The sequence below is a fragment of the Myotis myotis genome, unplaced genomic scaffold, assembly GCF_014108235.1.
Source record: "Myotis myotis isolate mMyoMyo1 unplaced genomic scaffold, mMyoMyo1.p scaffold_m19_p_10, whole genome shotgun sequence".
In the NCBI taxonomy this organism is placed as follows: domain Eukaryota; kingdom Metazoa; phylum Chordata; class Mammalia; order Chiroptera; family Vespertilionidae; genus Myotis; species Myotis myotis.
Genome location: NW_023416314.1, coordinates 11835250 through 11975468, shown reverse-complemented (window position 1 = coordinate 11975468; position 140219 = coordinate 11835250). Strand labels below are relative to the sequence as shown.

Sequence of the window (140219 nt, the reverse complement as noted above, 5' to 3'; positions counted from 1 at the left end):
CCAGACAGAGAGGGAACATGGGTATGTATATAAGACATCCTGAGCGAGTGATGAGGTAAGGTGGTTTGGGGGCTTCAGAGAGGCATTACAAAATAATAAGAGCAGGTGATTAGGAAATAAGAGTTCATTCTGCCCTACAGACGTGTTGGAAGAGGTTGTCTCTGATGATCTCCCAGAGGCCCTCACTCAAGTTCTCCCAGATAATCAAGGGAAGGCAGGAGTTTCTCCTGAGCCCTCAGCTAAAGTTTCCATTAGCTCAAAACAATCCCCATACCACAGAAGCACATCTTGGGGTGACTATCTCTGAACCCCCACAATAAAGTACAACGTAATTAACTTTGTCCATGATTGCACAGAAAGTGGGGCAGCTGGAGGGGTCTAATATCATAGGTAACAGAATGAAATGCTTGCTCCCTCTGATGGCCTGCACAAAGTAACGACTGTTTTTCAAAGATTCACAGGAATCCCGTAACTGGACTTCATAGGGGGGACCTATAATCTGATAGATAGAGCACCTGAATTAACCTGAAAAGTAATCATACAATTTTAAATCGTGAACACATATATTTATGGGAATAGGGGGTTAAGTTTCTTATATATAAACTAGAGACTCAGTGCACAAATTCGTGCACAGATGGGGTCCCTAGGCCTGGCCGGAGATCAGGGGCAATTGGAGCCCTCTCACCCAGTCCTGATAAGGGCCAGGCCAATCAAGGCCTGCTGGCCAGGGGGAGGAATACGGGGAGGGACCACGGGAGGTTGGCTGTGGGAGCACACTGACCACCAAGGGGCAGCTCCTGTGTTGAGCGCCTGTCCCCTGGTGGTCAGTGCATGTCATAGCGACTGGTCGACCAGTTGTTCCAGTCATTCCAGTTGTTCAGTCGTAAAGGTCACTTAGGCTTTTATATATAGACTAGAGGCCCGGTGCACAAAAATTTGATTTGTGCACTCGGGGGGTCCCTCAACCTGGCCTGTGCCCTCTCGCAGTCTGGGACCCCTTGGGAGATGACCACCTGCTGGTTTAGGCCTGCTCCCTGGGGAATTGGGCCTAAGCTGGCAGTCAGACATCCCTCTGGCAGCCCGGCAGCCCTTGGGGGATGTCCACTTGCCAGCAGGGAGCAGACCTAAGCTGCAGTCAGACATCCTTAGCACTGCTGAGGAGGCGGGAGAGGGTCCCACCACCACTGCTGTGCTGGCAGCCATCAGCCTGGCTTGTGGATGAGCAGAGCTTCCCCTGTGGGAGCACACTGACCACCTGGGGGAAGCTCCTGCATTGAGCATCTGCCCCCTGGTGATCAGTGTGTGTCATAGTGACCAGTCATTCCCAGTCTTTCTGCTGTTAGGGTCAGTTTGCATATTATGCTTTTATTATATAGGATAGAGGCCTGGTGCATAGGTGGGGGCCGGCTAGTTTTCCCTGAAGGGTGTCCCGGATCAGGGTGGTGGTCCCACTGGTGTGCCTGGCCAGCCTGGGTGAGGGGCTGATGGCTGTTTTCAGGCTAACCACACCCCCTTTAGGGTGGGGGGTGCCCACTGGGATGCCTGACCAGTCTGGATGAGGGGCTGAGGGCCATTTTTAGGCTGGCCAAGCCCCCCGGCGACAGAAGCTCCCAGCCTCTCCTTTTTTTCATTTTTTGTTTAATTCTGGGGTTTATTTACCTTCTATAATTGAAACTTTGTTGCCTTCAGTGGAGCTCAGAGCCAGCTCCTGCTCACTCCAGCTCCATGGCCATGGCCCGCTGAAAGCAGGTATCTGGGGTTTATTTATCTTCTATAATTGAAACTTTGTTGCCTTCAGTGGAGCTCAGAGCCGGCTGGGAAGCTTGGCTTCCTTCATTATTGGGGCAACCAAGCCTCCTGCTTGCTTCAGCTCCATGGCTGCTGGCCGCCATCTTGGTTGGGTTAATTTACATATAGTCGCTCTGATTGGCTGGTGGGCGTGGCTTAGGGCATAGCAAAGATACAGTCAATTTGCATGTTTGTCTTTTATTAGTGTGGATAGGGGGTTAAGTTTTTCTTAAAGTTTCCTTTTCAAGGCCTGTGAGAAGTGATTAAGGAGGTGACTCAGCTGTGAATCCAGAACTGATAAGAGGGTCAGACCAATCCACCAGGAGTCAAAACATTATCTTATCAACATCATCTCATCACCTGATAACTAAAGATAATAGCTGACGTCTGTTCCCAGCCTCACCCTAGCCTCTTCCCCTTTATAATCCTGTCCCCTGCACCTTACTGTAGGACAGGATTTGAATGCTTGTAAGCACCCTGTCTTCTTGATTGGCTAGCCTTTTCAATAAACGCCTTATATGATTCAACCCTGCCTTTGTTATTGGACACAGGGACAGGCAGCCTGAGCCCAACCAGGGGGTTCCCATTAACAGATCAGCGGGGGTCAATGGACCAAGAACCAATGGGGGCTGGGGGGTTGGGGGGAGAGAAGGATTGAGAAATTTCCCACTCTTCCTAGGATCCCTCTGGAAGCCTACTTAGCTAAAGCCAGCAACCATCCCTTGCCTCACCCTTACTCCCTTTCCTTAACAATAAAACAAGCCTGCCCTAGCCGGTTTGGCTCAGTGAATAGAGCGTCGGCCTGCAGACCAAAGGGTCCCAGGTTAAATTCTGATCAAGGGCACGTACCCCGGTTGTGGGCTCCTCCCCGGCCTGGCCCTGGTTGGGCTCATGCAGTCGCTCTGATTGGCTGGTGGGCGTGGCTTAGGGCATAGCAAAGATACAGTCAATTTGCATGTTTGTCTCACATAGCGATGTCTCACATAGAAACACTGTGTTTCTCTCACATAGATATTTCTCTGTCTTTCCCTTTCTCTTCCACTCTCTAAAAATCAATGGAAAAATATCCTCAGGTGAGGATTAAAAAAAAAAGGATTCCTGGATTCTAGACTGTCCTTAAGATGGATTTGAGCTAGGCATTGTCTATCAATAAATTTTCCCTTGCTCCATTGATCTTGAATATTGGCCTTTCTTTTGAAGCATCGGGCATGCAAACCTTGGGCCTGCAACAATTATATTGCACTGCTTTCCTGTACCTTTTCCCAGAGAGTGACATAAATGTTAACTATGATCGTTCTCACATTTTGGAAACCCATTACTTTGGATCCTTGGCTGGAGACAGCAAATCTTTGTTACTTTGTAAGGTTATTTTCCTTCACATTGATTGTCATATACTAGGTAAAAGGAGTGAAAACATACAAAATGAACACTTCAACTCAACTTACTCCAGGCCAAACCCATGTTTTTCCTAAAGTAAAATCCCCACACATCCCCGCCTCCAACCTCCACTTACATTTTTGTTTAACTTGTTTTTACATTTTGTTGGCAGCTATGGGAGATTGTGTTTTTCAAAATGGCCACACTTACCGTTAACCCGTCCCTCAAGCTCTTCTTCTTTGTTTTTCCCTTATGCTCCTTTTTCAATGTGATATGCTCCCTCCTCCAACCAGAGGTGGGGTGTGTTCTCTCCTCTTGAATCTGGGCAGGGACTATTGACTGCCTCCACCAAAGGAATATGGCACGAGTGAGGGCATGTGACTTCCCAGGCCAGGTCCAGCCAGAAATATGGATAAAAAGCCCTCAGATGCTTCCGGTTCCTAGCCCTCCACCCTACTAACTGTGCCCCAGACATTACGGAGCAGAGACAGGCTGTCCCTCTGAGCAGAGACAAGCTGTCCCTCTGAGCAGAGACAGGCTGTCCCTCTGTTACCAGAAAGGCTAACTGACCCAGACTAGGCTTGCCTGAGGCTGGCCAATAGTACGGGGGTTCTTGACTTTATGCAGCATAGATTTCATAACATGAGTCCAGGTGGTTTTGAGAGGATGTTTATTAAAGCTGGGGACAGTGAAACAAAGGAAGGGCTTAGCGTAGAAGAAGCGACAGGAGGCGAGGCTGCTTTGGCTCTCGAATTGTTATAGGAAAGAAGTGAGCCACACCGGACTGCATGAGTTCACTGACAAGTGCAAGTCACGGCGACCGAAGGGAGCCACGGCAGGGCTGCTGTTAGCTCACTGATTGGAAGTCAGAGGAAAAGGGGGCCTTGGAGACAGGTTCAGGGGTGAGCCCACGATGAGCTGCCACTGCCCACTGCTCCCCTGGGTGCAAGTTCCTTGGGGACCCTTAGAGTTTAGGAGAAAAGAAGTAAAAAGTTTATGCCTGAGAAAAGGCATGAGCATGCTCTAGAGCAGTGGTTCTCAACCTTCCTAAGGCCGAGACCCTTTCATACAGGTCCTCATGTTGTGGTGACCCCCAACCATAAAATTGTTTTTGTTGCTACTTCATAACTGTAATTTTGCTACTGTTATGAATCGTCATGTAAATATCTGATATGCAGGATGTATTTTCATTGTTACAAATTGAACATCATTAAAGCATAGTGATTAATCACAAAAACAATATGTAATTATATATGTGTTTTCCGGTGGTCTTAGGCGACCCCTGTGAAAGGGTCGTTCGACCTCCAAAGGGGTCGCAACCGACAGGTTGAGAACCTCTGCTCTAGAGAGAACCCAAGCTGGGTCCTTTGTCTTGAGGCTTTAATCTCTCTTCTGCAAGCAGAAATCCAACGTGAGGTCTCAGGGGAGGGTCTTAACAGAATATTCATTAGTTTTCCAGGTGTGTCCTTTGATTGATTCATCAAAGTGATTGTGTAGAGGGTTCAGGGTCTTCTTCAGTTTTATCTTTTAAAAAAATATTTTTATTGATTTCAGAGAGGAAGGGAGAGGGAGAGAGAGAGAAACATCAATGATGAAAGAGAATTATTGATCAGCTGCCTCCTGTACTCCTACTGGGGATCGAGCCTGCAGCCCGGGCATGTGCCCTTGACCGGAATCAAACCTGGGACTCTTCAGTCCGCCTGCTGATGCTCTATCCACTGAGCAAAACCAGCTAGGGCCAGTTTTATCCTTAAAGAATGTCACTGAAGCCCTGGCCAGTGGTTCATTTGGTTGGAGCGTCATCCCATACACCAAAAGGTTGCAGGTTCGATTTCTGGTCAGGGCACGCGCAGGAGGCAACCAATCAATGTTTCACTCTCACATCTATGTTTCTCTCTCTCCCTCCCTTCCTCTCTCTCTAAAATCAATAAAAAAGGAATATATCCTCAGGTGAGGATTAAACTAATAATAATAATTAGTAATAATAATATAATAATAAAGAATGTCATTGAAGAGGGACCAGGACTGAGGCAGGTGTGCCCGGCACGATCTGGAATATATAAGTCATTTGCTTCTGTGTCCTTGGTTAGGGGAGACGGGGTCTGGAATGTGTAAACCATTCACTCCTAAGTGTCCTTGGTTAGGGAAGACAAGACCTTGTGATTCACTAGCTGGCTGGAAATTGCTCAGATTGTTTGGCCTTAATTATTTTGTGTCAGTTTCCCTCATTCCACTTGCCAAGGGATTTTCCTAGTTTCTTACTATCCTGCCTCACAAGGACTATCCTGAAGATAGTAAGACCAACCCCCAAGAGATTTATGGCTTAGAACCCGCAGAGCCGAAACCGGTTTGGCTCAGTGGATAGAGCGTCGGCCTGCGGACTGAAGGGTCCCGGGTTCGATTCCGGTCAAGGGCATGTACCTGGGTTGCGGGCATATCCCCAGTGGGGGATGTGCAGGAGGCAGCTGATCGATGTTTCTCTCTCATCGATGTTTCTAACTCTCTATCTCTCTCCCTTCCTCTCTGTAAAAAATCAATAAAATATATTTAAAAAAAAAAAAAAAAAAAAAAAAGAACCCGCAGAGACCAGCTTGATCCAGCATGGTGACTAATTTCACCTTGGGTAACCCCTAGCCTCATTATACACTCATTGTAACAGAGCAGCCTGCCAAAGCACACACCCTGCACCACCATGATCAGAAAATGGAAGCATATACAAGGATACTACATGGGGGAAAGGGACATATGTAATACTTTCAACAATAAAGAATTATTTTTAAAAAGAAAAAGAAATATCAACCCCCCCCCCCCCCCCCGCAAAAAAAAGATACTACATAGCTGATGGAGCTTTTCTGAGAAGTCTCCACCCATTTCCCAGAAAGATTCTGAATATTCCAACTCCCCTCATTGAATGCCTTTCCCTGATTAAATGAGCCTCAATAAAAGAAGTCTATCCCAGCACAGCCAGTTGAGCATCGGCTTATGAACCCGGAGGTCACGGTTCGATTCCTGGTCAAGGCATATGCCTGGGTTGTGGGCTCCATCCCCTGTGTGGGACGTGCAGGAGGCAGCTGATCAATGACCCCCTATCATCATTGATCCCTCCCCCTTTCTCTCTGAAATCTATCTATCTATCTATCTATCTATCTATCTATCTATCTATCTATCTATCTATCTAGATATATATATCTCCTATCTAATAAAAGAGAAACATGGTAATTAGCTGTACATCCACTACCCTTCCCATTGGCTAATCAGGGTGATATGCAAATTAACTACCAGCGAAGATGGTGGTTAATTTGCATACATAGGTGCAATGATGGGAGGCAAAAGGGGAAAGAGGGAAGATCAGTGGCAGGCAAGAGCTGGGGGGTGGTGATCGCCATCAGAAAGCCGGGAGCAGGCGAGGTGACACTCCCAGGCCGGGGGTGCCGGCAGGCCTGTGGCCCATGATCCCCATGGCGACTGGAGGGAGAGAGAGCCAGGGGCAGGCCAGGGGGGCCGGCTGGCCTGCAACCCCTGATCACATGGCAATAGGAGGGAGAGAGAGCTGCATTGCCATCGGAGAGCCTCGGAGCAGGCAACGTGGCACCCCAGGCCTGTGTGCCGCCTTGCCTGCGCCCCGTGATTGCGATCAGCACTGAGGCTGCTTCCCCTCCCTTGGACTGGCTCCCTTAGTAGTCCTGCAGGTTGAAGAGGACAGGCCAGGCACCAAGGGACCAGCACTGCCAGCACTTGAATGTGAGCAGACAGAAGGAAAAAAGACCTTGAAGGCCTGTCCAAGGCGGGTTTGCCTTTAAAACCAAGTGGGGTGGTCCGGAGCTGCAGGCACTGACTACCATGGCACTGCGGCTGCTTCCCGTCCCTAGACGCTCCACAAGGTCACTTGAGCCCGCCCTGCTCCAGATGAAGTGTGATCACTGCACACGGAAACAATGTAGTAAAAAAATAAAAACCGATGACCAAGGGCCCACCTCCATGAGCTCACGGGAGCCTCTGAGCAGTGGACACCCCGAATATTTTAGGGGCTTCAGGTGAGCGGGGCACACAGAGGGGTCAGGAAACCTCCCTGGAGGGCCGGCGGTAGGTCTGATGGCGGATCCATCCGCCCTGCTGTCTGCCAACAGCCGCCTCCTCCGCGGAGACTGGGAGAACAAAGGGAGGGGGAGATTCTGCAAACCCCAGAGGGAATCCAGGGTCCCAGGTACTCTGCCCCACCCGCTGACACTGGCTATGAGGGCACTGCAGCAACCAACCAGCCTCATCCTCCTCCCCCCCACCCCACAACACACACACACCCATTGGTCGCAGACACAGGAAGCGCCCTTTCTGAGGTGAGACGCCCACCAGGTATACAGAAGGTATACAGAAGGCGCTCAGCGAGAAGTCCCCACGGGCTGTGTTTGCACCTTCATGCTGTCTCTCCCCCCGCCCCCCCACTGCAATGCCGAAGGAAGCCTGATTCAGGAACACCCCCGGTTGACCACCCACACGGAAAACAGCGTGTGATAAACATGTCCCCCCAGACGCCTGAATCCGCCTCAAAAGGAAGACCCTACAAACCGGGAGCAGGAAGATGGGGACCGAGAGAGAAGGTCTGGGAAAAGCAGGGCTGCCCCCCCTGCTCTCCGTCCCCCTCCCTGTGTGAAGCGCCTGCACCGCCGCCCTTGGACGGAGGCCTGCGAAGGAGTGAAGAACTGTGGCTGTGCCTGTGGCTGCGCTCGGCCTGCCGTCGTGGATAAGCAGGAAACACATTTACGTGCCAGAATCTAAAACCATCTTGTTGGGTAACAGAGCAAATAATGCAAGACCCACACGTGTTTCTAAACAGGACTCTGGCTGGCTGCGTATGAACCCAGATCGAAGGCCTGCTCTCCACTGAGGAGGCTGCAAAGGCTGTTCCTCTCTCCAACAAAGGCAACCTAGAGGTTTAAAGGGAAAAGGAGATATAAATAAAACAAAATAGCAACAAGCTCTAGAGCCGCTGCTGTCAAATCCTCCGCGCGGTGGTGACGTCAGAGCCTGTCTCCCCGCGCTTGGGGCTCAGACAGCCAAGCCGCTGACACCTGCCAGGTCGCCTGGCACCAGCCTCATCTACCCATGGCCACTTTCAACCTCCCGCCTGCTCCTGGAGCCGGTGGGCTTGCGGATGGAGGCTTCTGTGTTAAAGCAACCCTGTTGGTGCAGCACAGACACGTGTGGGCTTTTTAATGAGAACCCCTAGCATCACTTCACGAACGTGTTTTTAACTATTCTGAGATCACGCTCCCAGCCTTGGCAACTCTCAAATAGGCCTCAGCGATTCCACTTGCCCGATGCAAAGACTGACCTGGGTTTCACGGAGATGGAACCCTCGGTCGGAACAGACCGGGAGAAAAAAGCAGGGTCTGATCTCAGCCCCATGGCAGTCAGTGCTGGGTCGGTGTGGTGGAAGTCAATCCTGCAGTCATTGAACATGGGGTCAATTAATATTAAGTGACATAGGGTCAATTAATATCTCTTTGAGAGGAGTTGAGCATATAAAGTACAGTGTAGAGCAATTACTTATTTCACATAAAACTCTTTTCAACTAAGATATTTTTCTTTATTTAAAACTAGAGGCCCGGTGCACAAAATTTGTGCACTCAGGGGTTGGGGGGTCGGGGGGCAAAGGTGCGTCCCTCGCCCAGCCTGCGCCCATTTGCAGTCCAGGACCCCTTGGGGGATATCCACCTGTTGACTTAGGCCCACTCCCCGGGGGATCAGGCTTGAGCTTGCAGTCAGACATCCTTCTGGCAGCCAGGGAGCCCTCAGGGGATGTCCAACTAAAGGCTTAGGCCCCCAAGGGTCGGGCCTAAACTGTTAGTTGGACATTCTTAGAGCTGCCATGGAGGTGGGAGAAGCTCCTGCCACCACCACTGCACTGGCCAGCCATGAGCCAGCTTCTGGCTGAGTGGCACTACTCCTCGGTCTGACCTAAACCCTAGAGATTAGTACTTCATTTTACAACTTTTTCTCTGTTTATAGGCAGCAGCAAACTCAGACCACACAGTCGGGTGTGCAAGAAATGTTGCTTTCTTTATCGTTTAGTAACCAAACCTAACTTCAACTTCAGCCCCCATTCTGCCAAGTGAAAAAACAAAAACAAAATATTATTTAACTTAGGTTCCCCACCCCCTTCTCTGGAGCTGTACTTCCATGTCAGACAGTTTATATCTCAGGCAGAGGTGCCAAAGAACCGAGCAGGGTCAAGGACATCTGGACCTCAGTCTTCTGTCTGGGCTGGCCCCCACCCAGCTGCCCTTGACCCTCGCCTCAGAGCTCAGGTCCATGCTGATCCCTGGTGTATTCTCCTCATCTGGGCCATGAGGTCTCTTGAGTCCAGTTTGCTCTCTCCCTCCCTCCCTGCCACCTTCTCTCTCTCACACAAAGAGCTATTGGGTTTTCTGGGGTGAGGTCCTCTGACACCTCCTCAGCCCCGTTGCACGGACACCATCTTGGTGCCTTGGTCACGGCCACAATGCTGTGTGGCTGCTCTCAGACCCTCCGTCTCCTGCTGCCTTAGGGAGTGATGCAGCGGGAGGGGAGGGTCACAGTCCTTTTTACATGGTCGCCAACACTCAGTGTTCCTTCCCTCTAGTTCTCCTTCTCCTCCTCACCCCAGTCCAGGCATGTCTATGTGCAGGGCAGGGGAGGGTGGGAGGCAGGCGTGTCTCTGACCCAGCACACAGGCTTCCAGATCCCCTGCTCCCCCAGGAGGTCTTCCACGCTCTGGACCTCGACACCCAGAACCTGCCCCCTCTCAGCTGCAGGTCTTTGCCTGCAGTGGTCAAGTCTGTTTAGAGCAGTGGTTCTCAGCCTTGGCTGCACATGAGAATCACCTGGGAATCTTTTCAAAATCCTGATTTCTGGGCCTCATCCTCTGGAAATTCTGTTTCTTTGTTACTAATGTTGTGGCCTCACCGCATAACAAAGAAACAGAATTTCCAGAGGATGAGGCCCAGAAATCAGGATTTTAAAAAGATTCCCAGGTGATTCTAATGTGCAGCCAAAGTTGAGAACCACTGGTTTAGAGGCTTGAAGTCAAGAAGTGCCTCTTTGTTCTCTGCTTTCTGGAGGCGGTCAGCGTGGAACGTTCCTGCCTGGACTGGGGAGGGGTCTCTGGGTGTTAAGAATACCAGGACGGGGAGCACAGACACCTCCTAGAGCTCTGAGATGGGAAAGGCAGCACCCCCTCACCTCTAACCCCAGGATGTTTCTTTAGAAGCAGAAGCCTCGTCCTGTGCAGGGGCCTGTGCTGGCTGCCTCAGTTTCTCAGAGACAACGAATTTGATGAACGTCTTTTCCCCACTGCAGTAGCTGCTTCATTTGTTCCTTCTCACATTTGTCATTAGCTGCTAAATCGCCCCTGTGGCTGCAAACCTGTTGTGCCCGACTCAGCCAGTGGGGAGCTATGGGAGCTGTGCAGGGACAGGGGAAGTGGGAGGGGGGCCCGGCCTGCAGAGAGGGTCAGTGGTGCCTGCCCAGCTGTCTGAGAGGATGTGGCTTAGGTTAGGTCCTGTCCTTTGGCGACTTTAGGAGGGGAGGCCCGGTCCTCTGCTCCCCACTTTGACTCAGGGGTGGAAGTTCTTGCTCTCAGGCCTCATAACTCAGTGGATCAGAGTGGGATGCGGCAGGCAGGCAGCTTCTGCGGCTGCACACGGGCAGGGCTGGTGGCTTCTGCAGCCGCACACGGGCACAGGGCCTGCAACCCAGGACCGGATCAGGTCACAGGCGGCGGCAGGCGGCTTCTGTGGCTGCACATGCTGTGGGCAGGCAGCTTCAGAGGTTGCCCATGGGCGCGGGCTGTGGGCTTCTGCTGCCGCACAGGGGCGTAGGCTGTTGGCTTCTGCTGCCGCACATGGGCGCCGGCAGGCGGCTCCTGGGGCGTCCGGGTTGCCGCCTGGCCTGCTCCCGGGCCCTCCCGCCCTCCCATCGCCATGGCGATCTCTGGCCACAGGCCAGCCGCCAGCCCCGGGAGTTGGGGTTGCCCCCTGGCCTGTGCCCTGGCCCTCTCGCCCTCCGATGGCCATGGCAATCGCTGGGCGCAGGCCAGCCGGCAACACTGGCCCCCAGGGCGTCCGGAGTTGCGGCCTGGCCTGCGCCCCAGCCTTCCCGCACTCCAATCGCAGGGCACAGGCCCTCCCGCCCTCAGATGGCCATGGCTGTGGCTGGGTGCAGGCCAGCCTGCAACCCTGACCCCTGGGGGTCTGGTGTTGCAGCCTGGCCTGCTCGCGGGCCCTCCCGCCCTCCCATCGCCATGGCGATCTCTGGGCCGCAGGCCAGCGGGCAACCCCAACCGGCTTTCCGATGGCGATCACCGGCTGAAGACGGCCTTTGCCCACCCCCCAGCTCTTGCCTGCCGCCTGGGTCCCGGATCACCATTCTTCAGTCCTTCCCCTTCCCCTCCCAGCATTGCGGCTACATATGCAAATTAACCGCCATCTTTGTTGGTGGTTAACCGCCATCTTGGCTGGCAGTTAATTTGCATATCGCCCTGATTAGCCAATGGGAAGGGTAGCAGTCGTACTCTAATTACCATGTTTCTCTTTTATTAGATAGGATGTATCTTTATTGTTGAAAGTATTACAGATGTCCCTTTGTTTCAATTTTTCTTTTCCCCATTGATCTCTTCCACCCTGCACCCAACCCTTCCAGGCCTTAGCCAGACTACTGTCTCTGTCTACGGGCTATTCCTATCTAATACATAAAAATCTAGAAAGATTTAGAGAAAATAAAAGATATGCCATGTAAATATTGAACAGAAGTGCTGAAGTTGCTGCATGAATACTTGCAGGCTTGAAGCCAAAACACAACTCATGAGATAAAGTTAGTCATTGTAACATAACAAAAGGTTCCTTTCACTAAAGAGATAAGATGGATCCCAATACTTATACACATAATAGAACAATGTATGGGTTCAGAATCAGCCTCACCAAGATGTGTCTCAGTGGTATGCAGATTTTTGAGATAAGGGCAATTTTAGCTTCAGGCTCAAGTGAAAATTCTGCCCCTCCCTTTAACTACCTAAAAAAAAATTGAATTAGGGGCCTTGCCCATAATAAGACATTATCCTATATAACAAAAGGCTAATATGCAGATCGACAGAACAGCAGAACAACCGGTTGCTACGATGTGCACTGACCACCAGGGGGCAGATGCTCAATGCAGGAGCTGTCCCCTGGTGGTGAGTATGCTCCCGCAAGGGGAGTGCCGCTCAGCCAGAAGCTGGGCTCATGGCTGGCTAGCACAGTAGCGGTGGTGGGAGCCTCTCTCGCCTCCACGGCAGCACTAAGGATGTCTGACTGATGGCTTAAGCCTGCTCCCCACTGGCAAGTGGACATCCCCCAGGGGCTCCCGGACTGCCAAAGGGATGTCTGACTGCCAGCTTAGGCCCAATACCCTGGGGAGCAGGCCCAAGCCAACAGCTGGTCATCCCCCGAGGGGTCCCAGACTGTGAGAGGGCACAGACCGGGCTGAGGGACCCCCCAAGTGCACAAACTTTTGTGCACCGGGCCTCTAGTCCTTCCCTACATCAAATGGTATAAGCATACTATTAATGTTCCTTTTCACTCAGTGAACACAGTACAAGTAAACAAAGGTCAGGTTCTAGAGATAATGCAGAGGTGGAATTATAATGTGGTATAAGGAGGGGAGCAATAGAGATTACATCAAAATTCCCAACCTGGGAGGCTGAGATAGCTACCACGTGGAGCAAGTTTGTGAAAGATGATGAGATGTTCAAGAAATTGCTGGAGCCCTGGCCAGGTAGCTCAGTTGGTTAGAGCATCGTCCCGATAGGCTAAGGTTGCTGGTTCGATACTAACATACAAGAGTCAATGAATGCATAAATAAGTGGAACAACAAATCAATGTCTCGCTCTTTCTCTCTCTACACAGAAAGAAAATAAAAAGACATCGCTGGGTAGACATGCTGATCTTAGGAGGGAAAGCTGGGCTGGAGACACGCTGGAGTATCAACATGCAGACAGTGGTTGAAGCCAGAGTAGATGAAGTCACCCAGGAAGAGCATGTAGCTCAGCAACAGGGGAGAACGGAGATGAGATCCCGAGGTGTGCAGGCAGAAAGAGCCCGACAATGTGACTGAGAAAGCTAAGGGAGAGAAGCGTGAGCCCAGGAGAGAATGCTATCTTTGAAGCTAAGATATGGAACAAATTCAATAAGTAGGAGTGCTCACGCTGCAAATGCTGCAAAGAGATCAAGAGGAAGGTTGAAAATGAGCTTCGGACTAAGCAATAGGGAGGTCACTGGTGACCATGGCAAGAGGACTCGTGGGAACATAAGCCAATGAGTACCAGGCAGAATACAGTCAGATTATGGACTTCTCTACCACTCTTTCAAGATGGTCAGCAAAGAATAGAGGAAGGAGGAAAATAAGGTCACACAAAACACCATCAGGGGAGAGGAAGGAGGGTTTTCTTTAAAGGACGGTGGATAGTTGAATATGTTTGTAAGCCAGTGGTTATTGAACTTTAGTGCGAACCTGGAGGGTTTCTTAAAATTCAGAGTGCTGGGCCCGACCTGAAGAGTGCTGAACCAATAGGTCTGAGTGGGGCTCAAGAACTTGCATTTTCAAGTTCTCAAGTGCCGATAACACAGCTGGTCTGTAGGCCAAGGAGGTTAAGGAGGAAATAACCAAAAGAAGGATGCGTGAGAAATATAGGAAATGTAGATACTTTAGAGCAAAACATAGGAGGCAGAAGGGACTCAGTGAAGGGGTGAAATACTTGGCCTTGAGTAAGAAGTGAGGTATATCCTTTCTCTGAGACAGGAAGGCAGATGCACACTGTTAGATGTGGAGAGAAGGCAAGTTATGAAAGTTCATGCCAAAGGTCTGTTTTTTTTTTTAAAAAAACTATTTTTATTGATTTCAGAGAGGAAGGGAAAGGGAGAGATAGAAACATCAATAACGAGAATCATTGATCAGCTGCCTCCTGCATGCCCCCTACTGGGGATTGAGCCCACAACCTGGGCATGTGCCCTTGACTGGAATCAAACTCTGAACCCTTCAGGCCAACGCTCTATCCACTGAGCAAAACCAGCTAGGGCCGAAAGTCTGTTTTTTTTTGCTTGTTTATCAAAGCAAAGTCTTCTGCTAAGAATGGAGGGGGTAATGTAGTGAAGGAGAACCATTACACATTCAGTCTCAGGAAAAGAAACTTGTAGAAGTGTTCCCAAGCCCCACTCTTTCTTATAGGCAAGATAACTATGGTCTCTTAACAAGGAGTGTTAATTTTCAAACCAGCTCATTCCTCAAAGCTGGCGATTTCCTCAAACTTCACCATCCTGGTTCCCATTGCTGTCACTGAACCATCAATCACTGTGGAGTAAACATCTTTTTAAACAAATTTATGTATATTTTTAATTAATTAATTTATTTTTTAAATTAAATCTTTATTGTTCAGATTATTACATTTGTTCCTCTTTCCCCCCCCCCCCATAACTCCCCTCCACTCAGTTCCCACCCCACCCTCCACCCTCACTCCCCACCCACTGTCCTCATCCATAGGTGCACGATTTTTGTCCAGTCTCTTCCCGCATCCCCCACACCCCTTTCCCCCCTGCAAGAATAGTCAGTCCACTCCCTTTCTATGCCCCTGATTCTATTATGATCTATTATAATCACCAGTTCATTCTGTTCAACAGATTATTCACCCGATTTTTAGATTCGCTTGATAGATGTGTATTTGTTGTTCATAATTTGTATCTTTACCTTTTTCTTCTTCTTCCTCTTCTTAAAGAATACCTTTCAGCATTTCATATAATATTGGTTTGGTGGTGATGAACTCTTTTAGCTTTTTCTTATTTGTGAAGCTTGTTATCTGACCTTCAATTCTGAATAACTTTGCTGGATAAAATAATCTTGGTTGTAGGCTCTTGGCATTCATCACTTTGAATATTTCTTGCCACTCCCATCTGGCCTGCAAAGTTTCTGTTGAGAAATCAGTATGGGTACTCCCTTGTAGGTAATTGACTATCTTTCTCTTGCTGCTTTTAAGATTCTCTGTCTTTTGCTCTTGGCATTTTGATTATGATGTGTCTTGGTGTGGTCCTCTTTGGATTCCTTTTATTTGGGGTTCTCTGCGCTTCCTGGACTTGTAAGTCTATTTCTTTCACCAGGTAGGGGAAGTTTTCTGTCATTATTTCTTCAAATAGGTTTTCAATATCTTGCTCTCTCTTCTTCTGGCACCCCTATAATTCGGATGTTGGTACGCTTGAAGCTGTCCCAGAGGCTCCTTACACTATCTTCGTATTTTTGGATTCTTTTTTCATTTTGCTTTTCCAGTTGGGTGTTTGCTTCTTCGTATTTCAGATCGTTGACTTGATTCTTGCTATCCTCTCGTCTGCTGTTGGGAGTCTGTATAATATCCTTCATTTCAGTCAGTGTATGCTTAATTTCCAGTTGGTCCTTTATCATAACATCGAGGGTCTGACTAGATTTCTTGAGGATCTCACTACATTTATCGGTGGTCTCGCCCGTCTTTTCGAGGGTCTTACTAAATTTATCGGCGGCTTCTAGGCAGTTCTTGAAAAACCTTAAAAGTGTGGTTTTGAACTCTATATCCAGTCATTTGCTTTCCTCCATTTCTGTCATTTGTGTCCTATTTCTTTGTCTCTGCATTTTTTGTGCTTCCCTGTGTTGATGGAGTGGCTTTCTGTGCTAGGTATTTTATACGGCCCAGTGGCTCAGCCTCCCCAATTACCTGAGGTGGACTCTCTTGGTGCTCCCCCTTGTGGGCTGTGTGCACAGTCCTGTTGTAGTTAAGCCTTGATTGTTGTAGGTAACGCTGGGAGGGATTTACCTCCAGGCCAATTGGCTGTGAGAATCAGCTGTGTCTGCAGTGGGAGAACTTCTGTGCTGGAGACACCCCTCCGGGGCAAGACTTGCTTCAGTGGGGCTTTGGTGCTCACTGAGTCACTCTGACCACCGGGTATACTGGCTCCTGTATCTTTCAGGAGGTGCTAATCTAGCCTTTGCCTGAGGCTATTCAGCCAGAGCTCAGCTGTGAAGGAATGCAAGTTGCCCTGGGGCCTTGGGCCAGTTGCAAATTTGTTAGGTAATTTTCAGCTTGCAAAAGCCTCCGTGCACAGCTTGGGCAGGGCGGTGTCCCAGGGGATCAATAGGGCAGAGCAAACAGCTATGGCTGATCGCCAGTCCTTCCCTAAGAGGCCCTGAGTCTCAGTGTCCGGTTAATCGCTGCAAGCACCTCTGAGAGAAAGCCGCCCTCGAGATGCGAACGATGCCAGAAAGTCTAGCCTCTCCTCGTATCAGTCAGGGTCCCCAGCGATTCGCCCGGAACTGGAGTTCAGAGCAGTAGGGAGTTTGAGACTCCCTCTCGATTGAAAAAGCCAACCATGTCCTCAGCCGCCAGCCCTTTCCACGTCTGCCTCCGTACCTGCGCACTTAACTTCCACACCGCAGCTCCTCTGAGTCTCAGTATGCTTTTCTCTTTCCTTCTAGTTGTAGTATTTCCACTCAGCCAGCCGTCCTGTGGTTCTGGATGATGCCCGTTCTGTCTTTTAGTTGTATTCTTGAAGTGGTTGTGTGAGGCAGCAATCTCTGGTGTTTACCAATGCCGCCATCTTGGTTTTTCTTAATTTATTTTAGAGAGGAAGGGAGAAAGAAACATCAGCGATGAGAGAGAACATTGATTGGCTGCCTCCTTTGGGCCCCACACTGGGGATCACCCACAATCTAGGCATGTGCCCTGAATGGGGATTGAAACATGACCTCCTGGTTCATACTGATAGATTGATGCTCAACCACTGAGCCATGCTGGCCAGTTCAGGAAACATCTTAAATAGTATCAGTCTGCCTGAGTAGCCACAATACAATAAAGGACACACTGCATTTATCACTAAAAGAAAAACACCCAGGGAAGTTTCCTGTCAGTTTTTAGATAAATAGCCAAAATTAAAGTTTGGATCAGAATTTGTGACATTAGGTCACTACCAATCCACAGAGCGAACTGCTACTCTTCCCTCACTCTAGAATCTCACTCTAAAAGATTTCTCATCTTGGGTGTTGGAACACTTAAAATTTACACACAGAATTGTTTATATCTTTTATATGCATGTCTTTTCTTGAATCAGATGCTCATAAATGTCTGCAATTCCACAACAGTCTAAGACTCCTGCTCCAGGCTGTCCTTGGTCAAAACAGTTTAGTGACAAAGTCCACATTTTATAGCCTAGAATGAGCAACTATAAAATAGTTTCTCCACTTAAAACATTGAACTCTACTCTGTTCTCAAGCACATATGCTCTCATTCATTCGATCGGCATTTGAGTCCTACTATGTGCCAGGAGGTTTCTTTTTGCAGAGTGTTATTAGGACTGCATCCAACTTTTGATATTTTGGGGACTCTGAGAAAAATATACAAATACAAAATCCCTAGGGCCCCTCCCAGGGCCTGTGCAAGTAAAGAGCCCTGAAACTTAATGGTAAATCTAGGTTCTGATTAATCTTATACTCAGACCATACTTTTCTGTCTTCAAGTCAACCCTCCTACCACCCCCCCAACACACACACACAATGCCAGTTAAAGTCTATGGTTTAGTTTAGGGTCATTATGAAGTGCTATGAATTATCTGTCTCCCTCAAAGTCATATGTTGAAGCCTAATCCAATGTGATGTTATCAGGGGGATGAGTGGGGCCTTTGCTTTGGGTGGTAATTAGGTCATGAGGGTCGAGTCCTCATGGATGGGATTAGTGCCCTTATAAAGCCCTCTTTCTGCCATGTGAGGGTACATCGAGAAGTCAGCAGTCTGTGACCTGGAAGAGGTTGTTCACCAGAATCAAACATGATGGCTCCCTGATCTTGGACTTCCAGCCTCCAGAACTATGGGAAATAAATTTGTTGCTTCCAAACCACCCAGTTTTTATATGTTGTGAGAGCAGCCAATGACAAAGACATGGTCCATTTTCATAACCTTATTACTAAACTATAGCTTCAAAACTTAAATATTTACAAATTTTCATATATGTAATTTATATTTTAAAATTTGATCTGATATGAAATTTAAATTTGTTATGACAAGGCCTATCTAAACTGATGAATGAATGCATTAATCACTTTCAGGTTTAGAATTTTTGACTTCTTCCAGGCATGAGGACCATACGCTAGCATCAATGGAAAAACTACATTCCTGATAGCTTTCATTCTGAACTAGAATTTGAAATCTAAAAAAAAAAGTGGGTTCCTCTTCATATTTCTGATTCCTAAGGCTGGCTGAGATTTACTATTTCTCCATGAAATACATAAATATACCTATTATACAATTTTAAATTAAACTCAGAAACTATTTTACAGTAGAACATCAACATTTTCTGGGTAGGTAAAAGCTTTTATATTACATTTTTATTTTGCAAGAAAATAAATTATACAACTTAAAAAATAAAATCCAAAAATTAAGCAGTTCATCAAAATATTTCAGCCTACTGCATACAGAAACTGCTACTATTTAAAATTGTACAGCGTTATCACCTCAGTATGTAGTGGCACACATTCAAAATCGTACATACCATATACGGAAAGATTACAACTTAGGAACTCAAATTTGTTCAACACTCCAGGCGACACAGATAGTGTAGATGACAGGAAAGCTTTCATGTAATGTTTACTTCACAAACATGACCTTGAAAGAGTGTGTAAATAGCATTCCAGTCATTTACATGAAAATAGAAAAACCAGCTTGAGTTTATGATAGCAAATCTTTCTGGAAAACTAGCAAATCGTTCACCCAAAATGTATTTTTTTTAAATTTGCCCTTTGAGCAGGGCTAATGAAATCCTACTGCAAATAATGCATAATACTTTTAAACCACGGTCATATTTTGCATTGAATTTAATAGGAAGTAAAAATAAGAAGCTAACATTTCATTTTTGGAAATTTCAACACTTATGCACAAAGTAAGAGTAAGAGACTTAAATAGGTTGACAGAATGCTGAGACCCCCTCCAATAAATGTAAAAATTGGAAGACTTCAGAATGTATTTCAAGATCTTCATTAAATCATTGAAACAGTAATGGTTTAATATTTATCTCGTATTAAAACTGTTCTATATTTTACTTTGTAAGTTTTTTTCACATCTAGTTACTCTGGCAATGGGATGGTAACAAAGGTTAACATTTCCGAGATGGCTCCATCTCTAAGTTAGAAGATGAATGTTTGAAGCTTAAATTAACCTGTGAAGAGTCCTATTGCCATACTAGTCATGGGGAAAAAAAAGGTATATATTTTTTCCCTTAACTATGCCAGGTTTCATTCCTGCTCAGATAGCACTAATTTTAAGTACACATTATAGAAAAGGGACCTGATAAAGATACAACTGTGATTATGTATTTAGCAAATTGCTGGTAAATTGTTCTTTTTCTTCAGATTCTTTTTATTTAAATTAGCAAATCTATTGTCAAAACATATTTAAAGAAAATTCAGTAATGGTATAGGCACCTTGTCAACTGAATGGTTTTCATAAATACCAAAAAGTAGTTAAACTTTTGTATACATAACAAAAAAAAATGATGAAAGCTGTGAGTCTACAGTATTTACTACTGTTCTATTCCCCAAAATACAGTTAGGACATAATTAGCTATTAAAAATTTATAAAATTTAATAGAAAAGTTTGCTATGAGTTACCCACTTTTGCATTAAATTTGCCTTTATTAAATCAAAACATCATGGCTCTCACTCTTAAATTAAATCACCAAAATGATTAGAAGTTACAAAAAAGTTCTGAGAACAATTATAATTTAAAACAATAAATCTTCGACTTTGAAAAATAGCCTGTAATATTTCCTTCCTTTGGCATTCTTGTATTGGATAAGCAAATATGCCAAGAGCAAACTATTTGCTAAACATAAGGACCACATTTATTACAATCCTTAAAGAATTTATCCATTGTTATCAGTCATTTAATTAGAGAAAATGATGAGCACTAAATTAATTCTTCACAATAGACTTGGTCTAATAATTGACATATGCTATCTTAGAACTCATGTATAAGATTTAAAATTAGAAACAAAATTCCAATTTCCTATGAGTTTCAGAACAGGCATTTGACTATAATCAGCAAAACCTTAAGTGTTTTAAATCAGCTTTCCTTTATCAGGCAGCTCGCAAAGCCTCTTGGGGTTGGGCAGATTCCGTGAAATGCTCCTGTAATCACTCTGTGACAATGCTGTGAGCCTTCACTGCTCCAGCACACCCAATCGGACTGACTTCAAAATCGTATCTGAAAAATTTTACTCAATATCAAACAAGAAGTAAAACAATTTGCAAGAAAATTTGAAACGTGTATCATAATGAATAAAAATCCATGTTGAGCCATACTTTCCCAATGGGGAGTTCTTCTCTAAGTTGCTCATGTCCTCAAGTACGAAATCTTCACTCCTCTGGATATTCAGTTACCAGCAACTTGTAAGTTGCTACTTTGGATTGACTAAGAGGAACAAGGTAAGAGTTGCCTTCTGAACATTTAAAAAATGTTTATTTTTCAAATATATAAATATATATGTACATGTATTTGGCAAGTTTACTGTTCATGTTAAGATTGCAACACTTTTACTTATGCTTTTCAGGTCTTTCCTATGTTGTGGTTTCTCTCTTCCTCATAGGTAACTGGTACTTATTACTTGTTTAAAGCAGAATATCTTCCTATCAGGAAACCTGAGGCTATACATCCCTAATCAAGAGACTAAAATACCAAAATATTTCTATGCTACAGATTAAGGGATCAATTATATAACTGAATTATATGAGAGCAGGAGGTTTCTGCCTTGTTTTTAATGAATTTGGATATGGCAGAACAAATATTAGGTATAGATATATTAAGTGTATTAGGAAAAACACACTTAACTTTTTGCTATTTTGACTCTGCAATCAAAATGACCAACCTATCTCCATACATGTTTCAAACAATTGAAGAAACAATATAAGTTTCACTTTTCCAAAACAAGCTCTCCAGCCATATAAAAGAAAAAATACTCCTTATCATTAAAAAACAAACAACTAAAACAGCAGTCTCTTGATTAAAGAAAGCCAACATTTGTAAGTTGGAAAAATTTAATACCATTCTTAGGTCACCATTAAAATCCAGTTATTATACTGAAGCAGTGTTTGAACAAATAATCTGATACTTATTAAATACTTATCTTCTCACCTACATCTGCCCTCTCCCAATGGTGTGTAGACCAGCTCACTCTTTTGACCAAAAGAAACCAAGAGTGCTATTTCTAGTTTTAATTGCATTTTAAAAACAACACATAACAGCATTTTTCAGTGCACAAATATCTGAAGATCCTTCCTTGTGCAAGTACATTTTTGTAAGAGAGGAAAAAGGAGAAAGAAAGCAGTAAGAATCCCACCCTCACCCTTCCCAACTGTATTTCTTCTGGTGGGTATAAGTCAAATTTCCTTTTAAAAGTTCATAAAGGGCTCTTCATGAATGCAAGTGTCTCCCACAAAAGAGCATGCTGTTAAAGAGTGTGTGACATGAAGGGAATGCCATCATGCTAACTAATGTGGTTGGCAAAATATAGTTGTTTTGTTAGGTAAGGCAGAGATTTTAATATTTATGTAATCAAAGTCCAAATAAACCTTCAGCACAAACTGTTGCAACTTTCTGCCCAAGCACTCCAAAATTTGAGTTCTTAATGTTGTCCATGATGTTCAAAATTATGCCATATAAATGAAAGTGTTGATATCAGATTCATCTCTTCTGATGTATTTGTGCTCTATTAGCCATTCTATTTGCTCTTTTATCATTTTCTTTTGTGGCAAGAACATGTTTTTCAAAATTTCTACTAATTCAGTCTGCAGCTGAGCATTACTAATTTTCTTTCTCATCTTCATTATTTGTATGATAGCCTCCTAAAACAAAAAATAAAAATGAAAGAGAATAATTAGATTATTTTAAGTAAAGGAAAACAAAAAATGACTTTTTATGTCTATTATCTTCTAGCCAACATCTATCCAAATGATAAATAATCACTAAGACAGCGATTTTCAACCAGTGTGCCACGGTATTCCACAAGAATTTTTAAAACATGCAATACTATTTATTTAGCAGGGGCACCGACCTCTTTTCTCTTAGACTGTCAAATTAACAACAGCCATGTGGTGTGCATGCCCTGTCTTGAGCCATAAATATATAAATCACAGAACAGAGTTGCATCCTATTTGTCACGTTGCATAATAAGGTTGTGCCTAGAAATCCTTGTAAAAGTATAGGCACTTAATTTTTTTAAAAGTCACTTTGGAACAAAAAGGGTAGGTAGTTATTATTATTACTGTTTTTTGTAAGCCAGTCAAAATTATACTTATTTTTTTTTGGTCAGATTGGTATAAAGTAAACTTTTTGGTGTGTTGCAGAAATTTACTAATTAGTTTGTGTGTGTAATGAGATTAAAAAAGGTTGAAAATCACTACACTAGGAGATTAACATTGAGACCAGTATCTTTTATTTTTGCTCACTGTAAAAGATAATCTGATTATAGAGATTTTGGAAAACGAGAAAAAGCAAAATTACCTATTCTCTCTCTGCTGAAAGAAAACCAGACTAATGCTTTAGCCCAGGGGTGGGCAAACTTTTTGACTCGAGGGCCACAATGGGTTCTTAAACTGGACCGGAGGGCCGGAACAAAAGCATGGATGGAGTGTTTGTGTGAACTAATATAAATTCAAAGTAAACATCATTACATAAAAGGGTACGGTCTTTTTTTTCAATAGTTTTATTCATTTCAAACAGCCCGGATCCAGCCTGCGGGCAGTAGTTTGCCCACGGCTATTTTAGCCAATTCCTTTTATTCCTTTTTCCACACTATGTATATGTTAAAAATTTATATTACCTGTGAGCACAATATGTATATAATCCAGTATTGTGTTAAAAATTAATTAAGAGCTCGGCTGGCGAGGCTCAGTAGTTGAATGTCGACCCATGAACCAGGAGGTCACAGTTCAATTCCTGGTCAGGGTACATGTCTGGGTTGTGAGCTTGATCCCAAGTGTGAGGTGTGAGGAGGCAGCTAATCAATGATTATTTCTCATCATTGGTGTTTTTATCTCTCTCTCTCCCTTCCTCTCTGAAATCAATAAAAGTATTTTTTAAAAAATCAAGATTCAACAAAACCCTTACACATACTTCTCCCCTTGCATTCAGTTATTTCTTTATGTAGTAAGAGAGGCTAGTTGGTGTCTGTTTTAAGACATCAATAATTACTATGATTTATATATTTATCAGATTAATAAATCGTATTTGTTATAAATACTATCTTCAATTTGTACCAATTCAACTAAATCTTTTTCAATTTCTTCAGGAGTAAGCATTTTTATCTATGTCAATTTATTCAATATTTTCCTTGATGGTTTAATTCCTACACTGTTACTTGGAGATCAAGTGAATTCTTCCCATTCTCAATATATCCAGAGGCCAAGCTCCTGATCACAGGGGTTTACGTCAAGGGTCCACACAGAAAGAAGGAAGAGGGAAAGTCTGTCCCTTTAAGCATTTGAGGATTACAGAAACCAGGGAGGAGGAGGAGAACAATTGTAAATGTCCCAATTTCTCCCTTCTAGATTTGGTAGTGGTAAGATGGTGGTTGTGATAAAGAAGTTAAGATGAAAACTGAAATCAATAAAAATATATTTTAAAAATATTTAAAACATTTATTTTTAGAGAGAGAGGAAGGGAGCAGGACAGAGAAACATCGATGTGAGAGCAAAACATCGACTGGCTGCCTCCTGCACACTCCCTACTGGGGACTGAGCCTAAAACCTGCGCATGTGCCCTGACCAGGAGTCGAATGGGCAACCTGTCAGTGCACGGGACAGCACCCAACCGACTGAGCCACACCGGCCAGTGGCTGGTCCCCATTTACTGTGCTGGAGGTCCCTAGAAGAGTGGTATGATACGATGGAAATAATCGGCACTCCTGAATCTCTCTCCATTCCCACATGACGCAGAGTTTAGAGTTAATGAACCTGCCACAGGGCAGGAGAGAGTGATCCTGCAGCAGCGGAGGATGTGACAGTGTGCCATGTAGGCCACGGGCCACACTGAAGATGTGGCCTAGTCTCAGAGAGCTCAAGAGCTCAGTGAGAGCAGGGAAGTGGCTATGTGGTCCTTACCAACTGCAAAAAGAATAAATCCTAGTTCCTCTGCTACAGACATCAGCAGTAGATAGCAAATTCCCATCTGACAGAGAAAGCTCTCCACAGCTGCCATGAGCAAGAACCCAGGACACTGTCACAGCGTATAAACATGACAGCCCCGTCACTGCCACTACAAGGCCAAATGAATTCCTTTCACCCTCAATACATCCAGATGCCATCTGTGAAAACAGCAAATAATGCAAATGGGTGGAATCGGACCAGGGAGAAATAAGAAAGGCTCAGCATGGCCTAAAGGAACAGCTTAGGTTACTAGACTGGGCACAACTCTGGATCAGTTTAAGACAAAACAAAAAACCTCCATTTTCTCTGCACATCTAATAGTAGGACTATACCCGGCACCCCATTATACATCTCAGCTCTAATCCATCTGAAATTTATCTGTCCTGGTGTCACCATAAACTAGGAATACATCATAGTTTTTCCTCCAAAAAGTAAAATTTCCCAAAACTTGTTCTTGAATAATCCATTCCCGTTTCATTGGCCATGAAAATTATTTCCTTTATTGTAAAGTTTGTCTGTACAGGAGACTTAGGAGACTTACTTCTGAGTTATTTTCCTCAAGTAATCTGCTTGTCATATTTTTGTAGATATTTTTTGTTAACCCTCACCTGCAGATATATTTTTCCATTGATTTAAAAATATATATATTTTTATTGATTTCAGAGAAGGGATGAGAGATAGAAACATCAATGATGAGAATCATTGATCAGCTGCTTCCTGCATGCCCCCTGCAATCTGGGCATGTGCCCTGGACCAGAATCGAACCCGGGACCCTTCAGTTTGTAGGCTGACGCTCTATCCACTGAGCCAAACCAGCTAGGGCTCCATTGATTTTTAGAGAGAGTGGAAGGGAGAAGGAGAGACAGAGAAACATCGAGATTGGTTGCTTCCTGCATGCTCCTCAATGGGGGCCAGGGATCAAGCCTGCAACCGAGGTACATACTCTTGACCAAAATCGAACCTAGGACCCATCAGTCCAAGGGCTGATGCTCTAACCACTGAACAAACTGGCTAGGGCATTTTGTAGATATTTTAATAAGTTTTAATATTTGGCAAGGCAAGCTCACCATCATCACCCTATTATTTTTTTAAGTTTTCAAGCATATTATTCTGATAAAACTGAGAATCAATATATAAAATTCCAAAAATATTCTTGGTTGAATTTTGTATGCAATTTGGTAAACTTGATACTAATATGGTAAAAACTGACTCATTAAGTTATTCAGTCTTATCATTAAGGAATATAGTATTTCATGTTGAGCAAAGGTAGCCAGAGACAAAGAGTACATATACTGTCTGATTTAATTTTTATGAAGAACTAGAACAGGCAAAACTAAGCAATGGTGATAGGAATCAAGTGGGTTGGAAGCGGGGACAGTGGCTGGATGGGAGGTATGGTGAAATTACTGGAGTGATAGAAATGTTTTGGGTTTTTTTGTTGCTGTTTTTAAAAATGTTTTATTGATTTCAGAGAGAGGAAGGGAGAGGGAGACAGAGAGAGAAACATCAATATGTGAGAAACACTGATCCGCTGCCTCCCACACGCCCCTCACTGGGACTGAGCCCGCAACCTGGGCATGTGCCCCAACTGGGAATTGAAATGAGACCTCCTGGTTTATGGAACGATGCTCATCCAACTGAGCCACACCAGCTGGGAAAAATGTTCTGTATTTTAATTGAGATGATGGTCATACAGGTATATACATTTATGAAAACTCACTGGAAACTATACTTTGAAAGGCACATTCTGTTATATGTAAATTACACTCCACTAAAAACTTTTAGTAACAAAAAGAGCATGACCTCTTTATTCATATTTTCTTTTCAGTCTCAGTAAAGGTCCATTCTCTTCATATAAGATCCTAAACACTACTTTTTAAAGAAATACTTATGAATTTTATGATTTCTTCTTTACTTTACCTCTTGTTTTAAAATTTGTTTACTGATAAATAGAAATGCAATTTTTATTTATTCATCTTTACTCCTTTATCATATTATATGATCTCTAAGTAACAAAAAATTTTACCTTCCGCAAACCTCAAAGGGAAGGTAGGAGAGGGTGGGGGTAAGGGGAAGAGATCAACCAAAGGACTTGTATGCATGCATATAAGCCTAACCAAAGGTCACAGACACCAGGGGGGTGAGGGTATGAGTGGGGGTGGGGTGGGGGGGCAATGGGTGGGATAAGGACACATATGTAATACCTTAATCAATAAAAAAAAAAAATTTAACCTTTTCTCATTGCATTGGCCAGTAGTTTAAAATAATACTAAGTAAAAATTGTAAAAGTGGCATAGTTGGTTTTAATAGATGTATTTCTAAAGTTACAATGGTCATATATTAGCTTGTAATAGGTATTCTTTATTATGTTCAGAAGGTATCGTAACCCTAGCTTTAAAATGTTTTTAAAAATGTTCCCTAATTTCATATTTCAATGGAATTAGAAGTCAAATAAAAATGTAAATATATCAATCCCAGAATTGTAATTTCTTGCTGAGATACATTTAATCAGGTGTGGTCAAATGAAGACAGAACCTAAAACCAAGGGTTGGCACAACCTACAGAATCTACCATACAGACATCTCTTTTTTTCTTTTCATTTTGTTACTCCTTACCTGAGGATATTTTCCCATTGCTTTTAGATAGAGTGGAGGGGAGGGGGAGAGGGGGAGAGAGGAAAGAGGAAAAAAGAGAGAGAGAGAGAGAAAGCGAGGCACACACTGGTGATCAAACCTGCAACCTAGGCACATGCCCTTGAATCGAACCCAAGACCCTTTGGTGCCCAAGCCAATGCTCTAACTACTGAGCAACATTGGCCAGGGCAGACAGACAACATCTCAGTACAATTTTTAAATTCCAGTAAAATGAAAATTAGGTCAAAAAAGGAAAAAAAATAAAAATTAGGTCTTCCTTACAAAAAGGTTGAATACCTACATGCTTTTAAATGTAAAAAAAATGTCTGAAGAATTAAACAACATCAAAATGCCAAAGTTTAAAAAAATTTAGACATTCTGTCTTAATATTACAAACCTGGGTTCTTAGTATTCGTAGTTGAACTATTCCTTCATTCTCTTCTTCTCTCATTCTTTCTGTAGTGAGCTGCAAGCGTCCAATCAAGTTGATTTTACCCCTTTTCTGAACTTTTGCATTTTTTCTATAAAAAACATTGAATCAAATTATTTTACAGTGAGAGGCCTTGTAAACATCATATTATAACAACAAGGTCTGGGAGAAAAGAGTTAGATATATTTTAAAAATTAATATCCAGAATTATTTAAAGGATAAGTAACAAATAACCAACATACATAGCTTTTTCTAAAATAAACTCTATGATTTCACTCAAACACAATAAAGACTCCATTAATAAAATATAGGTGATTACACTCCTTGTAATAACAAAGTGAATATAATTTACATTGCCATGAATGCGATTAGATATTTAAAGATATATATGTTGTAATTTAGCATTATCTTATATACATATACATACATACATATACACACACAGACATATATATATATACATACATATATTTAATTTCAGAGGGGGAGATACAAACATCAACAATGAGAAAGAATCATTGATGGGCTGCCTCCTGCATGCCCCCTACTGGGGATTGAGCCTGCAATCCAGGCACGTGTCCTGACCAGGAATCAAACCGTGACCTCCTGGTTCATAGGTACATGCTCAACTACTGAGCCATGCCGGCTGGGCCAGCATTATCTTCTAACTGGAACTTCTGAAAAACTTTTATATATTGACTGATTTCAGAGAGAGAGGAAGGGAGAGAGGGGGGAAGGGGATAAGTAGGGAAAGAGGAAAGGAGAGAGAGAAAGAGAAAGAGAGGGAGAGGGAGGAAGGAGGGAGGAAGGGAGGGAGAGGGAGAGGGAGAGGGAGAGAGAGAGAGAGAGAGAGACAGAGAGAGAGAGAGAGAGAGAGAGAGATTTGTTGTTCCACTTATTTATGTATGCATTCATTGGCTGATTCTTGTATGTGTCCTGACCAGGGATGGAACCTGCAACGTTGACATATTGGGACAATGCTCTAACCAACTGAACTACCCAGCCAGAGCCTAACTGAATCTTAAGGAAAAAAAAAATGCTTTGTGTACATACAGCTACTTTAAAATGCAAAAAGATGATTTACTTTAAAGATGAAAAGCAATACAGTATAATGTCAGACACAAAAATGTATCCATGAAAAATATGTAAAGAAATAAATATCTCCATGGACACAGACAGTAGTGGGGTGAGGACATGTGCTGGGGGGTGGGAGAGGCTGGGGAGAGATCAGTGGGGTAAAAGGAGACATACGTAATACTTTAAACAATAAATAATTTAAATTAAAAAAAGAAATAAACATCTCTAGTTCATTAATGTTTAATGAACAGCTCACTGGCATATTCTAGAGCAGCAGGTTTTTCAACTAGTGTGCCACAAGAATTTTTAAAACATACAATACTGTACCTGACTACTTAGTCAGGGGCACTGACCTCTTTTCCCTTAGACCAGCAGTGGGCAAACTACGGCCCGCAGGCCGGATCCGGCCCGTTTGAAATGAATAAAACTAAAAAAAAAAGACCGTACCTTTTTATGTAATGATGTTTACTTTGAATTTATATTAGTTCACACAAACACTCCATCCATGCTTTTGTTCCGGCCCTCCGGTCCAGTTTAAGAACCCATTGTGGCCCTCGAGTCAAAAAGTTTGCCCACCCCTACCTTAGACTGTCAAATAAAAAATGACTACAACACAACAATAGCTATCTGATGTGAATAAATCAAAATTATACTTTTTTTTTTTGTCAGATTGGCAATAATATATTTTTGGTATGCTGCAAAATTTTAGTAGTTTATGTGTGCCATGATATGAAAAAGGTTGAAAATCGCTGCTCTAGAATGATGAAGAGTATGCGGGTGTGTTTTAAATACCAAAATTCAAACAAGGTATTTTTGTTTTAGATCAACCAACATAAACCTTACATTAAACTGAATTCCTGGTTCACTGAGAAGAGGGTACCTTCGGTAAAGTCTTTGGGTGAGTTGACTTGAGGTTCGTACAATAAAACTTGCCGTTTGAGCTTTGGGAAAGCTACTAAAGACTATAAATAAAGAGAAAACAATTAGCACCTATGAACAGTATTAAACACTAAGATCAATTCTCCACCATGCCCAACAGAGGTGAGAAAAGATTATATAATTCAACCTTTTATTGGGTACCTCCACGAATATACTAATGTAAATGCATAATGAGAACAGAGAGAATGAGGAGAAAAGAGTTATGAGGAAGCAATGCATGTTCCCTTTACAATACATCAAGAAACTAGAGGGACTGGTCATACATGACCCACAGCAAACACCACTTGCCAGTTATAGACCAGCTGTTTCTCTCTAGGTAATAACTTATTTTGGAACTTTTAAGATGTCTATGGAGTAGGGATAAAATGTAGTTATGAGCAGTAGGCTAATGAGTACATTTTATAAGGCCACAAAAAACCAAAGTTGTCTAATTCTTAGATTTTTGGTCATAGATCTTTGAACACATTCTCATAAAGAAATCTTTGGCCACACTCCTCACAGATACTATTTAACTACCAACGCAATCGTTCTCTCCTTTTTCTGCCTTTCTCCATTTCAGTTACTTGCTTGTTTTCAATTTCCTTTTTTCCATAAATACGTCATTAAAATGCATTTTTCTTGGTTAAAACTCATTTGAAATTGTTATGAATTCATAAATTTATTATAAGCAAATCAACACATTTTTCTGCTATGTGACAGGATAAAATTTTAAAAATAAAAAACAAACCCATAAAGTCCTTCTAAGCTCAGCATCAGGGAGTTCAGTTGCAAGTTTTAGATTTTCAAAGCTGATTTTCTCTCTGGGTCTTTGGTTCCATGCAAACAACACAGCCAGCTGAAACGTTGTTACCTCCAAATCATATTGACCTACTTCATTCTTAAATGTTATCTATAACATAACAGATAATACAATTAGTTAAAACTAAGAATCTTTTCATAATGATTACCATCTATCTACTATAGTATCTCTTACGTGAGATTACATATGGATAACACTGGTAGCTGCCTTCCAATATCCATTCTTAACTGTCTTACATGGCATTAAGATATTTAACAGACCTCAATGACTGCCCAGAATAAAGGCTTATCTCCCAGCTTTCCCTGGAACAAAATGTAGCTATATGACTGAGTTCTGGCCTATGAGATACAAGTGGAAATGATGGGGGAAACTTCTAAAAGTTGCCCTTAAATGAACATATACCCTCATCTTTCTGTTGTGCTGAAAGACATAGTAAGGATCATATTGAATTCTGTGGACAAAGGCAATATCTTAAGGAAGGGATATAATTAGAAGCCTATGTCCCTAACAAGTTCATGGAAGAGATCTACTACTCCTGCTCAGACTTTATATGTGAGAAGCAAACCTATCTTGTTTAAGCAACTCTTATTCGGAATCCTGACACTTTCAGTCAAACCAATATCTTAACTAACACATTTACTTACAATTCCATTTGACATGAGATGATGCCAATGTAATTTTCTACCACTATGATTTTTTTTATAGAATTCTTCTACTTCAGGTATCAAATCCTCCAGTTCAGTAGGAAGTGAGACAAAGACTTTCTCAGAGCTTCTTGACCAAGCACCGGCATTCAAAATTTTTATATTTACTGAATCAGCTATGGACAAAAATATCAGAAAAATATAAAGTAAATTTTGGCAATTGATAAAAATTCAAAATAAATAAGCATGTACATTACATACAGGGTAAGCTTTGGTGAAAATAAACAGGACTAAAGATTTTAAAAGTGTATACTTGTTGACCCGCCCGGGTGGCTCAGTAATTGACCATTCACCCATGAACAGGAGGGCACAGTTTGAATCCTGGTCAGGGTACCTGCTTGGGATGTGGGCTTAATCCCCAGTAGGGGGCATGCAGGAGGCAGCCAGTCAACGATTCTCTCTCATCATTGATGTTTCTATCTCTCCCTCCCTCTCCCTTCCACTCTGAGAGCAATAAAAACGTATTTTTTTAAATAAAAAGTGTACTCTTGTTTCTAAAATAAGGATTAGCAAATATAGACTCTATTTTGCAGGATGTCTAAGGAATGTGATCTTTGCAATATCCTTGTATCTATTACTGCCAGTGTTTATTTTTAATTTACTGGAAAACAAAGACATTTCTTGTAAAAAAAGTTTAAAAATTATGTGTGTATCATATACAAAATTATAAAATAATACCTGGCAAAGCCAATTTATTATTTTTGTGCATTTCCTTAAAAGCTTGGTTCAAATCTTCAGATACTTTTATGTCCTGAAACATTCTAGCAAGCTTGTTTACGTAGTCTGCTGGCATACCAACCTCCTATGAAAACCAAAGACAGAAGCATTAAATAATACCCTTCCTCTCACTTATTACAATGTTTATAGTCTACTACCTACTAAATGCAATACTTAGGAAGTAAATAAGATAGTACAGGCAATCCTGGCTTTCTTTGCACAATTCCAATACGCATGAATTTCAGTTACTCAGTATAATAAATAACTCCAGGACACCAACAACACAGTTCAACTTTCAGTTACCACTATGTGTTAAATATGAGTAATGCATATTTACTCATAACTAAAGTTTTTTCACAAAGAAATAAAACACTGAAAGTTTATTTTAAATTACAGTGTACTAAATAAGTACTGATTTTGCTAATTTTTCATTTTTCCTACATATTTATATATATTAAGAGCTTTTAATGTATTGACAAAAATTTCTGAAGTCAGTCACAAAATATTTTTTCCACTGACTTAATATTAAGATCACTTTGCATAGTCTCAGTTTGCACAATAATTTTTATTATCCCACACTACAAAGCAGGTTTACCTATAAATCTGCAATTTGAAATATATATAAATGAAAGACATAAAATATTTATGTATAATAAAGATTATTATATATAATTTTATTATTATATATCAATATAATCTAATCTAATAAAAGAGAAACATGGTAATTGGCGTACGTCCGCCACCCTTCCCATTGGCTAATCACGGCGATATGCAAATTAACTGCCAACTAAGATGGCAGTTAACTGCCAACAAAGATGGCGGCTAATTTGCATACTGCAGGCAGGATGGGACAGCGCCATCCTGCCTGCCCCTCCGCCATCCAGGCCTGCTATCTGTGACCTGGATGGCAGGCGACCCAACCCAGGGCTGGCGGGGCGTGACCGCAGCTGTCCCCTACTGGCCAAGACACGAACCGGCTTTCCTGCCAGCAGACCGGGGCTGGCGGGGCGGCTGCGGCTTCCGCCCGCAGGGTGGGTTGGGGCGTGAGTGTGGGTGGATGCCCCCCGACCTGCTCCCACCGGCAGACCCGGGCTTGCAGGGCGGCTGCGGCATCCACCTGCAGTCACGCCCCCAACCCGCTGAGCCAAACCAGTTAGGGCTACAGTAAATTCTTTGAAGCTGTAGGGAGAGTGGGTAGTAACCAGGATGAGGTTGAATGGACCAGGATGGGATGGAATTGAGACGGGCTGAGATAGGATGGGGATTTGAAGATGGGTCCCAGATTCTGAGGGCCTTACATGAAGCCCCTCAAGATGAGGAGTTTGGATTTCCTCCTGCCCAGAGTTGGAGACTCTTTTAGCAGGGAAGTCGCATCCTCAGAATTCTCCTCAAGGGATCACTCGCCGGCAGACCCCGGCTTGCAGGGTGGCTGTGGCATCCGCCTGGGGGCGTGAGTGCGGGTGGTCGCCTCGCTTTGGCCGGCACACCCGGGCTATCGGGGCGTCTGCGGCGTCTGCCCGCAGTCACGCCCCCAACCCGCTCTCCCGGCAGTCCGGGGAGCTAGGGGTCCCTTGCCCAGGCCTAAAGCCTTGGTCAAATACGTTAGGCCTGGGCAGGGGTGGAGCCTGCAATCCGGGGAGCTGGGGGTCCCCTGCACAGACCTAATGCCTTGGCCAGAGGTGTTAGGCCTGGGCAGGGGCGGAACCAGCCATCGCAGGGAGCAGGGGCGGAGTCAGCGATCCTGGGCAGCTGGGGGTCCCCTGCCCAGGCCTAAGGTCAGAGGCATTAGGTCTAGTGCCGGGAGCCGGTCCATCCTTGCTGTTTCAAGGGACCTGGCATATATGGCATACTGTTCTTAATATGTTTGCTCACCTTTTTGGCACTATGTGTTTTAACCAAGGTCACCTCTCTGAGAAAGGTTGTTACCCCAGGTAGGGATTTTCCCCTGAAGTTAAGGAGGGAATAAAACCCCTTAACTAAGTGCCAGGCGGGTAATTAATCACTTTAACTACGAACAATCATGCTTAAGCTACATAATCTTTACTCCCTGGAATGGAGATAAGAAACCCTAACCTTTGGAATAGAGATTGATAGGATTGGAATCAACTGGTATAAATACAGATGTAACAAGACAACAACACACAGAACCTAGATAGAACCTAGACACAGAACCTAGACACAGAACCTAGAGACAGAAGAACTTCGCTGGAGAGAACATGGCAAAAGATCCTCGACAGAAACTGGCCACAGAACCTAGAGAGAGAATCTGGCTGAAGAACCTAGAGACAGAACCTGGCTACAGAACCTGGATAGAACATGGCAAGAGAACCTGACTAGAGCCTGGTGACTGAACCTGGCGGGAGAACCTAGAGACAGAACCTAGCAAGAGAACATGGACACAGAACCTGGCTGGAGATCCTAACCAGAACTTTGCCGGAGATCCTGACCAGAACCTGGCTAGAGATCCTGGCTAGGCTGCTGATCAACTGAACGCTGTCTCCATGTCATTCCTTTTTCGCCGACTCTGTCCACACCTTTGGGGACCCCTGGACCTGCTGGGGTTGGACCCCAGCAGTCTAGGCAGGGGCAGAGCGGGAGATCCTGGGGAGCTCGGGGTCCCCTGCCCAGGCCTAACGCCTTGGCCAGAGGTGTTAGGCCTGGGCAGGGGCAGAGTCAGCAATCCTGAGCAGCTGGGGGGGCGGAGCCTGCAACCGCGGGGAGCTGGGGGTCCCCTGCCCAGGCCTAAGGCCTTGGTCAGAGGCATTAGGTCTAGGCAGGGGCAGGGCGGGAGATCGCGGGGAGCTGGGGGCCCCCTGCCCAGGCCTAATGTCTCGGCCAGAGGCGTTAGGCCTGGGCAGGGGCGGAACCAGCCATCGCTGGGCGGAGTCAGCGATCCTGGGCAGCTGGGGGTCCCCTGCCCAGGCCTAATGCCTCTGGCCAGAGGCATTAGGCCTGGGCAGGGGCAGAGCCTGCAACCGTGGGGAGCTGGGGGTCCCCTGCCCAGGTCTAACGCCTCAGTCAGAGGCGTTAGGCCTGGGCAAGGGCAGAGTCAGCAAACCTTGCTGGCTGCAGTGACTGGCAGTAGCTGCAGCAGTGGGTGATGGGGCTGGTGCCTTCCCCTGATCAGCCCGGTCACCTCCCACAAAGGGAGGCCAGACTGCGGCTTAGGCCTGCTCCCCAAGGGGAGCTGGGAGCGGGCCTAAGCTATCAATAGGACATCCCTTGAGGGCTCCTAGTATGTGAGAGTGGGCAGGCTGGGCTGAGGGACACCTCCCCCAACCAGTGCATGAATTTCGTGCACCAGGTCCCTAGTACAGTATATAATACCATATGTACAAATGAAAAACACATTTTAATGTAACGCAAATTCCATTAAAATGAACTGGGAGAAACAGACAAAATATTTTGATAGGGGAATTCAGTCACAATCAGCAATGATTACCCTAAATAAGCCATCATCTTTTACCTATTGGTTCTTTTTGATATACAGAAGGATTTAGTATGAAAAACACTTTAAAAATGAAATGATCTGTTCTGTGGCCTATTTAATAAGGTCAGTTCAAATGAGTAAAGGTGCTTCACTAAAATTCTTCATTAAATAATAACATTATTAGATATCACATTATTTTATCTAATTGATGCTATATGCTTATAAAATATTCCCTATTTCTTTGACACTGAAGATATCACAAAAATGTGTTACTTAACCCCACCTATGAACCATGTGTTATATTAGGAAAACCAAATATTTTTAAATTCACTTACTCTTAGCCACTCGACCATATTCTCTTCAATTTCACTATCAGCAGAGATGTCCAATATAAGACGTCGTGTCAAATGAGCTTTGTGATATCTCATAAAAACATCTTTGTTTTGTACGTATTTGAGTACCAAGAGCTGTACAGAAAACAAGGTTACTGTCAATCCTATCTAATAAAAGAGAAACATGGTAATTGGTGTATGACCGCTACCCTTCCCATTGGCTAATCAGGGCGATATACAAATTAACTGCCAGCCAAGATGGCGGCCGGCAGCCAGGCAGCTTGAAACTAACATGAGGCTTGCTTGCTTCAGTGACGGAGGAAACCAACGTTCCCCTCCTGCCTTGCTGGCCTCTGAGCCTGCAGTTTAAAAAACATTGTAACAAATACAGAAGCTAAACAAAACCCCAGAAACCAGTTTTCAGCGAGCCGGGATCTCAGAGCTGGAACTGATACAGAGTTTCGATTATAGAACTGAAACAAACCAGATACCTGCTTTCAGCAGCCGATGCCTAAGAGCTGGAGCCTCAGAGCTAAAGCTGGCCCAGAATAAAAAAAAAAAAGAAAAAAAAGAGCAGTTGGGAGCTTCAGTCCCAGCCTGAAAACAGCCCTCAGCCCCTCACCCAGACTGGCCAGGCACCCCAGTGGGGACCCCCACCCTGAAGGGTGTGTGACCAGCTGCAAACAGCCATCATCCCCTCACCCAGGCTGGCCAGGCACCCCAGTGGGGACCCCACTCTGATCCAGGACACCCTTCAGGACAAACCAGCCGGCCCCCACACATGCACCAGGCCTCTATCCTATATAGTAAAAGGTTAATATGCCTCCCAGCACCGGGATCAGCGGAGCCGCGAGGACTCCCAGCACCGGGATCAGTGTGACAGGGGGCAGTGCCTAAACCCCCTGATCGTCCTGCAGCTCTGTGTGTGACAGGGGGCGGGGCCACAACTTCCTTATCTGCCCTGCTCTGTTCCTGATCGGCCCTGCTCTGTGCCTGATAGGGGGGAGCTCCCCAAACCCCTGATCACCCTGCGGCTCTGTGTGTGACAGGGTGTGGCGCCCCAACCCCCTCACCCCACAGGCCCTGCTCTGTGTGTGACGGGGTAGAGCCATAACCTCCCCATCGGCCCTGCCCTGAGTGTGAGAGTGGCGGTGCCTCAACCCCCCAATTGGCCCTACCCTGAGCGTGACTGAGGGTGGCATCGCAACCTCCCAATCCGCCCTGCTCTGTGCATGACAGGGGGCGGCGCCCCAACTCCCCAATCGGCCCTGCTCTGAGCCCGACCAGGGGCTGCACCTAGGGATTGGGCCTGCCCTCTGCCACCTGGGAGCAGGCCTAAGCCAGCAGGTCGTTATCTCCCGAAGGGTCCAAGACTGCGATAGGGCATAGGCCGGGCTGAGGTACGCCCCCACCCACCGAGTGCACAAATTTTTGTGCACCGGGCCTCTAGTTCATATATAAATCTCTTTCATTTAGAACTTCCTATATCTTTCAATTGTCAAAATTCAGAAATTCATAAGCATATACAGAGAGAGGGGCCTACTAAATTGCCCATCTCTGATACACTACAAGTTACCAAATTTGAGACAATAACCAAATAACTTTTTAATTCCTGCAAACATCAATTTTTCAAATTTTATATAAATGTAATAAAACTTTACATAAAAAGCAATGGTTCTTCCCAATTTTCTCTTTTGCATGTCTTCTTCACTTGTTTCTGACACTAATCTTCTCTCTAGGCCTTTTTGTCTATTATTACTTCTTATTTTCCTGGGCTTATATTACATGACACTAACAACCAGGAAAAAAATAAAAATGAAAACAATAAATTGCTTATTTAACTCGCTCATCCCTAGTTACCTATTTTGGACTCACACAAAAAAAAAGAGGTGAAAAACTCCGTCTCAACAATCATTCTATCACCATCAGAACCATTCCCTTCTTCCCCCTGCCATCTTTTGACCTTTAATAGGTGCTAGAATTTAATTGCCTAAAAATAATCAATAAAGAGAAGAATTAAATGCTATTTCCCTTTCTGGAAGTTATAGAATAAAAATTTTCAGGAAGAAAAAACATTTTCCTATAAAGATCTTGCACTATAAAATTTCATATTAGTTTCTTATAAATATACATTTAAAAAAAATTGATGCTATCACAGAAAGTCTTATAAGTAAACTACAAAATCAAAGTCCGGTCATTAAAATCTTTGAAATTAAAAAAATTTATGTACCACTTCTTTAAGCTTTGCTTCAATTTCTTCAGAAGTTAATTTTTTGCTTAATGGTGTTTTTCTTAGCAACATGTCACAGTAATTGGCAAGCAGCTCAGGGCATTTTGATTCAGGTTGAGTTTTTAATCCTACCCTAAAAAAGAAATTAAAACCAATTAATAAAAAATAATTGATATCTGCAAATATTTCTTCTAGAGCCAATTTTTCACAAATTTCTTATGTTGAATTAAACCAGTGATCAGGATTGGGACTTGGGTGAGCAAGAAGACACCTTGGGTGCACAATTTAAGGAGGCACACACTCTTAGGTTCTCAGAGAGGTAGACCTGCTAGGCCTTAAAAGTTTGTACCCTAGGTGCCTCTTTGCCTCATTCTAGTAGTGGCCTTGCCAATGATATATATATTTATTTATTATTTGTTTTATTTTACTTTTTTGTGAATCCTCACTTGAGGACATTTTTCCATTGATTCTCAGGGAGAGTGGAAGAGAGAGGGAAAGACAGAGAGAAACATCGATGTGAGAGAAATACATAGATTGGGTGCCTCCTGAACGAGCCCTGACTGGGCAGAGGAGGATGCTGCAACCAATGCCCTTGACCAGAATCGAACATGGGATCCTTTGGTCTACAGGCCGATGCTCTATCCACTGAGCCAAATTGGCTAAGGCTATTTTTTTTTTTAATATATTTTTTATTGATTAAGATATTACATATGTGTCCTTGTCCCCACGTTACCCTCTACCCCCCACCCCCCCCACCCCCGCTCATGCCCTCACCCCCCCGTTGTCCATGTCCATTGGTTAGGCCTATATGCTTGCATATAAGTCCTTTGGTTGATCTTTCCCCCTTACCCCCACCCTCCCCTACCTTCCCTCCAAGTCCCGACAGTCCAATCAATGCCTCTCCGTCTCTGGATCAGTCCTTGTTCATCAGCTTATGTTGTTCATTATATTCCACAAATGAAGTGAGATCCTGTGGTATTTATCCGCTCTCAAGTTCCATCCATGCTGTGGCAAATGGTAAGAGTTCCTTTTTCTTCTTCCTCTTCTTAAAGAATACCTTTCAGCATTTCATATAATGCTGGTTTGGTGATGATGAACTCCTTTAGCTTTTTCTTATCCGTGAAGCTCTTTATCTGACCTTCTATTCTGAATGATAGCTTTGCTGGATAAAGTAATCTTGGTTGCAGGTTCTTGCTATTCATCACTTTGAATATTTCTTGCCAGTCTCTTCTGGCCTGCATGGTTTCTGTTGAGAAATCAGCTGACAGTCGTATGGGTACTCCCTTGTAGGTAACTGACTGTCTTTCTCTTGCTGCCTTTAAGATTCTCTCTTTATCTTTTGCTCTTGGCATTTTAATTATGATGTGTCTTGGTGTGGTCCTCCTTGGATTCCTTTTGTTTGGGGTTCTCTGCGCTTCCTGGACTTGTAAGTCCATTTCTTTCACCAGGTAGGGGAAGTTTTCTGTCATTATTTCTTCAAAAAGGTTTTCAATATCTTGCCCTCTCTCTCCTTCTGGTACCCCTATAATTCTGATGTTGGTACGCTTGAAGTTGTCCCAGAGGTTCCTTACACTATCTTCATATTTTTGGAATCTCTTTTCTTTTTTCTTTTTCGGTTGGGTATTTTTTGTTTCTTTGTATTTCAAATCTTTGACTTGATTCTTGGGATCCTCTTTTCTGCTGCTGGATCTCTGTAAATTATTCTTTATTTCAGTCAGTGTATGCTTAATTTCTAGTTGGTCCTTTTTCATGTCCTCCATGGTCTCCCTATACTTATTGAGGGATTCATTAAATTTATCGGCGGTTTCCATAAAATTCTTGAAAAACCTTATAACCGTGGCCTTAAACTCTATATCCAATCGTTTGCTTTCCTCCATTTCTGCCATTTGTGACCTGTTTCTTTGTCTCCGCATTTTGGCAGCTTCCCTGTGTTGATAGAGTGGCCCTGTGCGCCAGGTGTCCTGTAGGGCCCAGTAGCTCAGCCTCCCCAGTTACCTGGGGTGGACACTCTTGGTGCACTCTTGGTGCCTTGGTTGTTGTAGAATCACTGGGAGGAATTGACCTCCAGGCCAATTGGCTGTGAGAATCAGCTGTGTCTAAAGTGGGAGAACTTCTGTGCTGAAGACACCCTTCTGGGGCAAGACTTGCTTCAGTGGGGCTTTGGTGCTCACTGAGTCTGCTCCCTGAGTGTGTCCCTTATGGATCTGAGGAGTTGCAGTCTGGTACCCTCTGACCACTGGGTACAGTGGCTCCTGGATCTAAGGAGGTGCTAATTCAGCCTCTGCCTGAGGCCACACAGCAGGAGCCACGAAGAGGCTCAGCTGTGAAGCAATGCAAGCCGCTGCGGGGCCTTGGGCCTTCTCGTGGAAGTTCTGGGTCTGCCTGGCTGGGCTGCAGTTAGGTACATTCACATGCAAAAGCCTCTGCCGCAGCCTGGGTGGGGCGGGGTCTCAGGGAGTCAGAGGGCGGAGAAAGCGGCCATGGCCGATTCTCCGCCGGAGTCGCGCGTCTCAGTGTCCCGGTAACGGCTGCAAGCACCTCTGAGGGAAAGCCGCCCTCAAGTTCGCTCGCTGCCGGACAGACCAGCTTCTCCCCGTATGAGACCTGGGTCCCCAGAGACTTCCCGGAACCGGAGTTCAGAGCCGTCGGGAGTTTGTGATTCAAAAAGACAGCCGCGTCCTCAGGCGCCACCCCCTTTCCTCGCGCGCGCGCGCGCCGCCGTACCTCTGCACTTCACCTCCGCAGCGCCTCTGGCTCTCAGCGTGTTTTTCTTTCCTTCTAGTTGTGGAATTTACACTCAGCCAGCCTTCCTGTTTTTCTGGATGATGTTTGCTCAGTCCTTTGCGGTAATTTTCAATTGTTGTATGAGGCGATAATTTCCCGGTGTTTACTTATGCCGCCATCTTAGTTGCTCCTGGCTAAGGCTATTATTATTTTTTAAAGTATGTTTTTATTGGTGTGTGTGGGGGGGGCAATGGGGAGGGATAAGGACACATATGGAATACCTTAATCAATAAAGAAAATTTAAAAATAAAATAAGTTTTTATTGATTTTTAGAGAGAGAGGAAGGGAGAAGAATTGAGAGATAGAAATATTGATGAGATGAGAAACATTATCAATTGGCTGGATGCCCCCTACTGAGGATCAAGCTTGTAACCCAGGCATGTTCCCTGATTGGGAATCAAACTCGTGACCTCTTGGTTCCTGGGTCAGTGCTCAGCTACTGAACTACACTGGCCGGGTGCCAATGATCTTTAAAAGATTTTATTTATATACTTGATAAAATACTTTTGAATTAAAATTATTTTTAAATAAATTTATTGGAATGACATTGCATAATAAAATTATGCTTCCAATGTACAATTCTGTAATACATTACCTGTATATTGCATTGTGTAAATCCATGCATATTTATGTTAACATTTAAAACTTTTCATTACTAATATGTTAACATAAAACTGTTCCTTCACTCTCTGAAATGTTTCTTTCCAATATAACCTAAATTCCAAAGTGATATGCTTGCTAGCTACTATCATCCATTTAAAAAAACTGCAAACAGACCTGGCCAGTGTGGTTCAGTTGGTTGAATGTTTTTTTGTGCACCTGAAGATCATGGGTTTGACTCCCAGTCAGGGCACATAACTAAGTTTCAGATTTGATCCTCGGTCAGGGCATGTATGGAGGCAACTGATCAATGTTTCTCTCTCATATCCATGTTTCTTTCTCTTTCTCAAATAAAATGTTAAAAATAAATAAATAAATAAATAAAATGTTTTAGCATTAAGTGTGAAATTTGTTTAAAATAGCAATTCTCAGCTAGAAATTACATCAAAATATATTTCCAATTGACCTTTAGTGCTACTTAGCACTACTCTGAAGTTACTATAACTAGCTCAGATTTATTGCTATTTCATTACATTCTGACTTTCTGATTTTTCTATAATAGTATTTAGCACAGGTAAATTCATCCTATAAATGACAGATCAATTAAGATTTTTTGGTCATAAAAGGAGATAACTTAATACACAATTAAAAATTGAGGCAGAGTTTTTAATAATCAAATGTTGCACAAATCACAAAGTAAAAAAAAATGAAACAAAAAACAAACCTAATAAAATTAGAAAAATAGCATACTCAATAACATATATGACACTCCAAAAAATTTATGAATTTCAAACATATGATTTAAAAAAACTTACCCTTTCTGCTTCAAAGGTAATTCAAGTTTAAATATGGTAGCATCATTAACAACTGCTTTATATGCCTGCAAATAATAATTTAAAATAAAATATAAAGATTCTTTTTGATATTTAAAATATAAATAGTCACAATTCCAAAAATACATAAAAATATAGTTTTATTTTTAATGGTGTATCCGGCCTGATAGAATTTTTAAAGTAAATGACTTCCGCATTCTCTTTGATATTTTATAATTGTCATTATCTTCAAGTTCCTGGGGTCTTAATTCTGCCTGATAGCCATACCATTTTCTCTTGTCCACAAATTATCCCAGAAAACATTTTCATATTATCTCTTTTCTCATCAAACTTCCAGTATTTCCTCCTCCATGTACACTCTTGGCTGACAATGTAGCTTCCCATTTCACTGAGAAAACTAATAATCAGAGTTCCCTCCCATTTCTCTTGCATCACCAACTTTTCCCTTCTCCACTGTTTCTGTACCTTCAGCATACAAACACATTATTATTTTTTAAATCTTAAACATTCTCTGTTGGCTTTGTCCACCTTCAGCTATTGTCCCATTTCTCTCTTTGAAGCTAACCTCTTGGAGGAACTAACTCCCTTTCTACAATTTCTCTACTGCCATTCTTATTGGAAACCATTCCAAGCACACTTTCACACTGCTACTCCACCCATTCGTTCTGTCAGAGTCACTCACTACCTCCCTGTTGCTGAAGTAATCCCCATCTTATTTGACCTGTCAGGAGCATTTTAAAGGCGTAGAGCATGCCCTCTTCATGAAAGTGCTTTTTCCACTTGTTTTCTAGCACACCACACTCTCCTGGTCGTTCCACCCATTCTCCTTTCATGAGGAAAGATGGTTCCTCATCTTTCTGATAACTAAATCTAGAATGCACTAGGCCAGTTTTTGGATCTCTTTTCTGTCCTGATTTACTACGTTAGTGATCATAGTAGTGTCAGTGCTTTAATACCACCTATATGCTGAAGCTCCCAAATTTATTTTTTTCAGGCCCACTCCCTCCCTTAAAGTCCAGACTTGATACTGCTACATGGATGTTTAATAAACATTTCAAAGTTAACTTGTCTAGAATTAAATTCCTAATCTCTCTGCAACCATCTCTCCCTAACATACTTCTTCCAGTCTTCCCCATCTCAGCAAGCATCTAATCGATCAGAACAGAAATCTGAGTGGCATCCTGGAATGATCTCTTTCTGTCACACTCCATATCTGATTCATTACCAAATCCTGCAGAGTCTATTTTCATTATGTAATCAGAATTCAACCAATTTTGACTACCTGTACCCACTATTGTTCTGGGCCAAGCTTCTACCATTATTTAATTGAATTACTTAAATAGGTTCTTAACTGATATTCTTGCTTCTTCTCTTGCCCCCCTTCAGTCTATTCAGCAGCCAGGTGATCCTGTTAAAATGTAAGTCAGGTCCTGTCATTCTGTTCAAAAGCTTTCAATGACTTTCCAAACCCTGCTCAGAGTAAAAGCCATGGTCCACAGAGTCTTACATGCCCTGAGTTCCTGTTACCTCTTTGACTTTATTTTCTACTATTCTCTCCCTCATTCAATCCACTCTGGCCAAATTGACGTCTTTCTTCTATGTTCCTGGAACATGACTGTGTATTCCTGCCGTACAGACTTTGCTCCGGCTGAAACACTCTTCCCTCAGACAGACACATGACTCATTCTAATCAGCCGCAATCTTGATTCAAATGTCACCTCAAAGAAGCCTTTGCAGGCCGTTTAATTTAATATTTCAGTAATACTAAAAACCAGAAAAAACATTCTTGGGAAAATGAGGAAGAGCAAGTTTCTGGCTAAATTCTAATTCACAAGTATACCCAATGCTTACAAAAATGTACAACAACCCAAACATAATAAATATGGTTGCCCTCAACTGATGAAAAATCTGAGTTCCTAGGTTTTTAGTTTCTAATAAAATAAACTATGACATGTTATAGGCAAACTAAGTATAACATGCATAGCCTTTCAGTTTTCCCTAAACAGGATTATACGATATTCTTTTCTGTACTTTGCTTTTATTCAATAACCAATGTATCTTTCCAAATCTAACTAAAAAGTAAGTAATGACAGTAGTGTTAATATACAGGGATATATACCTTATCTCTTGCAGTAAGAAATCGGGGATCATCTTGAAAAGCTTCTTTGACGAGTTTACTAAATCTATTAAACAGTGTAAGTAACTGCTCAACATATTTCTCAGAGTCCTAAAAATAAAACATTTTATAGTCAACCGAATTTTTAAAAAGAAAAGAATACAAAAAAAGTGAGAAAATATATACATCTTATCTAATAAAGAGGGAATATGCTAATTGACCTTCATGTCATCACAAAGATGGCAGCACCCACAGCCAATAAGGAGGGAATATGCTAATTGACTGGCCCACCCTCAAAGATGGTGGCAACCACAGCCAATAAGGAGGGAATATGCTAAATGACTGCCACGCCCTCAAAGATGGTGGTGCCCACAGCCACAAGAAGGCGGCTGCCCAGCCACTCAGGGCTGGCCCGAGGGATGACCAAACGATGAACAAGCAGGCTGCATGGGGCGACCAGGCCGGCAGGGGGGTTAGTGAGGGACGACAAAAAGACTGAACAGCAGGCTGTGTGGCGTGACCAGGCTGGCGGGGGGGCCGTGAGAGGCTACCAGGCTGGCAGGGGGGGCAGTTGGGGATGACCAGGCCGGCAGGAGGGGCTGTTGGGGGTGACCAGGCTGGCAGGGGGGGCAGTTGGGGGCAACCAGGCCGGCAGGGGGGGCAGTTGGGGGTGACCTGGCCAGCAGAGGGGGGCAGTTAGGGGTGACCAGGCCAGTAGGAGGGGGCAGTTAGGGGCGATCAATCCAGCAGTGGGGGCAGTTAGGGGTGATCGGGCAGGCAGGCAGGTGAGCAATTAGGTGCCAGCGGTCCAGGATTGTGAGAGGGATCCCAGATTGGAGAGGGTGTAGGCTGGGCTGAGGGGACCGCCCCCGTGCACGGATTTCATGCACCGGGCCACTAGTAATTTTAATAAAACACGATAGCCTTAAAATTTGGGACATTTTCTGGAAAAAAATTTCATTAAAATAAATGGGTTCCAACATTACTGGTTTCCAATCAATTACTATTTTAAATACCCAAATCTCCATTAAAAAAATAAACTTGATATACATCAGTCATTGCCATTGAGGAAAACTTACAGTAGTAATAGTTTCAGCAGCTGCTACCATATCTGCAAGGCCAGCACTAATGATATGTTCCTCCAAGTCTTTCAACATTGGCTCTATCCCATTAGGAACTTTGTCCATCAATGAAAACATTAAGTGTAATTCTGAAAGGATAGAACACACACGTAATCATTGCAACCATCAGAATAATTTTCTCTTTGATTGTATGATGGGTGTAGAACAGTGGCCGGCAAACTGAGGCTCACGAGCCACATGCGGCTCTTTGGCCCCTTGAGTGTGGCTGTTCCACAAAATACCACGTGCGGGTGCACACGTACAGTGTGATTGAAACTTCGTGGCCCATGCGCAGAAGTTGGTATTTTGTGGAAGAGCCACACTCAAGGGGCCAAAGAGCCGCATGTAGCTCGCGAGCCTCACTTTGCTGACCACTGGTGTAGAACACCTATGACAGTAAGAGTTTGGAGAAATATTAGTTTGAAGTTGGTAATATTGTGGGTACAATTAGTTCAGGAGTTGTTATAGTAAAGTACTATAAATTCCTCATCCACCTTGTCCGTCTGACAAAAAGTTATTAAAAAAAAAAACTAATGAAAAATGAGCACATACTATAAAACCCAACTCTTTTAAAAAGTGGGTCATTTGACTGTCAATGCATGGAATATTTTATTCTAAGAAGTACAACAGTTTATACAGAACAGTAGCACATTTTATGAAGTAGATATAATATTAAATACACTACCATATCACTAAAGGGTAAAAAAAATCATCTCATCAGATTGTCCAGAGTAATAATTATAAAATAAAAGTTTATTAGTGATAATATACAGCTGTATTCATAAAGATTTTTTCAGTGTTCAAAAGCATTTTCTCATACCATTTAACTGACCTTCACCAAAATCTTACTTCACAGATTGCTTACTAATAAATAAATCTTTTTGGAGGGAGTCCAAAATGGATCAGATATAACTCTACTTAGTCTGGCATACAGAAATTCAAATCTTTCATTTAAGCCATGGAGCAGCTTGCTTTTATTACTTCTATAAAGTGTATGAACTTAAGTGAATTGAAAGACATACTTTAATGCAACTAGAGATTAAATGGGACCTTGCAATTATACATACTAAAATATGGAGAGGAATACATCAAAATGTCAAAAGTGGTTCTCTGGGTAGTAGGGAATATGGATCATTTGTACTGTATTCTTTTTGGTTGTAATGTACTTGCCACTCAAATACATCTTTATTAAGAAAACATTTAAGTAATTAAAAAAACACTTCTGAAATCTTAAATTGTAAAATTTTTTGGGAGAGGGATGAATATTAATTAACACAGAGTGTTTTATTACTTTCTAAAAATATTTGCTGCAAGGTTCCACACAAAAGTCAGATACCTAGTTCCATCCTGTACCATATGTTTACTATTTAAATTAGCCTTTAAAAACAGAGTCCTGCCCAGGCTGGTTTGACTCAGCGGTTAGAGTGTTGGCCCTGGGTCTGTAGGGTTGCAGGTTTGATTCCTAGCTAAAGGCACGTACCTCAGTTGCAGGCTCATCCAAGGTCCCTGTCGGGGCACATGTGGGAGGCAACCAATCAATGTGTCCCTCTTATATCGATGTTACTTTCTTTTTCTCTCTCCCAGCTCTTCCTCCCTTCCACTCTCTCTAAAAAAATCAATGGGAAAAATATTCTTGGGTAAGGATTAAAACACACACACACACACACACACACACACACACACACACACACATTTCGAAGAATAAATACACACATGTGCATTTGTGCATGTACTGATACCTAAGGGAGGGGGAATGCTTAACATACAAGTGTATAATCTTCTTCACAGTGCTTCTAACTGTGCTAAATATTTTATCATTTTCTTTAAGCACAATTTACTTTAACAAATATACTTATGTATAAAAGAGTGATTTAAGAGCAATTTATTAAAAGTGATCTGTCTCAAAGATATCCTCTTAAAAAATAATGAGAACTTTAAGTGATATTTTACCTACTTTCAGTTTCATTTCGCTTGATCATGCCTTGGCACTCTGCTAAGATAGTTTCTTTAAAGGACGTCACCAGGGCATTTACACAGCATTCCATGAGCTGAAATATATCAAAAATTGGTCAAGTCTATTATAAGCACAAATTTATTCCATTTTATTTTGCTTTATAGACCCATTAAACTATATTTTTCAACAACAGCAAAAAATTAAGTATACTAAAAGTAGATTTTACTTACCTTTATTACAGGAATGTTGAAGATGGATAATCTACACTAGTTTACCAGAGTACGTTTCCCCTAAGGAAAAGGCTATTGAATTTGGGTTCTCTCCCTAAATTTTAACAAAACTCCCCAAAGGAGGGGTGGGAAAAAATGACACACACACACAAAACAAAATGAAAATATAACTTTAATGAACTCTTCTGGAGAGTCTGTGTTGGAATTAGATTCTAAAATTCTAAACGTACTCATAGATTCATTCAATAAACCATCATTGGATGCCTACTATGTATGGGTACCAAAGAAGTGTTTAGGAAATTAAGAAGAGTGAGATATAACCATTGCTTTGGCCACACACACACACACACATAGAACACACGCAATAAAAGGAACTATATACTTCTTTCATCCGTAGATGAAATTTAAATTGGATCTTGAAAATAAGTATCAGTGCTAAAAGGACTGAATATTTTATAGGAATAATAAGCTGAATGTTGCAGAGAAGAGACAGACAGTGGATGAGAAAGCTAGAAAGGTAGGCTGGAGCAAGAACATGAATGAAAAAATCCATGGTTTGGGATTTTATTCTATAGGTAGGGAAAAAAAGAATAGAAGATTTTCAACAGAGGACACAGGTAATGAGCTTCTACTTCCCCCAAGTCATTTTTAAAAGATCAGTCAAGCCCTAAGCCAGTGGTCGGCAAACTGCAGCTCGCGAGCCACATGCGGCTCTTTGGCCCCTGAGTGTGGCTCTTCCACAAAATACCATGTGGGGGCGCACATGTACAGTGCAATCGAAACTTCGTGGCCCATGCGCAGAGGGAGAGAGAGAGAGAGAGAGAGAGAGAGGGAGAGAGAGAGAGAGAGGGAGGGAGGGAGGGAAACATCAAGCGATTGCCTCCTGGGTATGTGCCTTGACTGGGAATTGAACCCTGGACACTTTGGTGCACGGAATGATGCTCCAACCTGATGAGCCACACCAGCCAGGGCACAGCTTTTTAAAAGTTTTAATGATACAGAACAAAAAAAAATCAGAATGCATTATAAATAATTACAAAATTATTTCATAAAACTTTTGTTTCAAATATCTGCAAATGAACATAATAAAAATATTAAATGTATTTCTTATTGTGGGTTATGATGAGGATTAAGAGAAGAGGCTAAGCCGAAACCGGTTTGGCTCAGTGGATAGAGTGTCGGCTTGCGGACTGAAGGGTCCCAGGTTCGATTCCGGTCAAGGGCATGTACCTGGGTTGCAGGCACATCTCCAGTAGGAGATGTGCAGGAGGCAGCTGATCGATGTTTCTCTCTCATCGATGTTTCTGACTATCTCTCTCCCTTCCTCTCTGTAAAATATCAATAAAATATATTAAAAAAAAAAAAAAAGAGAAGAGGCTAAATTGAAAAAATAATTGAAGTAAACTGAGCAGAATTTGGTTAACTACTTAAATGAAAGAACTTAGGGAAATAAAAGGTTGATGAAGCAGTTTCTAGCTTGAGAGGTTAAACAAATTATAATAATAGGTATGTTTTAATAAGCACTGACTCTGTACCAAGCATTTTGCTAAATGGTTTACATATATTATCTCATTTAAACCACATGAAAACCTTATGAAGCAGGTATCTACACTAATAAAGACAAAGACACTAATTGACCGTACCTTCGCTAAGCCCAAGCCACGCCCACCAGCCAATCAGAGCAACTATATGCAAATTAACCCAACCAAGATGGCAGCCGGCAGCTACAGAGCTGGAGCAAGCAGGAGGCTTGGTTGCCCCGGCGATGGAGGAAGCCAAGCTTCCCACCTGCTCTGGGCGGCTGTGGCCTCTGCAAAAGGCAACAAAATTTCAATGATAGAAGCTAAATAAGTCCCAGAAACCTGCTTCCAGCCAACCTCCACTGGGAGCTTGGGTGGCTGGGGGCTGTGGCCAGCCTGCAAACAGCCATCAGTCCCTCACCCAGGCTGGCCAGGCACCCCAGGGGGGACCCCTATCCTGAAGGGGCTGTGGCCAGTCTGAAAACAGCCACCAGCCCCTCATCCGGGCTGGCCAGGCATCCCAGCGGGGACCTCCACCATGAAGGGGCTGTGGCCAGCTTGCAAACAGCCATCAGCCCCTCACCTGGGCTGGCCAGGCACCCCAGCAGGCCCCCACCCTGATCCGGGACACCCTTCAGGGCAAACCAGCCTGCCCTGACCCATGCACCAGGCCTCTATCCTATATAATAAAAGGGTAATATGCAAATTGACCCTAACAGCAGAGCGACTGGGAATCACTGGTCTCTATGACACACACTGACCACCAGGGGGCAGACGCTTAATGCAGGAGCTGCCCCTTGGTGGTCAGTCTGCTCCCACAGGGGGAGCTCTGTTCAGCCACAAGCCAGGCTGACGGCTGCCAGTACAGCGGTGGTGGTGGGAGCCTCTCCTGCCTCCTAAGCAGTGCTAAGGATGTCCGACTGCAGCTTAGGCCTGCTCCCCGCTTGCAAGTGGACATCCCCCAGGGCTCCCGGGCTGCCAGAGGGATGTCTGACTGCCAGCTTAGGCCCAATCCGCGGGGAGCAGGCCTAAGCCAGCAGGTGGTCATCCCCCGAGGGGTCCCAGACTGTGAGAGGGTACAGGCTGGGCTGAGGGACCCTCCCGAGTGCACAGATTTTTGTGCACTGGGCCTCTAGTTTAACATATGGGGAACTAAGCTTAGAGAGGCTAAGTAACTTGCAAATGCTATAGAGTTACTTTATAAGGTCTTCAGCTGTAATATGAGATCAGGTACAGGACTCCACAGCCTACAATTTTTGTTACTACATTAACAGGGCAAATATATACTTAGTAATGACTATATGCTCAGAGCTGAGTTAAGTGTTATAAGGAATATATAAGTATAAAACATGCTTTATATCCTCAATGATTTTTCAATCCAGTTGAGAAATATAATTAATTACATATCTAAAAATGTGTGCATACTTCATATATAATAGAAGTATATCAAAAGAAGTTCGACTTCATTAATAAAGCAAAGAAGTGAAAATATATCCATCATTATGACACTACAAACTTCGTAAGAACAGAGACTGTTTTGCCCATTGCTATATATTCATGGCCTCACACACAGTTGGTGTTTCATAAAATAACACAACAAAGGAGTCTATAATATGCTATGAAATCAATAAATAGAGACAGTGTGAAATCAAATAAGAGAAAATTTATGAAAGCTAGAGAATTTGGGGTAACTTTATTGTATAATGGGCTATAAGGATTCTGAAGGATTTAATAGGCAGAAAAATAGTAAGTAAAACATTTTAAAAAGAAGAAACATTACTCAGAAATGAATCCAAGAAAAAAAATGAATACTAGTAAAATAAGGTATATGAACAAGTAGGATGACTACTGGAGTAGGATGACTCTTACAGGACAGCATTAAGTTAGAAAAATAGTTTAGGGCCAAATTATGAAGGGTCTTGAAAATCAGAGATAGGAAATAATGATACCACAGCTTCTAAAAAATCATTATTTTAAAAAATCCTCATCCAAGGAAATGTTTTTTTTTGATTGATTTTAGAGAGAGGGGAAGGGAGGAGAAGAGGGAGAGAGAGAGAAAAATCGATGTGAGAGAAACATCAATTGGTTGCTTCCTGTATATGTCCTGACTGGAGATCAAACCCAAAACCTGGGTATAACCTGACCGAGAACTAAACCCGAGACAATTTGGTGCACGGAACGATGCTCCACCAACTGAGCCATATTGGCTAGGGCTTTTTTTAGAACAAAGAGGGAGAGAGAGAAAGAAAGAGGGAGAGAGAACCTAAGAGAAACATCAATCAGGTTGCCTTCCGTATGTGCCCGACTCTACCTACGTATGTGCCCTCCAACCAGCAACCGTTTGGTGCATGGGATGATGCTCCAATAAACTGAGTATGCCTGATCTATTTGGGGCCCGGGGCTTGGAAAAACAGATCTTGGTGCACATTTTGATCCTTTCCAATGGAACTCAGTCCCAGCAGAGGGAGCCACAAGCTGTGGATTGCTGATAGCGCCAAACAGGGTACTCAGGGGTGGGGCACAGGGGCAGATTATAAGGGGTCAATGGGAGAAAAAAGGGGACATTTGTAATACTTCAAACAATAAAAATTTACAATTTAAAAAAGATATAGGTATATAAAGGACATTCCAGGAAGTATTATTTGTAAGAAATATAGTATCACTAGAGGCCTGGTGCATGAAATGAAATTCGTGCACTTGGCGGGGGTAGGGGTCCCTCAGCCCAGCCTCCACCCTCTCACAGTCTGGGAGCCCTCAGAGGATGTCTGACTAAGCCGTCAGTCGGACATCCTTAGTGCTGCTACAGAGGCGGGAGAGACTCCCACCACCACCACTGCACTTGCCAGCCAAGCAAGTGCAGTGCTCCTCCTGTGGGAGTGCACTAACCACCAGGGGGCAGCTCCTGCATTGAGCATCTGCCCCCTGGTGGTCAGTGCGCATCATAGCGACCAGTCATTCCACTGGTTGGTCGATTTGCATATTAGCCTTTTGTTATATAGGATGAATAATAATTCAAGTGCCCATAATTAGAGGATTGGTTAGGTATATTAACACACACATACACATATGATAAAAAAGATACAGGTATTAAAAATGTTATACTATAGAAGGGTTTAGAGTAAGCATGTTAAACTCACGGTCAAGGCATGTGGCCCACTGGCCATGAGTTTGATATGCTTGGTTTGGAGTAAAAATGCATGTCATAAATTTTTTAAAAAAATGCTAGAGGAAAGAAAGAGAAAGGAAGGAAGGGTAGGAAGAAGAAAAGAGGGATCAACTTAGCAAATATGACAAAATGATGAACATTATTAAATCTGGGGTTTGGGTATGGTGGGCTGGATTCATTATATTATTTTTCTCAACTTTTATAAATATTTGAAAACTTTTATAACAAAGCTTTTCTTTAAAAAGAAAGATTATAGTATAGATCCCTATGTGTTGAAAAATCTTTAGAACTCTATTCTATGTTGGCAAAAAGAAGAAAGGAAGGTTGCTTATAGTGTTCTCTCTTTATTTCAAATGAGTTTTATTTTAATAAGAGGGTAAGTTTTTGGAGGACAGAGACCATGTTATTCCTCCTTTGTATTTCTTCCCCATCATTTTCAAAGTACTATATACAGTCAACCCTGAATATATTCTTGCTATTTGAAAATATAAATTAAATGAAACAATATAAAAGACTGGTGTTCACTTATCAAATAGTATTTTATCTCATGACAAGATGAAGTGTGAAAACATCCTCCCATAAGAAGAGGAAATATCCCGCAGCAGCAATGATTCAGTACTCACTAATTCAGTGTTCACAGCCATTTTATAGAACATAATCTCTGCAAATAATGAGAATCAAATGTATCTTTGGGGAGCATATTTTACTTGCCACATGAAAGTCACTAAAAGGGTTAACTTTAGATATGCATAACACATAATAAAGGCGACTGATTAAAAAGTGAGTACATTTAATATAGCAAAAAGTCTAGAGCAAGGATGGCAAATACACTTTATCTTTCATATAAGCTCTGAAAACCAATGTGTTCTCAATAAGGTGTCTATTAAAGCTGTGCTTTGTCTCACTGCGAAAGTACTATAATCAATTAGTAATGTTGGTCAGAGACAGAGAAAGGATGTCATGTTACGTGTATTATATATTTGCCATCCCCGGGCTACTGTACTTCAAATAATCCCATAGAATATACACTTAAAAAACTACTTACTGCTTCAACAGAGTTACATTCCCGTCTTGTTTCTAAATAACGTAGTGCTCGTTTTTCTTCTTCTTTTAATTTAGCATCTGCCTGTCCAGAGGCAAAATAGCAATCATTTTAAGAATATCAAGAGAATAGCTCAAATTAGCACTTATACTAAGTTCTGACTTACATATTTCATATAATTCTGTACACCATTTTGTTGTAAATATGAGGGTGCCTGTGTTCTATAAAATCTCTCTGTTGAATCCAAGTACGCCTTCTCAAAATTGTCCCTATAAATTTGAAGCTTATCCTCAGGATTAGAACAAAGGTTAACTGAAAAACAGAAAATAAAATTTTACTCTAATTACGATTAATATCAGTATTTTGAGTAAGATAAATGAAGTAACAAATAATGAGGAGTCATTATGTATAAGGGACTGACAATGCTCAAGAGAACATAAAAATGTATGGGACAAAACCTTCTCTATAAAAAACTTAAAAGTTAACAGCACAAAGCAGTAAAGCAACAAACAGCATAGAGAACATGATGCTTTATTTTGAAGAGGAAAGACACTGACTTCTAACTGGATCAAGACACCATTCACAAAAGAGATGAGATTTGAAATGAGTTTTAAGGAATAAACTAGGATTTACATAGCTAGATCTATCTAAAGGAAGTAAAAAAAAATATTTAGAAGTAGAAAAGCACAAGGTCAAGTCAAAGTATAATGAATGACTAGATTGTCTGAGTAGATTGTAAGGTTAACAGAAGGTAAGGGTAAGTGGTTGTGGAGAGCCTCATATCTCAGGCTAAGTAACCTGAATTTAGTATGGTGTACCACTAAGTGGATAAGGAAAACAGCAATAAAACAGTACTTAAAATTAATCTTGTGAACAGTATATGGGTAAATGATAACAATATGATCCATATAAGAAGACTATTTCAAAATTCCAGAAGTAAAGTTTAGAGAAGTTCAAACTGATGGCAGGTGAAATAAAAAGGAAGGTAGGGGAGGGTGGGAGTAAGGGGGAGAGGTCAACCAAAGGACTTGTATACATGCATATAAGCCTAACTAATGGACACAGACACCAGGGGGGTGAGGGCATGACTGTGAGGGGGTGGGGGTGGGCAATGGGAGAATAAGGACACATATGTAATACCTTAATCAATGAAAAAATAAAATCACACACACACACAAAAAATATAGGTGGAAATGCAAAAAACAAGTAAATGGAAATGCAATATATATGTGTGTGTGTGTGTGTGTGTGTATCTATGTGTATATATATATATATATATGGAAATGCAAAAAAAAAAAGGAATGAATAGGGACTTGGCTAATGAAAATTTAGATTTGATACCTAAAGAAATATGAGGGCAATGAAGAAAGAAAGTCAATGGTAACTAAAGGTTCATTAATATAAAAAATTCTTAATGACAACCATTTTGTGCCAGGCATTCCATGTTCAGCAAAAATACAATGTCAACAACACAGTTAATTGCTTGAAAGTAGAATGACAAGGAGGCATCTATTATAATAAAAGCATAATATGCTAATTAGACCGGATGTCCTTCCGGACAAAGCTGGGGCTGCGAGGGAAGCCCGGGCCCAAGGGGCCAGAGGGAAGCCGGTGCCGGCAGCCGAGGAAAGGAAGGCCTACCCTTGCACGAATTTCATGCACCGGGCCTCTAGTAGGTACTATAAAGTACTATGAGAGGGCCCAACTTAGTCTGGGTATTAGGAAAGGGCTGCATGAGGAAATAGAAGATGAGAATAAGTAAGATAAAACGGGAGGAGGAAGAATATTCTAGTCAGAGGAATATCTGATTGAAAGAACAAATGAGAATGTCATTGTCAGAAACAGAAAAGACTGGAGACAAATGTACATATGAAATTAACTTATATCCTAAATATGTAAGTACTATACCAGTTAATTTATAAGCTATAGATTCAAATCTACACTTCTCTAATTTAAGTTGCTAAAAACATTCACCAACCAATAAATGAGAAGGAGAAAATAAATATTCACCACTCAAATATTAATTTTTGTAGGTTTCTTTAAAGCAGAATACCTTTTGTGTACTCGGAAAGCATTTGGCACTAAAAGTAGATGTTACTTGTGCTAATAAACATACTTTTGCTAGCACTACTCTATGATTGTCTTAGAATTTGCATGAAAAGGAAATTATGATCATAAAAGTTCAGAACATACCATAGGATTCTCTTACTCCAATGACCAGCTGAGAATCAAAAGCTTCTCCTAATCGTTCAGCATGTACCAGCTTCATTGCACTATCTTGGAGTCTGTTTTTTATATTTGAAAAGATGGACTCATTCCATGTATCAAGCATGAGCTAAGAAAAAAAGAACAAAATACACAATTCATTTAAATTATTAATATACAAAGTACCACATATACACGTGTGTTTTTTTTTGAAGTGGGAACAATGGAGCACTTTCTTTTATTTGGGAATGGAGTTTGGAGTTCAGATGAATTGAGACTGAGATGAGTGTGAGTCTTAGAAAGAGAGGGGTGGGCATTTTGAAAACGAAGTTAGGGTAAAAAAAATTAAGTACAAATACTAAAAAAGGAAATCAAATTCTTAGACCTACATTCACTTGAATCCTTCAGGGAAGCAGTATATTTAAATGTGGTAAAGAATACATGGCAATTAATGGTAAAGAATATGTGTTTCAGAATCCAAGATAACTGTTAAACATCAAAATTTAGTTATGTGGATTAAAATGAAAAAATATGTAAAATTTGTGGACTATTTTAAAAAGTTATAATTTATATATATTGACTATTACTAATAGTGATATTTTTCTGTTTGAAATCATTACTTTTGCTTATGGCAAAGTTTGGTGTGATATGCAATATTTAGTTTTAGACTGACCTTATTCTTTATCAGAAAGTGATTAAAATATGCACAACCAAAGCCAAAAAAAAAATCAAACATAATTAGATTTGAATTCCAGCTCTGTTACTTATTTACCTCCTTTTCCATCTATAAAATAATGAAAATGATAGTATAAATTTCAACTGGTTGCAAAAATTAAATATGGTAATACATGGAAAATGTTAATTCCCTTATAGTTCCAAGGTTGAATTTCAGAAATACTGGTATGGCACTGGCCGGGTAGCTCAGTTGGTTAGAGCATCATCCCAATAAGCCAAGGTTGCGGGTTTGATCCCCAGTCAGGGCACAAGAATCAACTGATGAATGCATAAATAAGTGGAACAATAAAGGAATGTTTTCCTCCCACCACCGCTCTCTCTAAAATTAATAAACAAACAAACAAGAAATATTGGTTATGTGTTTGGAATGCTCATGTGCACATTTGTAGAAACACATAATAAATGCGAAAACAACTGAAAATCTGTTTGATAGTGGACCTTATAAAAAAGGAATATATAAATCCATCAATCTTATAGATGTTCCATTTAAATGATGGAAATAATATACAGGCAGTCCTCAGGTTATGTCATTTCGTGGTTACGTCGCCATCTCCCATATGTGCTTTATGCTTTTATTACTTATTTACCACAAGTAAAGGTCAGGAATTGTTATCTTTCTTTTAAATTTTTTTTTACTGTTTCACTTAATTATTGCTGTGTATGCGCTCCATGTGAGTGACGTAGGTGCTTACGTAGGTGGGTTCCAACTTACAGCGAAAATCGCATTATGTCATGCAGTAGGAACGGATCTCCAATGTAAACTGAGGACCTACTGTACACATATTCATGAGTATGTACTGTCACTCCAAAAGTAACTTTGTCAGATATAGGAAATATATTAATAATAGCAGCAACAGCAATAACAACAAGAATAATAGTTATATAACATTCACTATGTACCTAGCACTGCTCTAAATACTTTCCACATATAACTCATTTAATCCTCACAACTTATATATGGGTACAATTATCTCCTTTTAGATATGAGGAACCTGGGGCACAGAGAGGAAGGGTAATGTTCCCATATTTACAGAGCTCATAGTGACAACACGAGAACTTGAATGCAACAACTGTAGTATCCAGCCGTGGGCAAACTACGGCCCGCGGGCCGGATCCGGCCCGTTTGAAATGAATAAAACTAAAAAAAAAAAGACCGTACCCTTTTATGTAATGATGTTTACTTTGAATTTATATTAGTTCACACAAACACTCCATCCATGCTTTTGTTCCGGCCCTCCGGTCCAGTTTAAGAACCCATTGTGGCCCTCGAGTCAAAAAGTTTGCCCACCCCTGACTAGACTCTATGCCAGTGGTTCTCAACCTTCTGGCCCTTTAAATACAACCATAAAATTATTTTCGTTGCTACTTCATAACTGTAATGTTGCTACTGTTATGAATCGTAACGTAAATATCTGATATGCAGGATGGTCTTAGGCGACCCCTGTGAAAGGGTCGTTCGACCTCCAAAGGGGTCGCAACCCACAGGTTGAGAACTGCTGCAGAGTCTATGCTCTTAATCATTAAGTGATGCTGATTCCCACAATCTGTAGGGAACAGTTAAAATTAAAGAAATTAAAAAAAAACACACAAAAAAACCCGCCAAGAGTGAACAAGATTATGAAACTGCAAATTAAAAACCATCCAGAAGTGTTTTTTTCTTTTTTGGGGTGGTGGTGATAATGTCTCATACTGCAGTTATTTCTACCACTGAAGAAATTTCTACCAGTAGGAATCTCAAATTTACAGTAATCTTGTCAGCATTATAACAAATTTTAAAGTTGGGGCAATAATGCCCAGGCCACTACCTGAATGTTTGAATGCCGGATTTTGTTGTTACAACATTGCAGCAAGTAGTGAGAGTTGTTTAAAGTTTAAATGGCCTTTTTAACTTTTCAAATATGGTTTAATGTGATTCTCACAAGTAGGAAAATACATGATAAATGAGGACAGAGAGGTTAGGTTATTGCTGATTGAAGAGTTGAAAGGGAAATCTGGGACTCCAATTTCAGAGCTTAGCTTTTTCCATTAAATCATGAGTTATTACTGGGCACAGTGCTTTTAACTACAAATTATGCAAAATATTTAGCCACAATTATGTAAATACAAAGATATCAGAAGGTAACCTAATAAAAGAAGAGATTTTTGAAACACAATAAAAGTAATGTAATTTAGAGAAAGGTAAAGATACAAAGAAAGAATAAGAAAATAAAAACTCGAAGATAAAACTAGGAAAAGAAGAAAGTGAAAGGAAAAGCAAAGAAGGTAATGTTTGAAACACAGATCTAAAGCTTAACACCATATAAAAAGATGAAAGAAAATTGAAGCTAAAAATGGGAAAAACATTATTTGATAAAACCCAACAAGAGCTAGAAAGGAATTTATATGTGAAGCAGAAAAACCCACTTAATATATAAAGTACTTTCAAAAGTTTTCAAATCTGCCCAGGCTCAGTGGTTATGTGTCAACTTATGAACCAGGAGGTCACAGTTTGATTCCTGGTCAGAGTGCATGCCTGGGTTGCAGGCTCAATCCCCAGTGTGGGGTGTGCAGGAGGCAGCTGATTGGTAGTTCTTTCTCACCGTTGATGTTTATATCTCTCTCCTTCCGTTGTCCTTCCTCTCTGTAAACAATATATATTTTAAGTCTTTAAATCATCCTTCCTGAAGAATATTAGAAAAAAGATGGGAAAACTTACTTACCTTTCGAACAATACCATCTTCTACATTTGATTTTTTATTGCCGCCCTGTTTACCCAATAAAGTAATCTCTAGTTGACAAAAAGGCTTTGGTAAAATATCACATTGTGTAAAGAATTTTCGCCATTCAACAATATATGCTTTTAGCAAAGCTGTATCATCTTGATGGCTTAGTACTCGCTGGAAAAAAAGAAAAGAATTGTATCAATTTGAAATACAGGTGCTTTAAAGAATACTAGAACATTTTAATGTTATAAATTTAGAATATTTATAGCATAAACTATCTTATACCCAAAAGAAATTAAAACATATGTAATATCCAAGAGAAAATTAAAATGTTCACACAGACTTGTGATTTGACAATTAATACATATATCTGATCATTATGGTATATACATGAAACTAATAAAATGCTCTATGTCAATAATGTCAATTAAAAAAACCCTGTATCATACTCTTTGTAATACTTTAGGCAATAAAACAAAATTAAAAAGAAAAGAAAAGCATTGCCAGAACCGGTTTGGCTCAGTGGATAGAGCGTCAGCCTGTGGACTCAAGGGTCCCGGGTTCGATTCCGGTCAAGGGCATGTACCTTGGTTGCGGGCACATCCCCAGTGGGGGGCGTGCAGGAGGCAGCTGATCGATGTTTCTCTCTCATCGATGTTTCTGGCTCTCTATCCCTCTCCCTTCCTCTCTGTAAAAAATCAATAAAATATAGTAAAAAAAAAAAAAGAAAAGAAAAGCAAAAGGCAAATAAATGAATGTTGTAGAAAGAAAAAAAACAACAAAAAACAAAACCCCTGTATCCATTATCACCTTATCTTCCCCTTTATCTCTCCCCTCTCCTACGCCTTCTCAGCCTTAAACAACCACTAATTTACTTTCTGTGTCCACATATTTGCCTGTTGTAGAGTATGCCCAGGTTATATTCCTTTTTGTGGCTAAATACTATTTCATTTTATTGAAGCACTATATTTTATTCATTTTTGTCCACTGACAGACATTGGGTTGTTTTCACCTTTTAGTTATCATGAATAATCCTATATAATAAAAGCCCAGCGGCCGTAACGGCAGAACGACCAGATGACCGCTCAACCAGTCACTATGAGGTGCACTGACCACCTCTCAGTCCCTTTCCCTGGCAGGCAGGCTCCGATCACCGATGGTGAACAAGGACCCTGGGTGGGTGGTGGGGGATGCAGGTGGCGCCAGGCCAAGACCCCTGCTCTGCCGGTCGCCCCCCCACACACAGAGGGCAATCGGTGTTGGGGTTGGGGCTGGCAAGCAGGCGGGAATGGCCGACCTTTCAGTCCCTCCCCTGGCCATCAGGTTCTCATCGCTGTATGGTGAATGGGAAACTGGGGTGGGTGGCAGTGGGGGGTGAGGCCGGCTGCTGGCAGCTGGGGAAGATGGCCTTGATCACAGGGTAGTCCTAGGGACCATATCCACACATGATTTTGTGTGCTGGGCCTCTAGTCTATATAATAAAGAGCCAGGGTCGTAACAAGGCTCGACCAGACTGGAAGTCAGTGCTGGGTTGCTGTGGTGACCTAGCACTGACTGGGGCCGCTGCGGGCGCCCCGACCCAGCACTGACTGCCTAGGGGGCTGTGGATCAGGCCCGGAGAGAGGCCTGCGGAGAGAGAGGCAGGGTCTGATCTGTAGCCTCTGTGGCAGCCGTTGATCAGAACTTGCCTCTCTTTTTCTCTAGGCCTGGCCAATAGCCACACCTCCATTTCTCTCCAGGCCTCCACCAGGGCTGCTGATCAGCCCCATCTTTCTGATCAGGTGCTGTTGATAGGCCCAGAGATGCAGTCAGGCATAGAAACTGACCAATCAGAACCAAATCTGGGTGAATATAAGGAGCCACTGGCTGCCTGGGAGGCAGAGCTTTTGACGCTGACTGGCATAGAAACTGATCAATCAGAACCAAATCTGGGTCAACTGTGAGGAGCCAATGGCTGCCTAGGAGGCAGAGTTTCTGATGCTGACTGGCATAGAAACTGACCAATCAGAACCAAATTGGCCGGCAGAGGGGGGCAGTTGGGGGTGAGATCAGGCCTACAGGGGAGGGAGTTGGGAGCGAGATCAGGCGGGCAGGGGAGGGCAGTTAGGGGTGATCAGGCAGGCAGAGCAGTTAGGGGCAATCAGGTCGGCAGGGAAGAGCAGCTGGGGGTTCGATCAGGCCGGCAGAGGAGGGCAGTTAGGGGCGATCGGGCAGGCAGGCAGAGAGGTTAGGGGTGATCAGGCAGGCAGGCAGGCAGAGGCAGTTAGGGGCGATCAGGCAGGCAGGCAGAGAGGTTAGGGGCAATCAAGCAGGCAGGCAGGTGAGTTGTTAGTTGCCAGTGGTCCCAGATTGTGAGAGGGATGTCCGATTGGAGTGGGTGCAAACTGGGCTGAGGGAACCCCCACTCCAAGAACAAATTTTGTGCACTGGACCTCTAGTATTATTATAAATATCTGTATACAAAAAATGTTCACAAAAACTTGTGCACTTACCTATAAAAGAGAAAGGACTCAAAATCAGAAATGAAAGTGGAGACATACAACCGATACCACAGAAATACAAAGGGTCTTGAGACTACTATGACCATCACATGCCAACAAATCTGACAACCTAGAACTGATGAACAGATTACTAGAAACATGCAGTCTACCAAAAGTGAATCATAAAAAAATAGAAAATCTGAACAGACGAATCACTAGTAAGGAGATTCAATCAAAAACGTCAACAAACAGCCCGGCTGGTGTGGCTCAAAGGTTAACCTATGGACCAGGAGGTCACAGTTCGATTCCCCAGTTAGGGCACACGCCCCGGTTGCAGGCTTGATTCCTGGGGTGGGGGGTGGATAGAAGGGGAGATGCAGGAGGCAGCTGATCAATGATTCTCTTTCATCATTGATGTTTCTATCTCTCTCTCCCTTTCTGGTCCTCTCCGAAATCAATAAAAAAAAAATTTTTTTAAGTCAACAAACAAAACAAAAGTCCAGGGCCAGATGGCTTCACTGATAAATTTTATCAAGTATTTAAAGAAGAATTAATACCAAATTCTTCTCAAATTCTTACAGAAAATACTTCCAAACTCATTTTACAAGGCCAGCATTATCTTGATTCTAAAACTAGACAAGAGTGCCACAAGAAAAGAAAATTACAGGCTAAAATCCCTGATAAATGTAGATGCAAAAATCCTGAAAATATTAGCAAATCAAATTCTACAGCACATTAAAAGGATTACACACCATGATCAAGTGGGATTTATTCCAGTGATGCAAGAATGGTTCAACATTGGCAAATCAATCCATGTGATAATGTCACGTTGACAAGATGGATAAAAAGCACATGATCACCTTGGTAGATGCTGAAGATACATTTGACACAATTCAACATCCTTATATGATAAAGACTCTCAACCAGGTGGGTATAGTGAGAAAGTACCTCAACATAATAAAGGATTTACGTGACAAGCCCACAACTAATGTCATATTCAATGGAGAAAGCCGAAAGTCTTTCCTCTAAGGTCAGGAACAAGACAGGATGCCCACTCTCACCAATCCTATTCAACAAAACATTGGAAGTCCCAGCCAAAGCAATTAGGCAAGAAAAAGAAATACAAAGCAACTAAATTGGAAAGGAAGGTGAAAAACTCACCATTTCCAAATGATATGATGTTATATATAGAAAATCCTAACACCACCACAAAAAAACTGTTAGAATAAATAAATTCAGTAAAGTTGCAGGATACAAAATCATAACCCAAAAATCCATTGTGTTTCTATACTGTTTGTTTCATAGGAAACTACTGGAAAGAGAAATTATAAAAACAATCCTATTTACAATGCATCAAAAAGAATAAAATACCTAAGAACAAATTTAACCAGGAAGGGGAAAGACCTACACTGGAAACTATAAAACATTGATAAAAGAAACTAAAGAAGGCACAAAAATGAAAAGATATTCTGTGCTCAGGACTTGGAAGAATATTGTTAAAATGTGCATAAACCCCAAAGCAATCTACAATGGGAAAAGGACAATCTCTTCAATAAATGGTGCTGGGAAAATTGGACAGCCACATGCAAAAGAATAAAACTTGACCATCTTTCAACATAAATAACATTAATTCAAAATAGATTAAAGATTGAATTTAAGATCTGAAACCATAAAACTACTAAAAGAAAACACAGGTAGTAAGCTCCTTGACATCAATGTTGGTAGTGTTTTTTTTTGCAGTTGGTACAAAAAGCAAAAATAAACATTGTAGGAGTACATCAATGTACAACAAAGCTTCCAAACATCAAAGGAAAGTATCAACAAAATACAAAGGCAATCTACTGAATGGGAGAAAATATTTGCAAATCCTATCTGATAAGAGTCAATATCCAAAATAGATTTTAAAAAATCATACAACTCAATAGCAATACAGAAACAAAACAAAAAAAACACAAAAAACCAATTAAAAATGGGCAGAGAATCCAAATAGACCCTTTTCCAAAGAAGACATACAGATGACCAACAGGTACATGAAAAGATGTTCAGTATCACTAATCATCATGGAAATGATAATCCAAACCACAATGAGATACCACTTCACACCTGGTAGAATGGCTATTATCAAGAAGACAAGAATAAATGTTGGATGTGGAGAAAAGGGAACCCTTGTGCACTTTGGTGGGAATGTAAATTAGTATAGCCACTATGGAAAATACTATCGAGGTTCCTCAAAAAATAAAAAATAGAACTACCATATGATTCAAAATTCTACCTCTAACTATCCATCCAAAGAAAACAAAAACACTAATTTGAAAAAATATACACTCGGCCCTCTGTATTCATGGGTTCTGCATTTGTAATTGGTTTAATCTACAGATTCAGAGCCAAAAGATACAAAGGGCGGACCAAGGGATTTGAGCATCCATGGATTTTGGCATCTGCTAGGAGTCCTTGAACCAACCCCCCATGAAAACCCCCCATGTTCATTGCAATATTATTTACAATAGCCAAGATATGGAAACAACCTAAATGTCCATAGACAGATGAATGGAGAATGAATATGTGGTACATACACAGAATGAAATATTATTCAACCATAAAAAAATGTCATGCCATTTGGAACAACATTGATGGAATTTGAAGAAAACTACTGTCAGTTTGAAAAGAGGTATTAGTGTGAGAAAAAATAGATTTATGTGGGCTGACATATGGCTAAAAATAAATGGTGGTGGGGACATCTAAAGGACCTATAAAAAACTGAAATTTTAAATCTTTGTTTTTAACAATTAAATTTATTGTGGTGACATTAGTTAATAACCTTTATATAAGTTTCAAGTGTACAATTCAATAATACATTATGTGTATATTACATTGTGTGCTCACCTCCCAAAATCTAGTCTCTTTCTGTCACCATCTTTACCATCTTTACCCTCTTCAACATCCCTCCACCCTCCTTCCCCTCTGGTAACCACCATATTGTTGTTTGTGTCTATAACTTTGTTTTGTTTGTTCCCTTGTTAATAGCATCTTTTAATTGAGGATAATAATGTACTCTCTTAAACGAAATGTCACTGAGGGGGGGAAATAACCAAATGATTATCATTTCATGAAAAAATTTATTTAAGAAATACGTCGAGCCAATATAAGATTTAAAATTACTTCAGAAAGTCCTACATTTGAAGTATTTTTTATAATATTCTTTGAGTAAAACCTTAAAATAAACATAATATAAAGGTACAGAACTTACTGCCTGTGCTTGCTTAATAAACTCAAGAATATCTTCTTTTAAAGCCTGGTGAATTTTTGCTGGGCCTTTGTCATCCCAGAGACAGACAGCATGCACATCCCTATAAAAATAAAGCAGATAAACAAACATTAACACTGGAACAAGAACAAAGACAAAACTCATGTTAAGTTCTGTTTTTATACAGTTTCCATGGACCATAGAATCCATTCATATGAACTAAGCATGTGTTGTAAGTTGTCTCATATTCGTTTCTATTTTCTTTGTCATTCATTGTTTTCTTTAAATCTCTGCCAGTTATTGCATAATATATATAGATTTTTTTATTCTTATCCAAGGATATGTTTATTGATTTTTTAGAAATAGAAGGAGGGAGGAAAGGAGGAAGGGAGGGAGGGAGGGAGAGAGGAAGAGAGAAATTGATTGATGTGAGAGAGAAACATTGATGGGTTGCCTCATGTGTGCCTAGACTGGGGATTGAACCTGCAACCTTTTGGTGTATGGGACAATTCTCCAACCAAGCAACCTGGCCAGGGCTGCATAAATATCTATACTAATAAAAGGGTAATATGCTAATTAGACTGGGAGACCTTCCAGGAGACCTTCCAGACGTCCTTCCAGAAAAAGCCACGGTGGTGGGGCCGAGGCAGTGACAGTTAGGGGTGATCAGGCCAGCAGTTGGGGGCAGTTGGGGGCAATCAGGCCGGTGGGGGGGGGGCGGGGGCAGTTGGGGGCAAGCAGGCCGGCAGGGGGGGCAGCTGGGGGTGAGCAGGCCGGCAGACAGAGTGGTTAGGGGTGATCAGGCAGGCAGGCAGGTGAGCAGTTAGGAGCCAGCGGTCCTGGATTGAGAGAGGGATGTCTGACTGCTGGTTAAACCGGCAGTCAGACATCTCCCGAGGGGTCCCAGATTGGAGAGGGTGCAGGCTGGACTGAGGGACACCCCCCCGCCCCCATACATGAATTTTGTGCACCAGGCCACTAGTATACATATATTTTTAAATCCTCACCCAAGGATATTTTTCCATTGATTTTTAGAGAAAGCAGAAGAGAGAGAGAAAGACAGAGAGAAATAGTGATGTGAGAGAAACTCAGCGATTGGTGTCACCTGCAAGAGCCCTGACCAGGGCTGGGGCCAGGGAGGAGCCTGTAACCAAGGTACATGCCCTTGACCAGAATCGAACCCAGGACCCTTTGTTCTGCAGGCTGACACTCTATCCACTGAGCCAAACTGGCTAGGGCTGCATAAATATTTTTAATTATAAAAGTATACTATCTCCTAATCCCATTCCCCAAAGTGAACTCCTATTAATATTTTCTTGTGCAAAGCAAGTATAAACCCTATTAATTCTTTAATTCATTATATGTAAACTAGTCTATTGTTTTAAAAATATAGTAACTTAGATCCCATTACAGTGAATCTTCCATACATTCATTACATTTACACATTAATTACTATTGTGTCTCCTTTAGTTAAAAAAACAAAAAACAAACAAAAACTCTCATAAACTGGTTACAAAAACTCTAAACTTATCAAGTTGACATATTTTAACCAAGAACATTCATTACAGAAATATATTTAAGATTAATACATATCCTCAAAGTCAATTTGTTAATTACTAAGTTGTAGAGCAGGGAAACATAACAAAAGGGTAGTCTTTTATCCAGGATTTTTTATTAAGGATTCTTTTATTTAGAAAACGCTCCCCAGTGACTTATTCAGCACCTTCTCAAGTCCCTGCTATAAAAAATGTCAAAGAAATCTAAATAAAACACCTCCAGAATTATAACATTATAATGGCCAAATAGTTTGTTTTATATTCAGATTCTAAGGAACATCAGTATAACCCAAAGTTCTGTCTGCATATTAATTTTTTTTAATACTGTATATTTTTATTGATTTCAGAGAGGAAGGAAGAGAGAGAGAGAGAGAGAAACATCAATGATGAGAGAGAATCATTGATCGGCTGCTTTCTGCACGCCCCACACTAGGGATCGAGCCCACAACGCAGGCATGTGTCCTTGACCAGAATCAAACCTGGGACCTTTCAGTCCGCAGCCTGACGTTCTATCCACTGAGCCACACCGGCTAGGGCTGCATATTAATTTTTTAAAATATATTTTTATTGATGTCAGAGAGGAAGGGAGAGGGAGAGAGAGAAAGAAAGAAACATCAATGATGAAAGAGAATCATTGATCGGCTGCCTCCTGCACACCCCGCACTGGGGATCGAGCCCGCAACCAGGGCATGTGCCCTGACAGGGAATCTGTGACCTCCTGGTTCGTAGGTCAAAAACCTCAACCACTGAGCAACACCATCCAGGCTGCATATTAATTTGAACTTGCTTTTGTCATTTGTTTAATTCAGCTTATTAGTGGTATTTGCTCTAGTGTCTGGGATGCAGTAAGTACACAAATATTTGTTAAATAACAACATAATGGTCAGTAACATCTGACTGCTCAATACCAGTATGTGCCAGATTCTATTCTAAGCTGTTTTAACTCATTTATCCTTCACAGCAACTCTGAAGGAGTATTATTTTCATTGCAATTTTACAGATGTGGAAACAGGCAAAGAGAGGTTAAGGAGCATTCCCAAGTAACATTCCCAAGATTACAGAGCTAGTATATATGGTGGAACCAGGCAGTTGGGCTCCAGAGGTCACACCAACCATTTCCCCAGATTTACTCTTGCACTTCCTCAATCCATCCAACCAACAGTAGCCAAAATAATCTTTATGAAACTCAAAAATCACAGCATATTACCTCTACATTTAAAATCATCCAATGGTGTTCCACTACTCTTTGAATAAAGTACAAAATGGCTAATTGACCCTTATAATAAGCTGCAGTATCACCTCATAACTAAAGGAATCAAGAGTTGAAAAGAAGAAATTGATACAAAAATAGATTGGTTATAACTCAGTATGTTTACAACTATTACTGTGCATATAAACACAAGGCATAAGAGAGTGGTGGAAGAATATTTTATGAAGTAACAATGAGTAAAGAACTGTGGATTACTATGGTGTCTGTAGTGCACTATAAACAAATCACTGTGGTTAGTATGTAAAGTGGGGAGTGATAAGCAAAAAATTAGGCAAACTAACCTTATTTTAGCCCCTAAGTTCAATCATGGTCCTATTATACCCATTTCCTAAATATCACTCTAATTTGGATATTTCCATCCATCACGACCAGTATATAATTAAAATCACGATAATCTCTTGATTATAACAAAAACCAGTATGAACTGACTGCCATGAGCCAGACACTCTACATATATTGATTCATGTTAGTTTAGGTTTTCCAAGAGGCAGATGGGATTCGAAGAACAAGAGATTTATTGAGGTAAATGTCTGTGAGGGGAAATGGGAAGTGAACTACAAGAACCTGGGCCAGGGATAAACCTACAATGCAAGGAGCTGAATTATCCAATGAAGAGAGGAATCTTCTCTCAGTTGCTTGTAAGAATGTTATAGGAGTCCGGGTTATCTTGGAGAGTCATCTCCACTATTGAGCGAAAAATGAGAGGTGCTGAGAAGAAACAGCAGATGGCTCAATATAAAGAGAAAATTGAGACCGAGTTAGGGGCTATATGCAATGATGTAGTACTGTCTCTCTTGGAAAAGTTCTTGATCCCCAAAGCTTCACAAGAATAGAGCAAAGCTTTCAATTTGAAAAGGAAAGGAGCCCTGGCTGGTGTGGCTCCAGTTGGTTGGAACGTCATCCCTTACACAAAAAGGTGGTGGGTTTGAGTCCCGGTCAGGGCACAAACCCGGGTGGTAGGTTTGATACCTGGTTGGGAGGCAGCTGATTGATGTTTTTCTCTCCCCCTTCCTCTCTCTCAAAATAAAAAAAAAAATAAGAAAAGAAATTTATGAAAAGTAAAGGACTACTATTGTTACTTGACTGAGGTTGCTGCTGGTGATGACAATAAAGGAATTGTGGATCAGTCACAACCAGCATACCAAGATGCTTTTGAAATCAGCAAAAAGAAAGGTAACCAACACACCCTATCAGATTGGGTCTGGCTGGTCCTTAACTTCTCAGTGTTCTATTATGAGATTCTGAACTCTTTGGAGAAAGTCTGCTTTGCAAAGAAAACTTGATGAAGCCATTGCTGAACTTGATATATTACGTGAAGAGTCACACAAAGACAGCAAGCTAATAATGCAATTACTGAGAGAACACTTGACATTGTGGATATTGGATGCCTAAAAAAGACAGAGCTGAAGCAGGAGAATGAAGAGAAAATTAACCCACCTCCCAACTTTCGTCTGCCTCATTTTAAAATTTACACAGTGTACCATTTCTCATCCATGCTGTCCCACAAATAGTTTTTTGTTTACCATTTATGACAGATTTGTTATTTTAATTTGAATTTCTCTATCTTCCATGTGGTTTTTATGTTTAATATTAGGGGAATAGAAATAGTTAACATTTAGGGAGTTCTGTTTTCATCTTGAGGTGGCCAACAGGGGGATATGGGATTTTTATACAAGTTATAAATATTTGACATAGTACATTTGGAACATTGTGGCTTCACAAGGACCAGTGTTAAAACAGTTTCCATGTCTAAGCAAAGAAAACTGCCTACATGTTGGTTTTTCCTGGTGGGGAATAAAAAGAATAATTGCTTCTAGTCACAAGTGTAGTTGTAGGTATTGAAGTTTTGGAGCACTTAGAGCAGAGGTGGGGAACCTTTTTACTGATGTTTTAAAACATCACTAGAGGCCCGGTGCATGAAATTTGTGCACAGGTGGGGTTCCTAGGCCTGGCTGGTGATCAGGGCTAATCGGGGCCTTCCTTCCCAGGCTGCCGGCCGGGGCCTTCTTTCTTTCCGCACCGCCTCCTGGTGGTCAGCGCACATCATAGCGAGCAAACTCCCAGGCGAACTCCTGAGGGGACACTTTGCATATTAGCCTTTTATATATATATACTAGAGGCCCACTGCAGGAAGATTCCTGCAAGAACAGTGCTTCCTCGGGCCTATTCCTGCAAGAATAGGGCTTCCTGTGGCTGGAGCGAAGCAGAGAAGGGAGCTTTTCTCTTCTCCGCTGCCTTGGCTCGGCTGCCGTGTCCGCTGCCTCGGCCCCCTCCCTTCTCCGCCACTTTGCTCCTTTCTACAGCTCTTGGCTTCCTTCTACACTATCTTTAGTCTTCACCCCCGCCTGCATATGCAAACTAACTGCCATCTTTGTTGGGTTAATTTGCATACTCGCTCTGATGGGCTGGTGGGCATAGCAAAGGGACAGTCAATTTGCATGTTTCTCTTTTATTAGTGTAGATAGACTAGTAGCCTGGTGCACAAAATTCATGCACATTAAAAGGGGATTAATTAGCCCTAACCGGTTTGGCTCAGTGGATAGAGCGTCGGCCAGCGGACCGAAAGGTCCCAGGTTCGATTCCGGTCAAGCGCATGAACCTTGGTTGCAGGCACGTCCCCAGTGGGAGGTGTGCAGGAGGCAGTTGATTGATGTTTCTCTCTCATTGATATTTCTAACTCTCTATTCCTCTCCCTTCTTCTCTGTAAAAAAAATCAATAAAATATATTTAGAGAAACCAAGATGGCGGCATAGGTAAACACCGGAAATTGCTGCCTCCCACAACAAATTCAAAAATACACTAAAAGACAAAATGGACATCATCCAGAACCACAGGAAGGCTGGCTGAGTGGAAGTTCTACAACTAGAAGGAAAGAGAAAAGCACACTGAGACTCAGAGGAGGTGCGGAAGTGCAGAGGTACGGAAGCACACATGACATGGGCTGGCAACTGACGACGCGGCTGTCTTTTTGAATCGGGAGGGAGTCACAAGCCCCTGACTGCTCTGAACTCCAGTGCTGGGTGAGTCTCTGGGGATCCAAACTCATACAGGGAGAAAATGGACTGTCTGGCAGAGGGCAGAACTCAGAACTCGAGGGTGGCTTTCTCTCAAAGGTGCTTGCAGCGATTACCGGGACACTGAGACTCGGGGCCCCTTAGGGCAGGGCTGAGGATCAGCCATAGCTGCTTGCTCCACCCTGTTGATTCCCTGAGACCCCGCCAACCCAAGCTGTGGCAGAGGCTTTTGCATATGAATGCCCTGGCCCTTTGCAATCTGAAAAGTACCTAACAAACTGCAGCTGGGCCAGACAGATCCAGAACTTCCAAGAGAAGGCCCAAGGCCCCACAGGAGCTTGCATTGCTTCACAGCTGGGCCTCATTTGGGCACCTCCAAACCCCAAACAAGGAAGGGGAATCTGCAGATCTCTTCGTAGCTCCTACTGGGTAGCCTCAGGCAGAGGCTAAATTAGCACCTCCATAGATCCAAGAGCCAGTGTACCCAGTGGTCAGAGTGGGACCATCCAGATTACAACTCCTCAGATCCATAAGGGACACACTCAGGGGGCAGACTCAGTGAGCACCAAAGCCCCACTGAAGCAAGTCTTGCCTCATAAGGGTGTCTTCAGCACAGAAGTTCTCCCTCTGTAGACACAGCTGACTCTCAAGGCCAATTGGCCTGGTGGTCAATTCCTCCCTGTGATACCTACAACAATCAAGGCTTAACTACAACAAGACTGTGCACAAGGCCCACAAAGGGGTGCACCAAGAGTGTCCACCTCAGGTAATTGGGGAGGCTGAGCCACTGGGCCCTATAGAACATGTAGCACACAAAGACAATCTACCAACACAGGGAAGCATAAAAAATGCAGAGACAAAGAAACAGGTCACAAATGACAGAAATGGAGGAAAGCAAACGACTGAATATAGAGTTCAAAACCACACTTTTAAGGTCTTTGAAGAACTTTCTAGAAACCGCCAATAAATTTAGTAAGTCCCTCAAAAAGTCTGGTGAGACCGCCGATAAATGTAGTGAGACCCTCAAGAAATCTAGTGAGACCCTTGAGGTTATGATAAAGGACCAACTAGAAATTAAGCATACACTGACTGAAATAAAGGATATTATGCAGAGTTCCAACAGCAGACTAGAAGATCTCAAGAATCAAGTCAAAGATTTGAAATACAAAGAAGCAAAAAGCACCCAAACAGAAAAGCAAAATGAAAAAAGAATCCAAAAATACGAAGATAGTGTAAGGAGCCTCTGGGACAGCTTCAAGCGTGCCAACATCCGAATTATAGGGGAGCCAGAAGAAGAGAGAGAGCAAGATATTGAAAACCTATTTGAAGAAATAATGACAGAAAACTTCCCCTACCTCGTGAAAGAAATAGACTTACAAGTCCAGGAAGCGCAGAGAACCCCAAACAAAAGGAATCCAAAGAGGACCACACCAAGACACATCATAATTAAAATGCCAAGAGCAAAAGACAAAGAGAGAATCTTAAAAGCAGCAAGAGAAAGACAGTCAGTTACCTACAAGGGAGTACCCATAAGACTGTCAGCTGATTTCTCAACAGAAACTTTGCAGGCCAGAAGGGAGTGGCAAGAAATATTCAAAGTGATGAATGCCAAGAACCTACAACCAAGATTACTTTATCCAGCAAAGCTATCATTCAGAATTGAAGGTCAGAAAAGAGCTTCACAGATAAGGAAAAGCTAAAGGAGTTCATCACCAACAAACCAGTATTATATGAAATGCTGAAAGGTATCCTTTAAGAAGAGGAAGAAGAAGAAAAAGGTAAAGATACAAATTATGAACAACAAATACACATCTATCAACAAGTGAATCTAAAAATCAAGTGAATAATCTGATGAACAGAATAAACTGATGATTATAATAGAATCAGGGGCATAGAAAGGGAGCAGACTGACTATTCTTGGGGGGGGAAAGGGGTGTGGGCGATGTGGGAAGAGACTGGACAAAAATCGTGCACCTATGGATGAGGACAGTGGGGGGGGGGGGGTGAGGGTGGAGGGTGGGGTGGGAACCGGGTGGATGGGAGCTATGGGGGGAAAAAAAGAGTAACAACTGTAATAATCTGAACAATATAGATTTAATTTAAAAAAATATATATATTTTTAAAAAAATAAAATAAAAGGGGATTAGACGAAATGTTTTAATATTGCTATTTGCTCTTTCTCTATAATAGAAGTGTCAGAGATTAAAGAAAATTAGTAAAATATATATGAAAATCTTCCTCCTGTCAGAGTCTGGGGCGCACCATGGGACCCAGAGTCGAGTCCCTGCCCACCCACGTCTGCCTCAAAATCGCGTAAGACCCAGACTTGGCCGGCACCCCACCCCCATTCGGCTAGATCCATACCTGGCTGGTCCCACCCTTGTCAAGCCCCTCCAGGCGGGGGGCACAGCCTGAGCTCCCCTGGCCTGGCGACAGGGCGCACTTTGAGGTCCCCTGTCAAACCATGAAGGGTGGGGGATATGGCCTGAGATCCCGTCAAGCCCCGCCAGATGGGGGGCATGGCCTGAGGTACCCTGTCAAGCTCCACTGGGCGGGGGGTGCATCTTGAGGTCCCCCGTCAAGCCTGGCCAGGAGGGGGGCACAGCCTCAGGTCACCTGTAAAGCCCTGCTGGGCATGGGGTGCAGCCTGAGGTCCCCCAGCCCAGCACTGGGGCGGGCACACTTTGAGGTCCCCCGTCAAGGCCCGCCGGGTGGGGAGTACGGCCTGAGGTCCCCTGTCAAGCCCTGCCAGGCAGGGGGTGTGGCCTCAGGTCCTCTGGCCCAGTGCTAGCACGGGGGGCGTGGCCTCAGGTCCCCTGGCCTGGTGTCGGGGTGGGGCCTGAGGTCCCCCATCAAGCCCTGCTGGGGGGGGGGCACAGCCTGAGGTCCCCTGGCCTGGCGCCAAGGCAGGGGACGCGGCATGAGGTCCCCTGGGCTGGCACCAGAGCTGAGGTGTGTGGTCTGAGGTCCCCTGTCAAGCCCCATGGGGGCTGGGTGGGGGGGTGGGCGGTGCAGCCTCAGGTCCCTGCTGATTGCTCGTTAAGGCTTATTATGGGAACTCAGCCTCTACTGTGGGTGCCGCCATCTATGTGGCAGAGTGACGGTCAATTTGCATATTCCTTCTTTATTATATAGGATTTGTAGGCCATACAAAATTATCAACTTAAAAATTAGCCTGCTATATTTGGTCAAACATTTAATTACCTCATCCCTAATGCATTGGCAGGGCCAGATCCAATGATTTCTCAGGCCTTATATGCCCCATGAGCCAGACGTTTGTTCTCTACTCCTCACTTAGAGGGATGTAGTAAAAATGGATATCCCATGGATAGCACATGTTGAACCATGTGTGTATCTGTGGAATACTTTCAATGTTCACACCTGCACACCTGTGACTACAGCTGAAAAAGTATTCCTTTACTTGTGACCCAATTTACTCTGGATAAGGGCAGAAATGGTTCACATTCCCTAATTTGTAAAATTACCTGCTGTTTGCTTTCATTCACTTTGCTACACTCATTTTATTTGTATTTAAATGTGTTAGGCAACTTAAGAACACATGTACAAATCAAGATGCAATAAAGTGAATTGCTTGATATCCATTATTTCATGTACATCAAGCACAGCAGTAAAACAAAAAACAAAACAAAACATGTATTTACCATTTTTAAAGGTTTTTGCTTTTGTGGATTTTTCTTTGATACTTGCCTAACATGCAGCACGTGCTGTAAAATAGTTAACAGTGAAATAACTGGAAATTATGATTAGCTTTGTTTAATGTCTCATGAAATTTTTTCACGAATAATCTAAGCATAACTGTTAAGAATGTGTATTATGTAAGTAGAATAAAAGCTTTATGAATAGACAAAAAATGTTTATACCAGAAAATTTATACCAACATATAAAAAAATATAATTAGATATGTAAGATACAAATACTTTGGAATACTTTAACACATCCTTATAACATCCAGGATGTACACAGCTGAAAACATTAAACTCAATTAACAGTGACTTAGATTGGTGATTTTCAACTGGTGTGCCACAAGAATTTTTAAAACATTGCAATACCCGACTATTTAGTCAGGGGCACTGAACTCTTTTCCATTAGATCAGTGGTTCTCAACCTTGGCTGCACATTAGAATCACCTGGGGAATCTTTTTAAAATCCTGATTTCTGGGCCTCATCCTCCGGAAATTCTGTTTCTTTGTTATGGGGTGGGGCCACAACATTAGTAACAAAGAAACAGAATTTCCGGAGGATGAGGCCCAGAAATCAGGATTTTAAAAAGATTCCCAGGTGATTCTAATGTGCAGCCAAGGTTGAGAACCACTGCCTTAGATTGTCAAATAAAAAAATGACAACAGCCAACACAATAATTACTATTTGGTGTGAATGAATCAAAATTATACCTATTTCTTTTTTGTCAGATAGGCCAAAAATATATTTTTTTGGTGTGCCGCAGAATTTCAATAATTAGTTTGTGTTTGATAAAGCTCAATTTGATAATGGCTGATATTGGTAATGGTGGAGGAAAAGGTATGTGTTTTCATTTCTGCAGAATCCTTAAATCCTCTAACCTGTCTGAAAATATTTCCATTTTGTCTTAAACTTGATTAGGTATAGGATACTACCCTTTCAAATATTTAAAGAAAATGTTCCTTTAGCCTCCTGCATCCCATTTGTCCAATGAAAAGAGTGGGGGTAGTCTGTTTTGTTTGGAAGGTAACTTATTTTTCTCTGCAAGAATTAGGATTATTTTCTTTATCCTTGGAATTCTGACATTCCTTGAGGATGTGTCTAGGCATTTTTTTAAGCACCTTCAATATGAAAACCTGTAGGAATAGGTGGCAAGGGAAAGACTTTTTAGTCCTAGAACCTTTCTTTTTTTTTTTTTTTTTTTTTAATATATTTTTATTGATTTTTTACAGAGAGGAAGGGAGAGGGATAGAGAGTTAGAAACATCGATGGGAGAGAAACATCGATCAGCTGCCTCCTGCACATCTCCTACTGGGGATATGCCCGCAACCCAGGTACATGCCCTTGACCGGAATCGAACCTGGGACCTTTCAGTCCTCAGGCCGACGCTCTATCCACTGAGCCAAACCGGTTTTGGCAAGTACTAGAACCTTTCTTCTTGTACTTTGCCTGTATCTTCTCCTCTACTATTTTTGTTCTCTCCTTCTGGTACCCTTTTTAGTAGAAGTTAATCTGATTCTAGATCTAGCCTTGATATTTATTAAAATTTTTTTTTATTGATTTCAGAGAGGAAGATAGAAATATCAATGATGAGAGAGAATCATTGATCGGCTGCCTTCTGCACACCCCCTACTGGCGATCGAGCCTGAAACCTGGGCATGTGCCCTGACCAGGAATTGAACCATGACCTCCTGGTTCATAGGCCAACTCTCTGGTCGGGCAATAAAAATATATTTTTTTAAAAAAGAAGTAATTCTCAACTGAGTGAGGTGCTTCCCACCCCTCCCAAGGACATCTGGAAACATATGAGAGCCTTTTCTGTTCAATAATGAGGGGAGGGGAGGAGAGTAAACAAGGAGTGTCCGCTACTAAATGTTATGAGGATGAATGCCAGAATAATAGACAACCCACAACATGTAGGATCATCTTTTATAACCACTCAAAACGTTAATAACACTCTTACTGAAAAATAAGGATGCAGATTATAAGCAAAGGGGAGTAAATAGTCAATGTAGTTTAACATCAATACATTAAACACATCAGATTTAGAGATAAGCAAGCTCTGTTATTATTATGGTTCAATAGGCTAAAATTTGGAAAGGTAGGTCCTGCAACTTTGGTGATAGCATGATAAGACATCCAGGAATCCTAAGAGGACAACATATTGATAAGCCTTGGGTAACTCCAAGGAGATCAAAGATTTTTAAAAATAGTATATTAAAGCCACTAGCTGTAGCAAGTACAAAGTTATTGACTATTTCTGCTTAAAAGTACATATTAAGCAAGGAACGGCATCACACTATGGTCCTGTTCCCAGGCAGGAGTGCACAGAGAACAAGCATTATTCTAGATGATAAAGCATATTGTCAACACAAATTAGAAAAAATAAAACAAAAAGAAACCCTACCACATTCAACATATTATTCATAAAATAGTTTAATCAAATAATTTAAGAAAAATACATGTATATGTGAATGCTATGAAGTTTTAAAAGGTCTCTGCTGTTTCTTATTAAATGCTAATTTATTAAAAGGCAGAATCATGGATATAAGTTAATATGCAACAAGTTCTATATTGTTTAGGGAAATTAGATTATTTTCTTATGTAATAAAAAGAAAAAATGAACACAATAGCTTAATGTATACATATAGATTACTCAGTCACATGTCTACAATTCACTGATATAGTCATTGATATAGTATTTCACTAGTGCGCACACACAAATTATAGCAGGTGTGAGACCGCCATCTTTAGGAAGACATGGTTGCAAAGTTGACCCTTGGCTGGCATCTGGGAACTTGGATTTTGGGAATGTTCTCACCATTTCCTGATAAGACTGGTTCACTGTATCTATACTGATTATGTAAAAATCTGATTTATGTTAAACACTTGCTTTCCACCTAAGAGTCTGGAACTTTGGTTCATGTCAGGCAGAGGCTGCCTATGTGACTGGCCCCAGGTAAAACCCTGGGCACTGAGTCTTTAATGAGTTTCCATGGTAGACAGGATTTCACATGTGTTGTAACAATTAGTTGCTGAAAGAATCAGGTCTATCCTGTGTGACTTCACTCGGAGAAGATGCTTGGTTAGCCTGAACTTTACAACATGCATCTTGTTGGCATTTTGTTTTGTATCCTTCATTATAATAAAGTACAGCCAGGAATACAATTATATGGTCAGTCCTATGAGTCTTCCTAGCATTCCTTGAACCCAGGGTGGTCTTGAGACTGCTGACATGTTGGTGTCAGAAGTGAGATTCACTAGAACTGACTCATTGAAACATGGTGAAAGCATTGTTTGGGAAAGCAAGGATGAAATGGTAGGATGACAAACCTTTCCTGCTTGGGTGGCTATGAACAGCAGCTGAGTTGGTATCTGCTATGAGAGGGAAGAGCTATCTATGAAATTTAAAAATAACCCCAGGCGAGTTGCGTCGCTTAATTTCCTGGCTGCTTTTGGGCCATGTTGATTCAAGTGAGAAGAGAAGCAGTACAGCCTGGATAATGCATTTGGTTTTTGTTCTCACCTCCAAGTAGGAGGAGAAAAGACCTAATAGTTCCCACAGGTAAGCTTTGGGTGGACCACAAAGGTTAAACTTTTGTGTTGCTCTCTTCTAAGCATGAGGAAATAATAGTTAAATTAGATCCCAGGGCAGGGGAAGGGTTTAGATAAACCAAGGGAGGGGAAACCACTTCAACTGTTTCTTTAGCCTAACTTGCTGCTGCAACAACCCCTTCATACTGCTTCCATTTCAGGTAGGATCTCCCAGCAACTATGTTAATGTTATAAATGCTGAATTTTACTCCTGGAATTTGAGTAAATTTGTAATGAAAAAAGGAGCAGGGGAAGTTTAAAAAGATGGCTTTGTATTTTGTGACTATTAAACATGGATGTATGATAAAGATAGTAAAATAAAAAGTTAGCAATACACAACCCTCCTTGCTTTTTACTGCTGGTGAGGAGATTGGAATTTAAAGTGTTTAAGTATTGGAAACAGATTAAGTTGCTGTAATGAAAGATATTTACTGTTATTTTTACCTATTGGTGTCTCTGAGAAAAGGAAGAAAACATAGAAAATCTCCAGATAGCAATACACTTTTGGAGTTTCAAAACACAGTTGTTAGTTGCTACTGAGCTCTTTTGAAATCAGATGTCTGGCCCTTAGAGGCTGATGATCTTCCAGCCTGATGTGCTATTTTTGAGTGGATCCATTTGGAATCTAAGACTGGCAAGAGTAAAATACTTAGAAAAGTCTTGTCCTGGGACTTGGAACATGACTGTCTGTTCTGTCATATACTGTCTTTGCTACGCTGAAGAAAAGTCATTGGCTTTTTTGGAATCCTGAATTTGCAAATCCTAAGCCTGGATCTGAATCTAAGCTGAAACCTGATAATTCTGGTGTTGGGCTGTTTAAACTTCAAACTTCAGTTTAGCGTACTGAACTAAATCAGGCATATGCCCAGTGAACTCGTCTTTGACTTGATTGCTGAAGATTTAAGACACACTTCTGTGGAGCCATAAGCTGAAAACACCATGTACTTTGGTTGGACCATCGGAGCCACTTGCAATGCCCACAGAAAAGGGCTTATTCTCTGATGGACCATCTGAAATCAAGCTGTTGCCTGGTTTTATCTATCTGATACAGAGACTAAGTACCTTCCTAACTTGTGGTTACTGACAAAAGCTCTAGTTGGCAGAGGGCACTGTACTCGCTCCTTCCAGCCTGGACTCTCCATTGCTCTTAGGGATCTCTCACTACTATTGACTTGTGTTCAGCTTTCTGGATTAGCTGCAGTTTTCAACAACATATTAATAACCTGACTCTATTTCTCTTACTTTTACCTCACCCCTCCGTGTACACACATTTTAGTTAGGCAACTTAACTATTAAACACAGCTATTTTCAGAGGAACTAACTTTTTCCAGGCTGCTCACTAGATTATCAGGACAAAAGAGGTGGGAGGTGATGTAAATCTGTTTTTGAAAGTTTTTGAAAAGTTGGGATTTCATCCAGACCAATCCCGAAACATGATACATCTTTCTAGGTAGGTTGTACAAAAATGTCTTTCTATACAAATGCTTTTGTTCCTCTTGCAGGTCTGGATAATTGGGGCAATGAATAATTTTCATTAATGCATTGGACATACTGATTTTATAAGGGAGAGAAAACAAAACTCAGCATCAGGAGGACATTAATGATTTTTGTTTTTCAGAACTATTCTGGGAAGCTTTCACCTCTTCCTGGAAAACAAAACACACACAAAAATAAACAAAAACAAAAAACTCCTGGTGTTAACTTTCCATGCTGCTGTGAATGCTTTGACTTCAAGCGGACTGCCGAGCTTCCAGTCACACCTAACAGTGCTCCGGGACAGCAGAGAGCAGCCCCAATTCCGACATTTTCCACAAAGACCAACTCTAAATGTAATCCGCACTGGTGAGGCAAATGAACTGGTGTCACAGATAAACTAAACTGTTTGGAATTAACTGCAATCCAAGCCTGAAATCAAGGCCTGAACTGAATTAACTGGACTGGATTAGGAACTCTAGAGTCAAAGGCCTGGGAGGAGGGCACACTAGGGGCCTTCTTAACCTATACGACCGGACTAACGATTGTAAACTACTTGTTCCCAAGGGCACCATGTACACCCTCCAAGACTGTACTTCTTTATTTGTGTACCCTATCATGACACTGCTTGAACCCTGGAAGTGTTCGGGTCCGCTTCAATTTATAGACCAGAGTTGTACTGTGCCTGAATTGATACTTCAGGCCATGTCAAAAGGTCCATACAGAAAGTCACCTACTTTTCTAAGACAAACCTCATGGTTAATGGGACTTATTTTAACTAACTAAATCCAGGACCTCTAAAAGATGTACCTGAGATCAATTCTATAGGTTGGTCTTGCCTTGCTGTGTGAAGTCCTACTGATAATAGTTTTGCTGTAAAGACATTTAGCCAAAGGCCAGGAGTTAACACAGCAGACCGGAGACTGTATTCCTTAGAAAGGCCTGCTTGGTCTGGCCTGGAATCTGAGAACTTGAATGGTCAACAGTTCCCTACACTGACAAAACTTTCCTGAAATGATAAGAATGGCTAACTGTGTCTAATAATCTATTTGTGTAAATAGCATGGTTTACACTGAACACCTGCTCTCTTTTTCTGAGGGTCTGAATTTTTGGTACATGACAGGCAGAAGCTGCCTATGTGACCAACCTCCAATAAAACCCCTGGGCACTGAGTCTCCAATGAGCTTCTCTGGAAGACAATACATCACGTTGTCAATCCTGTTGCTGGGGAAGTTAAGTGTGCCTCATGTGACTCTACTGGGCGAATACTCTTGGCAGTTTGTGTTTCTTTCCTCAGACTTCATCCCATGTGACTTTTCCCCTTTGCTGATTTTGCTTTGTGATAAATCATAGCTGTGAGTATAACTACATGTTAAGTCCTATGAGTCCTTGCAAATCACTGAAATCAGGGGTGGTCTTGAGGACCCCCAACGTAAGTAGTTATACTTTTAAACAAGTAACTAGATCAATAGAGTAAACATTTCACTTGAATATAGAAATACACCACCCAAACTTCCTTTATGTTAGCAAAATGTTAGAATTAATGGATTACTTACGAAAACAGATCAAACCACTGCTGTTTTGTAACAGACTCTTGGCGTAAAAGCTTCAACACAATTGGACGCATGAAATCCCATTTGTCTTCAAACTGAAGAGAACCTTTATTCTTTGATAAAAAGAAAAGAATAAATAATAGTTTAATTTAAATGCAGTTAAATCAAAAGTGTTTATTTTTATTTTTTAAGAGATAGCAAGAGAAATTTAAAAGAATCAGTTTTCCATAATGAGATCTCTATAAATTTAACCTGGTATCAAGAAATCACAGGAAGACAACCATAAAAAAAAATCAATTGTACAAAATTATATAGTGAAGAATTTGGTGTTGTCCAAAGTGAAGGTCTACCCTTTGCCCTTGGCTTCTAGTCTGGGCCCTTGGAATGTTATGTCATTATTTGCCTGGGGACCTTGGTTCATACTGAATATTCTAACAATGTGATTTAGGAAGGGAACTAACCAAACCCACATAGTCTTTGGGTGGGGACTGGCCAATTCGGAAACAATAACAATGCAAATTAGGGTGGGGGCTTTGGTTCAACCAACCTGGAGACTGAGATTACCCATGTGAGCAATCAATTAATCATGCCTACATGACAAAGCCTCAATAAAAATTCTGGACATCAAAAATTGGGTGAGTTTCATGGTGGCAGTACTCTATATGCACTGTCACACAGTGAGGCAAGGAGAGAAATGAGACCTGACTACCCCAGGAAGGACAAGGGAAGCTCTGCTCGAAAAAACCTTCCTGGACTCAACCCTATATGTCTCTTTCTTCGGCTGATCTTAATCTTTTCTTTCCTTGTGACAAATCATAACCATGAGTAAAGCAGCTTTCAGTAAGATCTATGAGTTTTTCTAATGAATTATGAAACCTCATGCTGTTTTGGGAACCCCACATGTATGTAGCTAGTGTCAGAAATGAAGGTGGTCATGTGTGCAAAGAATATGGCCTCAAATTTTATAGTTGCCCTAAACTCCTCACAAAATGTACATTTAAAATCTATATAAACTCTGAAAACTGAGAAGAAAAAAAAAAACCCACACAAGAAGATAATCCATTTCATTTTAAAATGCTAAGAAAATACTGATACCAAACTGGTGAGAAGAGAAAAAATGAAAACTCTAGACCAGCGATTCTCAACCTGTGGGTTGCGACCCCTTTGGGGGTCAAATGACCCTTTCACAGGGGTCACCTAAGACCATCGGAAAACACATATTTAATTACATATTGTTTTTGTGATTAATCACTATGCTTTAATGATGTTCAATTTGTAACAATGAAAATACATCCTGCATATCAGATATTTACATTACGATTCAAAACAGTAGCAAAATTACAGTTATGAAGTATCAATGAAAATAATTTTATGGTTGGGGGTCACCACAACATGAGGAACTGTATTAAAGGGTCGTGGCATTAGGAAGGTTGAGAACCACTGCTCTAGACCAATCTAACATAGAGAACATAGATGTAACCTCTTAAATAAATAGTAAAATAAACAAGTGGCCGAAACCGGTTTGGCTCAGTGGATAGAGCGTCAGCCTGCGGACTGAAAGGTCCCAGGTTCGATTCCGGTCAAGGGCATGTACCAGGGTTGCGGGCACATCCTCAGTAGGGAGTGTGCAGGAGGCAGCTGATCGATGTTTCTCTCTCATCGATGTTTCTAACTGTCTATCTCTCTCCCTTCCTCTCTGTAAAAAATCAATAAAATATATTTAAAAAAAAAAATAAAATAAACAAGTGGTATATCAACAGAATGACACCTTATAATTATGCACAATTTATCCCAGGAATGTCAAAGTGGCTCAATATTAGAAAAAAATATCAATTTGTTACATTACTAAAAAGAGAGACCCCATAAGTTAAATATAGCCATGTGACTTGCTTTTGCACATAAATTTGAATAAAAATCATTAATTTTCTAACATACCAGTATCACACACCCTAAGAAACTCATTATTGTTTTTACTATATAACTTATTGAAGGTGTTGCTCACTTGTATCAGGTAAGATTCATGCACTGACGGCATGGAATCTGCAAACTCCCTGAAACTATAACCCAGAAGCAGTTTTTATTTTTTAAAATATACTTTAGTGATTTCAGAGAGGAAGGGAAAGGGAGAAAGAGGTAGAAACATCAATAATGAGAGGGAATCATCGATCGGTTGCCTCCTCCACACCCCACACAGAGGATCGAGCCCGCAACCCAGGCATGTGCCCTGACCAGGAATTGAACCATGATCCCCTGGTTCATAGGTTGATGCGCCATCACTGAGCCACACTGGCTGAGCCAGGAGCAGCTTTTAAACATATGGTCTGACAAGACCCTACACCAGAATCACCTAGGATGGTGATTACACATATAGATTTCTAAAACCTAACTCAGACCTGCTGGATCAGAATCTCTTTTTTTTCTTAAAAATCTATTTTCATTGACTTCAGATAGGAATGGAGAGGGAAACATAGAAACATCAATGATGAGAAAGAATCATTGATTGGCTGCCCCTTGCACTGGAAACTGAGCCCATAATTCAAGCATGTGCCCTCACCAGGAATTGAACTGTGGTCTCCTGGTTCATAGGTTGGCAGTTAACCACTGAGCAATGCCAGCAGGGCTGGATCAGAATCTCTTGAGGTGAGATTAGAATTTGCATATATAACAAATTCATGATAAACGTGTACAAAAATGTTAGGAGGGCTTATGACTCAAAAAAGTTAGAAACCACTAATATTAAACTCTTCGAAAGCAAGTGATCCTTCTTACACCTACAAATACAGTTGATCCTAAAATTTATTGTACTGTCTCACCCAAGGTATGTACTTTAGAAATTTTATTTTTTATTTTATAGAGAGGAAAGGAGAAAGGGGGGGGGGGAAGGAGAAGGAGAGAAACATTAATGTGATTAGAGATTGGTTGCATCCCATATGCAGCCAACTGGGGATCAAGCCCACCACCTAGGTATGTGCCCTGACCAGGTATTGAGCCTGTAACCTTTTAATGTATGGGATGACACTCCAACAACTGAGCCACCTGGCCAGGGCACAAATCTTCTTGATTATGACATGGAGAATCATAATTTCCTCTTAATAAAAGGATATTTTATAATGTCAATTAAGTCTATTTCCATAAGTCATTTTGGCAATTTATAAAATAAAATGAAGTATAAATCCTTCAATTAAAATTAAAAAGGTACAGAGGACTAGAATAAATAGGTATTTGAGATAAATTAAATACTGGTTAGGCTCTGAAATCTATCAGCTACGGCAAAATAACAGGAAATACATTTTGGTGCTCCTGTTTGATGAAACATACAAGATTAACTACAGAAACACTTTCTCCTAATAATCAATTAAAGAAGGAATTTAATAATTAAACGTTTTCTATTAAGTTTTTATAATAGGCTAGAGGCCAGGTGCACAAAAATTTGTGCACTCGGGGGAAGGGGGGGGTCCCTCAGACCGGCCTGTGCCCTCTTGCAGTCTGGGACCCCTCGGGAGATAACGACCTGCTGGCTTAGGCCTGCTCCTGGGTGGCAGAGGGCAGGCCCAATCCCTAGGTGCAGCCCCTGGTTGGGCTCAGAGCAGGGCCGATTGGGGAGTTGGGGTGCCTTCCCCTGTCATGCACAGAGCAGGGCAGATTGGGAGGTTGCGATGCCACCCTCAGTCACGCTCAGGGTAGGGTCGATTGGGGGGTTGGGGCACCGCCCCCTGTCACACTCAAGGCAGGGTCGATGGGGAGGTCGCGGCGCCACCCCCTGTCACGCACAGAGCAGGGCCCATCAGGGGGGTTGGGGCTCCATACCCTGTCATGCACAGAGCAGGGCCAATCAGGGGGTTGGGGAGCTCCCCCTTGTCACGCACAGAGCAGGGCCGATCAGGGGGTTGAGGAGCTCCCCCCTGTCACTCACAGAGTAGGGCCGATAGGGGAGTTGGGGACACCGCCCCGTCACACTCAGGGCAGGGCGGATCAGGGGGTTGGGGCACCGCCCTCTATTACCCACAGAGCAGGGCCGATCAGGGGGTTGGGGCGCCGCCACTGTCACACTCAGGGCTGGGCCAATGGGGAGGTTATGGCTCTACCCTATCACACACAGAGCAGGGCCTGTGGGGGGGGGGGGGTTGGGGCGCCGCCACTGTCACACTCAGGGCAGGGCCGATGGGGAGGTTATGGCTCTACCCCGTCACACACAGAGCAGGGCCCGTGGGGGGCGGGGGGGTTGGGCCCCCGCCCCCTGTCACACACAGAGCTGTAGGGTCTGTCACACACTGATCCCGGTGCCGGGAGGCATATTACCCTTTTACTATATCGGATAGAGGCCTGGTGCATGGGTGGTGCTGGCTGGTTTGCCCTGAAGGGTGTCCTGGATCAGGGTGGGGGTCCCCACTGAGGTGCCTGGCCAGCCTGGGTGAGGGGATGATGGCTGTTTGCAGCTGGTCACACACCCTTCAGGGTGGGGGTCCCCACTGGGGTGCCTGGCCAGTCTGGCTGAGGGGCTGAGGGCTGTTTTCAGGCTGGGACTGAAGCTCCCAACCGCTCCTTTTTTCTTTTTTAATTCTGGGCCAGCTTTAGCTCTGAGGCCTCAGCTGGTGAAAATAGGTTTCTGGCCTTTGTTTACCCTCTGTATTTGATACAATGTTGCGGTCCGGCTGGCTGAAGCTCCGCTGAGTAAAGCAGGTTTCTGGGTTTTTTTTAGCTTCTTTATTTGCAACATAGTTGCTGAGAGTTGCAGCTGAGAGGCCGGCAAGTCAGGCTCAGGCGGGGAACGTTGGAGTCCTCCGTCACTGAAGCAAGCAATCCTCCCTGTTCACATCAGCTGCCTGGTTGCCGGCCGCCATCTTGGCTGCCAGTTAATTTGCATATCTCGGCCCTACTCTGTGAGTGACAGGGGGATTAGCCAATGGGGAGGGTAGCGGTCGTATGCCAATTACCGTGTTTCTCTTTTATTAGTGTAGATTATAAAAATGATACTCAAGCAGTTCTTTGATCTATTCTATTTAACTCCAGGGCATATCATTAAGTCATAACTAAGCAGCAGGACACCAAACCTACTATGAAATACAATACCTTATTTCGTGAAGGGGCCTTCAAATCATGAACCATGATTTATGTTCCCAATGGTTAACTGAAGGCTGCCTCATCTTATTAATGTGCTACAAAGTATTTTCTGCTTTAATTCTTTCATTATTATTCAGAACTCACCAATTGCTACTAAGTCTAGGATTATCTCATCCACTGGCTCTTTTTCATCAAAAGAATTTCAACACTTGCCAATACCCTTCTATTATTCACTCCTTATGACACAACTAATTCCTTCACAGGCACTCTTCTCGCACAGATGGGCTATGGGGAGCCAGTGGGAGCTGGCTACGGAAGATATGTGGGGGAGTATTGCAGGCAGAGGAAGCAGCGCTTGCAAAGACCCTAATCCAAACATAAAAGGATGTTAGCTGTAGTCAGGGAAGATAGAGCAAGGCAAGGACAGAGGAAAGCACAGATGAGGTCAGAAAAACAACAAAGGTTGGATCTTGCAGGGCCTCAAAGGCCATTATAAAGACTTCGGCGTCAATGTAAGTGAGATGGGGAACCATTAAACATTTTTGAGCCCTAGCCAGTTTGGCTCAGGGGATAGAGTGTCAGCCTGCGGACCAAAGGGTCCCGGGTTCGATTCGGGTCAAGAGCATGTACCTTGGTTGCAGGCTCCTCCCTGGCCTGGGCCCTGGTCGAGGCACATGCAGAAGGCAACCAATTGATGTGTTTCTCTCACATCAATATTTCCCTCTGTTTTTCCCTCTCTCTCAAAATCAATGGAAAAATATCCTCAGGTGAGGATTTTAAGAAAAGGAACAAAATAGAGAACACAAAAATAGATCCAAAGAAATATATACAACTCATTTAAAAAATAACAATAATTTTTTTTTTTGAGCCCTGGCTAGTGTGTCTCAATTGGCTGAAGCATCATCCGGTGCATCAAAAGATGGCAGGCAACCATCTGTGAGTGAGGCAACTGATAGATGTTTCTCGGTTACAATGATGTTTCCCTCCCTCTTTCTCTCGCTCTCTCCCTCAAAACTCCCTCTCTCTCTAGAATAAATGAAAAACATATCCTTGGATGAGGATTAAAAATAAATAAATAAATAAATAAATAAATAAATAAATAAAAAAAAGTTGTTCAACATCACTAATCATTAGAGAAATGCAAATCAAAACCACAATGAGATACCATAGATAAATGGCTACCATAGATAAATCAACAAGTGTTGGAGAAAAGGGAACCCCAGTGCACTCTTGGCAGTGCAACCATTACGGAAAACATTGAGGAGGTTCCTCAAGAAGTTAAAAATGGAGAGGTGTTTGCGTATTTGCGACTTAGCAAAAGTGGCTGCGAAGAATCATGGATAAAAATCATCCATTGTGGCTGGCCTGGAATTTCTGATCAAAAGATTCTAGGCCTTCCTTTTGCAAGGTATCTGGGGTCCTTGAATAGGGAAAAAAGGACAAAGTTCTAATATTCCCTCTGCTTCCCCCAGCCTTCTGCCCCAGATCTTTTTATATATTTTTCTTAATTGATTTTTTTACAGAGAGGAAGGGAGAGGGATAGAGAGTTCGAAATATTGATGAGAGAGAAACATCATCAGCTGCCTCCTGCACACCCCCTACTGGGGAAGTGCCCGCCACCCAGGTACATGCCCTTGACCGGAATCGAACCCGCGACCCTTCAGTCCGCAAGCCGATGCTCTATCCACTGAGCCAAACTGGTCAGGGCCCCTAGATCTTTTGTTATCAGGTTTCCACTGTCTTCCAGGATCTAACTTTGGAACTGCAATTATTATTCTTGGGAAAATTGTTAGAATTTATGGCCAGGTCCTTTGATGTTTCGTTGTCATCATCATAATCATCATAAAAAACATTTATTTATTCAACAAGTAGTTATTAAGCATATACTATATGTTCCAGGCATTGCTCTAGCTTTGGGGATAGAGTGATGAATATGACAAACAAAGTTTCTGTGCTCATGAAACATAAAATTAGTTGGACCTAGTTGGGTCCCAGCCGGTTTGGCTCAGTGGATAGAGCATCGGCCTGCGGACTGGAGGGTCCCAGGTTCCATCCCAGTCAAGGGCACATGCCCCGGTTGGACACGGCCCCCAGTTGGAGGCAGCCAATCAATGATTCTCTCTCATCATTGATGTTTCTATCTCTCCCTTTCCCTTCTTCTCTGAAATCAATAAAAATGAAAAAAATAAATAAATAAAAAGTTAAAAATGGAACTGCCTTTTGCCCAGTGATTGCACTTCTGGGAATACCTCTGAAGAAACCCCAAATACTAATTCAAAAGAATATATGCACCCCTATGTTCATTGCAGCATTACAATAGCCAAGATATGGAAGCAGCTCAAGTGCCCACCAGTAGAAGAGTGGATAAAAAAAACAACAACTATGGTACATTTACACAATGGATACTACTCAGCGGTAAAAATAATGAAACTTTATCTTTTGCAACATAGATGGATCTAGAGCAAGCATGTCAAACTCACAGGCCACGGGCCACATGCCTTGTTTATTTGGCCTGTGTTAACCTTTGAGTTTGACATGTTTTATCTAGAGCAATGGTTCTCAACCTTCCTAATGACGCGACCCTTTAATACAGTTCCTTATGTTGTGGTGACCCCCAACCATAAAATTATTTTTGTTCCAACTTCATAACTGTAATTTTGCTACTGTTATGAATCGTAACGTAAATACCTGATATGCAGGATATATTTTCATTGTTACAAATTGAACATAATTAAGGCATAGTGATTAATCACAAAAACAATATGTAATTATATATTGTGAAATATTTATTTCTAATTACAAATAAATGAAATTTTGTCTTGAAGCATGGTGTAGCATGGGTAACAGTCTTAATATAACAACAGTAAACTACATTGCTACATTTTGTGACAGTATGCGTAAAAAGCCTATGTCAGTGTGAAGGTTGAGATTGCTTCTTTCTCACCAGATCAGAAATTCTCGGGGCAGTCTTTGCAAGAGCACAACGAAGATCATCTTCCACAACAAGTCTACTTCTGTATTTAGACTTGATAACCAACAAGCTGGAAAACCCTGTTTCACAAAGATATGTTGTTGGAAATGGAAGAAGGCACAACACAGTCTCAGACAGAACAGGATATGAGTGCAAACACTTTATCCAGAATTTTGTAACTGGCATTGTAGAGAAATCAGTTCTCGCTGCATTGTTGTTAATAAGTTCAATGAACTCCTCTTTGTGCTATCTCAGGAACATCTTCAACTTTGACTATGAATGGGCTTCTGGCAAGTGCAAATGGGGTGTCAGCTAGTTTTGGAAAGTATGATGAAATTTCGTCTGCAAGCATGTGCAAGTGTTCTTTCACAGAAATTATCATCATAATCCTTTTGTCTGGTTCAATGTCATGTTCCTCAAAGAGAGCAGATAAGGTAGGCAACATGTAAATTTTATTTTCATCCAATTTTTTTTGCCAAAGCTGAAGTTTCATTTGGAATGATCGGATCTTTTCAGACAAATCGAGGCATGTCGCATTTGGTCCTTGCAGTGATAAATTTAACTCATTCAAGATGGCAAAGATGTCAACCAAGTAAGCTATTTTCTGCAGTTCACTTTTATTGCTGAAAAGTGCTTTGAACTGCGGTCTTGCTTTCTGATTAAAAAACCATCTTGCTTCAGTGTGAAATAACAGAGCATTGTTCGGCGCATCCAACTCGTTGCACAGTTGCGAAAACAGTCGACTGTTTAAAGTGCTCGCCTTTATAAAACTGACACAACTTATGACACTTTTCATTACTTCTTGTAACTCTTGTGGCAGCGTCTTCATTGCTAGTATTTGCTGATGAATCATACAGTGAATTCCAATGACTTTTGGTGACTCATTCAGTACCAAACATTGAAATCCAGAGCGACATCCTAGCATAGCTGGAGCACCATCTGTGCAAACACCACAAACCTTTTCCTAGGAGAGCTTATGAACCAACTGTGTCAAATACATCACGTGCAGTAGTTGTTGTTTCAAGAGGTTTGCAAAAAATAAACTCATCTTTAAAGTCGCCATCATTAATATACCTCACGTAAACCAGTAACTGTGAGCAGTTTGCAACATCTGTAGATTCATCAAGTTGGATACTAAATATTAGAAGTGGAGCAGATTTAATTTCCTGGATTACCTGATCAAGAATATCAGCAGACATGTCATCTATTCTTCTGCGGACAATGTCGTTAGATAAGGAAATTGCACTCAATTTCATAACAAATTTGTCTCCGATCATAACTCGAACAATGTCTTTGGCCACTGGCAACAGTAAATCCTCAGCAATGGTGTGAGGTTTCATAGCTCTGGCGATTCTGAGTGCCACCAAATATGAAGCTTCAACGGCTGCTACATTTTGTTTGTGGTACTTGCCACCAGTGTCAAGTCTGGCTTTCTTGAGTCTATCAGCTTTGCTTCTAAAATAGTTGGTATCCTTGCCAGCAAATCTTGGATGCTTGCTATCAAAATGGCGTTTTAGTTTGTTCGGCTTCATAGATTTGGCTGATAGAACTTCACAACAAATAACACATTGTGGTTTCTCAATTCCTGCTGTAATTATTGAGGTAAAACCATACTGTAAAAAATCCTCACTATATTTTCTTTTCTTAACGTTCTTCTCTACACGATCCATTGTCATGGGATGGTTTGCTAATGAAAATAATATATAACAACAGCTTTAATAATACAAAAGATGATACATGACATAGTTCAGTCAATACAGTTCATTAAAGTTTCCTATGATTTACCATTCTCTGTGTTGTTTTTTTACATACCTGTTACTATCACAAGGGGGCAGTATTCACATCAACCACAGCTGAATATAAAAAGACCGATCAGCATCCAGATTAAGTTCCCATGGTACAGATATTCTTTTTTGCAGTAGTTGATGATTTTACAGTACATGATTGTACATTTACCCAGTAATTATAACTCATGAAGTGTCATTTTACCTCCAATACTGCTGCTTTTAACAGAGTAGCTGCTTTTAACAGAGTAGCTGCTTTCAATACAGCAGCTGCTTTCTACACAGTAGCTGCTCTCTACACATGTGTGACTGGTCCGCATAAGTACATTATGGCGCCAACCCTGTCACATACACCTGTATTTGTACGGGGTGTATGTGATGGGGTTGGCGCGATGATGTCATCACGCCGGGTACTTGTATGTGGGCGTATCTGCATGTGGGCGGACCTGCCTGGAGATGGATAGAGGAGCAGTGTCTCGGTTCCTAAGACCATTGAAAATATGTGTTTTCCGATGGTCTTAGGCGACCCCTGTGAAAGGGTTATTCGACCTCCAAAGGGGTCACGACCCACAGGTTGAGAACCGCTGATCTAGAGGGTATTATGCTAAGTGATGTAAGTCAGACAAAGAAAAATACCATATGATTTCACTTATATGTGGAATCTAATGAACAAAATAAATAAAATAGAAAGACTCATAGATACAGAGAACAGACCGACAGTTGTCAGAGGGGAGGGGATTGGGAGCTGGGTGAAAAAGGTGACGGGATTAAGCAGTACAATTTGGTAGTTACAGAACAGTCACAGAGATGTAGATTGCAGCATAGGGATTACAGTCAATAGTATCATGATAACTATGTATGCGGCCAGGTGGGTACTTGAAGCAGCACGGGGACTACTCTGTAAAGTACATAATTTTCTAATCACTTTGCTGTACATCTGAAACTAATACAGAATAATACTGAATATAAACTGTAATTCAAAACAATAAATTTAAAAAAATTTTAAATCACACACACACACACACACACACACACACACACACACACACACACAAAGAGTATGGCATTCTGGAAACTAAGTGAATGAAACCATATCAAGAAAGAGAGGATGATCCACTTTAGCAATCCTCCTAAAAGGTTATGTATGATAATCCATGAAATAGCAACATGAAAGTTACTGAGACTTTGTCAATAATAGTTTTTCTAGGGTGATATGAACAAAAGCCATACTGGAGTATAATTAAGAGAGATCTTACTAAATTCTCTCAAATAAAAAGCATGTGGCCTCAGTGAGCCCCATACCAGCAGCTAAGTGGCTCCAGGCCCAGCATTAGCAGCAGCCAGCCTTGGTTCATAGCTTGGCTTTGCCTAAGCTGCTCCAAGCCCATCACAAGTAGCAGATATCTGCAGATCACTTTGTAGCTTATGCCAGGTGGCCCCAGCAGAACATAGGACAGGGCTGACTTTGGTTTGCACCTCACGGGAGGCCCCAGAGCAAGTGCAATCAGTGGACAGCTTCAGACAATGTCGAAGAACCACCTAACTACCAGTGTCACACTCAAGAAGTGGACTCAGCAGGCACCCGAGCCCTGCCAGAGTAAGTCTTACTCCATAGGCTGGGCCCCTGCACAGCCAATCCTCTATGGTGTCAAAAATCAGTGGTCACAGACAGTCCTTGCAGCTGACTGACCTGGGTAAATCCCTCTCATTGATGTGCCAACAATCAAGGCTCAATCACAAGATGAGGGTGTACAGACCACCGAGGAGGGCATACCTTGAGTTCCCAGCTTGGGTGATAGGGGAGGCTGTGCCACTGGACCCTACAGGACACCTACTACATTAGGCCACTCTACCAAGGCTGGAAGATGGGTCAGCTCTGCCTAATACATAGAAACAAACAGGGAGGTTGCTAAAATAAGGAGGCAAAGAAACACACCCCAAATGAAAGAACAAAGCAAAACACCAGAAAAAGAACTAAAAAAATCTATTATATGCAAAGTTCAAAACATGGGTTATATGGATGCTCAATGAACTTAGTGAGAACCTCAACATCATACAAAAGAACCAGAAATAAAGGATATACTAACAGAAATGTCTTATAAGGAATCAACACTAGAGTAGATGAAGCCGAGAATCAAATCAGCCATTTGAAACATAAGGAAGTAAGAAACACCCAAGCAGAACAGGAAAAAATATCCAAAAAGTGTGGCCAGTGTAAGGAGCTTCTGGGACAACTTCAAGCATACCAATATTCGCATCATGGGAATGCTGGAAGGAGAGAGAGAGAGCAATAAATTGAAAACCTATTTGAAAAAATAATGACAGAAAACTTCCCTAACTTGGTGAAGTAAATAGACATACAAGGCCAGGAAGCACAGAGAATCCCAAGCAAGATAAACCCAAAGAGGCCCATACCAAGAACATCATAATTAAAATGCCAAAGGTTAAACACAAAGAGAATCAAAAGCAGCAAGAGAAAAGCAGTTAGTTATCTACAAGGGAGTTCCCATAAGATTGACAGCTGATTTCTCAAGAGAAATGTTGCAGGCCATAAGGAACTGGTAAGAAACATTCAAAATGATGAAAAGCAAGGACCTATAATCAAGATTACTCTACCCAGAAATGCTATCATTTAGACTTGAAGGACAGATAAACAGCTCCTGTGACAAGAAAAATCTAAAGGAGTTAATCACCAACAAACCAGTATTATATGAAATGTTAAAGGGTCTTCTTTAAGACAAAAATCAAGAATATGAACAATACCCCTGGCCAGTGTAACTCAGTTGGTTGGAGTGTTGTTCTGTACACCAAAGGTGGTGGATTTGATTCCCGGTCAGGGCACATAACTAGGTTTCGGGTTCGATCTTCAGTTGGGGGGCTTACAGGAGGCAACAGATCGATGCTTCTCTCTCTCCCTCCCTTCCTCTCTTAAAGATCAAATAAAAAAGAGTATGAACAATAAAATGGCAATAAATACATTACCTATCTGCAATTGAATCTAAAAACCAAAATGTACAAACAAGCAGTACAGAAACAGACTCATAGATTCAGAAAACGTTTTGACAGTTGCCACATGGGAGGGGGTGGTGAGGATGGGTGAAAAAGGTGAAGGGATTAAGAAATACAAATTGGTTTTACGGAATAGTCATGCAGATGTAATGTACAGCATAAGGAATATAGTCAATAACGATCTAGTAACTATGTATGGTGTCAGATGGATGGGAGATTTATCATAATTATCACCTTTTTTTTTTAAAAGAGAAGTCCAGCCAGCGTAGCTCAGTGTTTGAGCCTCAACCTATGAACCAGGAGGTCTCAGTTCAATTCCGAATCAGGGCACATGACTGGGTTGTGGGCTCAATCCCCAGAGGCAGCCAATCAATGATTTTCTCTCATCATGGATGTTTCTATCTCTCTCTCCCTTCCTGTCTGAAATCAATAAAAATGTATTTTTAAAAAAGAGAGAGAAAGAAAGGCACTAGAGAAAGTAAAGAGAACTTTATAATTTTAGCTTTAAAAGGAAGCACAGAAATGGCATAATAACTGGTATAATGAGAGGGAGTCAATTGTTTTTTTAAGATGGCATACAGTCCGGCCAGTGAGGCTCAGTGGTTGAGCATCAACTTATGAACCCAGAGGGCATGGTTCTCTTCCTGGTTGCGGAATATGCCTGGTTTGCAGGCTCGATCCCTAGTGGAGGGCATGTAGGAGGCAGCTGGTCAATGATTCTCACTCAGTATTGATATTTCTATCTCTCACCCCCTCATCCTTCTCTCTGAAATCAATAAAAAATATATAATAAATATATTTAAAAAAAATAAATAAAAGCTTAAAAAAAGGATGGAATACAATGTTTGTATATTGGTAGGCAAGCTCCAGGACATAATATTGATGAAGTAGGAGAAAAAAGGAGAAGTTGCCATAGAATTTAAATTGCCCTGGGGAAGCAGAAGGGAATGGAATCTAATGCATAGGTGGAGGAATTGGCTATATGCTAAGGGGGAAGGCAAAGTATGCACCTGTAGATACTGGTAGGAAATAGGTGCTGATTAGGAGGATAGACGAGGCACCATGCTGAGTTCATTTTTTATTGCTTCAGTTTCTCAGTGATGTGGAAATAAGAAAAATGCTTGGGAGATGGGGGAGGAGGTGCTGGAATCTTAGAGAAAATATGTGAAATAGGCATCTAGGAAAGTGGAAGAATAAATTACTATGATTCCACTAAGTTTAGAAGACAGATTTCAAAGTTTGGCAAGTCAAAGCAACAAAATTTTGTGGCACCATGAGTACCAGAAAAAAGAAAACTAGAGAGGGAGTTATGGAGATATGCAGAGGGGTCCCCTAGAGACTGAATATTAACCTAGACACTTGTGTGAGAAAAATACCAGACTGGATGAAGAACTATGAGAAAGAAGTGGACAGAACAATCCCTAGAGCCCACACAGGGCTAGGAAGAGTTTGTGTTCCCACCATCCAGACTTAAATGTTCCTTTATATATATATTTGATTTCAGAGAGAAAGGGAGGGAGAGAGAGATAGAAACATCAATGATGTGAGAGAATCATTGATTAGTTGCCTTCTGCACACCCCCCAACTGATTGAGCCTGCAACCCAGGCATGTGCCCTGACCAGGAATTGAACTGTGACCTATTGGTTCATAGGTCGACGCTCAACCACTGAGCCACGCCAGCTGGGCAGAGTTAAATGTTCCTTAACAAGCTAGGATTTGGTAGAGACCTCAAAAAGATATTGCATTTATAGTGGAGCCAAAATAGCCCTACCATGAATGTTGTTCTAGACCAGTGGTTCCCAAGGTGGGGCACATGCCCCACAGAGGAGGGAGGGAGGTGTCACAATTTTATTTCTAAGGAGGGCAATTTGAGAGTTATCAACAGTGCATTTTTTACATTTCTTATACTTCTAGGGACCTCCTATACAGAATCCCATCTAGTAAAGAGGGAATATGCTAATTGACCATCACGTCCTCACAAGATGGCAGCACCCACAGCCAATAAAAAGGGAATATGCTAATTGATTACCACGCCCTCACAAAGATGGCAGAACCCACAGCCACAAGATGGAGGCGCCTAGTCCCCTCAGCCCCACCTCATCCAGCCTCAGTCCCCCTGTCCCCTCAGCCCCCCCTCATCCAGCCTCAGTCCCCTCAGCCCCGCCTCATCCAGCCTCAGTCCCCCCGTCCCCTCAGCCCCGCCTCATCCAGCTGGAGTCCCCTCAGCTCCGCCTCATCCAGTCCCCACAGCATCCAGCCTCAGTCCTCCAGTCTCCTCAGCCCTGCAGGGGAAGGCAGTTGGAGGCTATTGGACTGGCAGGGGAGGGCAGGTGGAGGCGATCAGGCTGGCAGGGGAGGGCAGGTGGAGGTGATGGGGCCAGCAGGGAGGGCAGTTGAGGACTATCATGCTGGCAGGGGAGCAGTTAGGTGTCAGTCAGGCTGGCATGGGAGTGGTTAGGGGGTGATCAGGCTGGCATGGGAGTGGTTAAGGGCAATCAGGCAGGCAGGCAGGCGAGTGGTTAGGAGCCAGCAGTCCCGGATTGTGAGAGGGATGTCCGACTGCCGGTTTAGGGTAAACCGGCAGTCAGACATCCACCAAGGGGTCCCAGATTGGAGAGGATGCAGGCTGGACTAAGAGACACCCCCCCTCCAATGCACAAATTTCATGCACTGGGCCTCTAGTATAAATATATATTGTGACATATTTATGCATTTCAGTTGTCTATTATGTTTTGAAACTTTATTTGCTATTTTTTCATATCACTTCATATTATTCTTCTTCTTAACAATTTCTTAATGGTTTCTTCCTCAGTACTTCAACTGTCCTTTTAGTTCTTTTATTTTTCTCTTTCATGGATTCCATGTTCTTTGGAAGCTTGTTTAAACCAAGTTAATGGCCTTTTAGGCTTCCTCCACTTGAATAAGAGCTCAATTTTTGTATAATAATAATAATTATATGCTACAGGAGGGGAGCATCAGGATTTTAGAGATGCTTAGGTGGGCATGGCCAGAAAAAGGTTGGAAACCACTGTTCTAGACTCATCCTAACAAAACTTAAAAGCAAGCTTCAAAAGGATCAAGTTGAGGAGAGAACCAAGATGGCGGCATAGGTAACACCTGTACTTGCTGCCTCTCACAACCACATCAAAACTACAACTAAAAGACAAAACAACTATCACCCAGAACTGCGGGAAAGCTGGCTGAGTGGAAGTTCTACAATTAGAAGGAAAGAAAAAAGTGCATTGAGATTGGTAGGAGGTGTGAAGGCGCCCGCGGAACAGGCTGGAAACCGGGTGTGCTGTTTGTTTTTTTAAAATTGGGAGGGAGATACAGGCCCCCAATTGCTCTGAACTCCAGTTCCAGGTGAGACTCTGGGAACCCAGACTCATATGGGGAGAAACTGGACTGCTGACCTCGGGCCAGAACGCTGGGTGGCTTTCTCTCAGAAGTGCTTGCAGTGATCATTGTTCCTGCGCAGGGGCATGGGATGCGGAGATGCATAGACCACTCTGGTGCAGGGCTGACTGGCAGCCATTGCTGTTTGCTCCGCCCTTGTGATTCTGAGACCCCGCCCCACCCAATTTACAACCCCACCCAAGCTGTGCACAGCAGCTTTTGCATATGAATGGCCTGTCCTTTCTCAGCCTAAAACCTGTCAAACTGCAGCTGGGTCAGAGAGCCAAAGCTTCCAAAAGAAGGCCCAAGGCCTGGCAGCAGCAGCCTGCATTGCTTCACAGCTGGGCCTCATCTGGGCACTTCCAAACCCCATACAAAGAGGAGAAATCTGCAGATCTCTCTGTAGCTCCTGCTGGGTGGCCTCAGGCAGTGGCTGACTTTGCACCTCCTTGGAGATCCAAGAGCCAGTGTACCCAGTGGTCAGTGTGAGACCATACCAGATCACAACTCTTCACATCCATAAGAGACACACTCAAGGGGCAGACTCAGTGAGCACCAAAGCCCCACTGAAGCAAGTCCTGCCCCATAGGGGTGTCTCCTGCACAGCGGTTCTTCCATTGTAGACACAGCTGGTCCTCACAGCCTACTGGCCTGGAGGTCAATTCCTCCCAGTGATACCAACTACAATCAAGGCTTAACTACAACAAGACTGTGCACACAGCCCACAAAGGGGTGCACCAAGAGTGTCCACCTCAGGTAATTGGGGAGGCTGAGCCACTGGGCCCTATAGGACACCTAGCACAGAAAGCCACTCTATCAACACAGGGAAGCAGCCAAAATGCGGAGATAAAGAAACAGGTCACAAATGACAGAAATGGAGGAAAGCAAACTACTGGATATAGAGTTCAAAACCACAGTTATAAGGTTACTCAAGAATCTTCTGGAAACCTCCGAAAATCTTAGTGAGACCTTCAAGGATCTTAGTGAGAATGCCAAAAAAATGGAAAGGGACCAGTCAGAAATTAAGCATACACTGACTGAAATAAAGAATAACATACAGAGATTCAACAATAGAGTAGAGGATCCCAAGAATCGAGTCAAAGATTTGAAATACAAGGAAGCAAAAAACACCCAACTGGAAGAGCAAAAAGAAAAAAGAATCCAAAAATATGAAGATAGTGCAAGGAGCCTCTGGGAGAACTTCAAGCGTACCAACATTCGAATTATGGGGGTTCCAGAAGAAGAGAGAGAGCAAGATACTGAAAACCTATTTGAAGAAATGATGACAGAAAACTTCCCCTACCTCGTGAAAGAAATAGACTTATAAGTCCAGGAAGTGCAGAGAACCCCAAACAAGAGGAATCCAAAGGGGACCACACCAAGACACATCATAATTAAAATGCCAAGGGCAAAAAACAAAGAGAGAATCTTAAAAGCAGCAAAAGAAAAACATTTAGTTACCTACAAGGGAGTACCCATAAACTGTCAGCTGATTTCTCAACAGAAACTATGCAGGCCAGAAGGGAGTGGCAAGAAATATTCAAAGTGATGATGAATAGCAAGAACCTACAACCAAGATTACTCTACCCAGCAAAGCTATCATTTAGAATTGAAGGTCAGATAAAGAGCTTCACAGACAAGAAAAAGCTAAAGGAGTTCATCACCACCAAACCAATATCATATGAAATACTGAAGGGTGCTCTTTAAGAAGAGGAAGAAGAAAAAAAAGTAAAGATAAGAAATTATGAACAACAAAGTGACAACAAATACATATCTATCAATAAGTGAATCTAAAAATCAAATGAATACAAAATCAGATGAACAGAGTAAACTGGTGAATGTAATAGAATCAGGGGCATAGAAAGGGAAAGGCCTGACAATTCTCGGGGGGGAAGGGGTGTGGGGGGGGTGCAGGAAGAGACTGAACAAAAATCTTACACCTATGGATGAGGACAATGGGGGGTGGGGTGAGGGCATCGGGTGGGGTGGGAACCCGGTGGAGGGGAGGTATGGGGGGAAAAAAGAGGAACATGTGTAATAATCTGAACAATAAAGATTAAAAAAAAAAGGATCAAGTTGATTCAAAGTAACTTTACTGTGTCATAGCCCAATCAAAATATTTAAAGGAAATTTTAAAAATCCAGTCACTCACACTGGCCTGTGTGGCTCAGTTAGTTGGGCATGGTTGTGTGCACCAAAAGGTTACTGGTTCGATTCCTGGGCTCAATCCTCAGTGTGTGTGTGTGTGTGTGAGTGGGGGGGGAGGCTGGGGGAGGGGGGCGTGCAGGAGGCAGTCAATTGATGTGCTCTCACATCGATGTTTCTCTCTCCCCCTTTTTCTACAATCAATAAACATATCCTTGGGTGAAAATTAAAAAAAAAATCAGCTCCCAAAACTTAAAACTAACAATGTCTGACATCCAATAAAAATGAACAGGAAGGCAAAAAAGAGGAAAATCTGAAAAAAGCCATCAACATCAACTGACCCAGAAATGACATGGATAGTTTTAGTAGACAAAGACATTAAGTCAGCTATTATAAATATACTCCACACATTCAAGAAGACAGAGGAAAGCATGAACATCATAGAAACAAAAGATTTTTTTAAAAATGAGTATCTGTGAGCTGTGGGACAACATCAAATGACCTAACCCACATATAACTGGAGTCTTGGGGTGGAGGGAATATTTGAAGAAATAAAAGTCAATGTTTCCTAATTTGATGAAAGCTAAAGCCCCACAGATCTAAGACAATAAACAGGTATAATCAATGAAAAGGAGGCCCTAGTAGAGTTAGATTACTGAAATAAGAGCTTTAGCGTGAGTTAGAAAGACAGGAGGAAGTAATCAGAGTGGGATGCTTGAAACTGAGGTTATGGAAGGGTAGAATTTAAAAAACTTTCTCATTATATTACTAGAGGCCCACTGCACAAACTTTGTGCATGCGTGGGGGGTAAATCCCTCAGCCCGGCCTGCACCCTCTCACAATCCAGGACCTCTTGGGGGATGTCTGACTGCCAGTTTAGGCCTGATCCCACAGAAATCGGGCCTAAGCTGGCAGCCAGACATCCCTCTCGCAATCCGAAATCCCTCTCACAATCTGGGACTGCTGGCACCTAACCGCTCACCTGCCTGCCTGCCTGATCGCCCCTAACCACTCTACTGCCTGCCTGATCGCCCCTAACTGCCCGCCTGCCTGCCTCATGGCCCCTAACCACTTGCCTGCCTGCCTCATGGCCCCTAACCGCTCACCTGCCTGCCTCATGGCCCCTAACCACTTGCCTGCCTGTCTCATCACCCCTAACTACTCTCCTGCCTGCCTGATAGCCCCTAACCCCTCTGCCTGCCTGCCTGATCGCCCCTAACTGCTCACCTGCCTGCCTGATCGCCCCTAACTGCTCACCTGCCTGATCGCCCCTAACTACTCACCTGCCTGTCTGATTGCCCCTAACTGCCTCTGCCTCAGCCCTCGCCTGCTGTGGTGGCCGCCTCTGCCTCGGCCCCTGCCACCGCGGCTTCGTCTGGAAGGTTGTCCAGAAGGATGTCGGGAATGACGTATGGAAGGTCGTCCACTGTTGGGTCTAATTAGCATAATAGGCTTTTATTATTATAGATTGTTTTATTTAATCATTTTATTGCAAAATTTTCTACTATTTCTTTCATTAAAAATATATGTCATTTGGCTATTCTGGGTTAATAGAGCACAATGAAATTTATGCATGTGATATCTGTGGTACAAAAGAGGACTTCCTTTTGTTAATTTTTAGATAGTTTCCTCTACCTACCCTCTAAGCCTAAGGGATCTCATGAGACATGCAGCCAGGGGAGCAATGGGCAGTGGCAGCTTGTCCTGGGCTAACCCCCTGAACCTGTCTCCAAGTCTCCCTTTTCCCCCTTTCCTCTGACTTCCCAGTAAGCCAACACAGCCCAGTCTAGGCTCTCCTGTTGCTTCTTCTGTGCCCTTCCTTGTTTCATTACCCTAAGTATGTTTTTGCTGCGGTCAATAAATTCTTGCAAAAAATAAACAAATATAAGGATAAATTAATTTAATCTTTACAGCTATTCTATGTGTTAGGTGACAGTATCATTTTATAAATGAAAAATACTGTACATTGTAGCCTGAGATTAGGATATTTCCCTAAACTTATAGGTAAAAGTGACAGAGTTCAAATCTGAATAGTTTAATTCTGTTAGAGCCACATTCTTAACTACTCCCTGGATTTTTTCCTGGATGAGGAATGGAAGAACTAACATTTGGCCAGATCCAGCCTTTCACTTAATTTCATCAGGTTTGTAAACTACAAAAATCTAAATTAAAAGAATTTAGTGGCAATTATCTAGAAGCCATAAGGTAGAAGCATCACTACATAAAAGATATATTTCTCCTTAAACATCATGAGAGAGGGGGAGGACACTATGTTCCCAAAACTTGAATATCTGTTTTCATTGAAATAGAAAATATCACATTACACTTCTCTTTAAAATCTTTAGGTTTCTCTTGTAAAGGAAAAAAAATTTTAAACAAATTCTGACAAAGCTTTATTTTGTGAAACTCAAACAACTTATTTTAAGGGGAAAAACCCAAAAATAATAGTAATGATGAAACACTTTATTTTAGGGGGCTTCTTTATCATTCATTGATTACATTTATTCATTCAACCAATATCTGAGTGCCCACTGTACATGAAGAATTATGTCAGTCACTGGGACACATAAATGAAAGGCCTTCAAGGAATTGACATTCTAGTATAGTGCTTTTTAAATTGTGGTTCATAGGTTCCTTAAAGGGGCCCAGGATGTATTTTTTAAAAAAATATTTTTATTGATTTCAGAGAGGAAAGGAGAGAGAAACATCAATGATGACAGAATCATTGATCAGCTACCTCCTGCACGCCCCCTAGTGGGGATCAAGCCTGCAACCTGGGCATGTGCCCTCCTAACTGGCAATCGAACTCAGGACCCTTCAGTCCACAGGCTGACACTCTATCCACTGAGCCAAACTGGCGATGGCAGGATATATTCTTGAGGCTCAAAACTAAGAAAAAAATTTTTTTACTTTGTTATTTGTTTTAAAAAGTTAAATAAAATATTAATACAAGTAGAGTGTGAATCATTTTTATGACCTTATAACTAAGACTAACCATTAAAAAAACACAAGTTGTATTATATTAAAATTAAGAACTCTCGTTCCATTAAGAGAGTGAAAATAAGCAATCCACGGAGTAGAAAAAATATTTCTAATACATATACCCAAGATTTTTGATTGGTATCCGACATTGTTAGTTTTATTCCTAAAAATCAATAAGAAAGACAACCCAATTTAAAAACTGGCAAAACATTTGAACAAACCTTTCACAAGGACAGTATCTAAATGGCAAATAACCCTATGAAAAGGCACCCATCATCATTCATCAAAAGGAAAATACATATTAAAACCCCAATGAGCCCTGGCCTAGTGTGGCTCAGTTGGGTGAGTATAATGCAGCAGTCCCGTGCACTGAAGGGTAACTGGTTCAATTCTGGCCAGAGTGCATGCCCAGGTCGCAGGTTTGAGCCTGGTCGAATATGTGCAGGACACAACCAAGTGATGTTTTTCATATCACTGTTTCTCTCCTTCCCACCCCCTTTCTCTTTCTCTCTAAAATCAATTTAAAACTATTTTTTTAAAACCCCACAGTGAAATATTACTACATATTACCAAAAAGGCTAAAATAGAAAAGAACGACAATACCAAGTATTGGAAATAATTTAGAGAAATCACAACTCTCATTGTACTGGTAAGAGTGTAAATTGGTACAACCATTTCAAAAAATGATTTATCAGCATGTACGAAAGCTAAGCATATGTATACTATATAACCCAGCAATTTCACTTGTAGGTATACTTCCAACAGAGCTGCATACATTTGTCTATTTATAAAATAAAGTACATAGTATCTTTATTCTCAATAGTAAAAAACTGGAAACAAACCCAATATCCATCAACAATAGGATGGATAAATTGTGGAACAGTCATAACAATGAACTACGGTAAAGCAAGAAAAGTTTAACATGTAATAATGCAGATGAATCTCATAAACATAATGTTGAGCAAGAGTACTAACTATGCTCATGAATAGGCAAAACACAACTACAATGATCAGAAATCAGAACAGTGATTATCTTGGGGAGGGGATAGCAAGATAGAGGCAGGGACAGGGCAAGAGAGGGGCTTTTGGGGGTACTGTTAACATTTTACCTAGATAGGGTGCTGATTATACAGGTATGTTAATTAAAAATGCCTGTATAGAGATCATAATACAATTATTTAAAAATTGTCATGCTGGTGTTGTTCATTTAAATCTTGTTGAGATTTTAGTGCTGCATTTAACTGGTAAATAATTAATGAATTATTTAATAATTCATTAATAATTTAATAATTCTTTAATAATTAATGAATTATTAAAGAACTAGTGAAAAAATAAAAAAATAAAAGAACCAGTGGCCCGGTGCACAAATTTATGCACATTAAAAGGAAATTAATTAGAAGAAATATCTTAATATCACTATTTACCCTTTCTCTATAATAGAAGTGTCAGAGCTGAATGAAAATTAGTAAGATATATATGAAAATAATATATACATCTACACTAATAAAAGACAAAGATGCTAATTGACCATACCTTTGCTACGCCCTAAGCCACGCCCACCAGCCAATCAGAGCGACTATGCAAATTAACCCAGCCAAGATGGCGGCTGGCAGCCACGGAGCTGGAGCAAGCAGGAGGCTTGGTTGCCCGGGTGATGGAGGAAGCCAAGCTTTCCCCCTGCTCTGAGCCAGCTGTAGCCTCCTCTCATGGCAACAAAGTTTCAATTATAGAAGACAAATAAATCCCAGATACCTGCTTCCAGCCAGCCTCCACTGGGAGCTTGGGTGGCTGGGGGGTTGTGGCCAGCCTGCAAACAGCCATCAGCCCCTCACCCAGGCTGGCCACACCCTCATGGGGTGAGGGTCCCCACTGGGGGGCTTAGCCAGCCTGAAAACAGCCCTCAGCCCCTAACCCAGACTGGCCAGACACCCCAGCAGGACTCCCCACCCTGAAGGGGCTGTGGCCAGCCTGCAAACGGCCCTCAGCCCCTCACCCAGGATGGCCAGGCACCCCAGTGGGGACACCCACACTGAAGGGGCTGTGGCCAGCCTGCAAACAGCCATCAGCCTCTCACCCAGGCTGGGCAGGCACCCCAGCGGGGACCTCCACCCTGAAGGGATTGTAACCAGCCTGTAAACTGCCATCAGCCACTCACCCAGGCTGGCCAGACAGCCCAGCAGGAACCCCCCACCCTGAAGGGGCTGTGGCCAGCCTGCAAACAGCCATCAGCCCCTCACCCAGGCTGGCCAGGCACTCCTATATAATAAGAGGACAATATGCAAATTGACCCTAACAGCAGAACGACTGGGAATGACTGGTCACTATGACACACACTGACCACCAGGGGGCAGATGCTCAATGCAGGAGCTGCCCCCTGGTGGTCAGGTCGCTCCCACAGGGGGAGCTCTGCTCAGCCACAAGCCAGGCTGATTGGCTACCAGTACAGCGGTGGTGGGGGGAGCCTCTCCCACCTCCTCAGCCGCACTAAGGATGTCCAACTGAAGCTTAGGCCTGCTCCCCGCTGGCAAGTGGACATCCCCCGAGGGCTCCCGGGCTGCCAGAGGGATGTCTGACTGCCAGCTTAAGCCTGATCCCCTAGGGAGCCGGCCTAAGCCAGCAGGTGGTCATCCCCCGAGGGGTCCCAGACTGTGAGAGGGCACAGGCCGGGCTGAGGGACCCCCGGAGTGCACAAATTTTTGTGCACAGGGCCTCTAGTTGATTAATAAATAACATGATATAGGAACAACAGACATAATATAAAAACAAAAACATGCTATAAAAACAACAAAGACATGATATAAAAACAACAAAAAGTGATATAAAAACATTGATAAAAACAATGACTGATAAATTGATTAAACTTATTCTAATATCTCCCTGTATACCACATTAAGAGTAAAAACACTTTCAGAGTGCTTGAATAATTTCCCTTGTGATGAAGTATTTACAACTTTAACGTCACACGCTCTTCAAACTTGAGAGAAAGCAACATATAACTGACCATGTCTGAAAATGGTTCAGGTAGGGGATATTCCTAGTCTGTCTAGAGCAGTGGTTGTCAACCAGTGGTCCACGGACCACTGGTGGTCCATGAGGTCCAAAAGGTTGGTGACCGCTCGTCTAGAGTTTGTCCTTGTGATTTATTAATAGTTATCGCAAATGCTGACATCACGGGAAACTGTCTTCGAATAAATTTAAATGGGAAGCCAGTGTCAGAAGGGGACAAATCAATTCTTGGAATCAGAACAACCACTCCTTCCACAGATCCTAGTAATACTTCAGCTTCAATTATGTTAGGTCGCAATCTTTTGATAATAAGTCTAGTACCATTACAAAGACACCATTTACTATTAAGATTTCTCAGTAGTATCACCATTGCTCCTACTTTCAATTTTAATTTATGAAGCTCGGGAATGCCCGAAGGAGTAATACTATTAAGAAACTCGATGAGAAAATTTTCCTTTTTGGCATCATCCATTGAATCAATGGAATCATCACTCAAATGGTATGTTGTGCCAACAGTTGGTCTTCAGATACATTCTGTTGACAACACCAGCTTCTTTTGGCTTCAGAGGTATATTGTGCCAATACTTGGTCTTCAGACATATTCTGTCAATGATGATGCTTTCTTTCAGCTTCAGAATGTCAACAAAAACAACCAAATTCACAATAGACAATGAAAGATCGAAACACACATGTACGATTGGTGCCAGCTAGAGCTTTATATGTATCGTGCATGTGTGACTCAATGTTTATTTTTAAATTGCCAGTGCGCATCATATGTACTGGCCAGTTGGTCGGTCAGACGTACGTACAGTTGGTCACTTAGCCATATATATATATATACACACATATATATATATACTGAACTTAAGAAATGTACAGCGACTTTTACATCTACACATATCAAGAATATTGTACTAGTTTCTTTCCTTCCTTCTGTCCCTTCATTCCTCTTTCCTGAATAATTCAGTCCAAAAGCCAGATTTCTCACTTCCAGAGAAGGAAGTTGCATATATGGAAAAGGAAAAGGATAGAAATCAATTTATTGAATTGAGATGAACTCATGGGTTTCAATAATACAGATAAAGAAATAAGTATAGGGTGTGTATGTGTATGTCTAGTTCAGTCTACTGAGAGGGTCTGCAAGGAGTGACTCCCCAGGAGACATTAGCATACCTACCATCCAGATTTTGATTTCGCAATACCCTATTCCATGAAAAGGCTTCTTAGAGAACATGCTAGTTCCAAGGTTGAGTAAAGTGAGAAAGTATTCAATCTAAGCAAAATAAATGATAGCAACAATCTGTAATATATTAGTTAATACAATTCTTTGGATGGTGGGAGAATGATAGCCATTGGCTACTGACATAATCATATTCAACTTCTACAAAGATCATCTATAAATTCACTGAAGGAAAAATTGAAAGGGAGTCTAGCAAAAAGCTACTACTATGGGGCAATAAATGATTATGCCTAAAACTGAGGCAATGAAACAGAAAGGAAGGTGTTAATGGTAAGATGGTTATGAAGCAGATTTTATAAGAATAAGATTATAATGTAGCCACTTGCCAAATGTGTTACCTTGAGTAAATTACTTAAACTCTTTCTGCTCCAGTTTCATCTATATAAAATGGATATAATAAGTATGTATTTGAAAAGGCTGTTATAAGTATACTAGAGGCTCAGTGCACAAAAATTTGTGCACTTGGGGGGAAGGGAGGTCCCTCAGCCTGGCCTGTGCCCTCTCGCAGTCTGGGACCCCTCGGGAGATAACGACCTGCTGGCTTAGGCCTACTCCCAGGTGGCAGAGGGCAGGCCCAATCCCTAGGTGCAGCCCCTGGTAGGGCTCAGAGCAGGGCCGATTGGGGAGTTGGGGCGCCGCCCCTGTCATGCACAGAGCAGGGCGGATCGGGAGGCTGCGATGCCACCCTCAGTCATGCTCAGGGTAGGGCAGATTGGGGGGTTGGGGCAGCGACCCCTGTCACACTCAAGGCAGGGTCGATGGGCAGGTTGCGGCGCCACCCCGTCACGCACAGAGCAGGGCCCATCAGGGGGTTGGGGCACTGCCCCCTGTCACTCACAGGGCAGGGCCCATCAGGGGGGTTGGGACTCCGTACCCTGTCACGCACAGAGCAGGGCCCATCAGGGGGTTAGGACTCCGTACCCTGTCACGCACAGAGCAGGGCCCATCAGGGGGTTGGGGAGCGCCCCCCTGTCACGCACAGAGCAGGGCCGATCAGGGGGTTGGGGTGCCACACCCTGTCACACTCAGGGCAGGGCCGATGGGGAGGTTATGGTTCTATCCCGTCACACACAGAGCAGGGCCCATGGGGGGGGGGGGGGTTGGGGCGCCGCACCCTGTCACACACAGAGCAGGGCCGATCAGGGGGTTGGGGCGCCACAGCCTGTCACACACAGAGCTGCAGGGCAATCGGGGTTGGGGAGCTCCCCCCTATCAGGCACAGAGCAGGTCTGATCAGGGGGTTGGGGCGCCTTCCCCTGTCACACACAGAGCCACAGGGCGATCAGGGGGTTTGGGCGCTGCCCCCTGTCATGCTGATCCTGGTGCCGGGAGGCATATTACGCTTTTACTATATAGAATAGAGGCCTGGTACATGGGTGGGGTGGCTGGTTTGCCCTGAAGGGTGTCCTGGATCAGGGTGGGGGTCCCCACTGGGGTGCCTGGCCAGCCTGGGTGAGGGGATGATAGCTGTTTGCAGCTGGTCACACACCCTTCAGGGTGGGGGTCCCCACTGGGGTGCCTGACCAGTCTGGATGAGGGGCTGAGGGCTGTTTTCAGGCTGGCGGGTGACTAAAGATCCCAACCACTCCTTTTTTTCTTTTCTTTTTTATTCTGGGCCAGCTTTAGCTCGGAGGCTTGGCTCCAGCTCTTAGGGCTCCGCTGCTAAAAGCAGGTTTCTGGCCTTTGTTTACCTTCTGTATTTGAAACAATGTTGCGATCCTGCTGGCTGAAGTCCGGCTGACTAAAGCAGGTTTCTGGGGTTTTGTTTAGCTTCTATATTTGTAACATAGTTGCTTAGAGTTGCAGCTCAGAGGCCTGCAGCGGCAGGCGGGGAACGTTGGAGTCCTCTGTCACTGAAGCAAGCAAGCCTCATGTTCGCTTTAAGCTGCCTGGCTGCCGGCCGCCATCTTGGCTGGCAGTTAATTTGCATATCTCGCTGATTAGCCAATGGGAAGGGTAGCGGTTGTATGCTAATTGCCATGCTTCTCTTTTATTAGATAGGATATGTGTGAAATGTTCAGAAAGGTAGTTGACATAAAGAAACATACAGTGTTGGCTATTATTATAATACTAGAGGCCCGTTACCCAAAGAGATTCGTGCAATAGGCCTTCCCTTCCCCTGGCTGCCGGCACCGGTTTTCCTTCGGCACCCAGGACCCAGGCCTTCGCTCTGGATGGAGCCTTCAGTCTTCACTCCGCCAGTTCACCCCTACGTATGCAAATTAACTGCTATCTTTGTTGGGTTATTTGCATACTCTCCTGATTGGCTGGTGAGCGTAGTGGAGGGACGGTTAATTTACATGTTTGTCTATTATTAGGTAAGATTAGAACTTCCACTGCTTCTGCTTCAATAAAAACAAGATTTGGTGATAATGAGATGTGGGACTGAGAGAAAGAATGTTGAAAATAACTCAACACAAGCAATATTAAGGCCTTAAGCTCTCAAATGATTAGTGTATAGTCCCCTTCATCACTTGTACTCCCCAGTGCTTTTTACTTAACACATTGCAGACAGATCATGAGAATTCTCACTTCATATTACACAGTGTTTTACGAAGTATCATACTTTAAAAAGATATTAGCTTGCAAGAACATGTAATAAATAACTTCAAAATGCAATGGGTATTTAATTTTAAAGCATGTCTTTAACATTTAAGTAAAACTTTTTTTGTACTCATTCAATAGAAACTTATCTGGCCACTGGGTAAAGTTAGCAATAAAATTACTGGTCCACAATGTGTTAATATCACCTTCATAGGGCTGAGGGGGAAAAACCAGTGTCAATTTTCTCAGAAACAATTAAGGAGAGAGGATGAAAATAGTAAGAAAAAAAAATGATGAAAGAAAAACATGTGAACGAAAGTTCAGTTCCCTTTACCTGCTCTAATCAGCATTAAAAAACCAGGATGTCTTAATATAAAATGTTGCTTGCACAGACTCAAATAAAATATATTCAGCTTTATCTGAAAAGTATTACCTAATGAAAGAATAGTTAAAAACATCACAGTTGCAGGTTCAAGCCCTGGTCAGGACACATACACATAACAGCAAATTGATGTCTGTCTGTCTTTCTATCTGCCCTGACCACCAGGGGGCAGATACTCCAACCGGTAGGTTAGCTTGCTGCTGGGGTCCGGCTGATTGGGACTGAGTGAGACGTGCCGGACATGCCCTGGAGCCCTCCCGCGGTCCCTCCCTGGCTGGCTAACCTCCTGCATCCCTCCCCAGCCCCAATCATGCACCAGTGGGGTCCCTTGTCCTGGCCTGTGACCTCTCACAATCTGGGATCCCTCGGGGGATGTTGGAGAGCCGGTTTCGGCCCCATGGCAGAACGACCAGTCGCTATGACGTGCACTGACCACCAGGAGACAATCGCTCAATGCAGGAGCTGCCCCCTCGTGGTCAGTGCACTCCCAGAGGGGGAGCACCACTCAGCCAGAAGCCAGGCTCCACAGCAGCACTAAGGATATCCAACTGACAGCTTAAGCCCACTCCTCCCAGGAGCGGGCCTAAGCCATCAGTCGGACATCCCTCAAAAGCTCCCAGACTGGTAAAGGGTGCAGGCTGGGCTGAGTGACTCCCTCTACCTGCCGAGTGCACAAATTTCGTGCACCGGGCCTCAAGTCAATAAATAAGAAAAGACAAGAAAAAGACAGATTGACAGTAAAGTCCCACAATCACTTCTCTGAAGCCATGGTTATTTAAAAAGCAACAAAACAACTGGCCCTGGTCAGTGTTTCTCAATGGTTAGAATGTCGGCCTGTGCACCGAAGGGTTTGCAGGTTCGATCCCAGCTAGGGCATACACAAGAAGCAACCAATGAATGCATTAATAAGTGGAATAACAAGTTGATATTCCTTCTCTCTCTCTCTCCCTCCTTCCCTTTCTCTCTCTCTCTCCTCTCTCTCAAATCAATAGATTAAAAAAATTTAAAAACAAAACAAAACCAAAAGCCCAGGCAGGGTAGTTCAGTTGGTTAGAGCGACCTCCCAATACACCAAGGTTGTGGGTTCCATCCCTGGTCAGGGCACATACAAGGAACAGCAAACTGATGTTTCCTTCTCTTTCTCTCCCTTCCTCTCTCTCTCTAAAAATCAATAAATAAGAAAAAAATAAATAAAACAGATTGACAGTAAAGTCTCACAATCTCTTAGTTGTAGCCACTGTTGTTTAAAAGCAAACAACAAACAAACAAGACATGCATTAGGAATAAGTTACAGAAAAAGTTTAACTTTTTATAATGTGTTTGGAGTGTGGGGAGGTGTTATAGGCCAGTAATGAAAGATGCAATATGGATCTTTCTAGAATAGACTACTACTTAAAAAAATCTGCACACCTCCCATCAAAATTCAAGAATGCTTTTTCAAATAACGAGTTAATTTACAATTCTACTTTATTCAGTCCCAAGAAGTAGATATACAATTGCTTATGTGGAGAACTTGATACCATGTTAAAAAATAGGAATGCTTAAATAAATACATACAAATTAACAAAAACACTGGTTTGTAAAATTTTTTTAAAAAATATTATTATAGATTTCAGAGAGGGAAGAAGCGGGGAGAGAGATGGAAACATCAATGATGAGAGAGAATCATTGATCAGCTGCCTCCTGCACGTCCCCCACTGGGGATCGAGCCCACAACCCGGGCATGTGCTCCCTGACCGGGAATAGAACCATGACCTCCTGGGTCATAGGTCGACACTCAATCACTGAGCTACGACTGCTGGGCTAAAATGTTTTAAAAGTAACATTATCATTTTTTAATGACTCACTTACTTTGAAACAAATATTGACCTATTGGTTTGCCTGAAAATGTCCAGAAATTCCTAGATAATATACAGAACAAAACATACCCCATCAATTAGTAGGAGCAATATTACTACAATATTTTACAATGATGTCAACTGTTGCTTTTAAGAGAAAAAAAAGAATGAAGTTATTGTCCTGGTCGATGGCTCAGATGGTTGGAGCACTGTCCCATATATCAAAAGGTCATGGGTTCGATTCCAAGTCAGGGCACATACCTAGGTTTCAGGTTCGATCAGGTTGGGGCCCGTATGGGAAGCAACCTGTCAATATCTATCTCAAATAAATAAAAACATACACATATCCTTGGGTGAGGATAAAAAACAGTAGTTATTATTGCTGTACATCATCATGCTACATCTTCTTCATGACAAAAGTGCAAGGAGAGTTACGGTGAAAGGACAAGTTGAAGGCAAGACAAGAAATAATAATATCTATAGCAATTATTTTCTGTCCTTTGTATTTTTTCATGCCCATAACATTTTGACTACAATACAAGGAGTTTAGTTGTTTTAAGATCTGTATTTGTTCTCTCTTTGAAGTTTCTAATCTATTGACTACAGATTATATCCAATGATGGCATTCTAATAACTTACAAAAGGAATCCAATTTGTATATTTTAAGTCTCTCAAATAAATTATGAGGTTCGCTATTTGAATGTGTGGGTTCCCATATTGTCTATGAGCCACTAGTGCTCCCAGTTATGTGATTTTAAAACCACATTTGCAATCCCCATTAACCAAAAGAACCACAAACTACAGTATACATTTGAATACTGGCAATTCTATGTTCCAGCCACACACCCTTTTAAAGGTGTTCCTCAGCCCAGACATCGTGGCCCAGTGGTTGAGCGTCAACCTATGAATCAGGAGGTCATAGTTCAATTCCCAGTCAGGGCACATGCCTGGGTTGCGGGCTTGATCCCCAGTGTGGGGCTTGCAGGAGGCAGCCAATCAATGATTCTCTCTCATCACCGATGTTTCTATCTCGCTCTTCCTCTCCCTTCCTCCCTGAAATCAATAAAAATGCATTTAAGAAATGGTTTTCCTCAAATATGCCAAGCTCACCACTGCACCTCAAGACCTCTGCCTAACATGCAGATCATTCAGGGCTCAGGATCAATGTCACCTCAGAGAGGGCTTCCCAAACCAATCCAAGAAAAATGCTCTCTGTCTTTTCTGCATATCCAGAGCCAAGGTCATGAGCTGGTAGAAGAGTTGCTTTGATTTTGCTATGAGACTGACATTTTGATTCAGACTAAAGAGTACTTTTTAAGAAGACCAGAAAGCTATGGGATCTGACTAAAATGTGTTCTAAGCAAGGAAGGAAAATTCAATGGAACATAGTTGAAAGTGATATTTAGGGTAAAAAATAAAATTATTTTCTGCTGTAAATAAGTAAAATAGTGCCCCATCTTCTGAACACTCTTGATTATATTGTTTTCAACACAGCCCTCATTGCTACAAAATCTACCCAATGTGTTACTTACTTCTTTAACTTGTCTGTCACATAGTACTGAGCACAGAGTCGATGCTCAGGTATTAGTGGAATGAACAAACCCCCGTTATACAGATCAAATATCCTCAATATTACCTGTATGTACTCCATGTATTATGACCAATGTTTTAAACTGAGCTGTAACTTGGTTTGTTTACAAAGCCTATCAGGCACCAGTTCTGCTTTATCTACTATACTGAGGCAAGAGGCAGATGGCTTTCTGTGACACAGCTGAGTTCACCAGTCTCCTAGCAAAACACCTAAGAAGAAACATGTCTTTGTCTTTCCTATCCTTCTCTGTCCACCAGATAGAAGCCTAGTGTCCTCTTGATGCCTTCATGAGTCTAAAATGCTCTTCTAATTCATGAAATGACTGATCTCTCAAAGTTTATCTGGAACTGTGACTTCCTGTTAGTAGCTTTAATGAACATACATCACTTCTAGATTATGGTAACTATTCACTCACTTATTTTCTCATACCATGAAAAATTTTCACACATTTATCACACAGGTTTACAGTATGTGATTTGATCCATTATTCCCACTCTACCCATAATCAACATACACCTGAGTTTGTTTTCTCCCTAGGCTGTGAGTGTCAAATGTAACCATGTCTCCAGGACAAGACACTGGAGTGAGAAGGCAGCCCAAGGATCACATCACTCTTAGATGCCCATTCAAGAGGGTAATTTCCATTAACCCAATGAAACCCGACAAGTAAGGTTCTAAATAAAGGAGGCTCTTATCTATGTTTAAGTAGACATTAAAAAGAAAGTTCCAGTTGTGTATCTTAACTACATTCATTGACAACATTCAAATCTTGGTATCACATCCATATTCCTGGCCAAGCATGTTCCTGACTCAATGCCTTCGCATTGGCTGTTCTGTTCCTTCCACCTGAAACTCCTCTCCCAAATATGCACTTGGCTGTTCCCTTGCTTCATTCAGATCTCGCTTCACTGATCTCCTTACAGGCCTTCCCTGATCATCCTATCAAAAATAATACCTATCATTCTCTATCCTTTACCCTGATTATTTTTCTTCAGAACATTTATCACAACCTAACCTTTTAGTATACACTATTTGCTTATATGTTTATTGCCTCTCTTCCCCACAAAAATGTAAGTTACATTAAGGGTAAGTATTTGTCTACCTAGATAGCCACTGTCTAGTTGGAATTAGAAAATGCTTGTTGAAATGACTTTATTTTCCACAGACTTAAAGACTCCTGTTTGGTTTCAATGAACATGGTTTCATTAGCACCAATGCCCTTCAATCATGGCCACCCCACAAATCAGATTCTGAATACACACATAAGAGAAGTAATGATGAGTAACAGGATTTACATGTGTCAGCCAAGAAGAGATTGAGGGCCTAACAATGTATCTGATCACGTATTTTTCATTATTCATTCTCTATGGAACTTTATTTCAACTCCCTAGTCCAGCATTAAAGACCTTTCACAATCTAACCCTCACTTTCCTTTGCATTCCTGTCTCTCACTGTTTCCCATATTCTGGGTTACTGTACTGCAAAGATTTCAGGAGGACCATTCATACAGAATGCAACGCAGCATGCAGTCCTGCTACAAGGTAGCCATACTGATCTAGTCTCCATTCCTGCCAAATTTTCTGCTAATCACCACCTACAAACAGTCTACCCATTCTTCAAAATCCAGCTCCAATGTTTTCTCCATAAAACTTTCCTTGATCATCCACCAGAAAGGATCTCAGTCTGTGAGGGATCTTACAGCGCACAGTAACACTCTTGAAGTTTCTGCCTTAGAGCAAATCATTAGTATTTTTAAATCTTTTTTAGTATATGGTAAATTCCCAAATAGGCTGGGCATTGTTTACACATCTTTGTTATCCTTCATGATACCTTGCACACATATCTGATAAAATTATTTTAGCCCTGGCTAGTGTGGCTCAGTTGGCTGAGCGTCATTCCACGCACCAAAAGGTGGCAGTTTGATTCCCGGTCAGGGCACAGGCCCTGGTTGCAGGCTCAATCCCTGGTGGGGCACGTGCAGGAGGCAGCCAATTGGTGTTTCTCTCACATCGATGTTTCTCTCTCTTTCTCTCCTTCTCCCTTCCTCTCTCTCTAAAGACAATAAAAAACATATTTTAAAAAATTATTTTAATAATGAGTAAATTCTACACAACTCTGAATCGCTCCTTTGCAGAAGATGGTTAAGGCATCAACAAAAATTAATGAAGTCCTGGCACTAAAGGGGCTTACAATCCAGAAAGAGAGATATGTAAACAGATCCTGTAACTAATACTCAAGGCATAATGTAAGTGCTAGAAGAGGCTGATGCAGGCCTACGGTTGTGCAAAGTAGGCAACAATTAATTGCAAATGAAAGCACTAAAAGAAAGGAGGTATTTTGGCTAAGTCTTAATGAATAAATAAGATTTTAATAGGCAAACACTGAGGGGAGGGGGGATTCTTGATAAAAGAAACATCAAACATAAAGAGTCTTAAAGGCTCTAGTATGCTAGTGAACCAAAAATAACCAGCCAGGTAGACAGAGAGAGAGAAAGAGGGAGAAATGTGAACATGAATGTGTTATTATGGAGAAGACCCAGTTGGAAGGGTATCTAAGAGTTTGAACCACCAAAGGTATCCGAGCAGGAAAGTTAAATGGTTAGTACTGGTTAGTTTTGGACTAGAGCTCACAACAGAGTTAAGAGATAAAAATCGTGAAATCATGGGAGTTATGACTGCCCCCTCCCCCCCCCAAAAAAAGAAAGTACAATAATAGAAAAGGGCTAAAGATTAAATATTGAGAAATAATTACATTGGGGAGGAGAGAAGAAGAGGGAAGTCAGTGAAAAACACAAAGTGATTTGAAAGAGAGGAGATCAAGAAGAGAATGTCACAGAAACCAAAAGGGAAGCAGATGTAGTAATCAACAATATCCGGAAAGAGGACGAATGTCTGAGAAGGATCTTACTTGGCAGTGAGGAGGCTGCTGGACCCCTTAAGACTAATAGCTTCAGTATAACTGTGTGAGGGTAGGAAGAGAGCCAAGTCACAGCAAGTTAAGAGAAAAGGGGAAGAATTACAAAGCAGCAAGTGGGGGCTGCTTTTCTAAGAACTCTGACAGTGAATGGAAAGAGAAAAAAGAACACAAGTTTGAGGACAAAAAGAGCACAGGGTAAGCTTCTATGAGTAGTTACATGAACTTTTTTTATTTCCAAAGAATAAAGGAGATTGAAACACAATATCAGGAGACATGTTGCCAGGTCGTAGGGGTGAAATGAAGGCAGAACAAGTGGAAGAGGGCAAAATAGAAGGTGCCTTGGAAAAGAGAACATAGGGAAAACCAGAAAATTTTGTGGTATTGACCAAGGAAGTTAAAGGCACTCCAAATAGCTTGATAAAATAATGTGCCAAGAATTAAATGGGGTGATGCTCAGCAAAATAAGATTTAAACAATTGCTATTCGGAAAAGGATACTCAATTGGAAATGAAGAAAATAGGCACCAAGGACCTAGATGGTAACTGCAAAAATAAAGGAACAAGCAGCATTAAACGTTAAAACAAAATTTTCAAGTAGTAATATTAAAGTTATAAACTCCCCAAGCAACTGATAATCGAATGTCAAAATGTACAACGCAAATCTTGTATTATCCAAAAGATTTCCAAAATCCAGCAACAACCTACTTCTTTTAAATTAAAAAAAAATTTTTTTAATTGATTTTAGAGAGAGGAAGAGGAGGGAAGGAGAGAAAGAGAAACAGTGATGTGAGAAAAACATAGATGGGTTACCTCCTGCATGTTCCCCCAAACCCAGATCAAACCCGCCATCTCGTTATGTGCCCTGACGGGGAAACGAACCTGTCACCTTTTTGGTGTATGGGAGACACTCCAACCAACCAAGCCACATTGGCCAGGGCAATAGTCCACTTTCTTTAAATAAAGAATACAATTGTTATTACAATCAAAATCCAATATTTAAAATAAGTAGGTGATTTTTATTGCAAGTTTCATATCAAAGTTTTGAATCAGTCATAACATATTAACTATCCTTCTGAAGTCTGTCATCCACAAATTCAATAAACTTAATCCAAGTTACTGATAAACAGAAAGAGGACATTTTCCTCAAGTCGGACACTAAAGGCCTCCCTTCAGGGTTGATGACAGCTTAGTGGTCACCAGTCTGTAAGTACAGTTATTTAACTGATAATGAATCAAATTCTAACCGAATTCTTATCCAGCTCACATATCTCCATTTCGACCACAGGACATGCTAATTCTGTCAAATGTGCTCTAGTGAAGCTCTGGCTGGATGGCTCAGTTAGTTGGAGCGTCATCCCACACACCAGAAGTTGTCCGATTGGATTCCCGGTCAGGCACATACCCAGGTTTTGTGAATGGCAGGCAACCGATCGATGTTTCTCCCTCTCTTTCCCCCTTCCTCTCTCTAAAATCAATAAAACGCTTGCTCGCGCGCACGCTCTCTCTGGTGAAATCTAATTGCACAATGTGTAAACATTTTTCTAATGAACCAGTCTATTAATTGTGTCAGAAAAAGGAAATGAGGTGAATCTGGCCATACCCTAGCCAGCCCTATCTTTATTCAAGGTACCACCAGCCTGGAATTTAAATGATCCTATGAATTATGTTATGGACCCTCGTCCTGGTCCTTGGCTCCAGCCTCCCGGGCTTCCCTTTAAATACGTAAACTTTTGAAGAAAAAAAAAAAAGTATACTTTTGGTGATACAGATAAAAGAATTAAATGTCTCTTTATAGTGTCCTTTATATTATGTTAGTGGAACGTATTTAAAACCACACACTACTAAAAATAATATTTAGAAATTATTTTTCCCTCCGTTCAACATTTCATAAAACAATTTTATTGAAAAGATCCCAGTGAATCTTTGGCATCTGTGTTCATGTTCACTAGAGCGAGTCATTAGCAGTGTTCCAAAACACTGTTTCTTTCCTCTTATTTATAAAAGTTGTTGGAGTCACAGAACTTTTGAATCCTTGTTATCTTTTTAACCTAAACACAAAGTACTCGTGTTCTGTACCTTCAGACAGTTCCTTCACTCGGCAGGTGTATGCTGTAGGTGTAGACTCATCATCTCTACAAGGTAAGGACTTACTCGTGTTGACTGAACCAGCTTCAGATTTAGTATATCTCCTCCAGTCAGTCCTTGGCAAGGCTTTGAATGGGGGCAAATATAGCAACTCGTTCTTTTCCGAGAGAGGGTTCTTTGGGGGAAAAGACCTTGTTGTATATGTGCAAGCAATCAAGTCAGGAATTCACAAAGAATCAGGAACCCAATCGTTTCCTGGAGACGTTTCAATTAATGACGAGATAGCACTTCTTAGTATATTGCATGTGGGTGCACTAACAGTCCTCTTTAGAAGGCAAACAAGTGTTCTTTCTGAACTAATATATTAGGACTTTGCTATACTGTTCTAAGAGCTGAATAGGACGGGTTACTCAATGCCCATGAATTGTTTTTCTTAGAGGAACAGCCCAGAGTAGCAATTCTAGTGATTTCTGTGTATTGCATACTCAATTGCCAGTCACTGTTTTAAGCATTTTACACTCATTCAACTCAACCTTCACGGTATTTAACAGGTGCTATTAATAGTCCCATTCTACGGATGAATAACCCGGCAGAGAGGTCAGGAAACTTCCCTAAGGTCAAACAGCTTCCGAAGCAGCCCACACTGTCCGGCTCTAGACCCCTCCTCCCTTTCATTTAAAAGAACACACATTGCCTCTTAGGTTAGTAGAAATAGGTCCACCTTTAGGGTCAGTCCCACCTACCGGGCAGTCAGTAAGGCCTGCGAGGGGTGTCAGGATAGCTAACCCATTTTCCACCCAGCTGTTTCCTATATCCACCTACACGTCCGACGATGACCTGGGCGAGGAGCCCACCTTTGCACCGAGGCTCCCCGAGCTCATCGCACCCCCATTTATTTCGGTGTCAGTGGTTCTCAACCTTCCTAATGCCCCGACCCTTTAATACGGTTCCTCATGTTGTGGTGACCCCCAATTTCATTGTTACAAATTGAACATCATTAAAGCATAGTGATGAATCACAGAAACGGTATGTAATGATGTGTGTGTTTTCCGATGGTCTTATAGGCGACCCCTGTGAAAGGGTCGTTCGACCCCCCCCCCCCCAAAGGGGTCGCGACCCACAGGTTGAGAACCGCTGGGAGACTTTCCAGGCACAAGGCTCCTCCTGGGAACACACGCACAGGACAGACAGACTCGAGGGGCCCCGACGTCTTCTTCCTCCTCCTCCTCCCAACGCGGTCACCGGCGACAGAGAACCTGCCCCTCTGGGCCTAGCTCGCCTTGGCTCTCCCAGATACAGAAAACTTAACTTTTAAGCCGTTTTCTTTGACAAAGGTAACGCTTCTAGGCTAAGCCCTACAACGAGGCAGCATTGCCTCGGTCCTCATCTGCAATGGGTTGGGGTGCAGTTTCCGAAGGAAAAGGGGTAGCCCGGGCGCGGAAGAACCGGGGGCCGATCGCGGGCGAGGACAGCGTGCAGCCGGGGGTGGGGTAGGGTGGAAGCACCGCCGTCCGACACGGAATCCGGGCGGAGGACGAGGACAGAAACGGAGACCCACGTTGGGCAGCGTTTCCTCGGATTTTCCTCGTATGCACCTTACACCCTCGTTTCAGAAGGAACGGAGACCCCAAGAGTAGCAACTGCCTGGCCGGTCGGGGCACATGCACTTCCTTTCATCTCCCGCCCGAGGCCACAGCGGGTCCCCCCGTCAGCCCGCAGCCCGGCCTCCCGCACACCGGTCAACGCGCCGGAGGGACACCCGGAGCCTCTCGACCCCAAGGCCGGAGACCCGCGGCCCGGTCCGGGCCCCGGCCGCAGCCTCCCGGGCTTCCCTCCCGTGAGACACCGCCCACATTTCCCCTCCGGAACCTGAACCGAGCCTCTCCCGAAAAGCTGGACCCAGCGGTCACCGAGTGGAAGCCAAGCGGGACGGAGGGTCTTACCTTTAACAGATTAGACGTCGCCATGTTCCTTCAACTTCGAGTCTCGCGAGACGGCGCGCGACTTCGTGGCGCTCGGGACCAGGCCGCAGCCGGAGGCCGCGGTGCCCACGGGGCCGACGGGCCCAGCGGGCCGCACCGGGTGCGGCGGGAGCGGGCGGCCTGCCGCCGCGCGGACCTCGTCCCAAGTCCCTGGAGCGTTCTCACTGTCTCCCCTACATGGTCACCGCAGCTGCCCCACACGGAAGAGCTCATGCAAACGCTCAGGGAGGCCGCTCCGGCGAACAGGGAGAAGGTAACGGGAGCCGACCTGAACTGGAAGAGGAAGCATCGGCTCCACGAGCTTCCCCACACCTTCGGGTTAGCCTTTGTGGCTGCACCCGCGGCGGCCACCGGCTCCGAACTTAGCTGGGCTTAGGCCCGGCAGCTCGGGTTCCTCGGCCGCATCACGTGACGCGGCGGGCGGGGGCGGGGGCGCGCTCGGGAGCGAGCGTGGGAGCCTGGAAGCCTAGGTGGGCCCGGCGGCGGCGAAGGGGCGGGAGCGCGCCCTCTGCTGGCGGGACCGCACATCTTCCCTCATCCCGCGCCCCACATCCCGAGGTACCTGATCCCGAATGAAATGCTTTTAACAGCTGTTTTCAACATGAACTGGCACGTAGAAGCCGCCCAGTAGATATTTGTGGAATGAATATATGAGTGGATGAATGCACCAACGTACTAACTATTCTATTCAAGAGTGCCCGGCACTGAAATCTATAAACGATGGATCAATCAAGGTTAATAGTATTAACCTTGAATTTCCTGAAGACACATTATATTAGCAGCTTCTGAACCATGAGCCCCCCAAGCCTTATCCCTTCAGACCACAAGCCACTGGCCAAGGGAAGAGAACGTAATCTATATGTAGAACCTACATAATACAATGCAGTATTGTGTTATGCATGTTTACAAACAGGATTTACAGTGTTAGAAGTAAATAAACCAGGGGAGGGGGATGAAGTTTGGAATTTTAAATAGAGTGAGCCAGGTGAGGCTCACTGAGCAGATGGCATTTGAGCAAAGACTCGAAGAAAGTAAGGAAGAAGGCCAAGCGTAGGTGGGAGAAGAGCAGTCCAGCCGGGACTCAGGTGGCAGGTTGCCCAGAAGGTCCAAGGAACAGTGAGAAGGGTGGTGTGTTCAGAGCAGAAAAAGTAAGAGCGTAAGATTGTATAGGACTTTGTTGACTGTAACGACTTTTTGTTGTTGTTGTTAATCCTCACCTGAGGATATTTTTCCATTGATTTTTAATTTGTAGAGAGAGTGGAAGGGAGGGGGAAAGACATGGATTGGCTGCCTCCAGCATGCCAGGGAGTGAGCCTGCAACCCAGGTACGTTCCCTTGACCAGAATTGAACCCGGGATCCTTCAGTCCAAGAGCTGATGCTCTATTCACTGAGCCAAACCAGCTAGGGCTAAAGTCTGGTTTTTATTCTGGGGGAGGTGGGGCATCATGGCAGGCTTTTGAACAGAGGACTGCCATGGTCAGACTCCCATTTTAACATATTACTGTGCCTGCTGCATGGTGAAGAGAAGCAGCAGGGTAATTTAGAAAGGTTTTGTAATATTCATGAACTCAACACAAAAATCATGCCACCTTGGGGGTCTCCGTTTTACAAATGACTTAATAGAGAGCAATCTAGGCACTATTAAATAGTGAGTAAGTAGTGGAACAGGGGTTCAGAACTACTATGCCCTAATGTCCTGGAAGAATGTTAACATAGGGATGACTCTTAGAGGTCTTCTTTGTTCTACAGATAAGAAAAAATGAGGCTCAGAGAAGTGATCTGGACAGGGTCACTCAACTGGGTTAGAGAAAAGACCTCATCCAAAGTAAACTTTATATAATTATGTTTCCCTTTTCCAGGGAAACTAGGTTATCTTTAACCCTGGTTCAACTCTAATGCTTAATGTAAAATGTAAGACTCAATATTAAATTATAATCAGCTTTATGCACTCTAAAAAAAAAAAAGGTAGGTGACAAGCTGTGATATAAGGAGTGAATGAATGAATGTAGGACCCTACTTAAAGAATCCAATTAAGTATTTAATACTTGTTTGAGTACCTACCACAGGCATACCTCGTTTTATTGCTCTTCACTTTCTTCCACTTCCCAAATGTTGCATTTTTTTATGTCTCTAATATATATAAAAACTCTTTATTTATTTATTTATTTTTATTTTTTAATTTTGTTTTATTGCTTGTGGTAGTCTGGAACTGAACCCGCAAAATCTACTAGGCACTGGAAACACAAGAAATCAACGAGACAGACAACTCTGCCCTCTGGGAGTTTATAGTTTTTATAAGGAAGCCAGGTATGAAGCATAGTTACACAAGTAAATTATTTGGAATTGTGACAAATACTGCAAAGGAAAACTACAACATGCACTTGATATGATATGGTAGGGTGGAGGACTAATATCCTAATTACCATTGTTCTTTGGTCACACTCTGAACCTTATGGCTCCTTTTGAAAACTCATTTTCAAACATCCCGCTATCTAACAAGACACTCCATTCTCCTAACTCACTTAATTTTGGCAACACCACTGCTATGATTCTGACTACAATGAGTTCTCCATTCCATTGACCACCACCACTTCCTGGTTATCTATCATCCCCTCTTGTTCTCACTTTTTTCCTCATCCAATTTAGATCCTAGGGTCCATCATTATAAGAGTGTTTAAATATTTACAGAGTTTGAATATTTAATTTAGAAATAGAAAACACAAGCACATCGTACAAAAATCAGGAGGTGCTAAAAGGAATACAGTTAAAAGTAATCCTTTCTGGGGTAATGTAATGTTCTATATTGTGGTAGGGATTTGGGTGATTCAGGTGTATGCACTTGTCAAAACTCAACCCTTAAGATCTTTGCATCTCATTCAAAAGAAAAAATTTCAAAATTTGAAATTTCATTAATGATATTAGTGCTAAAGAATTTAGGGGTAAGTGAAGTTATGTTTACAATTTACTTGAAATGTATAAAAAATGAGGTGGATTGATGGTTGCATATAAAGTTTGACAAAGCAAGTATAGTGAAATGTTATAACAGAATCTAGGTGGTGGATATACTTATGTTCTCTGTGTAAATCTTTCAGCTTGTCTGTATGGTTTTATTTTTTAAAATCTTTATTGTTGAGAGTATTACAGATGTTCTCCCTTTTCCCCCCAATTGCCCAACCTCTACCTGGTTCCAGCCCTGCCCCAGGCCTTCACCATCCTATTGTCTGTGTTCATAGGTAATGCATATACATTCATATAAGATCCTTGGTTAATTTCTTCCCACACCCCCTCTCCCCTTCCCTCAGAGATTCATCAGTCTGTTCCATGTTTCCATGCCTCTGATTCTATTTTAGTCATCAATTTATTTTGTTCATTCGATTTTTTGTTTATTTTGATTTTTAGATTCAATTATTGATAGATATGTATTTATTGCCATTTTATTGATCATATTTTTTATCTCTTCTTTTTCTTCTCCTTTTCTTTAACCTCTGCTTCTCCTTTCTCTTACTCTTCCTAAAGAATACCCTTTAACATTTCATGTAATACTGGTTTGGTGGTGATGAACTCCTTTAGGTTTTCTTGTCTGTGAAGCTCTTTATCTGACCTTCAATTCTAAATGATAGCTTTGCTGGGTAGAGTAATCTTGGTTGTAGGTCCTTGCTATTCATCACTTTGAATATTTCTTGCCACTCCCTTCTGGCCTGCAAAGTTTCTGTTGAGAAATCAACTGACAGACATATGGGCACTCCCTTGTAGATAACTAACTATATTCCTCTTGCTGCTTTTAAGATTCTCTCTTTGTCTTTAACCTTTGGCATTTATTTATTTATTTATTTATTTATTTATTTATTTATTTATTATTTCTGTTGTTGTTAATCCTCACCTGAGGATATTTTCCATTGATTTTTAGAGATAGTGGAAGGGAAGGGGAGAGACAGAGAGAAAGAAACATTGCTGTGAGAGAGATGCATTGATTGGTTGCCTCTTGCACAGGCCCCTGCCAGGCCCCAGTACATGACAAGGTACATGACCTTGACTGGAATCAAACCTGGGACGCTTTGGTCTTCAGGCTGACACCCTATCCACTGAGCCAAACCAGCTAGGGATGTGTCTTTGTGTGGACCTCTTTGGATTCCTCTTGTTTAGGACTCTCTGTGTTTCCTGGACTTGTAAGTCTATTTCTTTCACCAGATAAGGGAAGTTTTCTGTCATTATTTCTTCAAATAGGTTTTCAATATCTTGCTCTCTCTCTTTTCCTTCTGGCACCTCCATAATGCGAATGTTGGTACACTTGAAGTTATCCCACAGCTCCTTACACTATCTTCATATTTTTGGATTCTTTATTCTTTTTTTTTTTTAATATATTTTATTGATTTTCTACAGAGAGGAAGGGAGAGGAACAGAGAGTCAGAAACATCGATGAGAGAGAAACATCGATCAGCTGCCTCCTACACACCTCCCACTAGGGATGTGCCCGCAACCAAGGTACATGCCCCCGACCGGAATCGAACCCGGGACCCTTCAGTCCCCAGGCCGACGCTCCATCCACTGAGCCAAACCGGTCAGGGCATCTTTTTGCTATTCTAATTGGGCATTTTTTGCTTCCTTATATTCCAAATCATTGATTGATTCTTGGAATCCTCTACTCTACTATTGAATCCCTGGTCCTTTTTCATGTCTTTGACAATCTCACTAAGATCCTTGAAAGTCTTGCTAAGTCCCTCGAAGCTCTCATTAAATCCCTTGAAGCTCTCATTAAGTCCCTGAAGCTCTCATTATGATCCTTGAGTATCCTTATAACCATGGTCTTAAACTCTGTATCCAATAGTTTGCTTGATTCCATTTCTTTCATTTGTGACATGTATGTTTCTTTGACTCCTCATTTCAGCTGCTTCCCTATGTTTGTTTCTATGTATTAGGTAGAGCTGTTATGTTTCCTAGAATTGGTAGAGTGGCCTTGTGTATTAGGTGTCCTATAGGGCCCAGTGGCTCAGCCTCCCCTGTCACCTGAGCTGGGCGCTGTAGGTGCGCTCCTGGGTGAGCTGTGTGCACAGTTTTGTAGTTGAGCTTTGATTGCTGTTGGAGTCACTGGGAGGAATTGACTTACAGGCCAATTAGCTGTGAGGACCAGCTGTGATTACAGTGGAAGAGCAGTTGTGCAAGAGACACCCCTATGAAGTAGGACTTGCTTCAGTGGGGCTTTGGTGCTCACTGAGTCTGCCCCTTGAGTGTGTCATTTGTGGATGTGTAGAGTTGTAATCTATTATGGTCTGAAGCTGCCCACCAGGTGACCTGGCTCTGGGGTCATCTAGGAGGTGCAAAGTGAGACACTACCTGGGGCCACATGGCAGGAGCTGCAGAGAGATCTGCAGATAGCTGCTACTTGTATTGGCCTAGGAAGTAACCTTTGGCCCAGCTGTGAAGCATGGTAGGCTGGTGCTAGTGCCTGGGTCTTGGGCTTTTTGTTGATAGGTTTGGGGCACACTGATGCCAGATGATGCTTGTTTGAGAGATTTTAGCAAAATCTGAAGCCTGAGCCAGGACAGACCATTCATAAGGAAAAGCTGCTGCAAACAGCTTGGGTGGGGCTGCAAATTGGATGGGGCAGGGTCTCAGGGAATCACCAGGGTGGAGCAAACAGTGAGCCCACACTGATGGAAACTCAGATATGGTTTCCAGTCAGCTCTGCAATGGGGGAAGTGTCAGCACAGGAACAATGACCCCTGCAAACACCCCTGTCTGGGAGAAAGCCAACCCCCAAGTTCCTGTCCAGATGCCAGACAGGCATCTTCCATGTGTCCCCAGATTCCCCCAAAGCTACTACCCAGTGCTGTAGCTCAGAGGAACCAGGACCATGTAAATTTGTGCATGGGCCCTTTAAGAGTAACACCTGGGACTCCAGCAGCCTCCTTGTCACTCAGTCACAATCCCCGCTGGTTTTTATAGCCCAAGTTACGGGGACTTCTCTTCCCAGCTCTGGAATCCTGGGCTGGGGGTCTGGTGTGGGTCTGGGAAACCCTGCTTCTCATGGAAGGCCTTAGAGATATCCCTCCTTATTATAAAAATGCCACACGTGGGTGTTGGACCAGTCTGTTCCGCACCTCTGCCCTTCCTACCAGTCTCAATATACTTTCTTCCTTACTTCTCTAGTTGTAGGACTTCCATTCAGCCAGCTTTCAGGTGGTTCTGACTGATGGTGGTTTTGTATTTTAGTTGTAATTTTGGGAGGCAGCAAGTACCAGCATTTACTTACACTGCCATCTTGGTTTTTTGTTCAGTTTATCTATATGTTTGAAATTTTTCATAATTAAATGTTGGGGGAAACTTTTTTAAAACTTAAGTTTATTGGGGTGACATTGGTCAATATAAATAAATAAGTATATATTAATATACTAGATGCCCAGTGCACAAGATTTGGGCACTCGGGGGGGCAGGGTGAGGTTCCTCAGCCCAACCTGCACCCTCTCACAGTCCAGGAGCTCTCGAGGGATGCCTCTGAGGAGCGGGCCTAAGCCAGCAGTCGGACATCCTTAGCACTGCTGCAGAGGTGGGAGAGGCTCCCACCACCACCACTGTGCTCACTAGCCATGAGCCCAGCTTCTGGCTGAGCAGTGCTCCCCCTGTGGGAGTGCACTGACCACCAGGGGGAAGCTCCTTTGTTGAGTGTCTGCCCCCTGGTGGTCAGTGTGTGTCATAGCAACTGGTCGTTCAGCTGTCAGTCAATTTGCATATTACCCTTTCATTATATAGGGTAAATATGTAAACCACCAAGGACCAAGGGTTTACAAGATTTTGGATTGGAAACTGGAGGACAAAAACATCCTCAAGAGATGGAGGAGAGCTTTTGACACCTCCCAGATCTATAACATGAAAAAAAAAAAGAGTCTGCCTCAAAAGACTACATTGCTTCCTGGCACCAGGCGGACCCATGGGAGCCAAACCTAAGCCTAACCTTGAGTCTAACCTATATCCCTATATCAATTTCTATCCTATTTCTAGGAAGATCCTTCTTTGCTGTGCCAGGGAATACCACAGATTACCTGTGCTGAGGTGTGTGTTAGTTGTCTTTGTGGAGAGATGGTATTCCAAAGGCATCTGCCTTCTTATATCTATAAGATGGTCACCTTAAGTCTACGTCATCTCACAAAACTACTCTGTTTTTTTTAAAACAATGATTTCTTTTTTAAAAAATTGATTTTAGAAAGGAAGGGAGATCTAGAGAGAGAGAGAAACATCAATGATGAGAGAGAATCATCGATTGGCTGCCTCCTGCACCCCTCTCCCATGGTCCAAAATACTTCTAAGCTTTGCTCCTGTCTCCTAAAAGTAGGACCCTGGACAAGATGGGTGGCTTGGGAAGATAAGGAAGTGAAGGCCCCACTAGCAACTGTGTGAACCAAAGAGAACCATCCTAAGCTTTCCATGGGACCAGGTCAGGAGTGAAACTCCCACAGTCCAGCTTATACATATTACATAATTTGCCAATGTCTTCAACAACAGATGTTGTGAAGTTTAAAAAGAAATGAGAAAAGGAAATAGAAAAGTTATTGTCTCCAATGGAGGGAGAGTGAAGGGATAGAGGAAATTCTTTGATTCCAGGGCAGCCCCAAATACCCAATTGAGAGCAGTATAAATAGGGCTTAAAATAATTACATGTTGGTAGTAAAGTTATCCTGAGACTGTGTCTTGAAAGGGAAATCAAGTGTCTTTTTTTTTCTCTTCTCTCTGAATAGAACTTGCCCACTTAGTCATAGATGGCTTGCCTGGAGAACCACAGACCTCCTTCAACTCCTGTAACTTAGAAGGGACATCTATCCACTAGACATACACAATAATCAGCTCTGACTAGCAGGGACATACTGTTACATTTATCTTTTTAAAAATATATATTTTTTATTTTATTTTTATTTTTAAATAATTTTTTATTGATTTTTTACAAAGAGGAAGGGAGAAAGATAGAGAATTAGAAACATCAATGAGAAACATCGATCAGCTGCCTCCTGCACACCTCCTACTGGGGATGTGCCCGCAACCAAGGTACATGCCCTTGATCAGAATCAAACCTGGGACCTTTCAGTCCGCAGGCCGATGCTCTATCCACTGAGCCAAACCGGGTAGGGCTACATTTATCTTTGATATGATTTTCCCAGAATTAATCTATATTCAATAAAATTCTGATAAAATACTTGATTTTTTTAAAACAAAAACTTGACAAGCCAATTAAAAATATACTTGGGAGACAAAATGTGGAAGAACAGCAAAAATTATATTTTTTAAAAAAGCAATGGGGGGCCCCGGGGGAACATAAGATGGCGGAGTAGCAACGGAAGCTTTTAGTACTGAGTCTCTGGGCTGACTTTGGTTCAGGACTTGCAGCAGCAGTGATTGCTGAGCAAAGAGTGCCTAGGGTAGTTGGCCAAGATGCCGAATATCAGAATCTTCAGCGGCATCGCCCACCAGGACTTGTCCCAGAAAATTGCTGACCGCCTGGGCCTGGAGCTAGGCAAGGTGGTGACTAAGAAATTCAGCAACCAGGAGACCTGTGTTGAAATTGGCGAAAGTGTCCGTGGAGAGGATGTCTACATCGTTCAGAGTGGCTGTGGTGAAATTAATGACAATCTAATGGAGCTTTTGATCATGATTAATGCCTGTAAGATTGCTTCAGCCAGCCGGGTTACTGCAGTCAGCCCATGCTTCCCTTATGCCCGGCAGGATAAGGGTAAGAGCTGAGCTCCGATCTCAGCCAAGCTTGTTGCAAATATGCTCTCCGTAGCAGGTGCAGATCATATTATTACCATGGACCTTCATGCTTCTCAAATTCAGGGCTTTTTTGATATCCCTGTGGACAATTTGTATGCAGAACCAGTTGTCCTGAAGTGGATAAGGGAGAATATATCTGAGTGGAGGAACTGCACTATTGTCTTACCGATGCAGGGGAGCTAAGAGAGTGATCTCCATTGCAGACCGGTTGAATGTTGACTTTGCCTTGATTCATAAAGAATGGAAGAAGGCCAAGGAAGTGGACCGCATGGTGCTGGTAGGAGACGTGAAGGATCGGGTGGCCAGTCTCGTGGATGACATGGCTGACCCTTGTGGCACAATCTGCTATGCAGCTGACAAACTTCTTTCAGCTGGAGCCACCAGAGTTTATGCTGTCTTGACCCACGGAATCTTTTCTGGCTCCGCCATTTCTCGCATTAACAATGCATGCTTTGAAGCAGTAGTGGTCACCAATACCATACTTCAGGAGCATAAGACGAAGCATTGCTCCAAAATACAAGTGATCAACATCTCCATGATTCTTGCAGAAGCCATCAGGAGAACTCACAATGGGGAATTCCTACCTCTTCAGCCATGTCCCTTTATAATAGAATAACTCCTGAGGCTTTTGAAAAATAAAATGAACCCCTTCCCTAATGGGGGGAAAAGAAAAAGCAATGGAGGACTTGCCCAAGTTCGTTTCAGCTCCTATTACATTTATTTATTTATTTATTTATTTATTTATTTATTTATGTTTTTTAAATTATATTTTTATTGATTTTTTAATTATATATTTTATTGACTTCAGAGAGGAGAGAGAGATAGAAACATGAGTGATGAGAGAGAGTCACCAATTGGCTGCCTCCTACATGCTCCACACTGGGGATTGAGCCCAAAGCATAAGCATGTGCCCTGACCGGGAATCGAACCCTGACCTGGTTCATAGGTCAGTGCTCAACCACTGAGCCACACCAACTAGGCTACATTTATTTCTTAATGCTGGTTTTCTTTTATTTTTTAAAAAACTTTTTATTATAGAAAATTTCACAAAAGTAGAAAAAATAGCATATTAAATCCTCATATATCTACTGTATTCGATTTCTATTGCTGTAACAAATTACTATAAATTTAGTTGCTTAAAACAATGCAAATTTATTCTCTTATGGTTCTGAAAGTCAGCAGTTTAAAATCAGGGTGTCAGCAGGGCTGCATTTCTCCTGAAGGTTTCAGGAAAGAATCTGTCTCTTGCCTTCTTCATCTTCTAGTCTAGTGGCTTCCTTCATTCCTTGGCTGGTGGCTCCTTCCTCCGTTTTCCAAGTTAGCAGCATAGCATCTTCTTTCTTTGACTCTGCTTCCATTATGACATGCTCTCTTCCTTTTTTTGACTTTGACTCCTTTGCCTCCTTCTAATAAGGACACTTGTGGTTATATGGGGCCCACCTGGAAAAATCCAGGGTAATATTCCCATCTCAAGATCCTTAACTTAGAGAAACTAAGATGGCGGCATAGATAAACACCGGGAAATTTCTGCTTCCCACAACAATCGATAAATGCATCAAAAACACAAGGTGGACATCATCCAGAGCTACAGGAGGGCTGGCTGAGTGTAAATTCTACAACTAGAAGGAGAGAAAAGCACACTGCGAGCGGGAGGAGCTGCGGAGGTGGAGTGCAGAGGTACGGGGGCTCGCGCGCGCGCGCGCGCGCGGAAAGGGTCTGGCACCTGAGGACACGGCTGTCTTTTTGAATCCGGAGGGAGACACAAGCTCCCGACGCCTCTGAAATCTGGTTCCGGGAAGTCTCTGGGGACCCAGGGCTCATACGGGGAGATACTGGACTGTCTGGCAGCGGGCGAGCTTGAGAGCAGCTTTCCCTCAGAGGTGCTTGCAGCTGTTGCCGGTACACTGGGACTCGCGACTCCTTAGGGCAGGGCTGAGGCTCCGCCATAGCTGCTTTCTCAGCCCTTTGATTCCTTGAGACCCCGCCCCACCCAGGCTGCGCAGAGGCTTTTGCATATGAATGCCCCGGCCATTTGCAACCTGTAATTACCTAACCGCAGCCGGGCCAGATAGACTCAGAGCTTCCAAGAGAAGGCCCAGGCCCCACAGCGGCTTGCATTGCTACACAGCTGAGCATCATCAGGGCAGCTGATTCTCGCTGCCAATTGCCCTGGAGGTCAATTCCTCCCAGTGATCCTACAACAACCAAGGCATAGCTACAACAAGACTGTGCACAAAGCCCACGAGGGGGTGCACCAAGAGTGTCCACCTCAGGTAACTGGGGAGGCTGAGCTACTGGGCCCTTCAGGACACCTAGCACACAAAGCCACTCTATCAACACAGGGAAGCAACCAAAATGCGGAGACAAAGAAACAGGTCACAAATGGCAGAAATGGAGGAAAGCAAACGATTGGATATAGAGTTTAAGGCCACGGTTATAAGGTTTTTCAAAAATTTTATGGAAACCGCCGATAAATTTAATGAATCCCTCAATAAGTATAGGGAGACCATGGAGGACATGAAAAAGGACCAACTAGAAATTAAGCATACACTGACTAAAATAAAGAATAATTTACAGAGATCCAGCAGCAGAAAAGAGGATCCCAAGAATCAAGTCAAAGATTTGAAATACAAAGAAACAAAAAATACCCAACCGAAAAAGAAAAAAGAAAAGAGATTCCAAAAATATGAAGATAGTGTAAGGAACCTCTGGGACAACTTCAAGCGTACCAACATCAGAATTATAGGGGTACCAGAAGGAGAGAGAGGGCAAGATATTGAAAACCTTTTTGAAGAAATAATGACAGAAAACTTCCCCTACCTGGTGAAAGAAATGGACTTACAAGTCCAGGAAGCGCAGAGAACCCCAAACAAAAGGAATCCAAGGAGGACCACACCAAGACACATCATAATTAAAATGCCAAGAGCAAAAGATAAAGAGAGAATCTTAAAAGCAGCAAGAGAAAGACAGTCAGTTACCTACAAGGGAGTACCCATACGACTGTCAGCTGATTTCTCAACAGAAACCATGCAGGCCAGAAGAGAGTGGCAAGAAATATTCAAAGTGATGAATAGCAAGAACCTGCAACCAAGATTACTTTATCCAGCAAAGCTATCATTCAGAATAGAAGGTCAGATAAAGAGCTTCACGGATAAGAAAAAGCTAAAGGAGTTCATCACCACCAAACCAGCATTATATGAAATGCTGAAAGGTATTCTTTAAGAAGAGGAAGAAGAAAAAGGAACTCTTACCATTTGCCACAGCATGGATGGAACTTGAGAGCGGATAAATACCACAGGATCTCACTCATTTGTGGAATATAATGAACAACATAAGCTGATGAACAAGGACTGATCCAGAGACGGAGAGGCATTGATTGGACTGTCGGGACTTGGAGGGAAGGTAGGGGAGGGTGGGGGTAAGGGGGAAAGATCAACCAAAGGACTTATATGCAAGCATATAGGCCTAACCAATGGACATGGACAACGGGGGGGTGAGGGCATGAGCGGGGGTGGGGGGCATGGGGGGTAGAGGGTAACGTGGGGACAAGGACACATATGTAATATCTTAATCAATAAAAATATATTAAAAAAAAAAAAAAAAAAAGATCCTTAACTTAATCATACCTGCAAAAACACTTTTGCCATGTAAGCTAACATATTCACAGGTTCTAGAGATTAGAACATGGCCACCTTTGGCAGGCAGGGAGGCATTATTTTGTCTTCCATCCATACCAACAACTCATAGTCACCCTTGTCCCACGTATCTCTAACTTGCTTCAACCTATTTCTTTGAAGCAAATCCCAGCTAGCCATCATTTCATCTATAAACATTTGAGCATGTATCTCTAAAAGGTAAGAAAGAGCTCAAACAGGAAAACATGACTGTATACCATGATCATACCTAAAAATCAACATGTCTTAATATCACTGTTTAGTATTCAGTTTCTCTGATTCTCACATAATAACTTTTATAGTTGAATTAGGATCACATGATCAATATAACACATATGCTTGATGTAGCCCTTAAGTCTTTTGAACTTATATCATAAACTTCTCTGGTGGGCACTGAGATACCCACACTGAGTCCCTTCTATGAAGGATTTACTGTCCCAGCATTGCTGTCAGCAGGCAACATCCAGCTGTCAGTTCCCTCACCTCATCCAGTGCCCACCACTTTTGGAAGGCCCATCTTGGACAACTTTTATCAACAAAAAGGAATAAAGGCCTGGTCTTCTCAGCCAAAGTGGTCTCAGCTTCCTGAGAAATTCATCCTATGACAGTTGTTACCAGAGAGTTTTAATAAAGGAGCAGTTACAAAATGAAATTTTGGAACTGTATCACTTCTTACTAGTATAAGGACACATCACAGGTTGTTAAAACTTTCTCCAGGGGTGAATTGTTTGATATATGGTGGAAGGAAATTAATTAGCTGGTGAGATACTAGTATATGAGGCATTTGAAGAATCTAAGCAAACTATATGAGGGGTCACTATAGTAACTGTAAGGACAATGCTATCGGTTATCATGAAGAACTAGAAAAAAATAATGAAAAGCTGGGAGCATTAATTGCCCATTGGAAACAAAGTGTGAAATCCAGGTCTTCCTGAGAGCTTACAGAGAGGCTTTCATCTCTACAATGGGAGGATAGAGAAAGCCAAGGACCAGAACCAAGACTTAATCATCAGAGTAGCCAAGCTCCAAAAAGAGTTAATTGAAAAAGAATGGGAACCTGACATATGGAGTGAATACATCTAGTTTGAAGACCTAGGAAATCTTGAATCACTAGATTCCCCTGAATTCTCTAAGCCCGGGAAGCCTTACCTGGTAGTTCACAAAACACCATATTGGGTCATTAGTCTGTGGGGTAAAAGCCAGCACAGTGGGGAAGGCCAAGTAATAAGCTCTCTAAGTGCATATCTGCCCTGGCCAAGAGAATAAATACTGTATGTTGGGGGAGTTAGTGGGAATTAGGGCTGTTCTTAAAGATTTTAGAATTTAGGGCTGGTAATTCTCTTCACATCTCCATTTAATTCACCAGTCTTAATACTCCAGACAGATTTTGGAGAATGACAGTAGATTACCAAATTCAACCAATTGTAACCCCAATAATACCAATTGCAGCATTGTCCCAGATATGCTATCTTTGCTAGAGTAGATTAACATGGTCCTAGATACAAGGCACATGGCTTTTGATTTTGTGAATACATTCTTTCCTATTTACATCAGAAAAGAGAATCAAAAACAGTTTGCACCTGGTATGGACAACAATAAAATTTACAGTTTTGTCCCAGGGCTATGTTAACTCTCCTATCCTTTGTCATATTGTAGTCCAAGAAGATCTAGATTCTAGACTATCTTAACATGCTGCACAACATCATTTGATTAATTGGTAAGTTGTGTAATTTATGACAAATGACTAGCTAGCATGCTGGGAGCCTTTATAAGACACATGTACTTCAGAAGTTGGAAATAGACCCTATGGAAATTCAGGAACCTGCCACAGGAGTAGAAAATTTTAAGGGTCAAGTGATCAGATACATGCTGAGACATTCCATCTAAAGTAAAGAACAAATTGTTGCATCTTACTCCTCTTATCATGCAGAAGGAAGAGCAAATGCTGGTAGGTCTCTTGGGTTCTGAAGACAACGTAGTCCATAGCAGAAAATAATACTCTGACCCTTATACCGGATTTCCCAAAATAGAAGTGGTTCAGACTGTAGTACAAGTGGCCCTACTGCTTGGACCAAGAGTCAGCAGACGCTATACCATTAGACATATCAGTTGTGGGAAAGACACATTGTAGAGTTTATGGCAAGACCCAATGGGAGAATTCACAAACAGCCCCTACAGTTCTGGTTCTGAATCAAAGTAGTTCCATCTATAGCAGATAATTATATGCCTTTTTTAAAACAACTTCTGGTATGATACTTGGCAGTGGTAGAGGTGAAGAGCCTGATTATGAAGCACCGAGTGACCATGTAGCTACTATGGCCCACCAAGTACAGCAACACTTATATAAGCTTGAAGTGATGCATCCAGTATTGAGCTCAAGAAAGATCAGAAGCAGAAGCAAGCTTTGTAGGCAGGAAGCTTGGAACCCTATGTCATCCAACACTAGTGCACCTCTTCCTTCACTCACATCTATGGCCTTATGATCAACTGATAAAGGAGAAAAAAGGCCAGGCTTGATTCATGATGGGTTGGCTCAGTATGTGTAGGCCAAAATGCAGAGCAGTTGCATCAAAGCCTTGAAAGGCAGTCGTCAGGGAACATTGCCCTATGTGCAGAGATTTGAGTGGTGCACTTTGACAAAGATGCTCTCTTTGACCAAACTTTAGTCAGATCCCTCTGAGCCGGAGTAAGCATGTCTCAGAGCCCAGTTTTAGCAGGAACCCTACTATGTCAATTTAGCCCAAATACCCAACCCTTGATATTTGATCAAATTACTCATCCCTTATCGTCTCCTTGGTAATATCTGGGTTCCCTGGCCCACTTTCAGCAGAATCCTGGTAGGTCTGTTTAGCCAGAATCCCCTGATATTTTCTCTTAGTAATTTTCTACCCACTGGTCCCCCCTGGTTGTTTTGTTATAAATCCCCACTTTTTCTTGTTGATTTGGAATTAAATTCGGTTCTATAGTGAGGATTCTTTTCTCCATTGCAGTAAAATCTGTTTTTACTGCTTTAATTACTATCCAGTTCTGGTTTTTCTCTAGCAATTTGGTCATTTACTTTATGTAGAAAGAGAAATGGAATGAAGTTAAAATATACAGACTCTTGTGCAGTGGTGAATGTCGTGGTTATCTGATTAGGGGTATGAAAGTAGGATGACTTAGGACAAAGAAGAGGCAGAGGATGAACATATGGGATGGGGCACAAAGTAAGAAGGTCTTTTTAATTATGTTAATGCTGCCAAAGCTACCTCAGAAGAGGCACGAGACAACCAAATAGAGAAAATTACCCCACCAGTTGGCATCAACCAACCTCTGTCAATGCTGCCCCATTCTGGCATGAAGGACACATGAGCAAGTGGTCAGGGTGGCAGGAATGGAGGCTGTGCTTAGACTCAACAGCATGGGCTCCCACTTACTAAGGCTGAATGTCCACCTTTGAAAGTCAAATCTACCTTCAGAAGAGACCAACACTTAAGTCATTAAAAAAATATCATCCTGCCGAACCGGTTTGGCTCAGTGGATAGAGCATCCGCCTGCGGACTGAAGGGTCCCAGGTTCGATTCCGGTCAAGGCATGTACCTTGGTTGCGGGCACATCCCCAGTAGGGGGCGTGCTGGAGGCAGCTGATCGATCTCTCTCATCGATGTTTCTAACTCTATCGCTCTCCCTTCTTCTCTGTAAAAAAATCAATAAAATATATATAAAAATGAGCAAACTGTACTTTCTTTAAAAAAAAAAAATCATCCTTTGAGGATAATTGGCTCCTTGGTGGCAAATTGACTAGGTAATAGCTAAAGGTTTTGTGGATTTCTTTTTGAGGTAACAAAAACGTTTTAAAACTAACTGTGGTGATGGTTTTGCAACTCTGAGTTTATGAAAAATCAGTTAATTGTACATTTAAAATGGATGAATTATGTAATAATTATATATCAACAAAGCTCTTACCAAAAAATCTTCTAAAAAAACAATGGTACTAATAATCATTTCATACATAACAGGCTAAGAGGCCCAAAACATTTTTTGTTAATCCTCACCCGAGGATATTTTCACATTGATTTTGAGAGAGAGTGGAAGGGAGAGAAAGAGGGACAGAGAGAAACATTAATGTGAGAGAGACACATCAATTGGTTGCCTCCTGCACACATCCTGACCAGAGCCGGGGAACCTACAACTGAAGTACATGCCCTTGATCAGAATCAAACCTGGTACCCTTCAGTCTGTGGGCTGACGCTCTATCCACTGCGCCAACCTGGCTAGGGCAGAAGCCCAGTTCTTTGACCTACAGTCCTTACCACACTGCGCACATGCATTTACTGTTCTGGTGATAACTGCTGCTGAGACGTGACAGCCCACCCTCATTTGAGCACCTATCCACCTGGTTAGATGATGTGGGTCATTGCCAGCTATTCCCAAGAGCTATATCACCTTCTGTTTGTCATATTAAGGCATTCTTCCTTGACTCTAATAATGAGACCATTTCAAAGAGTCATGACCATTTCTAATAGCTAGTATCAAAATTAGTTTTTGGCCCACCATGGGGATTAAAACTGGCTTCTTGGCAACTTGAGGTGGTTATAAGAGTAACACTAAAAATAAAACAAAAACAAAAGGTGACATTTATCAAGTGCTTACTATGTGCCAAACACTGTTACAAATACAGGGTGGGGCAAATATAGATTCACAATTGTGTGTGAAACAGTTTATTCTTACATTATTATTTATTAATTACTACAGGCCTGGTGCACAAAAATTTGTGCACTGGGGGGGGGGGGGGGTTTCCCTCAGCCCGGCCTGTGCCCTCTTGCAGTCTGGGACCCCTCGGGGGATGTCCACCTGCTGGCTTAGGCCCACTCCCCAAGGGATCAGGCCTAAGCTGGCAATCAGACATCCCTCTGGCAGCCCGGGAGCCCTCAGGGGATGTCCACTTGCCAACAGGAAGCAGACCTAAGCTGCAGTTGGATATCCTTAGTGCTGCTGAGGAGACGGGAGAGGCTCCCGCCACCACCGCTGTGCTGGCAGCCATCAGCCTGGCTTGTGGCTGAGCAGAGCTCCCCCTGAGGGTGTGCACTGACCATCAGGGGGCAGCTCCTGCATTGAGTGTCTGCCCCCTGGTGGTCATTGTGTGTCATAGTGACCAGTCATTCCCAGTCCTTCTGCTGTTAGGGTCAATTTGCATATTACCCTTTTATTATATAGGATAGAGGCCTGGTGCATGGGTGGGGGCCAGCTGGTTTGCCCTGAAGGGTGTCCTGGATCAGGGTGGGGGTCCCGCTGGGGTGCCTGGCCAGCGTGGGTGAGGGGCTAAGGGCCGTTTTCAGGCTGGCCACACCCCCTTCAGGGTGGGGGTCCCCACTGGGGTGCCTGGCCAGCCTGGGTGAGGGGCTGAGGGCTGTTTTCAGGCTGGCCACACCCCCTTCAGGGTGGGGGTCCCTGCTGGGGTGCCTGGCCAGCCTGGGTGAGGGGCTGATGGCTGTTTTCAGGATGGCCACGCCCCCTGGTGACCCAAGCTCCCAGCCTCTCCTTTTTTTCCTGGGATTTATTTATCTTCTATAATTGAAACTTTGTAGCCTTAAGCATAGCCCAGGGCCGGCCAGGGCAGGCTGGAAGCTTGGCTTCCTCCATCGCCGGGGGCAACCCAAGCCTCCTGCTCGCTCCAGCTCTTTGGCCACCACCATCTTAGTTGGATTAATTTGCATACTTGCTCCTGATTGGTTTGTTGGTGTGGCTTGTGGGTGTGGCTTGAGCATAGCAGAGGGATGGTTAATTTGCATGTTTCTCTTTTATTATATAGGATTGTATTATTTTCCATACAAACAAATGTAAGCCTACGTTTGTCCCACCCTGCATTTTACATGTGTAACTGGTTATATGTGCAGAAGTTATGAACATTTTTTGCATGTGATTTAACAGTTCAATTCAAAATTTAAAAAGTTTCTACTGTGTGCAAGGCTGAAGCATGACAAAGATGAACCAACTAGAAAAAGTCACAAATTCTGAATTATCTTTTAAAGCATAGTACATGACCATGATTTCTTTTAAATAATTCTGAAATCCAAAAGCTCTAAAAACCTAATTCTTTTGATAACTCATTTGGCAACAAAAATATCTGACCTGAACTCATTAGATTTTATGTTTACTTTATACATACATTTTGCTGAATATCTATATTATAAAAGGCCTGTGGCCCTAACACTGTAATGATCAAAGACCAGTGTGGGTGGGCAGGGCTGCAAATGGGGTAGGGCCGTGGGTGGGGCCACGAGATTTCTTGTGTTGGCCTTCTAGTATACTAATATTTGGTTATGGGGTTCTAACCCACAGTCCACAAAGGTATTATGTAATATATAAGAAATTCCATCTGTTTAATTGATTCTTATTTGCACTTAATTTGTGAATACACACACATGCATTTAATTGCAGTTAAATAGTTGCTTGTTTTAAAAGCACCACTAAAGATGGTTCACTAAAGATGGATAATGTAACAATCATAGTTCTCATTCTCATTCTTTTATTCATTATTTAAAATAAAATAACACAAATAACATACTTCAAAAAAGTTTATACCATATCTTCCATTGGCTGTCATTCTAAAAAGAAGACAACATATGATTTTAGCAAAACATGTTTGTTTCATGGAATGGAATGGCACCTATAAATTAAAACTATATATGGAACCAAAATTTAATAGGGTTAATTCAATATAATAACCATCAATTAAAAGTTACTGAATGTCACAATGTTTTAGGCACTATTTCAAAAAAAGGCAAAAAAATTTACCCAGAGAGATAACAATAAGGAACATTTTAAAAGTATTTTGTTGTTGTTGTTAATCCTCACCCTAGGATATTTTTCCATTGATTGTTAGAGAGTGGAAGGGAGGGGGAGAGACAGAAACATTGATGTGAGAGAGAGACATATTCAACACATTAATTGGTTATCTCCCACACTTGCCCTGGAGCCTGGCAACCAAAGTGCATGCCCTTGATGGGAATTGAACCTGGGACCCTTCAGTCCGCAGGCTGGCACTTTATCCAAGGAGCCAAACCAGCTAGGGCTAATTTTTAAAATCTTAATTTTTTTTTCATTTATTCCCCCCCTAATTACATGTAGTAAGTGAACTAGATAGTGTAGTGATTGATAGAGATTGTCATAGCCCATCACTCATGTGTCTACTTTCATTGGTTATTAAGATTATAGAAATACATTTGGATTTAGAAAGATTCTGAAGCAGAGAGAGCTATTTTTCAGCTATAGAATTTCCAAGTTAGCTTCTAGTTGGGAATGTATTCTATATTAAAATACAAAGGATCTAAATTTAAAGCTTTACAATCTTTTTTTTTTCCTTTTAAAGATTACATGTTTTATTTGCATTTCGACTAAATCTCTCCAGGCAGTTACTTGGGAAAAACGAGTTAGCTTATGAAATGGGCCTTTAGTCTTTCAAATCCTTCTCACTATGTCAGACCTAAGGAAATTATTCAAATACCTGTGTAGTGCACTTTTTGAAGTCAATGGAAGCTTTGTAATTAATTGAACCAAGGGCAATATAAAATCTGACAAAAGCACTCTTAAAATGATTTTATTAATCCACAGATTCAGTTTTTTGATGTTGTAAAGTTGGATAGATTGGTAAAGTTATCTTAATAATAAAGATGGCTTTGGTTGCCACACACAAAGATCATAGAGTAAACTCTCAAGATTCCAGGCTCAAGAAATCTTGTTTGCTACTATTATGTATATAAAGGTCACATTTAAAAACACTCTGATTACATAATCATTTTGGCTTAAGCTTCTCATTTAATGAACCATCACATCACCACTTGCACTAAAAGTGTTAATTCAACTCAAGATGAACAATTTCTGTCAGGGACAAGTGTATCATATGATTGGATAGTTTTTTTATTTTTTAAAATCACATTTATTTAAAATATTTAGTAGTTAGCTACATCATTCAGTAGTTAAAAATTCTTAAATTTAAATTAAATAAATTTTAAATTAAATAATTTCAATTGTATCTAATTTATGTATATCTGACTTTTAAGACACTTTGGTCGTGAACAAATATTTTTACTATTTTGGCATTATTATTCATATTCTGTATAATGATGTGTAAGAAAATAGGTCAGCTATTTTATATCCTTATATATGTATACATATATGTATATCTGGATAAAGATATCTGGCTACATTTATACACATGTTTGGCAATCTTGTATTACCATAAATAGCTCCTCTATAACCTCAAAATGATTTAGCCCAATTTTAGTATTTTGAGGATTCAGTTAGCTCTCATTTC

At 42.4% G+C, this 140219-nt stretch overlaps 1 protein-coding gene and 2 pseudogenes across 2 annotated transcripts; 2 read left to right on the top strand and 1 right to left on the bottom strand.

The window, feature by feature from the left end:
* Nucleotides 1-18539: 18539 nt before the first annotated feature.
* Nucleotides 18540-119935, bottom strand: CUL5 (cullin 5). 2 transcript variants are annotated; one of them, XM_036324483.1, is made up of 19 exons: nt 119453-119934; nt 80563-80672; nt 64404-64503; nt 58674-58850; nt 55228-55369; nt 53201-53346; nt 53038-53118; nt 47077-47170; nt 45081-45211; nt 44005-44112; nt 41868-41932; nt 37669-37801; nt 35442-35573; nt 31638-31761; nt 30900-31075; nt 30184-30345; nt 29361-29479; nt 27408-27531; nt 18540-22076 (listed from the first exon to the last, which is right to left on the bottom strand). In XM_036324483.1, the coding sequence occupies exons 1-19, from the start codon at nt 119474-119476 to the stop codon at nt 21882-21884; spliced, it is 2343 nt and encodes a 780-aa protein (XP_036180376.1). In that variant the 5' UTR covers nt 119477-119934; the 3' UTR covers nt 18540-21881. The 2 variants fall into 2 exon arrangements, 1 of the variants encoding a protein (XP_036180376.1); XR_004970313.1 differs by lacking the exon at nt 29361-29479 and having other exon boundaries at nt 21939-22076; nt 119453-119935.
* On the top strand, nt 67813-68646 carry LOC118664075 (annotated as a pseudogene).
* Nucleotides 119936-127524: 7589 nt separating the features above from the next.
* Nucleotides 127525-129037, top strand: LOC118662651 (annotated as a pseudogene).
* The last annotated feature ends 11182 nt before the right edge of the window (nt 129038-140219 follow it).

Excerpts from the sequence above, each read along its gene's own strand:
- CUL5 (XM_036324483.1), bottom strand. The coding sequence starts at position 119,476 with ATGGCGACGTCTAATCTGTTAAAG. Across the intron at positions 80,673-119,452 it reads CGACGTCTAATCTGTTAAAG|AATAAAGGTTCTCTTCAGTT; the intron begins GTAAGACCCTCC and ends TTTTTATCAAAG. Across the intron at positions 45,212-47,076 it reads CAAGCGAAATGAAACTGAAA|AATTACACTTAATGTTTTCA; the intron begins GTAGGTAAAATA and ends CTATCCTTTCAG.